The following is a 144179-nucleotide window of genomic DNA, read 5'->3' on the forward strand; positions in this document are numbered from 1 at the left end:
TGGAGAGATCGAGGGGCAATTCAAAGAGAGAAATATAGGAAGTGAAATTAAGAAATTAAACTGGGGGGAGGACAAATAATACATGAATATATACTCATCAATATGCATTTGATAATATTCTTTGAAAATACTTATGGACTTTTGTTTTAAATGTCCATGTAGTAGCAAGATGGAGCGTGGGTGTTACATGCAGCTAGAAAGACAGGTTGAGGGAGTGGGTAGCGCAGAGGAAATGCAAAAGGGTACGATGATGGTGAGAGAGAGAAAGAGATGGTGGTGAGAGAGAGAGAGAGATGATGGTGAGAGAGAGAAAGAGATGGTGGTGAGAGAGAGAGAGAGAGATGATGGTGAGAGAGAGAGAGAGAGAGAGAGATGGTGGTGAGAGAGAGAAAGAGATGGTGGTGAGAGAGAGAAAGAGATGGTGGTGAGAGAGAGAGAGAGAGATGATGGTGAGAGAGAGAGAGAGAGAGAGAGAGAGATGGTGGTGAGAGAGAGAGAGAGAGAGATGGTGGTGAGAGAGAGATGATGGTGAGAGAGAGAAAGATATGGTGGTGTGAGAGAGAGAGAGAGAGATGATGGTGAGAGAGAGAGAGAGAGAGAGAGAAGATGGTGAGAGATAGAGAAGATTGTGAGAGAGAGAGAGAGAGAGAGATGATGGTGAGAGAGAGAGAGAGAGAAAAAAAAGATGAGTATGGGTTAGATTGAGACGATGTGTGTGTGTGTGGGTGTGTGTGTGTGAGAGAGAGAGAGAGAGAAACAGCAAATGTTTATGTGAGAGAGATATTTACGAATGCTAAGTTAAAGGTACTATGTCCCATTTGCAGGCCAAAAAAATGAAAAAGTTAAAATTCCAACTGCATTTGAAAGATAATACTAATTTAGAACTTCCCTAAAAAAAGGTGGGGCTTGAAAATGTCTTCAAGTGGGAAAATAATGACTATTAGTTGTCAAATCGACTTTAGGGCTATAGAGCCCAAAAGTAATAGTCTTGATTTTCAGACAATTGTACTGAATGGTCATACGTTTTATGCTGCGCAAAGATTCAATCAGTTTAATCTTGGCCGTCACAAGAAGTGGGTTATTGATGTAGACAAATGCTCATGTACCCTTTACAACTCTTATCATGTATGTTATTACCAAAGAAGAAAAAAAGCCAGTCAGTCACTCAATAGTGTCCGACAGTGAAGTCTAGCAAGTAAACGGGTTTCCTTGCATAATTTGAATATGAGGACACTGATAACGTTTAAATTTCACAGATAGGACATACATGACATATTCATAATTCCTGCAAAGTTCTACAGAATTTGAGGTCGGCTGCAAAAGGGACATAGTACCTTTAAGTAAGCGGGCGAGATCAGGTGGCTCAAAGGACGAGTTATGTTGATGTGTAGGACGTTTTGTCTAGTCTTCTTTCCAAAACAATTATAGATTAATATAAACACCTTGAATTAATTTATTTAGTACTGACTAAATATGAATTTGAGAAAAAAACACGTTATGTACAAGTATCAAATGATAAAGCACGGAAATCATGAACTTTGAGAAAAATATATCAGTATACTTTTTTCAAACATTTCCTACAAAGTGCCATTCATATTAGTTTACAACTTAAGCCTAAATTACAGCTAATTCTTACACGTACACAAACCAAATGCATGATATAATACATGTACATTTAGGTAGGCAATCTTTTGGAACCTGTAGAGGTTTGCGCACGTCACTACGTAAAGGAAATGTTGACGCCCCCTAATGAATATGCATTATGCTTGTGCCGACACGGCGTGTGTACTGTCCGTACACGCTGTGCATGCATATCTATCTAGGCTATGACAGCACATCTGCACTACTGATTCAAGCAAGAGAATATATGTATTTCACTACACTTGTATTGTTTTGAATACATTAATTGCATCTATACTTGCATCAATTAAGTTAGTGCATTTCTAAATTTGTATTGTACTGTTGTGACTTCATACTTGCATCAATATAAGTTGTTGCATCTAACCTGTTCCAAACTGCATTTTGCGTGTCCCAAATTTATATCTTTGTCATGGTTGCATTGTTTGCATCAATCAAGTAATTGCATTGTACATGTTCCAAGCTGCATTCTACGTGTTTCAAAATTTCTATCTTTCGGTAATTGTATTGTTTTGACTACACACTCCAATTATTTAAGTTATTGCATTGTATATGTTCCAAGCTGCATTCTACGTGTATCAAAATTTCTATCTTTGGGTAATTGTGTTGTTTTGCCTACACACTCCAATCATATCCAAATTATTGCATTGTATATGTTCCAAGCTGCATTCTATGTGTTCCAAATTTTCTATCTTTGGGTAATTTTATTGTTTCGCCTACACACTCCCATCATTCAAATTATTGCATTGTACCGTACAAGTCATGTTCCAAGCTGCATTCTACGTATTCCAAAATTTCTATCTTTGGGTAATTGTATTGTTTTGCCTACACACTCCCATCATTCAAATTATTGCATTGTACATGTTCCAAGCTGCATTCTACGTGTTCCAAATATATCTTTGGGTAATTGTATTATTTTGACTACACACTCCCATTATTTAAGTTATTGCATTGTATATGTTCCAAGCTGCATTCTACGTGTACCAAAATTTCTATCTTTGGGTAATTGTATTGTTTTGCCTACACACTCTCATCATCCAAATTATTGCATTGTACATGTTCCAAGCTGCATTCTATGTGTTCCAAATTTTCTATCTTTGGGTAATTGTATTGTTTTGCCTACACACTCCCATCATTCAAATTATTGCATTGTACATGTTCCAAGCTGCATTCTACGTGTTCCAAATGTTCTATCTTTGGGTAATTGTATTGTTTTGCCTACACACTCCCATCATTCAAATTATTGCATTGTACATGTTTCAAGCTGCATTCTACGTGTTCCAAATATATCTTTGGGTAATTGTATTATTTTGACTACACACTCCCATTATTTAAGTTATTGCATTGTATATGTTCCAAGCTGCATTCTACGTGTACCAAAATTTCTATCTTTGGGTAATTGTATTGTTTTGCCTACACACTCTCATCATCCAAATTATTGCATTGTACATGTTCCAAGCTGCATTCTATGTGTTCCAAATTTTCTATCTTTGGGTAATTGTATTGTTTTGCCTACACACTCCCATCATTCAAATTATTGCATTGTACATGTTCCAAGCTGCATTCTACGTGTTCCAAATTTTCTATCTTTGGGTAATTGTATTGTTTTGCCTACACACTCCCATCATTCAAATTATTGCATTGTACATGTTCCAAGCTGCATTCTACGTGTTCCAAAATTTCTATCTTTGGGTAATTGTATTGTTTTGCCTACACACTCCCATCATTCAAATTATTGCATTGTACATGTTCCAAGCTGCATTCTACGTGTTCCAAAATTTCTATCTTTGGGTAATTGTATTGTTTTGTTTACACATCACTCAGGCGCGGATCCAGGATTTTCCAATAGGGGGTTGGGGGGGGGGGGGGGGGCGGAAATTTAAAAATTGCGCAGACCGTTTTTGTCCAACTCAATATACCAATACTGACAAGGTCATAATGGAAGCACGATACCGGAACATCGGGGGGGGGGGGCTATAGCCCCTTGCACGAAAAAATAATTTTCTGGTTTCACAATTCGGCTAGAGAGCGAGCAAAAATTTGAGCATAAATTGTATTTTGTGAAAGTGTTATTTGTCACCAAAATAAATGAGAAAAGATAAAAAAAAAAATCATATTAGGGCAGCTCGCTGTTCCCCCCTCCCATTACTGGCGAAGCGCATAAGCTTTGTAGTTTTATTAAATTATTAGAGATAGAAGATGATTCGTTGTTCCATTCTCGACTCTCAATCCTTGTCTTAATTCAATTTTCCCCGCCCGCGCGTAAACTTCTGACGCTTCATTAAATTATGAGAGAAAGAAAACGATTCTTTGTTCCATTCTCGTCTCTTAATCCTTGTTTCAATTCAGCTTTCCCCCTTCAGCACGAGGCGTGGAAGCTTTGACGTTTTATTAAATTATTAGAGAAAGACGATGATTCGTTGTTCCATTCTCGACTCTTAATCCTTGTTTGAATTTAGTTTTCATTAAATTATTAGTGAAAGAAGACGATTCGTTGTTTCATTCTCGACTCTCAATCCTTGCCTGAATTCAGTTGCCCCCGAGCGAGCGAAGCGCGGAAGCTTTGACATTTCATTTATTATTAGAGAAAGAAGACGATTCGTTGTACCGTTCTCGACTTGTCAGAATTTCCAAAAATGTTTCTTTGTCTGCTACTTTTTCGTCCTATGTCCTCTTACTACCCCTACCGCCCCTAGCTACGCGCCTGCTTTAAAGGGAAAGTAAAACAATCATGATTGTGATAGCACATAATTAGGTTAGTAGAAATAAAAGAAAAAACAGATCTATTACACCAACCATGGATAAATCACGGCCCGGGAGCGTCATATCATAGTTTTGTGTTATCGGGCGAGGACCGGGGTGTATAGCGACCAAGCGAGATTTTGCAATGTTGAATGCTGAAATCATGTATTCTAGAAAATTCCTAAGCTCAATATGTACGTTCTTTCCGCTAGATTTCTTTCTAGCTATATTACTAAATTTCCTGGGGGACGTGTCCCCGTATCGGATCCAGGATTGCCGCCCCTGTCCATGATTACTACCAACATGAGTTCAAATACAAACACAAGCGAGTTGGTTGTGAGCTGAATCCAAATGAAGGGCAAAATAAGAGTTGTGAAGCGCCCTACCGTTTATTTAAAATCTGACTGTTGAGTGTATAGCTTCTATTTAAAAGAGATCCAACATATTGTGCCCTTTTCAAATTTCTCACTAAAGAGTGATGACCTTTGTAGCGCAGGGGCTGTTTTTAATGTTTAACTTTGAATCCGCGGCTCGAGATTTTATGCGGCCGGCCCGGCCCCCTCTATTCAATAACGTTTGCCAAGCCTTCAGGAATGACCCCCAAATCTCCGGATTACAGTTTTCCCTTATTCGTCGTTACTGTCACTTAGCGCCATTTCCTTTTCTTTTCGCCTTTCTCACCCGACTTTTCTCTTCCCCACCCACTCAGTGTTATCTAGGGTACGCACAGGGGCGTCGCTAGACCCTTTTTCTCTAATAATTTTATGAAAAATAAATTCAAACAAGGATTAAGAGTCGAGAATGGAACAACGAATCATCTTCTTTCTCTAATAATTTAATAAAACGTAAAAGCTTCCACGCCTCGTGCTGAAGGGGGAAAGCTAAATTCAACAAGGATTAAGAGACGAGAATGGTATACAAAGAATCGTCTTCTTTCTCTAATAATTTAAAGAAAACTGAATTCAAACAAGGATTAAGAATCGAGAATGGAACAACGAATCATCTTCTTTCTCTCACAATTTAATGAAGCATCAAAGCTTATGCGCTTCGCCAGTAATGGGGGGGGGGAACAGCGAGCTGCCCGAATATGATTTAAAAAAAATATATTTTCTCATTTATTTTGGTGACAAATAATACTTTCACAAAATACATATTATGCTCAAATTTTTGCTCGCTCGCTTCGCTCACTAGCCGAATTGTGAAACCAGAAAATTACCCAAAGATTACCCAATTACCCAAAGATAGAAATTTTGGAACACGTAGAATGCAGCTTGGAACATGTACAATGCAATAATTTGAATAATGGGAGTGTGAAGTCAAAACAATACAATTACCCAAAGATAGAAATTTTGGAACACGTAGAATGCAGCTTGGAACATATACAATGCAATAGCTTAAATAATGGGAGTGTGTAGGCAAAACAATACAATTACCCAAAGATAGAAATTTTGGAACACGTAGAATGCAGCTTGGAACATGTACAATGCAAAAATTTGAATGATGGGAGTGTGTAGGCAAAACAATATTATCCCCTAAAGATAGAAATTTTGGAACACGTAGAATGCAGCTTGAAACATGTACAATGCAATAATTTGGATGATGGGAGTGTGTAGGCAAAACAATACAATTACCCAAAGATAGAAATTTTGGAACACGTAGAATGCAGCTTGGAACATATACAATGCAATAGCTTAAATAATGGGAGTGTGTAGGCAAAACAATACAATTACCCAAAGATAGAAATTTTGGAACACGTAGAATGCAGCTTGGAACATGTACAATGCAAAAATTTGAATGATGGGAGTGTGTAGGCAAAACAATATTATCCCCTAAAGATAGAAATTTTGGAACACGTAGAATGCAGCTTGAAACATGTACAATGCAATAATTTGGATGATGGGAGTGTGTAGGCAAAACAATACAATTACCCAAAGATAGAAATTTTGGAACACGTAGAATGCAGCTTGGAACATATACAATGCAATAACTTAAATAATGGGAGTGTGAAGTCAAAACAATACAATTACCCAAAGATAGAAATTTTGGTACACGTAGAATGCAGCTTGGAACATATACAATGCAATAACTTAAATAATGGGAGTGTGTAGTCAAAATAATACAATTACTTAAAGATATATTTGGAACACGTAGAATGCAGCTTGGAACATGTACAATGCAATAATTTGGATGATGGGAGTGTGTAGGCAAAACAATACAATTACCCAAAGATAGAAATTTTGGTACACGTAGAATGCAGCTTGGAACATATACAATGCAATAACTTAAATAATGGGAGTGTGTAGTCAAAATAATACAATTACCCAAAGATATATTTGGAACACGTAGAATGCAGCTTGGAACATGTACAATGCAATAATTTGAATGATGGAGTGTGTAGGCAAAACAATACAATTACCCAAAGATAGAAAATTTGGAACACGTAGAATGCAGCTTGGAACATGTACAATGCAATAATTTGGATATGATTGGAGTGTGTAGGCAAAACAACACAATTACCCAAAGATAGAAATTTTGGTACACGTAGAATGCAGCTTGGAACATGTACAATGCAATAACTTAAATAATTGGAGTGTGTAGTCAAAACAATACAATTACCGAAAGATAGAAATTTTGAAACACGTAGAATGCAGCTTGGAACATGTACAATGCAATTACTTGATTGATGCAAACAATGCAACCATGACAAAGATATAAATTTGGGACACGCAAAATGCAGTTTGGAACAGGTTAGATGCAACAACTTATATTGATGCAAGTATGAAGTCACAACAGTACAATACAAATTTAGAAATGCACTAACTTAATTGATGCAAGTATAGATGCAATTAATGTATTCAAAACAATAAAAGTGTAGTGAAATATACATATATTCTCTTGCTTGAATCAGTAGTGCAGATGTGCTGTCATAGCCTAGATAGATATGCATGCACAGCGTGTACGGACAGTACACACGCCGTGTCGGCACAAGCATAATGCATATTCATTAGGGGGCGTCAACATTTCCTTTACGTAGTGACGTGCGCAAACCTCTACAGGTTCCAAAAGATTGCCTACCGTAGATTTAGGCCTACAATAATACAACGACTAACAGATGCCGATAAACATCAACTACAGGCGAAAGAACGAGATTAGAAACGGGATGACAGCAAAACCATGATATCTCCTAAATCGCCACCGCCTTTGAAAATCATACTAGATTCCAAGAGTGACCCGTATTCAAAGTCATCGCAATGGAACGAGTAAGTTGATGTGTAAATGCAATGAACGTGACGGAGCACACAACCAAGCAACAACCAAGTGACGGCGGCTCTGACCCCTGCTCTCAGCCCGGCCAGGCCGGGGAGGTTTGAGCCGTTGTGCCCAGCAGCTACTCGATCGCCGCGCGCGCGCCGACACTGACAAGGCCAAGTGCCAGACCTAGCACGTTTTGTAATCCTTTTATTTTGCAAATTCAAGAACAGATCATTGTATTTCATTTTTGAAATATTAATCAGTTGAGGCGCATGGCCGATTTATGATAGACTGTGGCATAAAAAAGAACAAAAAAACCACCGTCAACGCAACGTCCCAACGGCAACGTGCATGACGTGGGATTTGGTCCATTGGTTTTGTGTGTGGATCATAAGAAAAGCTCTTATGAAAACAAAAGTGGCGCTAATGTACTTTTGTATCCATTTTTACCCGTAACTTCGGCGTAGCGACCGGGCCGAGATACCCTACCAAAACATGCCAAAAAATCAACTAAATCATCAATTGTTCAATTAATGGTCATGATTAGATCTAAAAGTCGTCATTTTTTTTACCCCTTTGTGTCAATTTTCTTATATTTTTTGGTGTATTTTTCTTAAAAACAAAGACATTATAATATAGACTACACTTTCTCTCAGGTTTTCACGGCAAACCGCTGCACGACATTAGTTGTTGAATCAACTTTACTTTAGTTATTGCAGTCCATTTAGAAATAGTTTGATTTTTAGACCCTTGTATTGATGGGCCGTACATTTTGTGCTGCGCAAAGATTCAATCAGTTTAATTTAGGCCTTTACAAGAAGTGGGCTATTGATGTAGACAAATTATGCTCCTGTACAATGACCCTTTATGTATGAAAAAAAGATGTGAGTCAGTCACTCAATAGTGTCTGACAGGGAAGTCTAGAAAGTTACAGGTTTCCTTGCATAATTTGAATACTAGGACACTGCTAACATTTATATTTCACAAATAGGACATACAAGACATTTTCATAATTCCTGCACAGTTTTACAGAATTTGATGTTAGCTGCAAAAGGGACATAGTATCTTTAAAGGCCTAAATACAAAGAATGAAACCAAAGCAAAACAAAACTTCTAAAGTCAACAATAGAAAGTAACACCATTCATAGACAGCACTATTTGTGATTTGAATCTCCTTTTGAAGACTGCATTTGATTTGATCTTCATACAAAAGTTCAAATTTTAGTTGCTTTTACAGTAGAGACCACCAAAAAAAAAAGAAATCCCGAAAAATTGACAAAAGTACTGTAGCCTATTTTTGTTCAATTACATTTGAATGATGTTTTATCCGCTTCACACTGGGCTTGCTATTGATATTGGTGTATGGCTGTTTATGCAGCTTTTTTTTCTGTGCTCATTGACATTATTACTTTTTTTGTGTGTATTTGTGTGCTTGTTTCTATAGCTCAGAGAGAAGATTATGGACGGTTCTGTTGTTTGTGATGACTTCAGTTCTATTCTCAGCTCGGACCATCGTACCTCTGGTAGCTGTGAATCTATCCAAGGAGTTCGGCTGGGATAAAACAGATACTGTAAGTATCAATTTTTTGTCTGTAGGGAAGGGGGGTTGAGGTGCTGTGCATGCCTTTAAAAAAGTCTCTGACAAACTTTCCAAAAAAGGGTTCACACATATTTTGGATTGCATTGCTAATCTTAAAATCTATGGCATTGGGGCATATACGCACATAACTATTCCGCCCCCCCCCCCCCTAAAAAAATCTTTAAAAAAACTCTCCTGTCTGGGTGGTGGTGGTGGCGGTGGTTGTTATTTTACCTGACTGCTAAGAAAGCATAAATGCTTGTAAATAAGCAACCAGACAGCCAACGGCTTAAGGTCCTCTCCGAGGGACCTGGTAATGAGGATTAATGCCTTACCAAAGGGCACTAGCGCATCGACTTGGTTTCGAACCCGGGTCACCAGATTACGAGGACCATTGCTCTACCGACTGAGCTATCGTGCCTATAAGGTCTGAAATTGAAGGAGACTAATTTATTACTGTTCAGATTTTGCTCTGAATGTGTTGGGTGATACTGGTATACTATACAATGTATATAGTGAATAAAGGAAAATATTGAACAAAATTGCACATGCTTGATAATGGGTATGAGTGATTGTGTGTAGTCTCCTCACAAGTCGCTTACACATTTATCTTCATTTACAGAGGATTTAAACTTACACATTCTCTTACTACAAAAGCAAGATTTGAGGCTGATATTCTGAATATATATCTTGTTGATCTACGCCTTTTCCCCCTTTTTTTAAAAGTCATTTTTTACTTCATGTTTTAATGAATATTAAAAGTTACCTATTTTCACCATGGAATGTCCTTCTCATGACTTTTGCAGGGACTTGTACTTGGCTCCTTCTTCTGGGGCTATCCCATTGCTCAGATTCCAGGGGGTATGATGAGCGATAGGATCGGAGGGGATTATGTGATCATTCGAGCAGCGTTTATCTGGGGTGTAGTTACCTTAGTCACTCCGTTGGTTCCCTACCTCTTCACGACCAAGGCAGGCACCATCATGTCAATGACTGTTCTCAGATTCCTTATGGGACTAACACAAGGTGCGTACAGTCAAATCTGCTTTAGTGACCACCTGTCTACAAAGACCACCTGTCTACAAAGGCCACATTTGTTGTTTCCCTTGAAAATGGTTTCTCATTGAATCATGTACTAAAGGAACCTGTCTATAAAGTAAGGCTGTGCACAACAGTGTAATGAGGTACCCGAGTACACTCCTATGTTTACAAGCGAATACTCGAGTATTCGGACGCCATGTTTTTTGTTTGTTTTTTTTAATTTTTGTTTTTGTTTTTTTGTTTGTTTTTTTTGTTTTTGTTTTTTTATTTTATTTTTTTTTTTGCCACCACAATACATACCACTGGAGCAGTATCCCATTTCTGTCGCCGAAAACGCATGCAATTTTACTTTGAGTTGCAGTTGAAGGCGCCGATTTAATAATAATAATAACAGTGAACAATGCTGTTTTAAAAACCAAGGATGGCAGAATAATCCATTTTCCTCCAAGTCCAAGCAGAAATCCAGACATTTGGTCCCAGTTTCTGAGTGGTGAGTTTGACAGTGCTTGAGTTGGGAAACATTTTTACCGACGGCACCATGCCAGTGGCCGCCGCTCACCCAGGCACGGGTAAGCGTCGGCCTGGACATTTAAAAAAAAAATTTAAAAAAAAAAAAAAAAATTGCGGCCGAATATTCGGGTACGAGAAATCGTACCCGAGTAGTTGTCAACCGTGCGGGTACTCGAGCATTCGACTACCCTTCACAGCCTTACTATAAAGGCCACATTTTGTGTTTCCCTTGGAAGGTCGCTATAGACAGGTTTTACTTTAGTAGTAACAACAAGTCCTAGAGATTTACAAAACAATTTGTAATCATGATAATGATAACCACAAATCTCTATTATTAATCAGATATGAATCAAAATTGTAGATTTAATGCAGCTACTATATAAATATCTGCAGTTGTCATATCAGACAATGAAATAATGTTGATGTCCTTGTCCTGATGTCATACATCATACATGTGTACATAACTTAACATTTGGTGTTCTTTTTCCACTCAGTTATATTTTCCTTGATTTTTGGGAGCTCCTGTTCTACTTAACAAGAGTGTCTCTCTCTCTCTCTCTCTCTCTCTCTCTCTCTCTCTCTCACACACACACACACACTCACTCACACACTATCTCTCCCTCCCTCCCTCCCTCTCACTCCCTCCCTCCCTCCCTCTCTCTCACTCTCTGCTTCTCTGTGACCTATATAAGTTATTGCAGGTGTATATGCCTCTCAAAGGCACCCTCTATAGCAGTTATCAATTCACATCAGCTTGACACCCATTCACCCTTTCAAATTTCTTTTTATGCTTCCACCCACTGAAGGTGGTGCCGGATACATTTTTCTTCATGATATTTTTGACAGAGGTGAATTGTGTGATTGTTTTTGTGCTGCAGGTGTTCATTACCCATCCTTGACGAGTCTACTGAGTCAGAAGGTGACTGCTGATAAGAGAGCTTATGTCATGTCATGTGTCTTTGCAGCTAGCTCCTTAGGGTAAGTCTATCTTGATGTTGAGGTGTCTAGTCTAGTGGAGACATTGCCAGACTCTGAATCGCAAGGTACAGGGTTCAAAACCCTGTCACTGGACTAAATGAGTGAGGCTTGTGCCCAACTTGTATAAAAAGGTTATTACATTAGGTAGGAAAGTCCAGGATTGTTCCTGTATGTTTTATGGCAACAAAATTAATGCCAGAGTCATCAAATACATACGCCTATGCGGTGGCATTGCAAGAGTACAGGCATTGAGTGGGCACTTCTGTTGAATATTGAGGGGGGGAGGGGTGGGCACAGATCCTACTGGTGGATGAAATGCACATTTAGCACGATTATAGAATGGAGAGACAGTGTAAGAGGGGTCCTACTACCGTTATCTTCTTTTCATGATCAATTTCCTCTTTTCTCTCTTTCTATCTTCCCCTTTTTTTTCTTTCTCTTTCTTTGCATTCCAAATACACAAGAGGAATTCATCTAACGAATAGGACACTTCAATGATAAAAGTCTTGTCTATATCACATAAAACTTGAACAATGTCCTATCATTCCAACTAGTAGTACAGAAGGGATAGTAGTAGTAGTAGCTCTATACAGAGCGAATTTATTTTTCATTTCTTTTCACATAATATAAACAATGACAAACAATAATAAACGTAATGATATAACAGAAGTGAGGAATTGAAATATCTTTGACATTGTTTTTGGTCATTGTAATGCAAAATGATTTGGGTACAGGAAATGTAAAAAACAAACCTACTTGAGAGCAACGCTTTTTAGGTGTAGGTTTGCACGTTAATACCGTATTTGCCGGCGTAAAGGCCGCACCGCGCATAGGCCGCACCCCCAACTTTGACATTTCGTAGAGAGGAAAAAAAAAGAAAAAAAAGAACGGACCAAAGAAAATAATCATAATTTTCTTGTAGAACTCTATTTTTCCTACAAACTAATACCAAAATTATCAATCATTTTATAAATTTACAGGAAGTTTACCTAAAAAATGATCGTAATTTAGCAAATCTTCATCAATTTAGGCAGATTAGCACATTCATTGGACACTAGAGGGCGCTTCGCATGCATACAGAAACTTGAATGGCCTGCCATAACCAAGCTGTGGCCATAATGTTATCCGGTGTTACCTCTATCGTACCGCCAAATGGAGAAAATAAACAAGCTTTTGTATTGTTATTAGAGATCTACCGAGGTTAGTTTGTCGCTTTAATTAATTAGATAGTCTCAATTATAATTCAGAATTATCTTACTGAAAAGTTAAGAACACCGACGATTGCGCGCTGCAGCGCTGTGAATCTCGGATGCTGCGTTGGATTTGTTGCAACTCCCAGCCCGGTAGCTCCCCACCACAGAGTGTGTGAGCGAGGTATGATTTTGGTTACCGGGCCATGCGCTGTCTAAAGCCAAGGACATTTTTACAAGTACGATTTTTAGTACGAGTTTCTGGTCAGTTTTCTTCTTATTTCTTTGGTTGCACAATGATTAAAAAGATAACTTCTTCAAATTTGCTGCTGACGTGAGTTCAGACTAGATCTTGTCCGATGTGTTTTCAAGTCAATTTTGTTAATATATTTTTTTGTATGAAGTTGCCTACAAATAATGGACGTGCTGTTTTGACTTGCGATTTTTACTGTTTCGGCGTATACGCCGCACCCCGACTTTTTGATATTTTCTCTTCCAAAAATACTGCGGCCTTTACGCCGGCAAATACGGTAATTGAACTTTATACATTTAAAACATGAAAGACAATAAATCTTTGTTTCTTATATCTTGAATGCAGGACACTCCTTACTGGTGCAATAGGGTCTATCATCATGGATCATTCCAATTGGCATTATGTCTTCTACTTCTTTGGCACCATCTCTATCGTCATAGCAACTATCATCCAGTCTTTCTCCAGGAAACAGAGGAGGAAAACATTCTTCTCATTCCAAAATGGTAGAGCAGGAACGAGGAAGGATGATGAAGAAAAGAAAAGCCTGCCGGTCTTGAAGCTCCTAACTAAAAAACCTTTTTGGTGAGTTCAGAAATATCTTCTCTTTTTTAACATGGTGCCGTGTTTCTATTAGGCCTTTTTGAAAAAGATGTTGTTTTGTCCTTAAGGTGCTAAAACATGGATCAGTTGGTCAGAATTTCTTTATATTTTTAAACTCCCTCTTTGGGCTTATATATTTTTAGTTTTGAATGCTTAAATACATTTTTTCTTCTTAATAACGGTAAAAAAAAAACTTTTTAAAAAAGGCGACCGTAGATTTCAAGATTTTGGGGTAGGTCGCAAAGGGCAATACAACTTCTTTTTTTTTAGGCCTGATAATGTGTGTCACCTAACCCATTGAACACAAGATGTATGTAATTGCCATAGGTTTTATAAGAGAACCACCCAGTTCCAGTACGAAATGGGTTATGACAAGTCATGCTATTTCTGTCTAATAGAAACAATTTACAACTTGTTTGGAATTGTCAAGTATGATGTACAGTAATCATGAAAAACAATAATATGAGGTTCTGCTTTTTTTATAAATATATACAAATCGATTTCTCTTACCGAAAATTTAGAAAATTACTAAATATCCTTTACACACTTATAGGTATATGGGACTAAACAGATGTGACATTAGAATACAGCTCTAAAAGACTCTGAAGTGAACTATTTTTTAGTCGTATCTGAAATATGAATGTAGTTCAAGAACAATTTAATGGAACATTGATAGTACAGTCAAACCTGCTTTAACAGTCACCTGTATAGAAAGACCACATATTTTGTTTCCCTTGAAAATGGTTTCTTTTTGGAACATGTGCTAAAGAAACCTGTACCTAAAGACCACCTGCCAATAAAGGTCACTTTTCTTGTCTCCCTTGGGTGGTGGTTACAGACAGGTTTCACCGTACTGTGTTCTTTTACATGGAATTAAAGAGAATTAAAAAAAAACTCACAAAATTACTTTTCACCTTTACCAGCACCTGTGTAAAGAAGTGTTGTTAACATGTGTATATAATTTATATTCTATAGCATGATATTAACTTGGAAGTTGAATTGAATTCATGAGAATAAAGGAAAGGGTATTAAAGTACAAGGAACCAACCGTTTTCCTTTGCTTTTATTCTTTCTCTCCCTTCCCTTCTCAGGGCTATGGCCATTAGTCACTTGTGCGTCATATTTTCATACTTTATTATAATAAATTGGATGCCAACATTCTTTAAAGAGGTTTATCCAGAGTCTAAGGTGAGTAATCGATTTGTTTGTACAGGTAGCCATGGGCTCTGCTGGTAATGAACACAGCTAACACACAATCCAATCAATGTATCTATCCAAAAAGTTTAATAATAATAATAATAATATTGGATATTTATATAGTGCACATATCCACCCTGCAGGGTGCTCAAAGCGCTCCAATATTACCCCGGCTCTGCTAGGCTACCGATGTCGGTGCTCACAGCATTCAAGGAATTATTTCATACCAGTCCCAATTTACTTCACCTGGGTGGAGAGTGGCAAATGTAGATCAATGACTTGCCAAAGGACATTAGTTTAGCCTTGAAAGTTTGAAATTTCAATTTTTTATGAAAGTCTCTCAGAGAAAATTTTGAGTGTTGGAAATGCAAGATGATGACTTTACCTTTACATGGGTCAATCAGAGGAGGGAGGAAGCATTGCATTACTTAACACAATAGAAAGCCACTCTTGGTGATTGATAACATTTTGTTATTGGGTAAATACCAAAATAGTGACAAATTCCTCACAAGAACCCGTGCAAATGTTTCCTGAAATCTTAGACAAAACTTGAGGATTGGACCTGCATAGTGTTCCTTACCAGAGCCTCTGGCTACCTGTATCTCAGTCATGAATTGAATTCATGTTTTATGAGTGTTATAATGGGAGACTTAAAGTGGTTTTTATGACATGTGAAGTGAGCTTTTTTTTCTTTCTGCTTCGTTTCCCCTTTTCTTCTTGACTATCCTTCTGTCACCCGATCATCATCTTGCACTTTTCATGTTTTTCAATCCCAATTTTTCACATCTATTTTGAATTTCTTGCTGTCTATCCATGCACCTCTTCTGGCCCCATGGGTCTTTTCAATCTTAACATTGGTTTACCATCTACTTTCTGGTCCTGTCTGTGACTCAATATATCCGTTTGATTTTCACTTTTCTTTTTCTCTTCCCTCTCGTCCATTCACTTTTTTTTCCCTCTTTGCTCTCGTTTTATCTCACGTTCCCCTATTATCTATTCTCTAACCCATCTGTTTTGTGTATTCTTTCTATTCATTTACAAATATATCGCCAATCTTGCTAACCCATCTGCTCCACTCCTGGAATCCCTTCACTACTTCACCCTCTTGCCCCTCTCATGCACCCCTGCTCCACCCCTCCTTCCTCTCTCATGCACCTGTTTAACCCCTCCTTTCCCTCATGCACCCCTGCTCCACCCTCTTTCCCCTTTCATGCACCTGTTCTACCCCCTATCCTGCAATCAGGGGTATTCTAGTAGGTCACAATGCTCTCAATTTTTCGATGTGGCTCCTCCTGTCTTGGATGCCTACATATTTCAAAGAGGTCTTCCCAGAGAGCAAGGTATGATTGAATCATTGATGACCCACTCACCAATGCTTGATAATAGAACCATTCAGTTTCCTGTGGGTAGTGGGTAGAAAAGTGGATCTGCTTGATATATGAATCTCCCAGTTCTTGTGTTCAAGGGGTTAACTTAGTGAGTTATATCACACACTTCTTTTGGGCACAAATGATGTATTGAAAGCGTTTGCTTGCTGTAAAGATGCAAGCATCTTCATACAGATTAGAGATCCTAAGGATGCTTGGTACAATGTTTTTGTTGTAGCTGGCTCTATAGCAGTTGTAGTGGTTAGACAATGAGATCAAGAACATTGCAACCATACATTAAGAAAAAGCTCACAAGAAGCTGAAAATAATCTTACAAATCTTAAAAGCCATCATATTAATCATGTTATTGCAGATAATTGCACAAATCACAAAATGCTGAATCCATCTTGTGACATGTAATGGAAGGGTAAATCTCTGCATGCATTTTGAAATCATTGCTGTGATTGTTATGGGTTCTTCCATGATTATCCCTTATGCATGAGTTTCTCTTATTAATAAACATACAAAAATATTTTCCATCTACCTGCTTCCATCGCTATCTGTGAAACATTTATCTGTGCTATTGCAGCTGATTCTCATTGTTATGTGGCACATGCTTTGGTGAACATTTCTCTGCTGTAAACTTCCTGTAATAATTAAATTCCTAACTTAACAATCAACCTTACACTTTGACTAATCCGAACCTTTATTAACTTTAACTTCAATCCAAACCCATAGATCTTAACCAAAAATTCCATCCCATCCCTAATCTTAATAACTTGATCCCAACCTCAATCACAAACACTAAAACACACATCCAAAACACAAACCTTTTGGCCCGAATTCACAAAGGAGGTTTGTCGAAAAACCTTGGTTTATGTACGTCATATGACACGCTTTGACGTCAAAACGTGTCATATGACGCACAAAGACCAAGGTTTGCCGACAAACCTCCTTTGTGAATTTGGGCCAATATGTTTGTTGAAATCAAGCCCAAAGAAAATATTGCCAGGGCATTTCTCTAGAGCGCTGACACTGATAGCTGTGTGTTTTGTTTTCTATCTCCCTACAGGGCTGGGTGTATAATGTTCTTCCATGGTTAGCAGCCATACCTGCCTCTATAGCAGGTGGATGTCTCGGTGACTCGCTCATCGCTCATAAAGTGCCTGTAGGAATCTCAAGAAAAATCATGCATGTAAGTTTACTTACTCTGAACTATGTTTTGACTCGAGTTGAATATAACGATAATAATGACAATATTTGTAAAGTGCTCATATCCATCTCTAAAGATTCTAAAGGATACCAAATACTTTGTATATATTTTTATACATGTTCTTACTTATTGTTTATTGCTGTTATGAATTTATGTTCAAGATTTTGTTATTAATATTATTATCATATATATATTTGTTAAACTATAATGTACCTCATTATGTTTAACAGGGAATCAATGGAAGACCACCATTATTGGTGATAATGAGTCACCATGTCTAAATATAAAAAATAAATAAATAAATAAGTGATGACATGACTTCTGTAGATGTATTTGGCTTTATTTTAAGAAAACTCATAATAGCAGCATAGCATTTTAAATAGGAGCCAAGACACTAATCCACTTCTATCCTCTCTCCTGTAGTAAAGAAGATTTCTAACATGTATTTCTTAAATTTGTTTTAAATGCTTATAATTGATTTGTAATGTTTTGTTGGAAACATGAATAAATTTGAAATTTGAAATTTGAAATTTGATAAAGTAAGAAAGTATCACATTGACTACTGAATTCTATCAACCCCTGGGCTTTAGTACAGGAACCATATATATGCACTTTTCCTTAGGCAGTTGGTCTACTTTGGAAAAAGAAAGAAATAAACGTATGAGGGGAAAATTAGACAAATAATACATTTTAATGTAGGGTCCATTAACATTTTGATGTGCGTCTGTTTGAATTTCCTATGGTGTGTTTTATTTTATTTCAGACGTTAAGTATGTTTGGAATGGCATTTTCATTGCTAAGCGTGGGACTAACAGATAGTTATCACTCATCTCTGGTTCTATTGGTCATCGCTGTAATGTCACAATCATTAAGTAATAGCAGTATTCCACCAAATGCCCAAGATATCGCACCTAAACATGCTGGATCTGTATTTGGTAAGTGAATGTTACCACTGAGTGCCAAAAATTTAGCATGCCCAAAACATACATGTACACTCTAAGTTAACTAAATATACTGGATCTGTATTTGGTAGGTATACTTTTCATTGAATGCCCAAAACATGCATGTACACTCTAATTAACTAAATATACTGGATCTGTATTTGGTAGGTATATTTTTCATTGAATGCCCAAAACTGGATCTGTATTTGATAGGTATACTTTTCATTGAATGCCCAAAACATACATGTACACTCTAATTAACTAAATATACTGGATCTGTATTTGGTAGGTATACTTTTCATTGAATGCCCAAAACATGCATGTAGACTCTGGTTACAGTAACTAAATATACTAGATCTGTATTTTGTGAGGAGAACTAATATTAGTAGCACATAAATATAGACGATCTGTGTTTGGTAAGTACAACTAGATGATAACAAATGACCAAGATTGTGACTTAATATGCTGGATCTTATCCTTGGTAAGTATTACCCACATGTTTTACAACTAACAAGACTTCTGTAACACACATTTTAATACCATTGACAGACTTTCTGAAGGTAATGGTCATGAAATTGTAATGGGTGGTATACTGCTATTTGTAAGCGAGCAAGAACATGATACATAATGCCATTCCTAGCATGCTTCATGTATGAAATAAAACAAGTCACATGTTTAGGAGATTTAAAATGGTGCATGTTAACTTTCAATTTATTAATACTAAGCCTAATTTTTGATCATTTTTGTGTAATCATACATGTTATTGACAGTGCTTAAGGTCCTCAGTCCCTATGTGTAATCATACAGGTTATTGACGGTGCTTGAGGTCCTCAGTCCCTATGTGTAATCACACATGTTATTGACAGTGCTTGAGGTCCTCAGTCCCTATGTGTAATCACACATGTTATTGACGGTGCTTGAGGTCCTAAGTCCCTATGTGTAATCACACATGTTATTGACGGTGCTTGAGGTCCTCAGTCCCTATGTGTAATCACACATGTTATTGACGGTTCTTGAGGTCCTCAGTCCCTATGTGTAATCACACATGTTATTGACGGTGCTTGAGGTCCTCAGTTCCTATGTGTAATCACACATGTTATTGACGGTGCTTGAGGTCCTCAGTCCCTATGTGTAATCACACATGTTATTGACGGTGCTTAAGGTCCTCAGTCCCTATGTGTAATCACACATGTTATTGATGGTGCTTGAGGTCCTCAGTCCCTATGTGTAATCACACATGTTATTGACGGTTTTTGAGGTCCTCAGTCCCTATGTGTAATCACACATGTTATTGACGGTGCTTGAGGTCCTCAGTTCCTATGTGTAATCACACATGTTATTGACGGTGCTTGAGGTCCTCAGTCCCTATGTGTAATCACACATGTTATTGACGGTTTTTGAGGTCCTCAGTCCCTATGTGTAATCACACATGTTATTGACGGTGCTTAAGGTCCTCAGTCCCTATGGTAGGTCCGATTTTCGAAAAATTTCTTTCAAAAGATGCGCAAGGCTCGAAAGAAAAAAGTCGCAAAATTTCAGTGCAAGATTTTCTTGCGTTAAAAAATTATCGCGAAAAATGTCGAGGGGGGGCTTCTAAACACATGTTATTGTGGTGCTTAAGGTCCTCAGTCCTTATGTGTAATCACACATGTTATTGACAATGCTTAAGGTCCTCAGTTCCTATGTGTTTTATCACACACTTTGCTGCACCATTTTTCTTTTCTTAAAAAAAGCCCAAACATGTTTAGCGTGTCCAGTATGGACAAATTTTTAGGTGAATTTTTCATTCCCTGTGACCTGTCCACAAGTTGGATTCCCTTGAACATTGTTTTGTTTGTATAGTTACGTGACTTGTTTTATTTCAGAGTTTATCCATGTTTGGAATGGCATTATCCTTGGTGTGTATGGGTCTAACTAACCGCTACTATGTATCCCTTGTACTAATGAGCCTAGGAGTGATGGCTCAAGCTTTATGCCATAGCAGTATTCCTCCTAATGCACAGGACATAGCACCTAGACATGCAGGATCTGTATTTGGTAAGTACAACTATCAGTTTTACAACAGAGTCGTCTATCATCCCATCCATACAACCATTTCTAAACTGGTTGACTACGGAATTACCTCATTGCCATAGGCTCAATACAGACACCATCAGGTTTCAATGGGTTTAAGAAATTCTTCAGAACAATCATTGTACATAATGCAGTGGTAAGTACACTGACCAGTTTTTCCAACCGAATGGTGTTTCATCACCAGGCCTGATAATTACCAGATTTAAATCGGTTTCCTGATTTTTTTTTTTATTTAAAAAAAAAAAATTACCCCCCAATTTTTTTTTATTTAAAAGATTTAAATCGGTTTCCTGATTTTTTTTTTTATTTAAAAAAAAAAAATTACCCCCCAATTTTTTTTTATTTAAAAGATTTAAATCGGTTTCCTGATTTTTTGTCTCGCCTGCGTAGCAAAAAGCGAGACATAGGCGCCGCTTTTCCGGTGACGGCGGCGGCGATGGCGACGGCGACGGCGACGGCGACGGCGTCAACATCAAAAACTTAACCTAAGGTTAAGTTTTTGAATTTTTGGTATAATTTTTAAAGTATAAGTTCTTAGTCAATGAAACTTTGACTTTAGGGTAATCAAGTATCCCCAATCATGTGATTAGAATTTCAGATCACAAAGTCAAGGTCAAAGGTCATTTCAGGTCAACAGACTTGGACTATGTTGTAGCATCATCATCGAAAACTTAACCTAAGGTTAAGTTTTTGAATTTTTGATATAATTTTGAAAGTATAAGTTCTTAGTCAATGAAACTTGGACAATAGGGTTATCAAGTCTCCCCAATCATGTGAGTAGAATTTCAGGTCACTAAGTTAAGGTCAAAGGCCATTTAAGGTCAACAAACTTAGACTTTGTTGTGGCATCAACATTAAGATTTTCAAAATGCTTCTTCTTCGTTATTTTTCAACCGATTTTGATTCTGATTGTTTCATATGATAGGGCTAGGAGGGGATTTAAAATTTCTACACAGAATCGTGAAATTCATTATCTATGCTAATTTATGCAAATTTATTCGAAATCACAAAAAAGGCTTCTTCATTCATTCATCCTTCATTTCTCGACCGATTTTGATTTGGTTTGCTTTATATCGTAGAGCTAACTTTGGTACACTAAACTTCTACACAGAATTTTGAAATTGTTCTCCATTAATTAATTATGGTAATTTATGCAAATTTATTCCAAAAATAACAAAAATTGCTTCTTTTCCCTCATTTCTTCACCGATTTTGCCTTATCTGGTAGAGCTAAATTTGGAACAATAAACTTCTACACAGAATTGTGAGATTTTGCTCCATTGATTATTTATGGTACTTTATGCAAATGAAATGAAATTATGTCCCTTCCAGGGCATCAAATTTCTATTTTTTGACCAGTTCAAAAGTGTACCACATAAAATTTACGATATTTGTTGTTGTGAGATGTGGATGAGCGCTACGTCATTGACGTTCTGGTTTATCATATTGAATTGCGTTATGCAGGCGAGACCGCCGAGAGCGTTTCCCTTGTTTTTATTTGTAAAAAAAAATTACCCCCCAATTTTTTTCGATAATTACCAGATTTAAATCAGTTTCCTGATTTTTTTTTTATTTAAAAAAAAAAATTACCCCCCAATTTTGGGGGATTTTTTAATTTGCTTCCCGATTTTCCTGATTTTTCCCTATTTTTCTCCAATTTTCTTACTCAAAAGGGGGGAATGTTGTTAAATGCTATTTTGTTTTCCCCCAAATCATTTTTTTTTAAATTTACTCAAGGGGGATGGTCTAGGGAAGAAAAACAATTTTTTTTGCAGGCCAAAAATGAAAAGGTTAAATTCCAATGGCACTTGAAAGATAATACTAATTTAGAGTTCCCCTTAAAAATAGGGGGGTTGAAAATGTCTTTAAGGGGGAAATAACGACTATTAGTTGTCAAATCGACTTAGGAGCTATAGAGCCAATAAGTAATAGTCTTGATTTTCAGACCATTTTAACGCATGGTCGTACATTTTATGCTGCGCAAAGATTCAATCAGTTTGATTTTGGCCATTACAAGAAGTTGGTTATTGATGTAGACAAATCTTTAACAGCTCATATTATATATGTTATTACCAAAGAAGAAAAAAAGCCAGTCAGTCACTCAATACTGACAATAGTGTCTGACAGTGAATTCTAGCAAGTACACGGGTTTCCTTGCATAATTTGCTAACGTTTAAATTTCACAGATAGGACATACATAACATATTCATAATATTCCTGCAAAGTTCTACAGAATTTGAGGTTGGCTGCAAAAGGGACAAAGTATCTTTAAATACTGTCCCAGCATCCCGGAGGTAATTTAGGTGGATCAGCAGGAAATTTGACAGGCTTAAAGTAGCGTAATGTGCATTTCATTGATATTATAGTACTCTTGGTTCGTTGGTTTCCTTGTTGCTACCCTAATTTTCTTCTTCTTTTTTCTTTATTCTGATATTCCCCACACCTATTATTATATACATGTAGGTATTGGTATTCATATCTTTCATTGGATATTAGTCAAACCTTCTCTGATCTGTTTTCTCATTTCCCATTCCTTTTTGAACTAACATGTTATCAGGGTGGAACAGGTTGCAGCAAAATGTATACCATTTACAGGGAAAGTTTGAGTGATTTCTAATAGCCCATTGGCAATGGGAACAGGGTGGGCCTTGTATTAAGCCTATGGGAACAGGGTGAGCCTTGTATTAAGCCTATGGGAATGAAAGAATTCAGTAGTAAGTGGGTTAAGATCTGTCTCAGTTTTTGTGCATCTGTTTGGATCTATGTGACTTCTTTCATTGCAGACGTTATCCATGTGGATAATGGCGTTATCATTGATATGTGTTGGACGGTCAGATAGTTATCATGCATCTTTAATGTTGATGATGATAGCTGTAATGTCTTCCTCGCTTTCAAATAGCAGTACAGCACCCAACGTACAGGACGTAGCACCTAAACATGCTGGATCTGTGTTTGGTAAGTACATAGTACCACTCAACGTACAGGACATAGCACCTTCACATGCTGGATCTGTGTTTGGTAAGTACGTAGTACCACCCAACATACAGGACATAGCACCTAAACATGCTGGATCTGTGTTTGGTAAGTACTGTACATAGTAACACCCAACACACAGGACATAGCACCTAAACATGCTGGATCTGTGTTTGGTAAGTACATAGCACCTAAACATGCAAGATCTGTCTTTGGTAAGTACATAGTATACAAAAATACACTGTCTTGAGAGGTTCTGGTTAAAACTATGCGCAAGAGGTGACTCCAATAGTACTATTTGCTGAGGGGCGCAGCACCGAAGCAAATGGTTCTTTTGGAGTCACAGAGGCCTATATTTTAACCAGTACCTCAAATAGAATAGAAGGCATGGTATATTTGTTTTATATCCTGCATCAAAAATTTATTTAAAAAAAAAAAAATTAAAAATACAATTTTTGGGTAAAAAAAATTAAAATTCAGATTTTAAAAAAAATGTCCATTTTTGTCAAAAAAATATTTTGTTTTCAATAAATTAAGAATTGATTTTAAAAAAATATTTTTTAAAAATATAAAAATCACATTTTTTTCAACACCCAAATGGTACTCCCAAATAGTACTCTTATATAGTACTTTTTCAGAGCAACCTAAAAATAGCTGAAATATTTCTGGTCATGTGACGAGCTCTCAACCAATCAAAAGCTAATAAATTTTTGATGCAGGATATAATACTACCCAACCCACAGGACATAGCACCTAACATGCAGGATCTGTCTTTGGTAAGTACATGTTCATAGTATCACCATGGCAGGCAGACTAGTACAATTTGTTGATATGAATGTGTACCACTGTATTTTGTTGTACATATGTTGAATATGATATATGACCATATTGTAAAACATGAATCCGAAACAATTTTTTGAGAATTTGCAATAATGATTGTGTATCCCAAGCAGGTACTTATCAAGGATTAAATGACTATCTAAAGATGTTGCTTTTGTTTTTATTGAAGTTTGATATGTAGATGCTGAATAACTTTGTGTTTCATGTATGTGTATACATGCGTATTAAAATGCTGGTATTTGTTATTTGTAGATAACTATAATTGTAGTTATTACAGTTATGTTCCAATTAGCATTGGTATTATTCAATTGAATTCAATACAATTTACTTGGCATCATAAACAAATCAAGTACAAATCATAATTATCATAATCATGACAGACATGGCACATTGTAAATGCTCACTATTATTATTATTATTATTATTATTATCAGTAATAATGATAATAGCTAGTTCTTATATAGCACTTTTGAGGACCAAAGGCCCTCTCAAAGCGCTTTACAGATATCTCCAGATATATTATTATTGTCTCATCTTCCCTGTTTCTCTCCGTGTCATCCTTACAGGTATTGTGAATGCCATGGGCGCCGTTCAGGGCTTTGTTGGTACCTACATAGCAGGATGTATACTCCATTCCACTGGGAGTTGGTCAGCTGTATTCAATATGTCTGCTTGTGTTTGTCTATTTAGTTGGGTTGTATTCACTCTCTTTGCTGTGGGCACGCCAGTGATATGACACTCTCTCTATGCTGTCTCTACTCTTATCATCATCCTTACTATAATGGTGTGCCTGGCTAAAGGTACATTTTGTGATGCGACTGGCGGAATGACTTATTCACAAACGCACACTATTGGGTTTTTAGCATTAAAATGCATGTAGATCCAGAAATAAAGTGGTTATTTGATACCAAAACTACTTAATATGAGGTAAAAATTATTCACACTTCTTCATTACCGTAGTTGATATCTTCAAATCAGCAATATTTGTAATTACTATAATATGCTTTCGCTTCAGTCTCACAATAGGATCCAAAAGAGTCTTGTGTATACAACAAAACAACAGGAAATCAATTCACTTGTATGAAAAAGTACCATAATGATTTTACATTTATATGTGTTGCTGATTTTAAGATTTTTTATTTCTATTTACAAAAAGCATTGAGACTTAATGTCTTGCATTCCATATTGCTGCATAAAATGTTTAATGTGTAACTTTTGCTCTGTCTGATCAATTATTGTTGAGTAGTTGGTAACATTTCTACCAAAAGATAATGCATCCAAACACGACAAGGACCAATGAATGTCACGGGTTCAGGAGCTTCATTAGAATTCATGCTTCACAGACTGAAGAGCTAACTGGGAGGTGTTTCACAAAGACTAAGATCGACTTTAAGCTGGACTTAACTATGGCAGGCCGTTCACGCCACTGGTTGCTCTCACCATTGGTCTCTCAATTATGATCTTTAGATGATGTTTTTTCCCTCAACAATGAATTATCAAACAAGGTAAATTCTGAAGATTTGTGACCATGCTTTGAACGTCCCTTGAGAAACCAATGCCAGGAATGGTTAGAGCAACCAGTGGCATGAGGGTTAGGGTAAGTTAAGTTCAACTTAAAGTCGATCTTAGTCTTTGTGAAACACCCCCCTGGTCTCCTGGAGCTGAGAGCGTTTCATAAAACCATCATAATACAAGTTTGTCAACATCCCATTGAAACATGTGTATTTGTTAAAATCAACACATGTTTCAATGGGATTTCGAGGATCTTGAACTAATGATGCTTTTGTGAAACGATATATTTGATTCCCGCCTGTGTGCTTGTGTATTGTATTTATAGATAATATTGATTTGTGATGCACACTAAGCATATATATATATATATATATGGGGTTTATTTTGCCACAGCTTTTTTGTTCTTAGCTGGTCTATATTGCCATGTGTGAGTAAGGCGATTAACTTTGTCTCTGTTTGTATTTTGTCTTAATAAGAGAAGTTCTGATGCGCAATACTATTTTTATATATGACATATTACAAATGATAACTTTCTTATGGTGAATGCACTCAGTTTGATACAACATATTTATTTGTGAAGTAATTCACTTCTTTGATTGTTTTCTTATTCTCAAGATTATTGATATAATTAATTTTAGATTATAAGGTATTTTGGGAGAATTGTAGTACTTCAATTTGTAAGTGATTAAAGATAAAGTTGAGTTCTAGTCATGCGATTGCATTGTGAAAGAAATGTGGAAACGATCAGAAAAGGTTGATCATCTAGCATATAAGTATTGGTGTGTACTGCAAGGTTCTGGGATCATCAAAATGATAATAAATTTGGCCCAGTCTTGGTAAAGTTACGAGCACTGTACACAGAAATATGTATATGGGACTATACAAACATGTGGCGTAAAAATCTGTCCCGATTTTTATGAAGTTACATGCCATATTTAGAATATTAAGGCATTTGAAGAGCCATGCTTTTCAGAGAACATTTTTTATCTGATGTTCTTCCACACTTGCATAATACAATGATAACGCTCTCAAATTATTTTTCACCTCTTCCCAGAACTCAACCTTTTCTTTAACTGTGTTGTGTGAATGAAGCATTGACCATCTAATTACTGTTGAACTACATACCTATGTGAACTTTTAGTAACCCAACTCTCATTGTCACTATCACACTTTCATTCTACTGCCCTCTCTTGATGAGACCTATGTAGTTGCAAAGGAAGAAATACATGTATTGTGAATCTGTTTTCCAAACCTAGTTCCACACAGGCAAGGGTCTGTGGAAATTGCTTGTAATACCAAAATTGTTTCCATTGGGTTATTTGAAAATGAACTCTAAATATGTTGTTTTCCATTGGTCTCTGTAAACTGATGGATCAAACTTGAGTTTCAAACTTTTTTGAGGGGTTTGTATCAAAGAAAATACTGCACATACTATGGGTTTATGATATGAATGAGAGATACTGAGTATGGCAAGTTAAGAAACGTTTATGCTATGTATTATCATACTATAAAACAATAATGAAATATTTAATGTATATAGGGTGTTGGGTGATGGTTATACTATAGAATTGACCATATTTTTGTATAGAATTGCCAATTATTGTACAATCTCTTGTATATTCATAATATTCAAAGGACGAATGCAATGTGTGAATGACGAATAATGCATGCACTTATCCCCAACTTTATAACTCACTCTAGTAAAATAAATCATACTCCTTCGGGAAACAATAGACTTTTTGAGAAGAAAAAATAGCTCATTATCCACCACATTGGACCTAGTGGCAGATAAGCCCTGTGCTAAACAAGTTATCCAGTAAAGTCTACTACTACTATTTATCTCAAATTATTATTATCATTTTTAAATTCAAGATCCATTTCATTTGTGGGGTAAAACCATGTTCTTTGTTTATGTCATTTGCAGGTTACCTGTTTGTATCAACCATGATAATCTTTGTTTAAAGCTAAAGACCAGTTATGGTCATGCGATTGCATTGTGAAAGAAACGTGAAATCGATCAGAAAAGGTTGATCATCTAGCATAGATGTACTGCAAGGTTCTGGAATCATCAAAATGATAAGAAATTTGACCAAGTCTTCATAAAGTTAGAAGCACTGTACACAGAAAGATGTATATGAGACTACACAAACGTGCGCGACACGTGCATTTTTATTTCTCAACAGGCGAGAGATACACTAATTTACCAGATATATCAATTAGTAGGCGGTTTCCCGTCAACATTTGTATCGTCATGTATTATTCAAAACATATTCTTTCACATGATTGGTAATAAGAGCTTCCATTTCATTTTTTGAAATTGAGGCGTTTTCAATACTGGTCTTTACCTTTAAGGTAAAGGTAAACAGTGTACTTGTATTTGGTTGTAGTGCATGTGATACACCCAACTCAATGTACTATTTACACGTCTGTGTATATTTGATGTGGTTAAACATTATATTTGTGGCAGGGTTGTGGTTGTTGTTTTTCAAACTCAAATTATGTAATTACAAATATTTATTGTTACAAAAGTTTATTGTTACAAAAATATCATGTATGGAAGCATTGGAAATTAATAAAATGACTATATTATTTTTGATGAATTATTACAGGTTTCTATGTTTCTCTTGTGTCCTAGTTTCATGAAATATTTGATGGTATGAAATATCTTATTTATCAAGTAGAGCACAACTTTTGATGTAATATACAAATTAACTAGGTTAGAATGTATCAATCTTTATGAAATCTGCAGAAAGTGTTTGTAAAACTTCTTCTACTTCTTTTTCTTCTTCAATTTCTTCTTCTTTCTTCAAGTTTAAATCTAGAAATAGAACAAGAATATGCCTTCAGTATATAGTGCTTCTCTCTCTCTCTCTCTCTCTCTCTCTCTCTCTCTCTCTCATGTGTCTCTCTGTCTCTACATTTCTTTCTCTCACTGTCTGTGTGTATGTCTCTCTCTCTCTCTCTCTCTCTCTCTCTCTCTCTCAACTTACCAGTGTTCAATGATCATAACGTAGCTCTGAACAATAGCGCCCTAGCCCTAGGCTGGTTTTGATTGTATGACAAACCCAATGATTAGGGATAGCAAGCCCTGATATGATCCATTCAACACCCTTTGACAAGACCTCATCTTGATACCTGATAGCTACCTAGTCGCAGGGGCACTGCCGCTGGCAGCTAGGCTGGGGTGGGTTTCTGTTCTAGCCAGCCCCGAGGAGGTTATCATACAGTCATTGCGAGATAAATGAAAGTAGAACGTTTTCATCATGATGTACGAAATGAAGGACAGAGTACGACGAGGAGAAGGGGAACGGTGAAGATGAGAAGACGAATGGGAAACATTATAGAGGAACCCGAAGAGTCAGGCTCCAGATTAACTTAAGAATAATAGAGGAATGACCGATGACGGAGGAGAGGAGATTGCGAGAAGGAGAAAGAAAGAAGGATAGGCCATACTAGAGAACATGAGTGCTGGTAAAATGAAATTAACAGGGAAAACAAAATCAATGAAACAAGTTTTTCAATTCCTTTAACAATATAAATCTTTAGCGGAGAGGAGATATTTACTATCGAAACCACACCTTCGACCCCCCCCCCTTTTTTTTTAAATTTGTTTAATTGTACTATTGCGAGGAGATTTCATCGAATGCGTATATTTTTACCTGTATTTCTCAATATCATCTAATAATGATTTGGATGTTATTCAGAAAAAGATGCACTAGACTCACTGCTGTAATACATAGTTACTAGTCTAGAAATATACGTCCATTTGATGTTAAAAAATAAGATAACATCCATATTAGAATAAGATGATTTTAACCATCAAAAGCATCGAAAAAGAAGACGTTGCTTCAAAAGACGATTCGATTGCAAAGGAGTCTGAATAACTAAAATGATGACCTTCGATCCCTACCTTGTGTGAGGTCCTCTGGAGTGCGCCACACCTATTGTGTATTACCCGAGGCACTCAGATATAGTTTCAAAACTAACTTGTAAAGTACATTTCCCTACCATGAATCCAGTAACCCTGCAGTAACCACGAATATTTGGCGTCATGTTGATCAAACGATCCCGAACCTTTATCTCTAAAAACATGGAGATGGCATCGACTGACGATAGCTAGAAAATAATACTCAGATCAGAGGCTTGTGAGCACTCCTGGGACCCGTTTCACAAAGCCTTTTTTCAATAACAAATGACTAAAACCAATGACAAATCTGCTGATAACCAATCAGAAGCAAGGATTTCAGTAGCTTATAACAGAAACTGGCATTTGTCACTGATGACAAGTTTTATGAAACAGGGGCCTGGCTTTTATCAGTGTGAAGAGCACGATCTTACTTTGATCCGTCACCCGGTGTCTAAAACCATTCTGCAACGCCGGCTTTTGAAAAAAAAAAATTAATATGATTCGTTTCAGTTTATGGCAAAAACTGCACAACCAAGAGCGAATCATTTAAGGACAAACCGGAGAGAGAATAAATAATAAGAGAGAGAGAGAGAGAGAGATAGAGAGAGATAGAGAGAGAGAGAGGGGGGAGGGGGAGGGGGGAGACGAATCTTTTCTATAGCATACTTGAAAAATTCTATAAATACAGTGACTGGAATGGAATCGGTGCGTTAATTCACAGCTTTTTTTTTGTATAGAGAAACCATTAATATTATAAGATTCTAGTTATCTCGGATAACAATAATTGTGTACACCCACTGACAAACTGATAGGAAAACTTAAAATAAAAGTTTTTACCTATTAAGTATATAATTAGATATGATGAGCATGACTTATCATTAGGATATCGATTAATGTAATTCCTCAAAAATTATAAATGGTTGTAGTCATAACCCTTTTCCGTCTAGATTTGGACAAACCACGATGCTCACAGCATGCACAACCCTCCCCTTCCCCCTCCCCCTCCCCCTCCCCCTCCTCCTTCCCCTCCCCCGGCTTCTTATACGGTGTCCGCCAATTGGGACGCCCCTGGGAATTGTGTGTGGCTGAGAGAGACTGGAAACGGAGGGGATATTCAGAACTGCAGTTCAAAAACATGTAAGATGTCACCTGACATGCAACCTAATTAAACTAGACATTTGTTCTAAAGCAAATCACGTGACTTATCCAGCTGATGTAGACATGGTGACCAAACCTAGATTCTTATCCCTCAGGCAATTTTGAAACACAAGAGGGAGCCCTGTATCTGACGCCAAACGAACAAGACCATTAATTTTGCCTCCAAGGTATATCGTTTAATTAACATCTGCGACAGCAGCTTGTGAAAATATGAGAGAGAGAGAGAGAGAGAGAGAGAGAGAGAGAGAGAGAGGTACCATTTCAGGATGAGAAAGAATGGGAGAAACAGCGAAATAGGAGAGAGATGCGGAGATTTTTTTTTTTAAAGAAAGAGAAAAAAAAAAAGAAAAAAAAAAACCTTGTTGTTAGAACATTTAAGAAAGAACAAAGTAGCTAAGAAAAAATGACAAAATAAGGAATGTCAATCCAAGAAAAAAAATTAAAGTTGATTTTAAAGAAGTGAAAATGAACATATGAAGTAAATTATCAATGACTGGATAAACATTACAATATTTCAGCACTCATCTTTATTTCACTCAACAACAAAAATCAAATATTTGTTATTTCATTTTATTATACAACAAACAGCTTACAATCACTCTTTCCGTATGATTTCAATTTCAACAAATACTATTTCAGTTTACCGCCCTCATTTAAATACAATCCAGTTCTATATAGTATATATAATGTACATGTATTACATGTACATTGTTAATGAAAACATTTGGTCTGAAACATGTGTATAAATATTCATGAATATTATCAAGTACCAATCGTAACTTTAGTTTAGTTTGCAAATTTAATAAGACTGATGTCAGTCATAAAGCACTACCTAAATTAGATAATGAGGAAAAAATAAGACAACATAAGTTAAAATGACACGAAAATGATCATACTTGGTGGCGGATATCCAATTGCTGGCCAATAAACTTATATGGTCGTCAGCATTTTAAAGGCATCGTTTAACAATGTTAAATCTGAGATGCATGGCCCTACATAGTGTAATATTGAAGCCCTAAAAACATTGCGCTTCAAAATGATCATAATAATTACAATAATAACAATAATAAAATTATAGTAATAGGAAGAACAATAATAATGATATTAATAATAAAAGCAAAAACAAAAACCTGGACAATTTTATGCCAAACAATCCAACGTTGTCCGAAGATTTACAAGGAACTCTGCAACAAAACTCTAGGTTCGACAAAAAAATATACCAATGCCTAATTTTGTTCCGTCCAACTAAACGGAATATCCAATAAATGAGTAAAAGAATGGTAAATAAGTAAATTGGTGCTAAACATTATAATGATCCTAATGTAGAAGGAAAACTAAATCATTAATAGGAATAGGAAAAGTATTATTATTACGCCGAGTTTGAACATTTACTATTTTTTAATTCGATTAAACATTTATTTGTACTTGGCTACTTGCGTATTGTCAACTAAAACTTTCAATTTTCAAAATCAACATTCAATAATTATATTTATCAGTTTTGAGGCCCACTATTCTATACATATAAATCAAAGGAGAAAACAAACAATAAGAAATAATCTCACTTGATATCTTTGTATAGGCCTTAGAAAAACAAGTGAAATAATTTTCATCGGTAGGCTTACTGAGAGTTTACAGAAATGCATGAGCCTACCTCATGATTTATTTCTAATAATCATAACATTATGCAAACTATAAAGAGAATATTTGGAAGGCGCTCTTTGGGAAACCAGATCAGGAAGTCTTATCTGTCTTTTCTTTGGTGTGTAATGGAGATAGGAAGAACTTGGCTAGAAGCTCATGGCTATGACGAACTATCTAAGAGACGGTCCGCTGAAGCTCCGGCGTAGAGACGGGATCGCATTGGCCATTTCTAGGTAGCAAAAAAGATCAAGAGAAATATTCAAAACATGAGATTAAATACACCTTATGATCAATTCACTGAAAACGTTTTGACGTTGAAAACCACTACGATGCTCATCAGGTCGTTTTTTAGGAGACATACGCCTCAGTTCTTAAAAATAATAACTTTTAAGCTAAATAAAACAGAGAGGAAAATAATTTCACATCATATTGATTCCCTCCCATTTTCACGCATCTGTATATACAAAACAACATACCATTTTTCTAAAAGTCGTTGTTTTAAGTTTTTGTAAAAATTTAAGCACAATCATGTTGGTTATGCATATAAATGGTTTATATCATTCAATTAAAAAGTATGTGTGTTTTTAAAACCCTTTAAATTTAACACCAATGAAATAAATGTTAGCACATACATTTATGTTTTCACTAACATTGGTGAAAGCAAATAGAATAAAAATGTTTTTATTCCTTCACTGTTTTTTTTCTTCCCCCTTTTGATTTTAACCACGGACCCGCACTAGAGCAATGAAAATGTTGACTACTCCCAAGACATCTTGCAATTAAAAAACAACTGTTATGTGATGAAACATTTATTAGGGTATTAAACAAAAATAGTATACCAGTGCAGCAATAAACATTTTCAAATTACACATTTGAAAGTGGAGGGAATGCGCCGAGCCGAGTGCTTGAAATCCAAATAACTATCCGGGATAACTACTATCAACAGCTTATTTCAAAAGATGATAATACATGCAGAGCTGGAATATAGGGCTGCTTTTTAATCTACTACAATCACTGTGCTACCATTGTAATGGAACATCGAGTCCTGTACATGGAATTCAGTCTCAGATGAAAGTATAGCAAAATCTGATTGACCAAATAGGCATTTGATGATAACTCAAGCTCATTAACGATGGGAAAGAAACTCTACATTTACCAGTTATAATTATAACACTGTTCCTCTCTATCTCCCCTTCTCCAGAATATTGGGGTTGGTTTAAAAATTATCATGTATGGTACAGTAAACAACAAATAATCTTAAGTGAGGAAATAATGAGAATTTTTTCAAATTCTATGAAATTTCAAATCATTTTGGATCTGGAAGTAAACATTTTCACAAATATTTCTTGAAGCCGCAATGGAACTATACTTCATTAAAGATACTGTGGTTCAAACAAAATAACGCACATCTGTTACATTTAGATAGGTGACGATTTATTTATAATGATTCTGATACTGCTCTAGGCTCAAGAAAAGTGATGACAAAGTTGCAAAGTAGTTTTGATAACTCATTTGACTTCCAGCACATTGTAAACTATGGTTATATTACTCCCCTGTAGATTGTAATGTTTTGTCTAGCTGCACAACTAATCGTGTAGCAACGCAAATCATTTTCACCAAAACAAAGTGAAACGTCTTTCTAATCATAAAGAGGTCGTTGTATATGATTACTGCATGGTGCTCTTTAAAAATTAAAGTTCTCCGAAGGGACAAAATGGCAACCCCGGATAGCATTTCTCAATTTTGTCGGGATACACTGGTCTCACAAGGCATACTCTTATTCTTCTTTTTTGTTCGCTGCGCATTGTGCCGTCGTACCATTGTTGTTGAATTTACATAGAAATTGAAATATATAGTATTCATTAAAAGTCACATGGCAGCCAAAAGTCTCTATTCCACGGAAATGTTAATATAATGAGGCACCAAAACAAACTATGATTACAGCCCACATTCATATCTACATATATATATATATATATATATATATATATTTATAGCTATTCAATTATATTAATTGGGATATAAGAGGAGAGTGGGAAAGGGCTAAGAAAGAAAGATAGAGCGAGAGAGAGAGAGAGAGAGAGAGAGAGAGCGAGGAAAGGAACGGAATGGTATGCAATGCATATGCATGTATATGATAAATAATGTATATGTGACCCCCCTCCCCTATTTTATATTTTAAAATTGAAGTCCCAGGCATGTGTGTGTGAGTGTATTTGTGAGGGTGTGTTTATGTGTGATAATGTATGTAGTTTTGTTTGTTTATTTTCAATCTTTAACTGTTTTTCACGTTTTTTCTTCTTTCGGGATACCATGTTACAAGCATTATGCTTTTCGATGTTCCTAACCATAATTTTATTTACTGTTTTAAATTGATATACTTTTATTGTTTTCATTTGATGTTATTTTATGGTTGAATCAATAAATACAATACACTGGTGGAATAGAAGGATAATAACGAGTAATTAATGATAATAATTATGATGATTGCGAATAGTTAATATGATAATGCGTTTCCGAAGGGTCTCATGCGGTCTTCATATATCTAATGAAATTGCTTTTACGACCTTCTTTACTTTTAAAGGTCCCGACGGACTAAGATCTACAAATAAGTCATGATCAGAAGCAATATTTCATCGTGAAGTAGAGTCCTTGGATACTTTGTTCGAATCAGCCTGACAATTTCATCCAAATATCGGAATATATCGAGGGGAACGGAACATCAACAATCCCGCTTCTTTATCAGATTGAGGCGTGCCTCGCACCGCTAAACTCGCTTCCATCCTCCCGGTATCACGATGTTTAACGACCTACTACTCATGTGCTTCACCGTTGGTGCATCCACTGTGTAAATCAAGACCGGATTAATATAGCGTCATTAGTTCAGACTGACAGGTTAAATGACGCTATTTGAGAATTGACGCCGTCGATCGGTTAGACCCTTTGAAATGTTATACCATTCTCCATCTTATTGCTTCACCTTTGCTGCCATATTCTAAGTTCAATTCTGAGACTGATGCTGATTTTTTTTGTAAATAAAAAATATATTGTAGTTTGAAACTCTCTTTCAGAACTATGCCTGTTATGTGCCATGGGCAAGATGCATATGATAAAGAGGTTTCTTTTCTTTTTCCCGGCTTTGCTCACAAACTGTTCCAATATTGAGTACTCCTTTTTCCCGCTTTTTTATAACTTATTTCTCAACTCATTTTGTGGTGTATATACACACGCACACAAAAACACACACACACACACGCACGCGCTTGTACACCCACACCCCACGCACAATGAAAACTAAGAGTCAGTACGTGTTACATTTAATTAAATTTCATATCATTATCATCATCATCATCATCATCATGTTTCCACGAGCCTTTCTCTAAACGTCTTATTATAGGCATGAACAAGCGGGTTCTTTTGAAGGAAGTATATCTAGATCTGTAAACTGTTCACTAGGGCAGTCACATGGAGTAAGAAATCTTTCAATAAATTGTCAAATAACTTACTATACAAAGAACCCCATTTATTTCACGTTTTCTTTTTTCTTTTAATAGCTTTTTCATCTTACAAATATAAACATAATATTTAGTTTCTAATTCATCTCGCCAACTTCCTCTTTTTCTCTTTATCCGTTCTGATCAATATTTAGTATTGCTGAAAAAAACATCAGCCCATGTCGCAATTTTTTTTAAATTTTCATTGAAAATTACTCTGAAACTACACAGTTGCCCACCAAGTTAGAACAGATATTCTTACATCTCGATAGATAAACTTCATATATTCTCAGAATTGTATAGATTAATCAACAAAGTTCTGAGAAGATTTAAACTTTATATATAACTATAAGAAGAAGTTTATTCTCGCAGTCACTTCATGAAAATAGGTAGACAGATATTCCAACTTTATGGGTAATAACTTGTTATTTGTTAGTCTAATCATTTCTGTACCCATCGGAGAGACTTAGACAACACCGAAGATACAGATAAAGCATGTTAAATTTTATCCAAACATAATTGAGGAAGAAGATCTGATGCTAAAAAATCAAGAATTCACTATGTCTTTTGCTATTTAATATTTTTAATAAACGGGACCACAGAGTTCTATAGGATAATCAATGTCACAAATATTCTCGATTAATAAATGAAAAGTCTATTGGAAATTATGCTAATTATCAGCTTTCCCCGATTACGCTATGTCCATTTCAATATTTGTTATATTGACTGTTTTGAATGTTATATAATCGACCAATAAGACAAGAATAAATCAAATCAATTACATGTAAGATACAAGCAAACATTCTCAAAGGTCACGATGGATTTCACATTATAATGGACCGCTTATGAATGTTTATCTCTCTCAATTATCTGGCTTTATTCAGGACCCACTCGGAGGAGAAACAGAAGCATGAACTTGAATTTACACCTTCTTATATTTATGACCCTTTTAATTGTACCAGTTGTATTTTCTCTTCCTCTTTTCCTTCTTGAATGTCACATCTCAGGATTTATGAGTCTCCTGGTAAACCATCACAACGTCTGTTTGGAGCCAGAAGGGAATTACTCCATATATACTGAGAGATTTAACGCCCTTCTGGCTCTGAGCAGACGGCCAGTCGTTTCACACTCGTATAGAGGTGTTGAAATGAACTGAAGCGGGGGTGTCCATCTGTCTGTTATGGCGCCGAGCTGGCCCGGTCAATAAACCCAGGAGAAGCACGTTCCGTGTTGCTCTGCTTGATGAACAACCAGTCACTAGTTGCTTGACATTTCGTCATAATGCTATCGTAAAATTTAAAGAGGTTTCAAACCCGACTTCCCCTCTCCTACTTTTGTTTATTTGGAAAGTATTTTGATGCCTACAAGTGTCATACTTTTTTTTGTAACTGTTCCATTTTGTCTCGTGAGATATTGCCTATATCTGTTTTTCCCCTCTAACTGTCGGTAGGCTTATATTTTAAATTATTAGTTCTTTGACTCACACACTTGTGACTTTTATCATCCTTCGTGGTGTTTTAAAACAAAAACTCTATCAGTTTTAGTAAATGTGGTTGGATTGTGCATATTTGCAGTAGCGGGCAGTTTTGTTATCCAGTTTTTTCATAATAATGATGATTATTATTTTATTTTTTTAGGTGTGATTTTGTTATTGTTATAATTCAGTATTTTTGGGGGAATAATTAATATTAAATATTGTACTGATTGAAATAGTGTTATATTTTAAAGATATATATGTTTATTTGATATTTCACATGTATGTACAATATTATTGTTAAAGATCGTGTTATTTTTTAAAACATTGTTATTGTATGAGGCAGGGCTTTCTTGAAAAGCAGGTCCACTGGCCTACAGTGGAACTGAATGAAATTACTTTGTTGAAAGAAATCATGAATAAATAAAGAAACAAATAAATAAATAAATATTATAAACTACATAGGGAAAAATCTTTCTTACAACACAAGCAATGAAGGGAAGTTGCTTTTTTTTAATTATTTTTTTCGCTTTTGTTTTTGTGAACCTTAGTTTTGGGTACAAACTAACTTCCGAGTAAAATAACGTCTTTTTCCTGTCTCTTTTTTCCACCTATTTCTTCTTTTTCTTTCTTTTTCTCCTTCTTCTTTTTCTTCTTCTTCTTCTCTTCTTCTTCTTCTTCTTCTTCTTCTTCTTCTTCTTCTCTTCTTCTTCTTCTTCTTATTCTTCTTCTTCTTCTTCTTTTCTTCTTCTATTCTTCTTCTTCTTCTTTTTCTTCTTCTTCTCTTCTTCTTCTTCTTCTTCTTCTTCTTCTTCTTCTCTTCTTCTATTCTTCTTCTTCTTCTTTTTCTTCTTCTTCTCTTCTTCTTCTTCTTCTTCATCTTCTTCTTCTCCTTCTTCCCCTTCTTCTCCTCCCCATCCTTATCCCCTTGCTCCTTTTTTTCTTATATTTCCCTTTCTTCTTCTTCTCCTCCTCCTTCTTCTTCTCCATCTTTTTTCTTCTTAAGATAGAGAGAGAGAGAGACAGAGAGAGAGAGAGAGGGTGCAGGGATTCTTACTGGGTGTTGTTGTTGTTGTTGTTTAATTTAGTGTAAGTTCGTCACAGCTTGAGACTATTCAATGTATTGAGAGTATCGTTAATCAATTCTCTAGGATGAGGGGGAGGGTTAAAGTGGGATGGGGGTTAATCATTCTCTCTTTGGGTGAATGAAATTATCCCCTTAGAACAAACGATTTCATACGAAAAAAAATATTCGTTGTTGCTATAATGTCGGGTGCGTTTTGTCTCGGTAAAAAGATTCCTTATGTTCAGGCGTAAGACACAATTATCCTTTTGAAATAAAATATTTATATTTTTGTTCACTACAATAATAATACTCAGTCTTAGTAATGATCATTATTCAATTTCGCACCATCTACAACTTTGCAACGGTATTTTCAGCAATTTTGTTTCTTTTTTTTGTCTAGCTGCTGGTTGAAATAAGAGAAATTCACGGCCATAAATATGATTTTGAGTTGAATGCCCCGCAGGTCAATCAACCAGCTTACAGAAAAAAAGTAATAAGAAGAAGGGGGAAAAGGCTGACTGTTTTAATATTATTTTTAGTTTTCTGGGCCCGCGTTCTATTTACGTAAAACCTCTTCATCTGCTCTGCATGAAGCCTCGCCACACACACAGTGGTGTGGCCACTAATTGCAGACGACAGGGTTGAACATAAAGCGCGCGCTGTGGCACCATGGGGCGCGGGAAGCTGGCTTAGATAGTAGTAGTAGTAGTAGGATAGTTACTTAGTTGTAGACTTTATTGGATAACTTGTTTAAGGTCCGAGATCCATCAGATACTCCTGATTTTGGTATTATTTTTTTACTTCAAAACCGAACCTCATCTTCACGTACATGTCTATCCTATCCTAATTTAAGTCGTTAATATTATTTTCTGTGTATCAGATCATGTATGGGGCGAATTGACGTTTAAAAAAAATAAATAAATAAATAAATAAATAAATGAAAGGGGAACTGGAGAGAATTCCGAGAAGTGTTGTGACAAACAAAACCAAACAAAACGAAACAAAAAATGGTAAAGAAATCTAAAGACAGCGATAGCAAGAAGAGAATAACAAATATTTGAATATTCTAATATAGATACCCTACTTTGGGCTTGATGCGACAACATTAGTCTTTTGGAGATTCACCTTTTGTCTGTCTCTATATTCTCTCTTGATTCCCCACCCCCTTTCTCTCTCTCTCTCTCTTTCTCTCTCTCTAATATTCTTCTCGTAAATCCTCGAACACGTTTTCGCAAGCCGTTAATTTGACAGAAAGTCGTAAAATCTATCTCATCTTAGCAGCTAAACATACGGCCACCCAATACAAGCTGGTCACATTTCACACATGACCGGATTTACAAGCTCATTAAAAGGCAACGTATATCATCGGTCACTTGGTGTCAATGTCCACCTCCAAGGTTAGTCTGCTCTGAAGCTACAGATATACCACAATAGTTTACCCCCCCCCCCCCAAAAAAAAGGATTTTGTATTGACAGTCCCCGATTGCAATGTAGTTCTTCATTATGAAAGGCATCGTTTAACAATGTTAAATCTGAGATGCATGGCGCTACGTGCTATCAGTTTCTATGACATGGTGTAAACAAATATCGAAGCCCTACAAAAATTGCGTTTCAAAATGATCATGAGGTGCCTCAAAAAAGTGAAAATCTTTGAGTGACCGGTTTTACCATACTTATTTCCCCCATTAGACTGTAGTGTTATAAATATAAAAACCGTTAGCAAAACGAAATTTCCATTTCCAATCATAAATATCTTAATAAACAGACAGGCGATCGGCTTGTAAAAAATTCATGGGATTCCTGACTGACCTAAAGGTTTATAATTATGATCGCAGCATGAGCTAAATCCAGGATTTTGTTTCAGAATTTGAGGCAATGTTACCAAGTCACTTTAATATAATTTGATATTAATAAAATAGCCTTATACAATCGAATGCATTCAAATCTCCATATACACCCAAAGGAATGAACGGGGGAAATAATATCGAAAATTGAAAATTGAAAATATAAATTTGTCATCTACGGTTTGAGGCAAGCTTTAATTGCTTTGTGATTCCATAATATAGGGACAATGAAAACATGGCAGGCATAGGCAAAATAGTAGTCGACAAAATATCATTCTGAATGAATCCCTTTGCCTTATCTTATTCTTAACAATACAACTAATATTCTAGTGCACCCCTCCCCAAACAAAATCAATCCGGCATACAATGTATACAATAAGTCAAATAAGATTTTTAAAACAAGTCTATAACATTGAACATAAAAGTTATATTTAGCAACGTACGTGTAGACATGAAGTTTCTGTTCAAATTCAAATCGTATGGCCGTATAATGCTTGGTAACAAAGTTTGTAATGATAGATACTTTGTATTTTCCTCGTCTCTGAAAAGTTCAGTCATGTTCAAGCAATTCAAATAAATTGAGTCTATTATTAATCGATGTTTCGGTTTTGTATTTTGACATACTTGTCCCGTTCGTCTGTGGTGTGTGAGACAGATAGAGAATGATTCATTGGTCGTGAGGGAGGCAGATAGCACGTATACTAAGGATGTGAGTGAGGTGGAAAGAAGGAAGAGAGAATTTGTATCGGTAAAGAAAGATGAAAGGAGTGGATGATAACGGGGAAGAAAGCTGAGAAGATGAGCTATATAAATTATGACTTCTGAGATGAAACAGCGGATTTTGAAGTAATTGAATAAAGAACATAAAGAACGATAAATTAGGAATTACATACATGTAGTTAGCCAAAGTCTTAAAAACTAGGCCTATACGTGATTTGCATAATATATACAGCCAAAAGTTTAAACAAAATAATGCTGATTGGATTGGGAATCAATGGAGTGCAATTTTGTGAAGAAATGTTCAGATTATATTTTGATACATTATCCTGAAGATCAAATGCACCAATTCGAAGAGAACAACAGTTAGATCCCCCCTCCTCCTCAAGTAAATAATATTTCCTTTGACTACCTCCTCACATCCCGAACATGGTCCAGTACCCTTGTCCATAGAATACAACAGAAAATAGACGATCAATCAAAAATCAGCAACTAAATATCAAACTATTGCTCAACAGAATGAAAGGAAGGTTTATTTCATAACTGATGATTTCACCATTAACTGATCTACAGGATAATTTTCTTTCAAAACTGAGTCTCGAACTATTTGCTCCTCCCCTAGCTCTCTGGTCTTCCTCCCTAGTCCTATGAGTAGAGGAGGTACATCCATGGATAGTAGGTCCATGGTACATCCAGAGGATGACTCATCTCAAGAACTAGGTCAATCACAAGTTGAGAAAACAACAAAAGAAATAAATCACTATCATGCCATGCTACCAGTGGGAGGTGGAGAAGTCCAGCGGTAGAGTCATTACCAAGGGGGCCCAGAGTGTCGGGGTAGACGAGGACTGGTTTGCTTGACTGCGGGGGATCATTTCGCTCGAGTAGGGTGGTATAGTTTTGTTTTAGACATCGCCTAGAGCTCCAAACAATGCCAAGTTTAATCCAGTGTAATATCAAAGCAATTCGTTACATTTTAATTTCAATTTTATAGAACAAGGCTAAAGAATCAATAGAAAAGAAAATCAACAACTTATTAGTCTACACCATGCAGAGCTTCAAACAATGCCAAGTTTAATCCAGTGTAATATCAAAGCAATTCGTTACATTTTAATTTCAATTTTATAGAACAAGGCTAAAGAATCAATAGAAAAGAAAATCAACAACTTATTAGTCTACACCATGCAGAGTCATCCGCGAATCACTAAGCATAACCAGTAACCAGTCTCATTTTAATATTATACACACATCTTATTTATGAGATTTGGAAACCCATCACGTATTTTTAATTAACTTTATTTTAGGCTTTAGATAACGAGAGTCAGACTCGAATAGCACATTTGCTATTTTTTACTCTATTTTACCATCGATCACAAACTCATTGTAAATAGTCATTTATTGTTTTACTCTTGAAGCAAAGTTTACTTTATATTTGTCATAATGTTCATGTATATCGCTGTAAAACATGTATTTTTTGTAACTCATGTCATGCATTTATGTTATATTGACATTGTCATTGTACATTTATCTTTTGTTTCAATGTTTTCAATGGTAGTGAATAAATAAATTCAATTCAATCTACAAGATGGAAGATGGAGGGACAGAGCTAAATAGGACATGGGATGAAAAGTATGAAAGGGGTTAAAAAGAGTGTTACTATTGAGAATAAACGGTCGGAAATGAGGTCATAAAACTATTTGATTTATGAAGCCCTTAATCCTATCAGCGTGATAATAATCGTAAATAAACATTGGGGGCGCCATGGGTAGGGGCATCCCTCGGGTCAAACATATTGCCAACAAGCCCCTAGAATTGGACTATGATTAAAACTCTTGAAATAATTCTTATTGTCCTTACACTGTAAAAAAAGGAACGATGATTTTGAAGAGCTGATTTTTAACACGATCATTTTCCTACCGTATGAGTGCCATCTGACAGATGTAAACCCATGCTTTGTAAGTACAAAAATGAAATAATTGGATTGTACCTTTTATCATCCCATGAATCTGGAAATTGTAAATGTTTGTATCTCATTTTTATTGGCGGAACCACATAGGAGAAATCCGTAAGCAATTGACATAGTGATAAATGGTATCTAACCATTTAATTATTATCTCTATCATATAAGAATATGTATGTATTTATGTCTATGTTTATTTCTCTGTAACTTCTGTGATTTTTTATATTATATTTGTGGTTGTCTTCCTTTTTATCTTTAAATTTTTCTTTTGTTTCTGCAATTCTATTTTTGCTTTTAATTGTTATCTTACACTCTTCCAGTATATCATACATGTGAAATGTACACGTCTGTGTCTGTACATTTTATGTTTAAATTATTTAAGTCAGAACTCATTTGAGTTCTAAAAACGGTTCAGATGTGATTGACATTGCAAAATTTGTCGTAAACCCATGACCCCAAGTAACCCTCCAATTAAAACATATTGATGTCATTTTAGGGAGATATTTGACCCAAGATCATTGGTTCCATAAACGTCGCAATATGCAATAATTACTTGGCTCCTCCCTCAAGCAATGTTTATAATAATACTCGCATGTAATGAATGGAGAGAGAGAGAGAGAGAGAGAGAGGGGGGGGGGGGGGGAGAGGGAGAGAGGGAGAGAGGGAGAGAGGAAGAGAGAGAGAGAGAGAGAGAGAGAGAGAGACTTGAACTTAAAGGTGATAGACTGTATTTGAAATTTGTCACACTAATTAAATGCGTTATTTATATGATATAGAACCTTATTTTATTGATTAATGACCGCCTTGTAAAACCTAAACAAAAACAAACACAACTTAAGTATTATCGGTATATATACAATAATCCTGAAATATTTCACAAGTCATTTGTAAACACAACATTTCAATTCGAAACTATATTCCCTTTTATAAATACCAAACCACTATTTTATTTTAGATGCTGCGTACCATATCTATCTAAGTGAGGTCTCTTTTGGTCGAAATCTGATATAATTTAATTATGAATCAATCACATATATTAGGTATTATATGGACGTATAGACGTAGCTTGTTTTTTGTCTTCAATAAAGCAGAAATTAAAGTTAACTATCAAATGCGTTCTTTTCATTATTCCTAGGCCTATGTTCTTCTGCGAGCATGAACAAAAAGAGAAAATGATAATATAATTGTACATGATTGTCAAATAAAATGTGACATATTCGGGCTTGGCTAGCTTTAAATGCATAGCTAGTGTTTTGGTTTGAGGGCAACCCACGCGTCAATGAAAGGTTTCGCCCTAGAGCCAGTGGAGAGACCAATGAGGTGATGATGCCAGTAGGCTCGGCCACTAAACTACCCAGAGTCACCATCAAGCCACGCGCGGCAAATTTGCCGTGTACGTTATTGATGATGATTCAATTTAATTTGGTAATTAGCTACGTTTAGGTTATAGACGTCAAGAAAAGGAAGACTAACATGAAATATTTACAGGCTTGCGGAGTTATGAAACTTAAAAAGAATGTTCGTCACTTTCCCCTTACCAGTATTCACCATTCTCTTTCATATTTGCGTTAACACTAATGAGATAAAATGCTGGCCAAACTGAACAAGATTGTAGGCACTTTGAGCAATAAAAAGAATACTCATTTGCTATACATTCCTCTTGAGTATTTTTCTAAAAAATGTAAAAAATTACAATAATTTGATTTGCCTTATATAAGGATAGGAATGGCTTCATCTTGAAAAAGTGTGTTGAATGACAATTATTTTTGTTTACAATGATTCGATATACCCGGAAATATAAAAAGCATTGCTAGATAGTATATGAAAAATTACAGCAAATTGCATTATTACATTAAAACTACAACTTTGTTGATTTATAGACCTCAGCCTCGATTTCTATTTAAAATATGAATATTCCTCACTTAACAATGATTACAAAATAATGATAATGACGATTCTATTCTATTTGTATCATCAATTTGTTTGCAAGTATGGAATATGTAATAAATTATGATCTTAATTAAATATATATTCTATATTACTACTACTAGCCTGCTCCTTACGCAATGTATTTCAATTGCTGTAATTCATGGAATATTACAAATCTTGGCCAATAATGATTATATTATGACTGTGCGGCTGTGCCTATTGATACACTATTGCTTTCACATGTTGTGTTTGTAGAGTATTCTGGAAAATAGAATAATATAACCATCTTTTGAAAGTTAAATAATAAGCAGTCATTTTGACATCTGGTAGTCAGCTAAGGTTTCATTCGTTTATAGCTAACACATCCTTTAAGGACCACGAAGATGTACATGATAAGATGATCAGACAAAGGGCCGTGTTAAAGAACTTAAACTAACACAGTCTCTCTGTTCTATATAGTTTTTTAAAAAAGTATTTATCAGAAATTACATTATCGACTGATGCATTTATATTTCATCCATACTTTGTAAGCAAAATTTATTTTCATGGATGTCATTGCCCGTCATAGCAACAACAAATCATGCAACGTGGATTCAATCCATCCTTGAACTTAATTAATATGTTAACCACTTCATATCTTCGTACTGTTGGTTTTTTGTTGCCTTAAGTTTTTAGAACTTATATATAATTTAAGGTGTAATTTCATATAATTATGATGGGCACATTAAGCATATTTAGGGTCCATGATTTAAGTAAATACTTTTACATTGGCGATTAATTTGGGAAGAATGTCCGCGGGGTGCATGTTAGTATACGATGGTAATAATAATCGGAAATTGGAATTTTATCGTTGAAATTCAAAAAGAGTTACAATTCTCACCTTGACCGGATGAAGATATCCTTGGGCCTTCAACCGATGATGCTTATCAAGGCATGCCGTTACATCTTCTCCCGGAGAGGTTAGGGGAGGAGGTTGATCCTTATCAAGGGTCCTCATCAGGTGAGAGATATACGTGGTTGCTAACACAAGAACATCCAGCTTGGAGAGTTTGGTATCAGGGGGTACGGATGGTAGAGATCGCTGCAGCTCAAGGAACGCATCTCGAAGGGTCTTGACGCGGGATCGCTCCCGTGCTGCGTTCACCGGGTCGTTCGGATCATCGATGCCGTCAGCGGTGGCGGTGGCAGCAGCAGATGCAGCTACAGCGGCAGCAGCTTGAGCTGTGAGTTTGTTGCTGGTTCGATTTGTACTTCCAGCTGGGCGACCACGACCTCGTTTAGGCTTGACATCGGTCGTACTGCCCGCTGTTACTATGGTTACAACATTGTTTTCTCCCGGTGATGAAGTCGTAGTTGGTCCACTCTTCGTGATCTTGTCGGCATTCCTCTTTCTACCTCGTCGAGTAGACTTGATGTTGGTCGTCTTTGGTTTCGATGTAAGCTCCGTTAGGACGGGAGAGATCTCCTCTAGTTTATCCATGCTCAGAGATGGGGGTTCTAAAACCAAGCTCTCAAGAAAACTCATATTCTCTGCTCCTGTCTGATCCGCCATAATAAATTGTTCACTTAATCTCCCGTGTAGAAATGCGGTGAAATGATGTGATTTAAATTGCAGAACTTTGGGAGATCCTAAAACACACTTGTACCTTAGCTGGCTAATCCCCAATAATAATCAGAGAGATATGATTGATATCAGTCCACATAGTATCTCCTTGTTAATACTAACCCTATTAAAATTATTCCAATACCAGTTCAGTTAAGATTCAAGTATTTGATGATGACCTTATCCGCGCTGCTCTACCTGTGCACGGCTTTCACTCGCTTAAGAATAAAGAGCCCTCGATCCTCACGATAATTAATTAATTTCACAGCTTCTGTTAAAAGAAAAAAGTTTTCAGACGAATACTTTACTCCTCAACTTGAAACCATAGGCTAATGATGAGTTCAGTCACTAATAGAAAGCTTTAGACGATGTTTCATTTCTTCCTCGCTAACATCGACTGAGAGATGATGACCGTGATGTCGATGAGGTTGTCGGTATGACGTTAATGAAGGGAAATGACGACGTCGACCACGAAGGCATGTGAATTTCACGATCAGTTTAAATCAAGACAGGGTACGAGATTTCACAATTCACTGCTGATTATGAATAAGACTTTTATGAAGAAGTAGTGCATAAATACCACATACTATAGATGGTTGTTTATTCCAATATTCATTTCGAGAGCATTTTGAGAACATTTTTTTTTTTTCAAGAGGCCCTATCCTATATTCTTCAGATTTTAATATCAATTTTTTCCTATTTTCTCTTGTCTTCATTAAAATTGTCTCACATAATGATGAAGTTTTATGCAGATTAATTGGCTATGGGCTATCCCTGAGGTTAGTCGGTCGTGTCGATGGTTTCACGTTTAAACGCCGTTCTGTCGAAGATGATGAGAAAGTTACGCAGAATGAAAACGCTGCCCGAACCAGCCGAGCTCTAGTAAATGAAGTGGTACGTGCAGCTCGGTCTGATCGAGTTCTCTCTCTCTCTTGCTTTGGCTCCCCGTTGAGCTGAGGAGAGTGAGAGAGAACTCAGATTGGGTTGGAGCCTAGCTGGTATAGAGCGGTGTGAGATGGATGGATGACGGGAGGAGTATAAATCAGAAACCATGACAAGCAAGGCGGATGTAGCCTACATCGACAAAAAGGTTGCAGAGCTGTCTGTGTCATAATTATGTGAATTAAACATGTTATTGGCAGAAATTGAATTTAGGCCCTCTGCGGCAGGTTAGAAGAACGTGGTAGCTAGGGAAACGAATTTGTAGTTGTTGGAAGAATGTCGGAAGGCCTACCAGTTTTCAACCTCCTTCATAAGCTTATAAGCTCCATAACAGGCAGAAAGTGAACTCTATACTATGACCTCTGTTAATCATCGCTTGAATATGTTCATCGGAAGTCTTCATGTGATTATGATATTATAACTATAATGGAAACAATTGGACATTTTCAGACTGAGTCAATTTGTGCTACACGAATGTCGGTATGTGGAACATGTGTGACGATAATCGCATCGAGATCATTGCAAGGGATGGCATAGGTATGTCATTAAGTATGTGTGCACATTAAATGAGCAGAGACTTGAAAGAGCGATGAATAGAGCAAAGAAGAGCTGCGTGTGGAGTGTTTGGAACGAGTAGCCTAGTCTAACGAAGTTAAGCAGTTACACTGAAGTGATGAGTGACAGTGATAGAAAGGTGTAAAATGAATTTACACAGTAGCAGACGACATAACCTACACAGTAATAGATCTACACTACAGTAGTCTAGGATGAAGACTAGTCACTGTCTATGTCAGATATTATTTAGACCCAACTACAAGTATTCCCACAGGGCCATATGGCATTACATTAGTTGAAAACTGTGGCTTTAGTTTATGAAGAATACTAGCCATATAGTTATTGCTTCACTTCAGAAGTTCAGTTGAATTAAGTCAGTCATGAATAGTGCGACGTATGATCCACTATTTAGTGGTAATCTGGATGATGACCAGGGACTATTTGAATTTGGATTGGATCTGGAAGAAGCCAGAGGTACTAAAGATGATGTTGGGAATGTACCACTAATTGAACCAAGTGATAGTATTTCAAATGTTGGTGCACCAAGATTTGCACCCAAGATGAAGAGTTATGAGTCACACTCGGTTGTCAGTGGGGCAAGCAACTGGAGTGCTGCATCTCGGGCTAAAGTCGAAGCAGCAGCAAGCCATGCAGAACTCAAAGTAAAGGCAGAAGTTCTCAGAAAGAAACATGAACTAGAAAGTGAGATACAATTACTGCAGAGAAGGAAGGAGCAGTTAGAATTAGAAGCAGAAGTAGCTGCAGCAAGTGCAAGATTGGAAGCTATTCAACAGGTGGAAGCTTCACAATACCAAGGTCAAGGTCAAGTTCAAAGACAGCTTGCAAGTGAAACTTCACAAAGACAGCCAGGATACATTCCTCCTTCATCTGTAGCTCATGAGAGAACAACTCAACGTGCTGATAATGTACAAGGTGAGAATCAGCCAGTGTTTGACCTTTCAGCATATTTAATGCAACAAACTAATGTAATTCAAAGACAAAATGACCTCACCAAGGTTCTAGTGGAATGCCACCAAAGAGCATCATTGCCTCAGAGAACTTTGTTACCATTCAATGGAGACCCGTTGCAATACAATTCCTTTATGAGAGCATTTCAACATAGTGTTGAGGAGAAGACTTCGAATCCTAGAGACAAGTTATGTTATTTAGAACAATTCACGAGGGGTGAAGCTAACACCATGGTCCGAAGTTGCATGTACAATGCAGATCCTGAGATAGCCTACAAGCAGGCCAAGGAAGTTCTTCAGAAGAATTATGGCAACAAATACAGGATTACAAATGCCATAATCAAGCGTATGGAGGAGTGGCCAGAAATAAAGACCGATGATGCAGAGAAGCTCAATAACTTTTCGCATTGCTTGACCGAGCTCCTGAACACTGCCAAGGATTTGAAACAGTGCAATGAGATAGATCATTCTAACAATGTCAAGATAGCTATCTCCAAGTTGCCATATCGCCTAAGGGAAAAATGGCGCCATACTGCTGATTACATTCAGGAAGAAAAGGGAAAGTGTATCCAGTTTGAAGATGTGGTGACGTTTGTGGCCAAGGCAGCTCGTGTGATATCTAACCCTGTGTACGGAGACATTAAAGGGCCACAAAGAAGAAGTGACACTACGCATTCCAATGTTAGCCAGCCCGGAAAAAGGAATGAAAGACAAGGCTTTGCTACAAGCATTTCTAGTCAAAGGTCAAGTTCTGACAAATACTGTCTTTATTGCAGGGTATCAACGCACGATTTGGAGACTTGTAGAAATTTGGGAGCCAAACCACATGAAGAACGCATCGAGTTTTGCAGATCACAGGGCTTATGTTTCTCCTGTCTCAAGAAAGCATCACATTTTGCAAAGGAGTGCAAGAGTAGGCTGAAGTGTACATTGTGCCAAAGGACGCATCCATCAGTACTGCACAGACAATTTCAAAAGGGAACCTCAATTCCAAACCAAGATGGTGTTCCAAAGTCTCAGAAAGAAGTTCCAGTACATAAGGACACAGTACATGAAGACACTGATGCTACTTCTACTAACAGTGGAACCCCCGCTACAGACAAATCAGAGAATGGTGTAAAACGCACATTGTCAAGTTTCAGCAGTGGATCCGGCAGCCTCCCTGTTGCGATTCCCGTAGTGGTGCGCTCAAGGGAAAGTGGAAAGCAAATACAGACATATGCATTTCTGGACAATGGAAGCAATGCAGTTTTTGTTAGCCAAGACATGAAGGACAGGCTCCAGCTATCTGGAAAAAGGAAAAACATACAATTGCAAACCTTGACACAGAGTAAGGCCGTAAACTGTGAAGTAATCAACGATATAGAGGTTCTAGACTTAAAGCAGGAGAACAACCTTCAAATCAGAGAAGCATTTGTCCAGCAGTCTATTCCAGTCGGGAAAGAGGAAGTTCCAACACAAGCCAAGTTGACGCAGTTTCCATACCTCCACCATATTCAGTTGCCAGAAATTGATGAGGATGTGGGCATACTAATTGGAAATAACATTCCAAAAGCGTCAGAACCGCTTGAAGTTATCCACAGTGAACATGATGGTCCTTTTGCATTTAGAACCTTGTTAGGTTGGGCAGTGTGTGGTTTATCTAAGTCTGACGAGTCACAAAGGATCTCCGCTCATCATGTTTCGGTCCAAGCAGATATTAATCAGCAGCTGGTAGATATGTTCAACCAAGACTTCAGTGAAAGGGTGATAAATGATAAACCTGAGAAGTCAAGACAGGATAGGCAGTTTATAGACTCAGTTGAAGGATCTATTCAGCATGTAGATGGGCATTATGAGATTGGTCTGCCTCTAAAAAGCCAAAGTATGAAGATGCCTAACAATAAACCTCAGGCTGAACAGCGTTTAGCACATCTACAGAGGAAGTTCATGCGTCAGCCACAATTTCACAGAGAATACAAGGACTTCATGCACAAGGTAATAGATAAGAACTATGCTGAAATGGTGCCAGACAAGGAACTTCAGAAAAAGAATGGTGAAGTCTGGTACATCCCACACCATGGTGTCTACCATCCTCAGAAAAGGAAACTACGAGTTGTATATGACTGTGCAGCTGCCTACAGGGGGCAGTCCCTAAACCAAAATCTTCTACAGGGGCCGGACCTGACAAATAGCCTGTTGGGTGTTCTGACCAGATTCCGTCAAGACCACATTGCAGTCATGGCAGATATTGAGGCGATGTTTTCTCAAGTAAGACTACGGAAAGAAGACAAGGATCTCCACAGGTTTTTGTGGTGGCCTGATGGCAATATCGAACGACCAATCAAGGAGTATCGCATGAATGTCCATGTATTTGGGGCCACCTCCTCACCAGCGTGTGCCAACTATGCTTTGAAACAGACAGCAGAACAGTGTGAACACGACGAAGTTGCACATATCATACAACACGACTTCTATGTAGACGATTGTCTATACTCATCCTCTACTGTTGAGAAGGCTGTAGAGCTCTCAAAAGGGCTACAAGCCACATGTGGAAGAGGAGGTTTCCACCTCACCAAATGGAACAGTAACCATAGGGCAGTTTTGCACGCAATACCAAAGGACGAGAGAGCCAGCAGCGTTCAACAGCTAAACTTTGAAAAGGACAAGCTTCCACAGGAAAGAGCTCTTGGGATACTTTGGAATGCTGAAACAGACTCATTCGGCTACAGCATCAAGATCAAGGATCGGCCGCCAACAAAAAGGGGCATGCTATCAATCATCAGCTCAGTGTATGACCCATTGGGTTTTGTGTCTCCTGTGATCTTAACAGCAAAACAACTACTACAAGACCTATGTAGACTCAAGATAGGATGGGATGATGAGATACCAGCCAAACAGATGAAATTGTGGCAAGGCTGGTTAGAGGAACTTCCGATGTTGTCAGAGTACAAGATAGAAAGATGTCTGAGGCCAGCCTCATATGAGCAAGCAGAATCTATCTCCCTCCATCATTTTGCAGATGCCAGCGAGGTTGGATATGGGACGGTCTCCTACCTCAGAATGGAAAATAGTGAAGGAGAGACCAGGTGTTCATTCCTGCTGAGTAAATCAAGAGTAGCACCCCTTAAGCAAGTATCTATCCCGAGAATGGAATTGACTGCTGCAAGCGTGGCGGTGAAGATAGATCAGGTGATCAAAAGGGAGTTAGAGATACCAGTCAAGAGGACCTACTTTTGGACCGACAGCCAGACTGTATTGCGCTACATTCACAACTCAACAGCAAGATTCCAGACATTCGTAGCTAATAGGCTAGCAGTGATTCAAGATGGCTCTAGTCCGGATCAGTGGCATTATGTCAAATCAAGTCTCAATCCAGCAGACGCAGGCTCAAGGGGGTTGAAAGTACAAGAATTACTGTTGAATGAAGAATGGAAAAGTGGCCCAGAGTTTCTTCTGAAGTCTGAAGAAGAATGGCCTAAGACACCTGACATGTCTCGTGATGGAAAGGATGAGCAGCTTGAGATCAAGAAAACCTGCATGGTGGGTTTAACAAGGCCTGGAGGAGAAGTTTCAACAGTACACAAGTTGATCACATATTTCTCAGATTGGACAAGGTTACGAAGGGCTGTTGCTTGGTGGCTAAGGCTCAAAGGAAAACTGAAAGAAAGGGCCAAGTTGTCCTCGGATAAAGTGTGTTCTGACACCCTTACAGTAGCAGAAGTGAATGGTGCAGAATTGGCTATCGTTCGGTGGGTGCAGTCTGAGTCCTTCCAAGAAGAAGTAGAAGCCATGAATCAGAAAGGAAATCAGCCAGGAAAGGCCATACGCAAGAGCAGCAGCATCATAAAGCTAGATCCAGAAATGCATGACAATGTACTGAGGGTTGGCGGACGACTAAGGAATGCCGAGATTGATGGAAATGCAAAACATCAGGTGATCTTGCCCAAAAAGCACCATGTGTCTACCTTGATAGTAAGACATGTTCATCAAAGTGTAGCACACCAAGGTCAAAACCATGTGCTAGCAGAACTTCTTCAGAAGTATTGGATAATTGGAGCAGGTGTGCTGACAAAGACAATCATCAGAAAATGTGTTACATGCAGAAGGTACCAAGCCAAAACAAACACACAAAAGATGGCAGATCTTCCAAGGCCTAGGGTTGCAGCATGTGAACCACCCTTCACATATACAGGCATGGACTATTTCGGACCTTTCGAGACGAGGCGTGGTCGAAGCATGCAGAAACGTTATGGTGTTGTGTTCACCTGTATGACCAGCCGAGCGATACACATAGAAGTGGCAAGTAGCTTGGACACCAGTTCTGCCATAGATGCCATAAGACGATTTGTTAGTCGAAGAGGTTCTGTCAAGACAATGTATTCAGACAATGGCACAAATTTGGTGGGTGCCTGTAGTGCATTGAAGCAGGCTCTACAGGAATGGAGTCAGGAGCAGATCATGAACTTTTGCTGTAATCGTGGAATTCAGTGGAATTTCAATCCACCTGCTGCATCACATTTTGGAGGAGTATGGGAACGACAAATAAGAACTATCAGAAAAATCCTTCATGCCATACTACATGAGCAGTACTTGAAAACTGCCCAGAGTGATGAACAGCTTCACACCTTAATGTGTGAGATAGAGGCAGTTATAAACAGTCGGCCCCTAACCAGAGCTTCAAATGACCCCAGTGACCTGGATGTCATTACACCTAATCATCTACTACAGGCCAAGATGACTACAAGTCCACCCCCAGGGCGCTTCTCAGAGAAGGATGTATACTCTAAGAAAAGATGGCGGCAGATGCAGTTACTAGCAGATACCTTCTGGCGGAGATGGGTACGTGAGTACCTTCCTACCTTGCAGCAACGGCAGAAGTGGGCCCAACCAAATCGCAGTCTACAAGTGGGAGACGTCGTCTTGATTGCTGATAAGGACGCGCCTAGATGTTCCTGGCAGATGGGACGAGTGGAGGAAGTATATCCGGGTAAAGATGGTCTAGTTCGCAGTGCAAGGATAAAGACAAAATCCACAACACTCACGAGGCCAGTGATAAAGCTGTGTTCGCTCCTGGAAGCAGAATAGTGCTCAACTCGTATCATTTGGAATGTGATAGCATGTTTTTTGTGAAGTTTGGATCGATCACTGTGAATTTAATTTGGATCAAAAAGAGAAATTGGTGCGAGCCAAGCGCCGCCAATGAAACTTATTTTGTAATCGACGTCGATTTTTGCAACCGCCATGTGGAATTGATATAATACTTTGTGAAATGGTGCGAGCCAAGCGCCGCCAATGAAAATTATTCTGTGATCAACGTGAATTTATTTGGATCAAGAGCATTTTCAGCAACTATGAAGCACCGAGTGTTAAAAGCAATTCATAAATCGCGAGTCGAGTTTCTTCCGTGACAGAGAATGATTTGGATTGTGATAAAATACCTTTGTAAAATTGGTGCGAGCCAAGCGCCGCCAATGAAAATTATTTTGTGATCAACGTCAATTTATTTTGGATCAAGAGCATTTCCAGCAACATTAAAGCACCGTGTGTTGAAAGCAATTCATAAATCGCGAGTCGAGTTTCTTCTGTGATGGAGAATAATTTACTCCATCAGATAAACAAGTTGGATGCAGATTCAAGTGTTTGAAGCGTGATAAATGATCAGCTGATAAAGTAATTTCAGAAGAATCTCACTAACTGCAAACTTCGAACAAAAACAAGACATGAAGAACAATTTGTGATGTCCATGTTCCATAAACTTTCAGACTTTCAGAGAATAGCAACAAGACAGGAGGACATTATATTAAATGTTTGCATTGCATGAGTATTTAAGATTTTGTGAAATTGAATAAGTTTTTTATTTGATGTTTTGTCAGGCTAAACAATGTTTTTAAACGTTTGATAAATTTGCAAAATTATGTTTTGTATTTTGGCAGATATTAAAGCACAAGTGGTGCAGTGACACTATTTGTTTGATCAGCCACCTCGATTTCATAGGCAAAGAATTTATATAATTCAGATTTGGAATTATCAGTTTGGAGAAAGTTTTAGATTTCCAAAGGTAGATATGCATTTTGTGCAGGAACAATGGCTGAATTGTTCAATTCGAATTAGTGTTACTTACAGGTTGTAATATAAGACAATATATGTACATGACGCTCTAATACAAGACAATATATGTACATGACGCTCTAATTTAGGTTGGATTCCATGTCACACCAAAGCTGGATAAAGTTGAACTTGTTTTGTGAATTTGTTGGGATAAAAAGACCATTAAAGTAATCACTAGAAAGAAGTGCACATACATGTACAATTTGGTGATGTGAATTATTGTTAGATTGTTATATTTTTGAATACCTGACAACAAGACATTGTCATATGTTTTTCAAACATTTGTAACACAGATTGTATATCAATTAATAATTGTACGAACTTTAATAACAAAGATTTCTTAAATGATGAGTTTGTTTTAAAGTCATAGTTTGCTCAGCATAATGTTTGTTGACATTACATCATACGGTAGTTTGTATACAGTACCATGTGAACATAGAAAGAGTTGAGAATATAATGACGAAAGTACCGTCAATCCCTGTTTAAGCAAACACTGGGATCAGAACACATTATTATAGCCATGGGAGTTTATGTATTATGTTTATTATGATCAAAGGCTCATGGTTTTGAATGGCTTTGTAAGGTATTATTGATTTCAGTTTCAGGTTAAAAACTGATACTTTGGGTTAATTGGTTAATGTTTCTAATAGTTAGGGAGTAAACAAAGATTATGATAACTCCAAGACTTGTATCTTATTGTTAATTGTGAAGATATTGCATGGTTAATTGAATGTTTGTTAATTTGACTGGAATGCAGTTGTAAAGAAATCAGTTTTTTGGTTTTGAGACACAGTTAAATGTTGTCGTTTGAAGAACTACCAATGGCAAAGTATAGCATTGGTTTGATGAGTGCAGAGCTTGTATTTATAATGTTTCAAGGGAAAAATCTGCATAAGTAACGAGTAGGTTAATAAGTAAATATAGCTGATTAATGTTTGTTTAGTTGCTATTATAAAAATATCGCTTGCCATTATGTTTATTTGAAGGTCAAAGAGTTAAGGTTATAACACAGACCTACAGTGGAATCAGTATGCAACTTGCAAGGTCAAAACTAATTTAGTGTTAATCTATTTTAAAATGCACAGGAAAAGGAGACCTGATATTGGATTAAAATGCAAATTATTGTTTGTTGATTGGAACTCATATGCAGGTGTAGCAAGAATCCACTGTATGTCTACATTATTAGATTGTTTATACCGGTAGGTTTTATGAAGATGTTGAGTGATGATTTCTAGCAAACACATTTTATATGAAGCAGTTTTGGTTAAACAGATTGATGACAAGAGTCATTCATCTTTGATTCGATTAGTTTGCCTTTTACAGGAAGTTGCATTAGCTCAAAGGAGTTTATAATGTAAACAAATAGAAACGATAAAGTGTGGGCTATCAAAGAATACAGTGTATTACTTTGAAATATGTTTGTTCGATGATAAGACAAAGGTTTTGAGTTTTTTGTTACAGCCAGTTGGTTGTTATAATGTTAATTTGCTTTGTTGTTTAAAAAATCAAAATGGACAGAAGCAGGCATATTCTAATTCAGGTTCATCTTGTACAGGTAACTTGCAAATGGAGGTTGTAGTTTATTTTAACAGAATGTCTGATCAATGTGACAGATTAGCTCAAACGCAAGAGGTTCAGGTAAATTTTGGACAGCATAGCTTTATGTAAGTGAGCAAACAGGGTATAGAAATTGTGTCGCCCTCGGGCATTAACAGCTACATATGCGTAATGATAAAGGAAATGCAGTTATGTAAGGATTACAAGGTTGTAGTCAGTTTGATAGGAAATCTGTTTCATATTTAGGTGCACGTATGTAACTCAGTTGTTGGTAGTATCCGGTAAGCTACACTATTAAAGGTGCATGTATGCATAAGTGTGGATTGTAATTGTATCAAGAAGTACAATTAAGGGGCCGGGATGTTATTGGCAGAAATTGAATTTAGGCCCTCTGCGGCAGGTTAGAAGAACGTGGTAGCTAGGGAAACGAATTTGTAGTTGTTGGAAGAATGTCGGAAGGCCTACCAGTTTTCAACCTCCTTCATAAGCTTATAAGCTCCATAACAGGCAGAAAGTGAACTCTATACTATGACCTCTGTTAATCATCGCTTGAATATGTTCATCGGAAGTCTTCATGTGATTATGATATTATAACTATAATGGAAACAATTGGACATTTTCAGACTGAGTCAATTTGTGCTACACGAATGTCGGTATGTGGAACATGTGTGACGATAATCGCATCGAGATCATTGCAAGGGATGGCATAGGTATGTCATTAAGTATGTGTGCACATTAAATGAGCAGAGACTTGAAAGAGCGATGAATAGAGCAAAGAAGAGCTGCGTGTGGAGTGTTTGGAACGAGTAGCCTAGTCTAACGAAGTTAAGCAGTTACACTGAAGTGATGAGTGACAGTGATAGAAAGGTGTAAAATGAATTTACACAGTAGCAGACGACATAACCTACACAGTAATACACTACAGTAGTCTAGGATGAAGACTAGTCACTGTCTATGTCAGATATTATTTAGACCCAACTACAAGTATTCCCACAGGGCCATATGGCATTACAAAACATGTAACGGCGGTAATATGGACGCACATGCAAAGGCGCAAATATCAAAAGTTATTTAGGCATGTTAACAATATTTTAGAGATTATTTTCTGTCATAGTTTGACAACGAATAGTACCATTATTTATTGAAATGGCAAAAATAAACAAATGAACTAACTAAATTACACCACAGTTTTATAGTTTGATCATAAAGAAGGACTGTTTTAGCCTAATGTTGAAGATGTAAATATTTCTTTCAAACAAGCAGTCACAAACGGATGAGATTTATTTTCCCTATATTTATTTTAATTCTTCACCTTAAAGGGTCCAGCTTAATCTGAAATAAGAGACTGAACAAACAATGGTCTACATTTGTAACATTTGCAGGTGGCATTTGTAACAAACAATTTCCAGATTATGTCTTTTAAAAAAAATATTTAAAAAATGCCCAGAGACTAAAATTTTGATGACGTTTCAAGGTACAATAAATTTTAAAAAATGTTGCTTTTTCTTAAAACTATAAAATTAGGAAAGGTGATATTCAGGTGAGAGAAATACGCCCTCGTCCTCACGCTGGCCCCCAGCCCCCGGCCTCCAGCCCCCATAATACGTCTTACGCCTATGGTGTATATTAGGTAATCTTTCCAAGAAATGTTAGGGCCTAAAACCTGCCTATAGTCGATTCTCTTTTGCACTTTCTGTTATTCTATTGTAAGCTCTGGGGGGATGGGGGTGGAGGGGTAGTGAGCACTATTTTTTTTTTTTTATGCTCCCGAAAATATGAAGATCACGCCGGCCGATAATTCGCTCAGTGGGGGGGGGGGGGGGGGGGGGGGGGGGGGGGGGGGGGGGGGGGGGGGGGGGGGGGGGGAGGGGGGGGGGGGGGGGTAGTGAGCACTAATTTTTGTTTGGCCCTCGAAAATTTGAAAAATCGCACCCCCCCCCCCCCCCCCCCCTTGAGCGCCAGGGGAAGGGGCCCATCTATAAAAAAAAAAATTACAAAAAGGTAAAATTAACGTGTTTTTACACGTTTTTTTTCTCCCAAGGGAAGGGGCCCGGGTCCCCGGCCCTCTGGATCTGCCACTGGGAGAATGGCTATAGCTACAAAGAGGAAAATGTTCTGGGTGTTCGTAGGGCGAAGGGTGAAAATTATATATTTCAAGCGCCCGGCCTTGAAGATACCATAATAACCTCCCAAGTGTTCAGAGCGATAGGTTCAGCGTACATGCTGTGTGCATGTTTATTTTACACCACTTTTGTCCTAGCAAAACGCAATTATGGTAAGTTATAAATTTAATATTTACATAGTAAAGTGTTGCGTAATACTTTAAAATGACATATGACGTGATTAAAGTGGAAAGTATTGTGAAAATGTTGCTTTACATTGTTAGCTACGACATTTTTGTTTGCCTTCGGTCCCATATGTTAAGAATTATGTGTCTGTAAAGATCGCTGCGCAGAACGGTACAATGCAATGGCATGCATGGGACCAATATTGAATATTGATCATTCATATTTCATATTATTAGATGTTTTTGATATTGTAGTAGCTCATGAAATATGTCAAAACCACCTCTCATTTACTGTACTTCCCTAGCATTTGCTTTGCATGCCATGAAACTTGTGATTGTGATGCACACTTGGCTCAGCCTCTGCCTCAGTCATGCCTCACGGTCACACTCACACTGCTATAATTTGTAAAATATAAAAACAATAACAATTTTTTTTTTTTAAATGGCAATGACTTAATAAACTCTGTTGGTCCAATAAGAAAGAAGGAGGAGAAGAGGAACAAGGCAAAGAGGAAAAAACAAGAAGAAAGAAGGAACAGAATGACTATTGAAGAATGGGAAAGGAAAAATGGAGAAAAGGAACAGGAAAGATAAGAAAAAGTTGGAAGAACAAGTGCAACAAGATTCAAGAATCACGAGAGTGGCCAGGCCAGGCCCATGGAGGAGAAGGAGGAGGAGGAGGAGGAGGAGGAGGAGGAGGGGAGGAGGAGGAGGGGGAGGGAGAGAGAGAGAGAGAGAGAGAGAGAGGGGGGGGGGGGGGTAATCAGCTCATGAGGAAGAAGGAGAAAGAGGAGGAGAAGAATAAAAAGAACAAAACAGAAGGGGAGGAGGATTGATATTTGAAGCTCATGTAATATAATTTCATAGAACTCATTTTATTCTGAGTAACATATTTCTTGTAATCAAACTTTTCTCAGAGTGTATGAAAGGGTCCCTGTATCAAATCTCCATGCAGTATGAGTACCGGTAGTAAGTATATTCGATCCTATATACTTGTACATTGATTGACATTTCTTTATTGAGTGCAGTGATATAGGTCTACATACACTGTAGTGGTTATTGAATGAAGTAGCTAAGCTTTCAGTTTATAGCTTTCTTGTCTTTATCTTCATATAACAAGTCAAGACATGAAAGCCTATTATTATTTTAATTCAAATGCATGTTGTATAACTTATTACTAATTTCAATTTTTGCAGCCAGGGAAGAAGAAGAAGTTCATTGATAAGAAGAATGCTGTGACATTCAGTCTTGTTCACAGAAGTCAACGTGATCCTCTTCAAGCTGATGATGAGAGTTCTAAGTTTGTTCTGCAGCAGGTTGAGAACCCAAACCAGGTAAGATAGATCCACATCAAAGCATTTTATTGGAGCCTTGTTTTTATTGGGTAACATGGATAAGGGTAGTGTTAGCAAGCAGGCCATGGAAAGGTAAGTAGAGGTGGTGATTGTGATGGTTTTCTGTATGCTGAGGTTGATGATGGTGAAGATGATGATGATGATGATGATGATGATGATGATGATGATGATGATGATGTTGAAGATGATGATGATGATGATGATGATGATGATGATGATGATGATGATGGTGGTGATGATGATGATGATGATGATGATGATGATGATGTTGAAGATGATGGTGATGATGATGATGGTGATGATGATGATGGTGATGATGATGGTGATGATGATGGTGATGATGATGTTGATGATGATGATGATGATGATGATGGTGATGATGATCATGATGATGATGATGGTGATGATGATGGTGATGATGATGATGATGGTGATGATGATGATGATGGTGATGATGATGATGATGATGATGTTGATGATGATGATGATGATGATGGTGATGATGATGATGGTGATGATGATGATGATGGTGATGATGATGATGATGATGATGTTGATGATGATGATGATGATGATGATGGTGATGATGATGATGATGATGATGGTGATGATGATGATGATGATGATGATGATGATCATGATGATGGTGATGATGGTTATGATGGTGATGATTGTTATGATGATGGTGATGACGGTGATGATGATTGATGGTGGTGGTGGTGGTGGTAGTGGCAATGGTGATGGTGATTGTGATGAATGTGATACTGGTTTCTTGCATTCTTTCTCTCCAGTGATAAATGACAGTTTTTCATGATGAAATTGAACAGATATTACATAATGCTAGCATATGCTGCACAAAAAGAAAAGAAAGATAAATGAATGATGAAATTTGTAATGCATCTAATGACATGATTCCAATATGACCAAGAAAAATCCACAATGATTGGAAGGGGTACTGTAAGATGACATTGAGTATTGAATTGTGTAATAAAGATGCTTGTTTTTAATGCAGGGTAAGCAGAGCCAACTTGAAGAGCAACAGAAGTTTGGGGTCTACTATGAAGATGATTATAATTACATGCAGCATATTCGGGAATCAAAGGGTGAGAATGCATGGGAGCTTAGCCAGCATCCAGCATCATCGAAACCAAAGAAGAATGTTCACTTTACAGTGGAAGACTTATCAGAGGTGAGTTTACCAATACGTCTAGGAGATTTATGGCTCAGTATTTCCCATAGACCGTTTGTTTTGTGTTTTATCCTTGTATGTGTGCATTAACCTGATATATTGAGGTCAGTTGCTATTATCTCTGTAATATTTAAACCAATTTTTTTTTAGACACCAAAATGGAAGCAATACATGCTAAGCAATGTTATAAGTTCAGGTTTATACTGACTGACTGCGATATCCAAATATCCGGTATCCATCGTAGTTGAATAAACAACATGTCTACCATAACAAACCAGCCTGCTGACTCTCTATTATCCTGAGTTATGTAACATTAATAAGACCCTCAAACTCATCATGGTGGCAGCAGTGGGATACAGAAACTAGTCCTGAGTTATGTACCATTACTAAGACCCTCAAACTCATCATGGTAGCAGCGGTGGGATCTTGAAATCAAGTTTGATTTTTGAAAGCACATCTTGATCCAGTTCACGACAGTTGGGAAGTATAATTTAGAAGACGATTTTAGCAAAAAAAGTTGTACGGTTATCTATCTCCCTCTCTCTCTAATTATTTTTCATTGCCTTTTACTCCCTTCTCTCAGAAACCTAAGCTACAGCTCCCAGCAGTTGTATTTCAATCCGAACAAGAAGAAGACGTAGGAATGTTGAACAGAGCTGCACCCATTTCAGGTAAACTCCACATATTGTTAGGCTTTTGTTACATATTGACTGAATATTACATTTTGTCTCGAAAAAATTAAACACCCTGATAAAAACGGTATTTTCCATTATTCTGCTCTTGATGGCTTGATGGTCATGGGTAGGACTATTCAGTGATAAAGTACTTATAAAATGTACCCATGCAAGCTACCTTGACAAGAACTAATGTGGAAATTGTAATAAATTTGTGCTAAGATATTACTCGCACAGCAGGTAATATTCATTACAAATGTACTGCGTTTCAAATACATTTCAAGATAAAGATCAGTTCTGGTCATGCGATTGCATTTTGAAAGAAACGTTGTGGAATTGATCAGAAAAGGTTAATCATCTAGCATATAAGTATTGGTGTGTACTGCAAGGTTCTGGAATCATCAAAATGATAAGAAAGTTGGCCCAGTCTTGATAAAGTTACAAGCACTGTACACAGAAAGATGTATATGGGACTACCCCCATGTCCGCGACACATGCATTATATCTATCAGGTCCAAATAGATATAATAATTTACCAAATATATCAATTAATAGGCGGTTTCTTGGCAGAATTTGTATGATCACGTATTAGTCAAAACATATTCTTTCACATGATTGGTAATAAGAGCTTCCATTTCATCTTGTGAGAGGGGGGCTTTCCAAAACTTACCTTTAAAGCAAAAATATGTACTTGTAAGAAGTCTAAAAATGGATCTAACAAGAATTATAGATTGATTTGTCACCCAAAGAGTACCATTAAATACCAGTGGCAATGATAATAAGTTTTAGAATGTTGTTTGATTCAGGACCCAGACTTGATCTCGATCCTGATATCGTAGCTGCCATGGACGAAGACTTTGACTTTGATGATCCTGACAATGAACTCGATGATGACTTCATGATGATGGCACAGAGTGATAAACCTAATACACGGTAAGACCGGAGTTACCAATATCTCACTATTATTGAAACAATTTCATGTACGGAAAACAGTGGCATTTAGTCAGGGTTATTTTCTGTGATGTCTAAATGAAAGGAAAAAAGAGAACCTTAATGAATCAGAATTTAAGATTCATAAAAAGAGTATGTTTCACTTAAAATTGGAAGCACCGCAGTAAATACTTTAGATGACAAAGAATCAGAAAAATCTGCAATGAAAATTATACCTATTTTTTATTCTTCTCAAATTTTCAGCTATTGACTGTGGAATGCTAGATAAAGAATAATCTGCAGATTATTTCTGTACTTTTGATGTGTAATTCTATTACATGTCTTCATTGGTTTCGTTCCTACCTTTCAAATCGATCTCAAGCGGTTAACCTTCATGATACAACTTCATCGGTTGTTAATCTTCTGTTTTCTGTGCCCCAAGGATCTGTTTTAGGTCCCCATCTGTTTAATGTATATACCTTACCACTTCATGAGATAATCAGTACACACAATATAAGGGGAGCCTTCCAAAGTTGCGACTGTGCCCGGACGCGTCGGGGCGCCATGAATAGAAAGGTTGCGCCTCAAGAGACGCATTTAGGCGCAAAGGGGCGCAAAGGGGCGCAATAGTCACCCTCACCTGATTCTTGCATATGAAAAGAAACTGTCTATTGTTGGTATAAACCCGCTCTATTCTTCTTGCGCCCTTTTGCGCCCTACCAGGCGATGGAAGATTATCTCTCCCGTCATTGTTCTCGCTCGTGATGCGCGATGCACAACGGTACAGCTTAAACTTGCTATACAGAAAGTATTTGTCAGCCAAAGCCTGCCTTTCCCTCTTCCTGTTCTCGTACTGATAAACATCCCATTGTTTGTAAAAACTTGATGTATTCTTCTCGCTTTGCGATCTATTCTTCTCGCGCCGTTTTGCGTCGCAACGGGCGGGGGTATTATCTTTCCTATTATTGTGGAAGCTTTGCGATGTACATTGCTACAGCACAGCCTGAACTTGTCTGGTGGGAGCGTTTTTGTTTTGGGGGGCAATCAACACACTCATTCATCTTGATCAGAATAAATTATGATATTTGTTTTCTGTTGTTGGTTTAATACGCCTCCTTTTAAAATTTGTGACGACTGTATGGAATGTGAAATAAAGATGACTATGTACGATGAATGGTTGTTTAATTGCGAGCTTGATTGTCCCAACAAGAAAAAGTAAAAGACAAATGAGTGAATGAATACATGTATGCGGTTATAGTCGGAAATTGATTACTGTTTGGGACGCTTGTGTATGTTTGCAATTTGAATGATTATCAACATATTTGTATAATTTCCACGTCGCGATATTATTCTAGCGTCATAATGAACAAAGGAATTTAATATCATATATTCACGCTACTTGTAGCACATTGCCACAGCCTGCATGAGCTTGGAAGCACTTATATTTTGTCAGTCAAATCCTTTTTGTTTCTTCTCCTCTCTTGACTTGGTTCTAATAAACAACCCATATCGTATTAAAATAAAACTCTATGTATTCTTTTTGCGTCGTGTCTTTTCTTCTCATGCCGTTCTTTGCAATAGTCAGACGGGAGAGTTTGACATTGTTTTGGTATAAATCAATGAACTCACGGTGCGTCAAGATCAGTAAAGGAAAATCTTTATAAAATGCATTATAACAATACTAATGGTAATAATAACAATAATTCTAAAGTGACTTTTTTAAACACTCTTCCATACCCTCCCCCAAGTTAGTATAGATATGAATCGACGAAAATCTGAACGGATTTATTTTTTGATATTTCAGCTGTTTCTGAACCGTTTTTGATCAACTTACGTTAATTCTATCATTAACAAAAATTGTATACTCTTTCTAATTTGACAAATTTTCGCAAAATAAGTATAATAAAATTGGTCGCGTATAATCGGCTTTGCAATCTGTTCATGTCATATCCAGTGGCGTACGCAGGATTTTCCTATAATAAATATAAGGTATGATGTGTACATCACAAGGGATAATTATGTTATAATAATTCATCTCAAGGAAGAGATGCTGTCGGCGTACACGGTACAAGCAAATGAAGGAATAGAAACATTATTAAACAAAAATGAAGATGGAAAACGACATTGCCAGATAGACAGAGAGACAGACAGGGAGAGGGAAAGAGAGAGAGAGAGAGAGAGAGAGAGGTGTGGCGGGAGAGATAGAAAGTCGGACGTAGTCCGTACTATATTTATTTATATGATATTTGTTTCTCCGATCACCCCCCCCTCCCCCCCCCCCCCCAGCTCCGATTTCGTTTCCCCTTTAGTTTGTCCTTTTGTTTATATATAGATATCTTTTCGCTGAAGACTAATGTCCGACGCATACAATTATTGTCAGTATAGCATAATAAACATTTTTTATATCAATTTGATGCAACAGAGATTTTCATTCAAAAGTTTTACTTTGTATAATTATTGTACAGTAATATTCCTCGCATTTTGACATTATCAGCCGCTCGTTTTCTATTTCGCTCCCTATAATAAACATACGGTATAATAAATTGTGTACATCATTATTATGTTATATTAATTTATCTCAAAGAAGGAATGGCCGGTGCCGGCAAACAAGCAAATGGCGGAACAACATTGGCAGAAAGACGGAGAGACAGACAGACAGAGAAAACGACCGAGCGAGAGAGAGAGAGAGAGAGAGAGAGAGAGAGGAAGAGGGAGACACACACACACACATAAAAGAGAGAAAAAACGATCATCTTGCATGATTGTTGCCTTTGAATGATTGTTTCAGATAGGGTAAAGTCTGGCTTTACGTAATATGATTTTTATTTATGAGTATGTCGGAACGTGGTCCCATTAAACAAATTAAAAAAACAGCAACGACAACTGCAAAAATAACAAGACCCTTCCCTCCCCCCAAAACAACAAAAACAGGGTTATAGATGTAGTCAGTTCATTGTCATTCAATTATAACCTTACCTTACTTCCGCTCTTTGGAGTTTATAACCACGACAACGACCTGTACCCTCCGCAACGTTCATTGTTCCTCTTACGTAACTTGAATAGCTGCGGGATCATGGGCCAAAGACAAAGACATAGCTCAGTTTCGCATATTCTATGTAGGTCCCAAATACTCCCAGCATTTCTGTGTCGTTATTATGTACTTTGTCAATACTTATATTTACAAACTATAATTGTCAAAATTTGACAATATATTCATACACATTGATATTTATATAGCACCTTGACATAAACATGCTCAAAGCGCTTTACATTAGTAAATAAAACAGACTAATTATTTTGCTCTCCAAGCAATACTTACAAACTATTTCGTTTTCCCTATATCATCTGTTTAGAGAGCGAGAGAGAGAGAGAGACAGAGAGAGAAAGACAGACAGATAGACAGAGAGATGTATATAATATTATATATATAGAGAGAGAGAGAAAGTTGAGTGCATCGTATAGTATGTACTGTATTTATTTATTATTATGCTATTGTGTCTCTCCTTTCACCCCCCCCCCCCCCGGCCCCCGCCCCCGTTCTGGATTCTTCTTTAGTTTCATTTTATCACGTTTATATCTTTTCGCTAAAGTATAATGTCCGACATATATTATAACCGTCAATGTAGGTTGATAAACTATTTCATATTAATTTGATGCAACAGAGATTTACATACAAATCTTTTACTTTTTATAAATTGTGTATTTTAAAATATGTATTTCTAAATAAAAGGAGATGAAGAAGAAGAAGAGGGAGAAGAAGAAGAAGAAGAAGCAGAACAAGAAGAACAAGAAGAACAAGAAGAAGGGGGAATAAGAGTGAGAAGAAAAAAGAAAAAATGCGGAGAAAGAAGAAGAACGAAATAAGAAAGAGAGACAGGGAGGGAAATACAGACAGACAGACAGAGAGAAAGAGAGAGAGAGAGAGAAAGTTGGGCGCATCGGTATATAGTTTGTACTGTATTTATTTATTATTATGCTATTTTGTCTCTCCTTTAATCAAACTAACATTCCATAATAAAACGCGCAAATTGAATGAAGCCGGCGAGTTGATTTTATATTTCATATTCTTATGGGATTCATGGATTTTAAAGCGAAAGTGCAGTATTGGAAAAGGTTTAAGCACAATTTACCATCCAGCCGGTTTGGTCCATTCGGACAAACTGTATTACGGGTCGTCTTATTAGTTCGATTCCGACCCTGATTACTTATTTATATTTATCTACCCTACCGGTGTGGCATTTTTGTCATCATAATAATCTAAGCCTTATCGATGTAGGGTATTTACATGAAAATACGCTGTTCATTTTATAAACTTGACCAATTAGCGAATCATTCATGGATGGACCTCTTTTATGAAAGGCTTACCCCCCACCCTAAGAGGAACAACAGATTGTAAAGAAGTAACTATACGTACTCTCACTGGAAGTTTACCGTTTTGAAAGAAGAGGGTGTAAGCCTAAACGTAGGTCAATAGGTCAATCTACATGATAATACAAACAACCACTCTAACTTATATACCTTTACGAGGGCATGTAACCATTTTAGAGCAGGTTTGAGTAAAATATCTTGATCAACCTAAAGCCGGTCTTGGTTTGAGCGGACATATGAAATGTTCAAATGTTATGTTCTGAAAAACGACCCCTATACTCTTCCTCTCTCTCCCCACGGAATATCACTCTTGTCTTGAGCAACTCCGGCGGTATAGCCACGAATATGAGACTTTTCCTGGGCAAGGTTGCTACCATTGTTGAAGAAAAAAATGCAAGGCAACATAAAAACAAGTTTTCTGGCAATGAAGAAAAGCGAGTGCAAGATGAAGAAAATAATGTTTATTATCATTACTATTTTATTACAATATTGTAAGCATCATCATCATCATTTGATGTACCGGTTTACATGTACATGCCATCTACAGAACTAATCTTGAAACGAGGATTATCAAAGTTGTATTGACACGATATGTTGAACGATAACACAGATGGAGACGAAGACAAATAAATTGAATTATCACGTTGTTTGCACTTCTTTCTTTATTGTTTCATAACATGTAATGAATTACTTTATTTTCAATATCATTTATTTTGATACAAATAAAAGACTACCAAGACTACGGCGATTAACTCCTTATTAGCCACACCCTTTCAACAACAACGCGATGCGGAAATAAAACACACTGAAGCACAATTCCAATTTCACGCCGCCGGTCATGACAAACAAGAGATTACAAAAGAAACATATCATTGTACGATTCCTAACAACGATTAGGAGTGATAAGTGATAAAGGGCCCTCAGTTGTTATCGTGCCGTAGTGCCCAATGCTCGTGAGTGACGTGCCCATTAAATTACAACAGCGATGTTGACGCGTCTACTTTTTTTAACGTGCAAATGTATAAGTTTTCAGAATTCTTGACAAATTGCGCAAAAAGGAGTCCGAATACGTGTTTAATAATAAATACTTCATTATATAGGATGTCATTAATAATAATGAAAAACCTCTCATAATTATGTAAAGCTATAGAATAACTAACATCGATAAGAATAGAACAAGTTCAACACGTTGGCCCGAATTCACAAAGCAAGGTTTAGCTCAGACCAAGGTTTAAGTTTAAACCTCCTTTTGTTTCGCCAAACCTCCTTTTGTTATTTATAAACCTATAAATAACAAAAGGAGGTTTGGCGAAACAAAAGGAGGTTTAAACTTAAACCTTGGTCTGAGCTAAACCTTGCTTTGTGAATTCGGGCCTATATGTTTAATAGACAAATAAATGGATCTAAACGCAACGATATATTCACAAATCTGAGCGCAGCCCTCTTCGAACGCATTAGCAACTATTAGCTGCTCAAAGAGCTGTCTTTTGTCATTGTTTTGCAATAACAAAGTGATTGTAAAAGTTACATGTAATCTAATATCCGTATGCGATATAACACCCAATGTGAACATGACGTGTTGCAGGCCTTATAACTATATACAGTGCACGTTAACAAAAAGAAGACTTTACTAGCGCTAGCTAACAAAAATGAAACGTCAAAACCTCACGAGCAATTGATGACAACAAATTGTTACGACAATTGCCACTATCAATACAGAAGAAATATTCGATCAAATTTCACGTTTTCATGATTTCGAATTGTTCGAGGTGAAAAGAACGAACATGATGCATGCACTCTTTTTTTCCTTCTTAAATCGGTATGCTCTGTTCATTCAAGGTCCCATACGATTCAAGCATAATTTACAATCTTGATTTGCAAATGATAATCTGGTAGAGTATATCGATTTCCCCGATGATACAGATATTCATTTTTTCGTAAAATTAATTATGCAGGGAGACAGTGTTCCTTATGATTCGAGTAGAATTTTGGTGAGTGCATTTCGAAAAAGAGCGTCTTCCATCTATACCGAAACGTTTTGATGATGCAGGCTCCCGACAATACGGGTATCATTTTTGTAATATCTTTAATTTGCAGATGTTTGTTTGTTTCGTATGACATATTTATAAACGCCCTATAATCTTATTTCAAGAAGAATCTTACAATGTCTTTGATTATAAGTATCATTTTTAAATCACGGGTTTTGAAATACAATAGCTGATATTGCGATGATTTAGAGAACCTACGTTTCTATTTTTTAAATCGATCTTGCATGTGAAAGAACAGATTGATGATATTATGACCTATTTTGATCTGATGACAGAACGCTTTTCAATATTTCAGTATTTCTCCCTGATTGTTCGACCAACATTACATTAATGCTATTGTCCTGCTGAGTTTGTATAGGCTTTTCTACTCTCGGCGCTAAAGGGATTGCGAAAAATTTCAACACTATTTGTGTTTCTTGATGACCCAGTAGATCAAGAAGAATAAGGGCTAGCCCCCCCCCCCCCAACGAAACGAAACAAAACAAAAATGGCCCAAAATAACGCAATCATTATAAATTCCGTCTTCTACTTGATACCAACACATGGATCCTTATTTAAACAGCGAGACAGTTCTGTAACAATGTTACGAGAAGCAATTCAACGAATTGCCATGGCCTGTATTTGTTCTAGAACGCATTTCGCTTTTTCGATACCCCGTGGCCCCAATTCAGCACAATACATACGTATTTTAATTCTTCACAACAATGACCTAGATCTAAAACCCCTCAACCCCCCCCCCCCCCTTCTTCGCAAAGAAATATTCGATAAAGTTTCTTTGGAGCAGAATGATAAACTAATTCTTCCTTTGTAATGCATGCTCTATTCTTACGATTTAGGTATAATTTACTTTGTTGATTTGCAATTGGTAATCTCCCTGAGAGTTTTGCGATATCCCCGATCATTTTCAACATCACGGATTTTGAAATACGTTCTCTAATATTACGAAGATTTAAAGGACCTGTATTAAAATAACAGGTTGATGATATAATTATGAATTATGATTTATAATGATCATACGACAGGATCGTTTACAAGATACAACAAAAATTAAAGAAAACAAAACAAGAAAACCGAAACATGCGATAACATCGCTATAAAGAGGAAATATACACACATTTAATGTAATATGAAACAAATCAAATGTCAAAACATGCATGAGAAAAACAATGTCAGAGAGAGTATGGTAAGTATAAAAAAAAAATTCTTTTTCGTGACCAAATCTATTTGTATTAAAATTGAGATATTTAACACAATCATGAACAGAACAGGAGGAGATGAAATAATGAACAATCATGCAAACGTTAACGCCTACAGAACTCCGATGTCGAGAGGGAAATAAACAATCAGAACAAAAATTGTAACCAATGTCATGTACGTAAAATAATATTAGAACAAATCAGTAGCCAGAGTCAAATCTCGCAAGACGAGAGGGACACACAAGCGGGCACTATATATGAATAACTAATGCGCCGGACCGGGCGCGAAAGGGCGCAAAAGCTTTTCAAAGTTTAAGCTCCCATTCACAAATGTCAAGTGCTTCGCCGGGACACGCCTCGGTGGGCTTATCTCGTAACAAAGAGACTCCAAACAATAGCAAGATTTTAATGAGCTGGAAACCAACTGGAGTCCTCTCGTAGCCGACGCAAAAAGGCGCAAATGGGCGCAAAAAGGCGCCTCCTTTGTTCTCATATCCTGCTCTGCGCCCCGACGCGTTCGGGCACAGTCGCAACTTTGGAAGGCTCCCCTAAGCTATCATATGTATGCAGACGATCTACAATTACATTTTTCGTGTCTTCCTATTCAGGAACAGGTAGAAAACGTGTTGAAGATCTTGAAAGTTGTATTCATGATGTACGAAAATGGATGAATGATTGCTATCTCAAACTAAATGACGATAAAACAGAATTTCTCATGTTAGGCTCCAGACAACAACTTTCCAAGATTGTTATAACTCATATACGTGTTGGTTCTGTGCACATTGCTCCTTCAGATAAGGCAAGAAATCTTGGTGTCATTTTCGATACAAGCATGTCTCTTCTTCCTTTTGAGTACAGACCTCTTTACAGAGTATTATCGTACTATACTGGGGGTGTGCAGGTGGACCACTACACCGGGTTTCCCCCTACTCTTATACGAATAGTGCAGTGGGTTCTTAACGTGCAAAGGTAGTGACTCTTCTCTACACGGGGCCTCCATTTAACGTCCTATCCGAGGGACGAAGTGTTTTCCACTTGACATAACCTGCGTCTATGAACAAGGGAAGGGGCACGTTAACACACAACGCAGGTTTCAGTCATCCGCTTGGGTGGGAGTCGAACCCGGGATCTTTGGTTCGACAGACGGACGCTTTACCGACTGAGCCAACTCGCCTCCCTTAATCATCATCTTGACGCACATATTTCAAAATGTGTGAAAGCTGCCAATTCTCATCTTCGTAATCTTCGCGCTGTAAGGAAATTTTTAACCCCCCAAACAACTCAACAATTGATTCATGCTTTTGTAACATCTCATCTTGATAACTGTAACTCTCTCCTTTATGGACTTCCTAAATACCAAATTCACAGACTACAAAAGGTTCAAAACGCAGCTGCCCGCCTTGTCACTAAATCTAAACGTTCAACCCATACTACTCAAATACTCAAGAACCTTCACTGGCTTCCAATAGAACAGCGTATCAAATATAAAATTCTACTACTCACCTACCGTTCACTAAATGGATCAGTCCCTGAATATATTTCCTCTCTTCTTAATATCTCTTTAAGTTCTCGTGCAGGTCTTCGTTCCTCTAATTCAACAAATTTAACACAATTAAGAACAAAGAGGAGTTGGGGAGACAGAGCTTTTACAGCTGCTGCACCCCGGTTATGGAACTCCCTACCCCATTCAATCAAAATGTCAGCCAATCAAAATGTGTTCCAAAAACAACTGAAAACCTATCTAATGTCTGAATTCCTTAGTTAAGACGTAGTGTATTTCACAATCTGATGTTATAACGTTGTTGAATTATATTTAATTATGTTAAATTATTTTCGTTCAATGTACTTACCTTGTTAGGCGCCTTGAGCATCTCTTGGGGTGGATTTGTGCGCATTATAAATGTTGTTATTATTATTATTATTATCAGATCGCAAGATGATGACTTTGAGGATGACGATGAGGAAGACGATGAGGAGAGCGGAGAGGACTATGACAGCGATGATCTTGACGATGATCAGAAGTCTTTTGCATCAGAAGAAACTAAATCCAGATTCACCAGCTATTCAATGACATCATCTGTGATCAAAAGAAACGAAGGATTGACTCTCCTTGATGACAGATTTGAGAAGGTAGATCAATTTATAGGAATCTGTTTTTATTCAAATTTGCAACACTCAAATGATTCTTTTGCCACTATTTTTTAAGTAAAAAATCCTGGATCTTAATTGAATACACATGGACACTAACTATTTCACAAAGGACACTCAGTATGGGGAGAATTCTATATTACATCTTGTCCCAGCTCACATGCAGAAAGAACTAATAGGACATCAATATTCAGCATAACCTATCAGAAATCAGAGAGTGGTCAGTTTTGTTCAGAATAAGATTTGATTTTGATAAATTTCCCTTCAGAAACAGAGTTTGTCCAAATGGCAGCTGCAGGTTGTAACTGAAGACCTCCCGTCTATAAACTCACTAAGCCAAATTTATATTTATTAAAAAAAAAGGAGCACATCAGTATGAATATAAACATGATGCATTTTATTTGTAATTAATAATTTTGTCTGCTTGTTTATTAGATCTTTGAGGAGTATGATGATATGGAGATAGGCGCGTTAGATCAGGATGAGATTGAAGGTCGCCAACAAGAAGAAAGTCTGGTTCTACAACAAGCTATCGAAGCTTTTGAAAAAGCATCTAAAGTCAGGTATAGGCTAAAGTTCTTGTCTTATTCATATGCTAGGGATGACAGGGAGTCTATTCTAGTGCTACAGACGATAGAAACAACAATGATTGTGCACTACTTGATGTGGAGTTATGATTAAGATCATATATTTTGTTAATTTTGTTATTATACTTCAATTAAATTGCCCGTAATTTTCAACAGCAACATTAAGAACCAATATTATATTCTAATGATGATAATAACAATGCCTTTTATTTATGAAAAATGTGTTGGTATATAGAGTTAACCTCAGTTGTATTCAAATAAATTGACCAATTGAAGTAAACTCGATCGGATACTTAATAAAACTTATGCTTTATGATCAATTGTAAACATTTGAAAGATCGATAACATATAAACATCTCTCAGACAAGTTGAGATAAGTCTATAGCATGTTATCATCTGACAGAATTATCTGTAAAGGGCTTAGAGACGTCCTAGATGTATTAAGCGCTATATAAAAGCTGAATATTATTATTATTATTATCGTAAGTCCTTTCATTTTCCCTTTGAAATGTATTAATACTATAGCATGTTATCATCTGACAGAACGATGAACGAGATAGAGACAGCCAAGAGAGAGCATCAGCAGGAATATATTGAGGAGGAAGAGGAGGAGGAGGAGGAGGAGGAAGAGAGAATGAAGATGTATATTGATGAGAGGAAAGAGCAATGGGATTGTGAATCCATACTAAGTACATACTCAACCCTCTATAACCATCCTACTACTATCAAAGAACCATTCAAACAAAAGAAGAAAAAACAACAGGTCAGTTCTCATTCACCTTTATCAATGTACGTACAATGTATTTTGATTACTGCACACTTTTATTTCCTTTTTTTTTCTTCTTCCCTTTCTGCTTCTAAATGTATGAATCTTATATATCTTTGTTCCCATGTAACCCCCCATTATGTGCTGTGCTGTAGTTTAATAATGGAACAAATAGTGGACAACCACAATTGAATGTTGTCATAAGTACAATGTGTATGTACAGTGATATATGTACTTCAAAACACTGTGGTAAACTAGAATTACAATCCAAAGTAGCTAAATAGTTAATGTATGTTTTCTTTTGGTATTAGTAAATCTAATAAATAAAATACTACAGTAGACTAAAGAGGAAGAGAAGTATGAAAACTGGGAAGAAATGTTACAGTGTTGCAAAGGAATGATGATGCTAATATGATTTTTTTTCTTCTTTACTTTGTTAGAACCAGACAACCAACTCCGATGAAAATGGTCAGATCAAACTATCTCAGAAATCAGGCATGCCACTTAATGTGTTCCCCTCGCATGGCCCGACCAAGAAGCAGCTAGAGAGGGAGGAATTGGATGATAACCGTCTTGCTATTGAGAGGATGAGTAGAGTGAAAGGAGAGAAGGAATCAGCAGAGGAAAGGAAAGAAAGGAAACAAGCTGTCAAGCTAGCTAGAAAGGTGGGTTCTTCATCTTCATCTTCATCTCTCTCTCTCTATCTCTCTCTCCATCTCTCTCTCTATCTCTCTCCCTCTTGCTCTCTCTCTCTCTCTCTCTCTCTCTCTATCCATCTCCCTCTTGCTCTCTCTCTCTCTATCTATCTATCTCCCTCTTGCTCTCTCTCTCTATCTCTTTAATTTATCTTTAATATAAGGAGTAAAGCATAATTTGTTGATTAACGTTCTACAGTATTGGATCTTCTTTGATGTTGTATAAAACAAATAATGAATGTTTTTCATTCGTTCAATAGTGCAAATATTTTCATGAGTTGAAAGATTAACGTTAATTCTATTTAACTCGGCTCATGCCTCGTTGAATAAAATGTTAATCTTTCAACTCATGAAAATATTTGCACTATTGAACTCATAACCAGAGCTGCCAACCTTGTGCGACCCGAAAATGGAATCATGATGGCAAAAAAAAGGAATTTCAAGCAAAAAAAAGGAATTCATAAAAACGAAACTTACAACCACGCACAACACACTTCCAATGCAGAAATGTTCATTCATCATGCTGTTTTTTTCCATACAAGCAGGTAATTTTTTTGGTGGTTATTTTGGTATTATCGGTATTTCATTTTTTGTTGAGAGGATTTTTCTCTTCAAGTATGTTTTAAAATTAGTTTTCTATTGAATTTGTGATCAAATCACCATTTTAGGGCAGTTGATTGACGTGCAGTATGTAAAAAAAAAAAAAATTAAAAAAACGTATTTTATGAAGAAAAAACGTAATACCGTAATTGGGAGGAAAAAACGAAGTAATTCCGGTAAAAACGGAATGGTTGGCAGCTCTGCATAACCATTCATTATTTGTATATTATTCTTCTGTCTATCTTATGTTGTTCTTCTGTCTATCTTTCAGGAGAGGAGATTAGAAAAGAAGGCCAACCAGCAGGTGTTCAAAGATGAGGAGAAACGTCAGAATAAAGTGATGCACAATCTCAAACAGAACCTGCAAGGAGTCAAGATCTTATAGCACCAACTCTTATTAGAACTGTAAACCTTCGCCAGATGTCATATTGAACCTCGATTGTAATCTACAATGAACTTGGCTTAGATTTAAAGATGGATAGAAGTGGGCTCTCGTGGAGAATTCGACACTGTTTGGGTGTTCACTCAATAACCAGCATTAGCCTTCAGTTTTATGACCAACAGGTAATGCTCTCTTTCCCCCTTACGGTAGAGTCATTATCTGACCTTTTCATCACCCAAAGACTCTCCGAGAGACGAGAGGGAGTTTGTTGATTGGCCTATGGCCAAGTCTAGTGTCAGCAAATTATCACCTTCTACACATGGAAGCTGATGACCCACTGGTTTTAAAGCCCCACTGTCCTACCTCTATATAGAAAACAATGCCTAATCGGTGACTATTGGTCCCCCATGATCCTCTTTCTCTTATGTTAATTGAGAGCTGAGTTGATGAAATAGCCACCTGTCAGTGACCTAGCTGGGTGATCTAATCCCTCCAAGCCAAACTAGTACAGACGGCCTTGAAGGTAGAATGTCACCCGTGAATTTCTTTCTATTCATGTAACAAAGATAGTTTGCTTCAGCTTCAATCAGGTATTGTGCCTTTAATACAACCTGCTCCATTAACGACATGAATGGAATGCTTGGATCCATGTGAAGATGGAGAATCCACACAAGATATGTAGTAATCACTGATGAAGATAGAGAATCCACATCTTTACAGTAATGCAGTCAGAGTCAGAGTGAATTTTGATTGTGGAAATCACAGTTTAGCTTGGAAAAGCTGCTTCAGGGATCAAGGTTGAAGGATTACAAGATCTGTTGAGTCTTTCCATTAGAGAAGTTATTAGCCATGTGGTTTGGTTTTGTGACTGACGGTTCTTAAGAAATATGCATGCCACCTAATAGATTTGATGTTATGCCCTTTCAACACAGAAAGATATTTCTGGAGGCAGATTTTAAATCTCAATTGTTTCCCTTCATCTGATATTTGCTTAGCCATAATACATGCATGTATAATCATGTAATATATCTGTTCCGCTTTGTTATTCTTTGGACAGAACAAAATATAACTTGTCAGTGAAGAATTATGATATATTAAGATGAATGTATTGTTGTAAATAATATTTTGCTATCATATGAACATTGACTGACTGCTATTATTCACTAAATTTAAGATGCTATGGTTCCCCTCAATGGGTCAAAGGTCAAACTATAACAATCACCTGATAAAATAATGTGTTTATTGCTACCTGTAGAATGTATGAAATCAACCTCGATCAACTGTTATTTCTATGGTCAATGGGTGTGAAGAATATAAAGGATAATATAAACCTCTCTTTAGTATGTTGAATAAATCTAGTCATCTGGTTGGTCAAAATTGGAGTTGTGATAGCAGGATGTTACATCCCCTTGAGCCTATAGAAATAGCGATGCCTCTCATAGTCAATATATCTATGATATAAACCCCATAGAATAGAGCGTGCATGGAATCTAACAAAGATGCACTTGGTTTCCTTGGGCACCCTATTCTATGCCACCAGGTACATGTGCGTTGCCTAGACTACGCAACAAGTCGTTTTATGTTTGCTGATAGTGTATGTAAACTGCAATATCCCTTGGTAGAAGTAATATTCAAAGCTGATATTCTGAAAACGGTATAGCGACATGTACATGTAGCCCTTACATCAAGAACAAAATGTGTTTTGTGGATTGGTACTTTTAAAGTTCTCCTATCTTGGTAGTCTGTGAAAAGCATTACTCTTTAGCTTTTATATTTGACATATGACCAGCAGATATAACTGCATTGTTTCATTATGTTTGCATCCAATGTTCCTGTCACATGTTTTCGTATACACATGTCTGTGTATGTACAGTGCAGCTAAATTTCAGCAAGACTTTTGATGATCCAAAATTTCACAGTAAATTGTTATTTAATCAACATTTTCCTGTTTCCAGTTTTTATCACTTTGAAACCCCACGACCAGAACTAAACTCTGCAAATCTGACCCATTTGCAAGTTGTATAAGTAGAGAAAAAGTAAATTATTTTGTGTATGAACTGGCTTCTAAGGCCCCCCCCCCCCCCCCCCCCCCCCCCTGTGATCTCGGCCGTGAATCATCCGATCGTCGCAAAAATGTGCATGTATGTCAAATGAAGTGTATAGAAAACTTAGGTCATTTTAATTTTTTTGAAAAATTCACTCATTTGCATATTTATGGTAATTTATGCATTAACCCTATTTAGCCCGGGCTATTTTGAAACTGCATAGCCCAGGGGGGGCTTCTCAGGCCCCCCCCCTATGATCTCGGCCGTGAAACGCCCGATCGCCGCGAAAATTTGCATACATGTCAAGTGAAGTGTATAGAATACTATGGTAATTTCAATTTTTTGAAAAATTCACTCATTTGCATATTTATGGTAATTTATGCAAATAAGGTCATAAAATTCACATTTTTGCCCATAAATCAGACATTATTCATATTTAAGCATTCTTTCTCACTACATATATTTGTTAGACCATTTGGAATAATAATACAACACAAAAAATTGAAAAACCAGGGTTATTCCTTATGTTATCTATTGTTTTGATAATTTCTTATGTATTTCTTTGTTTTTTTTAAGTTATGTATTTTATTGTTTTTGTTGTTTTATTTCATTTCCAACTATAATTCAACTATTTTGACCCAAAAATAAACACCTAAACTATAAACAAGACCAAATAACCAATGTTTTATCTCTTTATTTGAAAAATGAGATTTACATATGTTTTGTACACAAATCACAAAAATGAGCGATTTTCGGGCTGACATGCAAAGACAAAAGGACACGTGACTTCGTAATGGTAGGTCCGATTTTCGAAAAATTTCTTTCAAAAGATGCGCAAGACTCGAATGAAAAAAGTCACAAAATTTCAGTGCAAGATTTTCTTGCGTTAAAAAATTATCGCGAAAAATGTCGAGGGGGGGGCTTCTCAAGCCCCCCCCCCGGGCTAAATAGGGTTAAGGTAAACAAATTCAAATTTACCCATAAATCATATATTCTTCATATTTAAAGATTAGTTTTCACTACATGTAGACCATTTAGGATAATAATACAGCAAAACAATTGGGAAGAGCAAGGTTATCATGGTATCAATTGTCTTGATAATTTCCTATGTATTTCATTGTTTTTTTAACTTGTGTATTTTATTTTTTGTTGTTTTATTTCATTTTTAACTATATTTTAACTATTTTGACCCTGAAAATAAACAACTTAACTATAAACAAGACTAAATAACCAATGTTTTATCTCTTTTTTGGAAAAATTATATTTTCCTTTTTGTTTTGTACACAAGTCAGAAAAATGAATGATTTTCGGGCTGACATGCAAAGACAAAAGGTCATGTGACTTAGTAACGGTAGGTCCGATTTTTGAAAAAGATGCGCAATATTCAAGTTTTCTATATAGAGGGAGCAAGTAGCTACATGTAGGACAGTGGGGCTTTAACATGAGCAGGGGTCATGTGATGAATGACCAACTCAGACTGAGGTTCATGTGAAAAGATTTAATTAGAACCACAATACCTAGAGAATAACTCGCAACAGACAATGTGTAGATAGCTATGAAGCCAGGCATAATTTATGAAGAAAAAATTCTCTGATTATGAGGGAACCTCGTGTTTATTTTTAGCATAATCCAGGAATATCCTCAGTAAAATATTGATTTTTTTTTCTTCTTCTTCTTTCCTTGGTTACATCCTATATTGTACATGTATTTGATCAAGAATTTAAAAATAAAGTGTCAAGTATATTTGAAAAATTGCTAAAGAGCTTCTGTAATTGCATGTGTCTGTTTGGAGCCAGAAGGGTGTTAACTCATATACGTAACGCCCTTCTGGCGCTGAATAGATGTTTCCAGGTTTCTGTCAGAATCAGATTTCAAGATCATAAATGAAGACCCCTCCCCCATGATCTCTAACTTGTGCAGGTAACAACATGCTTTCTCCATTTTCTTCTCAGATACACATTGATAAGATGGTTAAAAAGAAGATACACATTAAAGATGGTGGAGAGGGAGCATGAACATTTTTGAGAAAGACAGGGAGAGCGAAAATTAAGATTAAAAGATGAGGCTGGAGAAGAGGAGAAGAGAAGCACAGATATGTGTGTAAAATGGACAGGGATATATATATATATATATAGATCGAGAGAGAGAGAGAGAGAGAGAGAGAGAGAGAGAGAGATAGAGAGAAATCTAAAGAGAGAGAGAAATATATATATATATATATATATATAGAGAGAGAGAGAGAGAGAGAGAGGGTGATAGAGATCTAGAGAGAGAGAGAGAGAGAGAGAGAGAGAGTGAGTTAGAGAGGGGGGGGGGGTGGATAAGAGGGAAGAACTCTGAGTATGACCAACTTTACTTAAAGTGACACTAAATAAGACAAAGGGAAAGTGTTGTGTTTTCAATGTATATCTATTTGGATAGCTGTGTCATTTTTTTTTATCTTCTCAATTTGTTATATTCAATATACAATATTTAAATTCTACATCAAATGACAGACTTTCCTGACATGGATCACTGTACATCATTTACAAAACAATCCATTGAATTCTCTACAAACAATGATCCTTCACAATTACTACTAAACATTGCCTCCTGTGCTGATGAAATTCAAGATAGCAGACAAAAAAAATACTTCATTGTTTTTTTCCACTTGCCTTTTGTCAACCCCATACACCAAGATACATTAGAAAGGCCAACAGCAGCAAATTTTAAAAAATTATAAAAGAGACAGCTATACAAATCTATTCTATGAAGTATCATTGACAATCGCAGGTAATTACACAAAAAGGAAATAGCAATAATAGCTATACTGACTGGGAGCCATTCCCCCACTACCATTCCCAAGTATCCCTTTGAACCTCCAAACATTTATAATCATCACTTTTAATATTCAAATAATACTATGATTGATTCTCTTTATGTTGCTCCTTGAAATGCTGGAGCGCTGTAATGGCAGCTAGGCTCAAGCCCTGGTAATAATAAATGCGCCTCGGAATACACTTTCTAGATAGACGGCACTATAGAAATGCCTATTATTATTATCATTATTATTATTATTATTATTATTATAATCTCCTACTGTTGTCCAGGAGTTTGAATTCATGATTCTCATTCACGGGGCTAATTTGTAAGGAGATGGGTAATACATGTGTATTCTCATTCTTTGTCATTTCTGTCGTCATGGTTTTTAAGAATGACAAGCCTAATACTTTCAGTAGAGAATAAAATAATGCGTAATACAAGTAGCCAGATTTGTATGGGTTCAGTTTCAAATATTACAATCCACACGCAAAAGCAAAAAAATCAAACAATTTGGGCTTCATGTATGAGCAAGGTAAAACTCATCGTTACTTGTAAATAAATAAGCTTATTCAAATACATTTACTTTGATCACCTGCTGATAAGGATCTAAAGGATCCTTCACACTAGAAAATACACATAGCTAGCAATTTTTACAATTGGGTAACAAAAGCTAATATGAAAGGCCCACTGCACTACTTGTAGCTACTTGCGCCCTCTATAACACACAATGCCTAATCAGTGACCATTGGTCCCCCATGATCCTCTTTTTCTTATGTTAACTGAGAGCTGAGTTGATGAGATAACCACCTGTCAGTGACCATGCAGGGTGGTCTAATCCCTCCTGTAAGCTAGTACAGATAAGCTTTATAAAATCACAACAACATTAAATCTATCTCATTACAGATATGTTCAAGGGCACATATGGAACATGCAATCATTGTCTTCTCACTATAATAATACTTCATCCACTCTCTGTATCACAAAGACACAGCTAGAATGTATCTGTACAAATAATTTACATCATACACTGTACATGTTTAAGCTGTACAATTCTCTCCGACATGATACATCAATTCCTGACTGTTGCTATGGGATTTACATCAACCGACTAAAGACAGTGTAATGTTAATTTTCCCCCTCATATGTGGTGATTTACTTGACGTTAAACCTAACTTTATTCACATAATTGTCCACCTTTATAGTAAACCCCTCAAATGAATTTAAGTAGCAAGATACACCAATACAAATGACTACCGGTACTAAAATAACTCTCACTTAATTACAGATGAAAACATACTGAAATACTGGCTGTTAAAATTAACTGAATTTGCTTGTGGTTCTTGCAGCCTCTGCCAATCTTAAGACTTCTTAAAGTGCATTTAAGTAGTTGTCGTTTTTAAAAATAAACAGGACCCTGTACAATTCAAAATGCATACTGTACAACCGTATTTAAACAGAACATGAAGCAGATTCATGTAATTTATGATAAAAGAAAAGACTTCAAAATGATTACTCACTGTCAAATTCCACACCACAAAAAAGGAAAAGTAATATGGCAGCCAATTTCTTCAAACCAATGTAAATACAAACATACCATAAAGAGATGTACATATAATTATGTAGTACTATGCTCATGAAAAATATCAAAAATCACTTGCTCTGTAGTTATACATGTAGACAAACAAACACAAGTTGTTAAAAACATGTAATGAACGGTTCCTCCTTTAAAATACTGATAATTTCTGCAACAACAAATAATTACATTTCTAAAACAATGCTTGACACATGCATCAGTCTCATAAAAACATTGAAAACGGATGCAATTGAACAAGAAGTCAATTAGTTAGGTCTGCTTCAAAGGAGCAAAGTACTTTCCAAAAAATCCCTTCTAATTTAATCATTTATTTTTATTCCAAGAAAAAAAGACCCATAACAAACAAACAAGACAGCCCATGGTTGTATTGTCACAAGGGAAGGATTGATAGATAGAGGTGTCGTGGTCGAGTGGATACGTCCCCGGACTGTGGATCACAAGGTCAGCGGTTCGAGTCCCGCCACGGCACTAATGTCCTTTGGCAAGACATTGATCTACATTTGCCACACTCAACCCAGGTGATGTAAATGGGTACCTGGCAGGAATTCTTTGAAATGATGGAGCGCTGTAATGGCAGCTAGGCTAAAGCTGGAGTAATAATAAATGCGACTCGGAATAGAATATCTAGATAGACAGCGCTATAGAAATGCCTATTATTATTATTATTATATATATATATATAATTTATTTAAAAATAAGTCCACTGGTTTTAATTTTTCTACTTATATACCGGTAAGCCAAGAGTAATTCCCATTCCTGTATGTGTGTAAACATATTTGTGTTTTTCAATAAAGATTCTTTCTATTGGTCCACTGGAAAGACAGATTTTCTTTTTGTATTCATGAATCCTTTGTCTTTATACAACAGTGAACTTTTGCAATTCTCAAATGTTTCTTGCTGCAGTTAATAATCGTCTTACACAATCCATAAATGTTCTAGGTTGCAGGAGTTTTCTGGTTTTAATAATGGGTCAAACAACATTTTGGGTATATAAGGATCCTCATTAGCTACACAATACATGATAAACATTGCAGACTAACTTCACTCACATTACAAACAATCTGCTTTTAATACTTAAAAACCTAATTAAAAAAACAAACAATGATTACGGGTACATTCTTGACCTAACTGTACAAACACTACATACATGTGCATGTACATCCATGAATATAAGCTAAAAATTTATTTTGATACAATAAGTTAGTACGAGGGATGAAATAAATAATGCTTTCAATGGCAGCTGCGATCATGTGGATGGAAAGTGCCGGAAAGGATTTCTAAAACTCATAATTGTCTCTCAATTCTTGTGCATTTTTCCCCCACTTTCAAGCCAACTTAGATTATGATGTAAATGCTTCTTTTGACTACTATACATGTAGATAGAAAGAGGCAGTGGAGGAGTACTTGCCAGCAGCTGGTTATATATACCCTGCTCTACGGTAAATTAAGTAGTACATTGGTCTTAAAGTCTCATGGACTGATTATATATTTGGCACATTAACATAATCAAGATGACACAACCTAATCTATAGTCTGTGATACTTTCCAAAAACAGGACATTTAATCTCAAGTTGGTGATACTTTATCAACACAGGACAATTAATCTCTAGTTGGTAGTACTTTATCAACACAAGAAATTTAATCTTAAGTTGGTGATACTTGCACCAGAAAAGTAGAAATACAGTTTACTAAATTTCTGTCCAAGAGGCTAAAGCATCTGTACACATATCTCAAATATTTAAATTGTAAAGGAAATATTTGTTTGTACCAATTCCGTTGAAAAAAAAATCATCCATCCCTTTTGGCCCTGGAAGTGACTGAAATACAAAGTAAGAAAGCACAGCAGAGCAGAAATAAGTGTAAACAATGATACATGTACAGAATATAAATAGCTGATAATGCCAGGGAGAAAAGGACATGATATTTTTCCTAATCTATGTATACTATACTACATACAAACACACATCTATAAACAATGAGTAGCTTCCTCTTGACCCACAGAAAAAGCACACTCTGAAAACTAACATAGAAAAAATGGAACAATTACATAAACATAATGATACAGATATAATGTAATTCTAATACATGTAATACAAAATATGATCTTCTAGTCAAGTATCTACAGAGTTTCTTATGATTATAAGTTATGTCTTTCAGAGAAGTATCTTGCAGAGTTAATGCTGAATACAATTAAAACTTGATTTTAAATAATTGAAGGATAGAAAAATATCTCTTGAAGGTAAGTTAGACAGGTTAATTTTTTTTTATGGTCGCATTCTTTAGTTTGTTGGTCTCTATCTCTCTTCCATTCTCTCTCTCTCTCTCTCTCTCTCTCTCTCTCTCTCTTTCTCTCTGTCTCTCTCTCTCTCTCTCTCTCTCTCTCTCTCTCTTTGTCTCTCTACAACGATATCATGATGAATACTCTGTTGAATTCTATTATCAATCAAATTACAGGACACAATTTTTAACCTCTTCTATGAATGTCCATACATATCCCAAGTACCGGGTAATGGAATTTAAAGATCTTTTTATCAGCCAAAAGCAGTATACAGTACATGTACATCATTATTCATATATAAAAATGAAAATGTGCATCGGATTGGTAAAGTATGTCTTATTACACTACAGACACGCAAATTGTTCCACCAGCTTGTGATTTTTAGCTATTAAATGTTGCTAATGATGGTTTACTTGTTGCATCGGCTGAATGACAAGAAGACTTTAATGTCCTGCTTCTTACTTCTGCAGTTTACTTTTGACCTTATCCCATCACCATACTCCTTATAACTGGTTTCAACTGGTTTCTGCTCGTTTCAGCTGGTTGCAAACTGCTTTCATCCGATTTCCATTGGTATAAACATTTTGCCACTGGAATCCACTGGTTCCAACTCATCGCTGGCTTTTGATCGGGTTCCACAGGTCTTCAACAGGTTTCAACAGGTTTCAACTGGTTTCAAGGTTCACTCTCCTCTGTTGGTCACTAATCACAAGTTGATGAGTTTGTTTGGTATTAAATTAATAGAGCAAGGGAGCATACATGTACATAAGCACACCTTGAATCTCGATTTATCTGTTGATCCAGCGGCGCACATTGTCCTTATGGCTGTTCTCCTCATCTGTTCCTCTCTTACCCTCCTCATCTGTCGTGGTCCTGGTCAAACTATTACGGTCAGGGGGTCCTTGGCTTACATCTAGCTGGAGAGAAGAGAGAAACAAATAGTAGCAGTTCCACAAAGCTACAACTGGGGGGTGTTTCACAAAGATCTTAAGTCGAACTGAACTCTAACTTGGACTTAAAAATTATGGAGAGCCATTTGTAGCCTTAAAATAAAATATATTCAAAAGCGAAAATTCAAGTGTTTTAGACTTTTTATAAACTCCACATCAAGAACATGAAATCTCCTTGATAATAGAAGATATGAATGATTTGAATCAACATTTTATGCCTTTTAAAATAATTTGTACAAAACATTTTCATAGATGCTAATGGCTTTCCATAATTTTTAAGTCCAACTTAGAGATAAGTTCAACTTAGGGTCTAAGTTCAACTTAGGGTCTTTGTGAAACACCCCCTGATCTAAAAGTGGAAATCTTACTGGAATTGTGCATCCAATTTCACGTAGATGTATGGTACTAGCAGAGGTACATGCAGGCCTTAAATTTCGTCATTTTTAGGGCAAGGCCAGTTTGGCCTCGAGTAACTCATATTTTTAAGGGCACCAAGGCCAAAATATTTTTACAAAAAGGGCATCGAGGCCAAAATATTTTACAAAAAGGGCATCGAGTATGAGGCCAAAAAAATTGATTCTATTTTTGTTAGATGTCATGTGTATTTTATGAAACTTGTGCAGGATCAATTTCCCATGACTTTTAGCACCAGCTTCTTCACAGAATGTATAGAGGTCTACGGTACATACAAACAAGCAGGCGCGTAGCCACGGGGGGTTGAAATTTTGTAGACCCCTTTTTTTGACCTCGATCGATTACATGTATGTGCCCCCCCAAACACCAAACTCTGGCTACGCGCCTGCAAACAAGGCGGCGGCCCGCAAGCCTTAGATTTAGCAGCCAGGAGCGAGGGGCAATTTTTTTTTTAAGTTGCCCTTTGCCACGGGAATTTACCAGAGCAAGGGGCAATTTTCCAAAAACAGATAGGCCGCTTATCTAATCATAAGTTCAAAGAGAGTCTACAAATGTTAATTTCATAATGTGAATAGATCGAACGATCAATTTAATAACTTTTTAATCTTAACAATATGAACAGGAAAGATTGATTAAGAACATCAAACTTGCACATTAAACAGTATTTTAAAGTAACTAAAAATATTGATGAGCAAATGAATAAATAAATTGTCAATTTCACAAACATCGAAAGTCAGAAGGACTTAATTGGCAAGTTTACTGGGCCGGGTATTCCAAATCAAAATCGCACCTCATACACAAACCTTCCGCCACTCTCTCGGTAGTAGGAGCAAATTTGAAGAAATTATCTTTTTAACTGTTGTATAGAAAGGTCTACATAGGCCTAACTAATGAAATAAGATGTAAAAATGTCCTTATAGACATTCGACAGCTGAAAGTGACACGCTCAGCTCAGTTGCGTAACGTGCATTCACGAAACCAAAATCGTTCCTCGCACACACACTCTCGCCACTTTTGGTGGGAAGCTGTCGGACTGGAAGTTTGCCAGCGAAACCGATGCACCCTCGGAATTTTACCGGGACTCGAAACGTTCGTCTTGGGAAGCTGGCGGGGTAGCTTTTTGAAGCGAGGTCGGCTGGTGGCAAAATGAGAGTAGTCTAACTACGATCGAGAACATCGTAGGTGTTCTTAACTTATTAATAAGATAATTCTAAATTCTATTTGAGATAAAATAATAAACTAGGCCTACAAACAAACCTCGACAGATCTCTAATGACTATTTGAATGCTTGTTTATTTCTCCATTTGACGATTTGTTTTCTTGATCCTGGCCTTCGATTTGTACGTACGTGCGTCAACAGCATGCACCATATGCATATCATGCGATCGCATAATATGAACGTACGTACGTGCGCTAGCGCATTGCCTATATAATAACAAAGGGCGCATTTTCACGGCACTTGCGCCTTATTAAAGCACTAAATACGAAGCTAGAAGAGAGCTCGTGGGCGGCAAACTGTTCGTGATTCGTGTATTTTTACTGTTCTAATAATTTATGGGCGCATTTTCACGGAAAACACTTGCGCCTTGCCGTCTAGTTTTAGATGATTATGGGCGCAATTGGTGGTTTTATGTGCGCAAATTTAAAATAAAAAGGGCACGTCCAGTTGGAAAAAAAGGCACGTCGGCCAGTTTGAAAAAAAGGGCACGGCCTTTTTGGTCGTGAATATATCTTTTTTGGGGAGGGCACCGCGGCCAGTCATAGGGGCATCGACGGCCTGGCCGTCGATGGCCGTCGATTAATTTAAGGCCTGATGTTACATGTAAACATTACTTTTGTAGAATCACGCAATAAAAGAATGGTTTGATTGTTTTGTTTTGCTTCGTTAAAAAAACGTTGCATGATTATAATATTTTAAGTTGTTCCACCAAGAACAAACAATATGGAAACTAATATCTATATTGCTGGTGCTTTCCTGTATATGTACATACCCTTGTTGATTCCCTGAGTTCATCATCTGTTACCGATCGTTGGAACTCATCATCGGTTCTCATATTAAGCTCTTCATCTGTCCTCACATAGGAGTCGGCATCGTCTGTGGTGGCTACATAACTCTCATCATCAGTTCTTCCGTAGGATTCACCTTCATCCGTATGACCATATCTAACACAGGAACAACAAACATACAAGTGTGTATAGTCAGTATGACCATATCTAACACAGGAACAACAAACATACAAGCGTGTATAGTCAGTTCATTACTCCTGTTTTGTCTTCACTACATTGGTTACCTGTTGTATCTCGTATTGTATTTAAATTTGTATTGCTTGTTTTTTACTGTGTACATGGATCTGCCCCAGAGTACAACATTAATTTGATGATGCCTTATAATCCTCCCAGATTCTTAAGATCATTCGATGCTAAATTGCTTGTCAACCTAAAGGATATGAGTTTAGGTGATAATATCATATGGCGAACAACTATATGTTTAACCCTTATAGTTCCACTAAGTTTACAAAATAAATTTCACAAAGAGATTTTGAGAGACAAATGTTCAATCATACATTATCTTATCTTGGCACAATTCTCACGTGTACTATATGATACCTGACTTTACTATTCATGAACCCTTTCAAGAAAGACAAGCATTTCTTTCTCTAAAAGTAACCTTAGAATTTGGGAACTTTAGTAATCTCAACTTCGTCCACACCCTAATTAATGGTCAAATACGAGCTAGAATACTAATTACAATGAACAATACAGCAAGTAAAGAACAGACAGGTGCAAGGAATACTTTGCCTAGTCCCTCATACTGAACACATGTACTCTAATGTCTTAATTACATGCGCAGCATAACATGTTCATCCATTGAGTACAACTGAAAATCAAATCGTATCCACACAAAAAAATCAGGGATAAAAAAAAAACGGGAAGAAAAAAAAAAAATCTGGGAAAAAAAATCTGTTTTTTTTTTTTTTAATTTGGAAACCAATTTAAATCGGGCAATTATCACGCCTGTCAACCCCATGCATTTATATTCCTACCCATCAGGATGAGTTCTTGCTCTTCCTTCTTTCCTGGCAGTCAGCTCAGCAATAAAATCTTGATCAGACATCCCTCTGTTTCTACCGTTCGGTTTTCTCCCTCTGATCAGAATGGGCTCACCCGAAGCATTCTTCCCCTCTACTACAAGGATTGCACCATCTGGGAAAATAAAGAACCACAATACAAGGTGAAGAGTTGTCTTTGCTATCAATAGTTGACCACAATGTGCATCAATTCCAAAAGAAAAGTTTTGCTTAATTATGAAATCAGAAGAAAATCTCAAATTGAAATTTGTGACTTCCAGTGGAAAACATAGCTCTACATAAAAAAAAATACATATTTGAAGAGAAAACAACTAATCTTTCGCAAATTACAGTAATTGACAATTGTCTGGTGATTCAGAAAAGAATCTTTGTTTTAAATTCTAGGCTCCTAAATAAATGAGAGCCTGTTTTACAAACACACGCACAACCAATAACGTAAACAAAGCATGCCGTGATAAGGTCGGATTGTGCAGCTCATTGGAGGTTACTTACCATTGCTTGTATTCAAAGGGTTTCCTTCCTCTTCATCATCATCATCGTTCTGGTCATCCTCTAGGAAAGGAAAGAATAGAATCAATCATATAATAATACATTCTCACAATTACTGCATGCAGAGAAGTAGTATCATTAATTAAAGCCCATCTGTACTAGTTTGGCCAGGAGGTATTAGACCACCCAGCATGGTCACTGACAGGTGGTTATCTCATCAAATCAGCTCTCAAATAACATAAGAAATAGCGCTTAGAGACTTAATTGTAATTCACGCTTTATAAAAGCTGAGTATCATAATTATTATTATTATTAGCTCTCAGCGGATGATACATTGTTTTTATTATGATATTCATAAGGAGAGGATGATAAATAAACCTGATTGTCATACCTGAATTGAGTTCTCTGACCAGTGATGACATAGCATTAGTAACTGAGTCTGCTGCTACAAGTAAATCATTCCGTAGACTCCTTGATCCAGTTGTTCCTCCAGTTTGCTCACCATTCCTTACAGTGTCTGTAGTGGTAGCTGCCCTGGAAGGCTGTGTGGAAGAGCCTGGGGTAAGAGGCTGGTTAGGCCTGGGGCTGTGGTTGGGGCTGTTCCTAGGAGAGCCATGGTTCTAAGATACAATGCAACGATACAAATACATAGGTAACCATCTACATTCTTACGTGAATAATAATAGAAATTCAGTCCAGCTGCCACACTAATGTCCTTTTGATCTACATTTTCCACACTCCACCCATATGGTACCTGGTAGGAATCTATTCCTGAAATGCTAGAGCGCCGTATGGCAGCCGTGCTAAAGCCAGGGTAATAATCAGGAGCTCCAGGAGGGTCAAATCTGACTGACGTGAGCACTATACAAGAACCTATTATTATTATTATTATTATATAGAAGGCAACATCATGAAGAAGTCTGATAGTCTGTTCTAGTTGTAACATGAGGTTGTCTTTAAAAAAATATTTTTAAATCAAAGTGGACGATACAGTGTTTTGGTTAAGAAAGAACTACAAAGTTACCCTCCCAATGCTGGAAAATGGGATGGAAATAGGAACAAAACACAAGCACTTTCTCTGTACATTACCACTCCCATCTTCCATTCCTACATCAGGGCTACAAGATTGGTTGAATGTTTCTGATGTTATTGTCAAGAAACTACTCAAGTCACATCTATTCTGCTAGAAATTACTTTATTACCAGCCTACATATACTTGACTGATATATGAGAAGTGTCTAACTTTTGTTTTTAAGTGGCCCAAACATTGTGGAGCATGTGTGCAGTGCTTTGTAACTGCAAGGAAAAGGCGCTATATCAAATATCTTTTGGATTGGATTATATTATTACATACATGATCTTTACCTTAAGTAGTTTCATAAGTCCTTCTAATGTTATTGCATACATTATCTTCACCTTAAGTAGTTTCATAAGTCCTTCTAGTTGTACCATAAGCTCTCTCCTACTCTCCTGTAGAGCTGCCATTCTGAGTTCTATAGTTCTGAGTGTTTCTAATGTTATTACATACATTATCTTTACCTTAAGTAGTTTCATGAGTCCTTCTAGCTGTACCATAAGCTCTCTCCTACTCTCCTGTAGAGCTGCCATTCTGAGTTCTAGTTCATCTTTGCGTTGTCTCAGGAGTCGTAGCTCAGCAAGGAGAGTTGGGTTACGTTGAGAGTGCGACGACCTCACAGCTTCATCGTGCTCCTGTCGTAATCGCTGGATTTCTCGCATTATCTCTCTGCAGAAAATGAAAATTTGTGATCACAGATATTGAGATGATTAAATGTATGATCAAGCAAATTTCTTATTGGTACGTGTGTTGAACAACTGTGCTTAAACCCATCTAATATCAACTTCAATAAGATTGAGTCTTTGACCAGGGCCCCGTCTTACAAAGAGTTACCATTGATCCAAATCAATCGTAAGTCCTCCGATCAATCGCAACTTTGCGATCTCCTATCTCTTAAGTAGGCCTACATACTTGCAATTCCTACATACTTGCAATTGATATCAATTGCAAATAAGTTGCAATTGATATCAATTCTTTGTAAGACGGGGCCAAGATCTTACACAAGTTTAAGATTCAGTATACATGATAAGACCCAAGGCTTATATATATGAGGTCAATATTTTATCATTGGAATTGATTACATGCATTTGAATAGATGGGACCACATTGTTCTTAGCATCATAAAGGACTACATGTATTTGACTAGATGGGACTACTAACCTGTTCTTGGATTCTAGCTGCATGATGAGCTCTCTCTGTTCTCTATTGGCATCATAAAGGACTACATGTATTTGAGTAGATGGGACTACTAACCTGTTCTTGGATTCTAGCTGCATGATGAGCTCTCTCTGTTCTCTATGAGCATCATAAAGGACTACATGTATTTGAGCAGATGGGACTACTAACCTGTTCTTGGATTCTAGCTGCATGATGAGCTCTCTCTGTTCTCTATTGGCATCATAAAGGACTACATGTATTTGAGTAGATGGGACTACTAACCTGTTCTTGGATTCTAGCTGCATGATGAGCTCTCTCTGTTCTCTATGAGCATCATAAAGGACTACATGTATTTGAGTAGATGGGACTACTAACCTGTTCTTGGATTCTAGCTGCATGATGAGCTCTCTCTGTTCTCTATTGGCATCATAAAGGACTACATGTATTTGAGCAGATGGGACTACTAACCTGTTCTTGGATTCTAGCTGCATGATGAGCTCTCTCTGTTCTCTAATGGCATCATAAAGGACTACATGTATTTGAGTAGATGGGACTACTAACCTGTTCTTGGATTCTAGCTGCATGATGAGCTCTCTCTGTTCTCTGTTAGCATCCAAGCCAGGAGGAAGTTCAGGACCAGAGTTCTACAGGGTATATCAGAAAATATATATATTTATCAGCATGTTTGTAATAAACAAGGTATATCATAATCTCTCTCTCACATGGTGCACCCGCAAGCCTACTGTATATGTACATCACCATGCAAGTCGACACTTACAAGCAGCATCTAAAATGGACTATTCGGTACTTTGATATTGTATAGGGCCTTTCAAAAAAAGTAATGATAAGCATGATGGTATTGTAAAGGGTTTATACAGTCAAACCTGCTTAAGTAACCACCTGTCTACAAAGTCCACAATTTTTGTTTCCCTTGAAAACGGTTTCTCATTGAAACATGTAATTAAGGAACCTGTCTACAAAGGCCACTTTTGTGTTTCCCTTGGGTGGTGGCTATAGACAGGTTTGACTGTGCCATGAAAATACTATTTCATATCTACATGGAGGTAATGTAAAAAAATTAGCATTTAAACCATAACAACCTACATGTGTTCAGTGAATGGGATATTTAAATCGTGAGGCAGGGTGGATAGAGCTATTGTTTTAAAACTGGGAAGTCAAAGTTTGAAACTGAACAAGTGTGGTAAGGATAGACACCAATCCTTAATAACAGAGTTTAAAGCCTATCTGCACTAGTTTGGCCAGGGGGATTAGACCTCCTTGCAAGGTCACTGACAGGTGGTTATCTCATCAAATCAGCTCTCAATTAACATAAGAAAAAGGGGATCATGGGGGACCAACAGGCACCGATTAGGCATTGTTTGCTATATAGAGGGCGCAAATAGTGATAAGTAGTGCAGTGGGGCTTTAAGGCACTCCTTGATGCTTACTTTCCTGGACAAGTATACACATTGCATGTGTTTATGTTACATTTGTGCATGTTACATATATGTTCGTTACATTTGTACATGTATGTTTGTTACATTTGTACATGTTACATGTATGTTCGTTACATTTGTACAGGTTACATGTATGTTTGTTACATTTGTACCAGTTATATGTATGTTCGTTACATTTGTACCGGTTACATGTATGTTTGTTACATTTGTGCAGGTTACATGTATACATGTATACTTGCTTCCCTTGAATTCTTGTTCCCCCCCCCCCCCCCCCCCACCATTTGTTATGATCAACTTACCGGATTAGCTGAGGCGTTGGCAAGCCTTGCAGCATACCTTGCTATGAGTCTATGTTCATCATCTAACCTGGCGCTGTCAAGACTGTTGTTCATCCTGTAAACAAAAAGACATAATTTATTTCATTTATTTATTTCTTTTCTTTATTTCACTCTCTTTTAAAAAACATCAAAAGTACATGCATGTTCGTTCATTATCAACATAAGATATAAGCAAGTGGGGAATCATGAAAGCCAAAATTGGCTTGATGAGAATGATCCCCAAATAAATACTTAGCATAAACAAGATACCCCGGTACAAACTTATTTTATATACAAAACATAGTACATACATTTACAACAACAGAGGACAGAGGAAAGAACAAGATAGCACAAGGTTAAGACAGTTACAGGAAGAGAAGAAGAGAGAGAAGATAAGAAGAAGGAAGTTACAGCTTGAATGTTACATTTTACATAATAAAAGACAATTTCATTTCGTTCCACTTAAATATCACAATGAACATGACAACATCACCATATGGAAGTCTATATAAAGTAGCTTTCTTCGAGTAGCTCACCCATTAGTAGTGCTTTCCACCATCTGGGGGGTGTTTCACAAAGATCCTAAGTGGAACTTATCACTAAGTTGGACTTAAAAATTATGGAAAGCCGTTTGCATCTTTGAAAATATTTTGAATAAGTTATTTTGAAAGGCATAAAATGTTCATTCAAATCATTCATATTTTCTATCATCAAGGAGATTTCATGTTCTGGATGTGGAATTTATAAAAAGTCTAAAATACTTGAATTTCTGCTATTGAATATATTTAATTTAAAGGCTCCAATGGCTGTCCATAATTTTTGAGTCCAACTTAGTGATAAGTTCCACTTAGGATCTTTGTGAAACACCCCCCAGGGGTCATAGTGAGAGTTTACAAAAGAAAAGTTTTAGAAATCCGAGTATAGAACACGTCACTTCAAGTGTTACAATTTACTTATTAGTAGCTCTCAGAAAACAGAAGAAATTCTACAGTTTATAAATTAGATAAAGAATTAACTTTACATTGGATATATCAGTTGGGGATCATCAGTGATGTTGACACCATATTTTGGACGTTAATGAAGGAGAAACTCTAGGAAAGGAGAATTTACAACCGTTGTAAAGCGGTGAGAAAGATGGCAACAAGAGATCACGGAAAGCAAGATGCTTACGCCAGAGCTGCGGCGCCAGTAGCAGATACCAATCGAGGTAAGCCCATGTTCATAAAGCATGACGATATTAAATGGGCGGGGCGCCTCAAACCCGAAGTTATGTTCAAGGCCTTAGGTACAGCTGTGCGTTATAAGGATATAGCCGGCATTCAACAGATCGGAGGGCTAGATACCAAAGCTAATAGGATCAAACTTATAACTCAAGGCCTTGAAATTCGGGGCTCTGTGGTGCAAGTTTTTGATAGAAATCCCTTAGTTTGTAACATACGATAATGAGAATGCGACTCGGATACTAATCAAAGACATTCCACTATCGGTACATGAAAGTATCATTCTTGGGGAGTTGGAAAACAAGAAATGCAAGGTACACCCTGTACACGGGCCATTGTAGGTTCAGAAGCTGAGAGTCGATGGTAAACTAACACAGTGTATGGCAGGGGAAAGAGTGGTGTTTGTAGATCTCCCAAATCGACCCCTCCCAAGATTTATGAGGTTCCATACCTTCAGAGTTAAGAGTTTTTCATTTTGGGCAAGAGAATGCGTCACAGGTCCCCATTTGCTCATAATGCTTTCAGGATGGCTATCACAAGTCGCATTGCACGAATGAAAAGGTATGCCGGGTTTGTTGACAAGTAGGGCATATGCAATACGCATGCCCCTCCACAGCTGGAAGCGAGGTAGCTAGGTTACCGAGCACGCCGAGTGAATCAGCTGTACAACGCAAAGACAGGAATGTTACAGCTCAATCACAGGGCCCAGGAGAAAAGCGAGCAATGTCACTCGAATTGAAGTTCAGTGAAAACAAGCAATACGATGACGATTTCATACACCTTACGAAACGCCCCCCCGTCACGCCCACCCTCCAAGCGCCTAGTAAGAGTATAGCAGAAAATTGTCACAAAGCACCCGACATAGAGCAGGCCTATACCAGAGCTTCTACCAAATCGCAACCAAAATCACGGATTTCTTCAAGAAAAGAGTAGAGGAAGATGGTTCAGAAGAGATAGATACCAGCAATAGTGAATCAGAAGTAATGCCGGAATCTCCGGAATTTGCGAAATCCTCAACCAACGAAAGAGAAAGCAGAAAAAGGAAACGAAAGGCCAACAACAAACATAAAAAGAAAAAGAACAATGATACTTTGGACTGGATGTTGCAGAACTTTACCTTAATACATGACTAGGAACATTCGATTATTAAGCATAAATGTACGTGGAATGAGAAAGTATACAAAAAGGAAAAAGATTTTCAAGTTTTTATATGATAAAAATGTCGATATAACATACCGTACTTGAAAGAAACACATACCGGTAGTACGGTAGATAAAGAAGTTTTTTGAAAGCACCAAATAAAAGGTAATGTTTATTTTAGTCATGGGATGAATAATAGCCGTGGGGTCATAATCAGTTTTAGAGAGGGTTAGATTACAAGATTCAAATACAATCATAGATAAAGAAGGAAGATATATTGTAATGAGTGTAGGAATAATGGGAAAGATGTTCTTAAAGGAATATTAATGCTCCAAACAATTACCAGGAGCAGGTAAAGTTTTGGTCTGAATTGAGACATATATGGGAAAATATTAAAGAGCCCTAGGACATCATATTAAACAGGAGGAGATTTCAATGTGGCTATAGATCCAAAGGTAGATAGAATGAATAGTTCAAGCAGTACGTCCTACTCACATGTTAGTAGAGACAACCTTGTTATGTTACTGAATGATTTCAACCTATGTGATACATGGCGTTTTCTTAACCCTCAAAAGAAACAATATTCTTGAAGAAAAACGGATTGTTCTATTCAAAGTAGACTAGACTACTGGTTTATTCCTTAGGATTCTCAAGATAATGTATCAAATATAACTTATGTACCTTCTGTTGCAACTGTTCAGTGTTGATATTAGTTTTGAAATTTACTGACTTAATTCCAGGGAAAAGATACAGGAAATTCAATACATATTTATATCAAGATGATAACTATTGTACAAGTCTCTGTAAAGAATTCCAATTATGGTTGAAACAAACAATAATATTTCTGACCCCAGAGTCAGGTGGGATTACCTGAAATACAAAATCCGAAGATACACACAGAAGTATAGTAAGCACAAAGCTAGAGAGCTAAAAGCAGAAAGAATAAAGTTAGAAAAACAGGTACAAATTTTGGAATCAAAGTTACATATGAATTCTGAACTAATTAGAAACTACCAAGAAGCTAAAAAGGCTCTTGAAAAATATTATGATCATGTAATTGAAAGCATTATCATTCGATCCAAGGGAAATTTGATTGAATATGGGGGGAAAAGTAATTAATATTTTCTTACACTGGAAAAACAGCGAAAAGGAAATTCTACTATCAGAAAACTTTCAAAAGAAACTGATATCTTTGAAGATGAACAAGAAATTTTACTAAGTATTAAAAATTTCTATCGATAGCTTTATACAAAACAAAGGTAAACACAACAGATGAAAATGCAGATTTGTTTTTGAAAACAGGACGGAGGAAACTCTCCGAGACATCGTCCATTTCATGCGAAGGGCTTCTCACTGAACATGAATGTACGAAAGTACATGTACTAATGGAAATGCATTCCGGAAAGTCACCGGGGAACGACGGACTGTCAAAAGAATTCTATATTATCTCTGAGATATTGTAAGGAAACCCTTACTTATTTGTTTGAATTATTTTTACCAGGAGGTCGAGCTCTCTATATTAAAGTCACAAACAAAGTGTTATCTCTTTAATTTGAAAGCCAAATAAAGACAAACGTTTTTTTGGAGAGCTACAGGCCAATATCGTTAATGAATGTGGATGCAAAAGTATATTAAAAGGTGTTGGCGAATAGAATAATACAAGTTTTAGATGAAATAATTGACACCGATCAGTATGCTTTTATACGTGGGAGGGCAATAGGAGAAGCTATCCAAAATGTAAATGATGTTTTCCATTTTCTTTGTACCGAACAAAAAACAGGATTCATTGCTTCAGTAGATTTTAAGAAAGCGTTTGATTCTTTAGACCATGATTACATGTTTCAATGTTTACATTCGTTTGGTTTTGGAGCATCTTTAATGAAATGGGTAAAATCTTTGTATAAAAATATATAAGGTTGTGTTTTAAAAAATGGTAAATCTACAGGATGTTTTTCGATTACAAGAGGAGTAAGACAGGGAGATCCCCTTTCTCCCTATATGTTTATAATTTGTCTAGAAACACTTGCATTACGGATTAGAAATTGAGTAGATATAGTAGCAGGTACGAGTGAATTAAAGCTGTCTATGTATGCAGACGATTTTTGCTATTTTTGTTCAGATGTAAAATCTCTAAACTCATTATTTGATATTATCCAACAATTTGAGAAATGTTCCAGTCTAACTATAAACCTAAGTAAGACAGAAATACACTGGTTTCCGACACAGCCTGAATTTTGTTAATATTATTAAAATACTTGGTATTTATGTTGGTATCAGCTCATATTCTGTGCAGGTTAAAAAAGCAGAAGAAATATTATCATCAATACAAGTCACTTCGAACATGTGGAAAATGAGAAATTTAACTTTATTCTGAAAAATTTAGATTATCAAATCCTTTGGAATATCAAACTTTCTCATTCTTTCTATTTTTCTTGTGCGCCTCGGAATAGCATTGTCTAGATAGACGGCGCTATACAAATGCCTATTATTATTATTACATGTTTTTATCTTTGTTATTACCATACTGGTTCTTAACGAAAATGGAGAATATGTTTTTCAAATTTATTTGGAATGGACCTGATAAAATTTGAAGGAATATAATGATCCAAGATTTGTCAAAGGGAGGAATTAAGATGGTAGATGTTCAGTCATCTGCCAGTGCACAACAATTATATGTTCAATGCATTATGTAATCAAATGTTCATTTTCACTGGTATGTAAATGATTTGTCCAATATATCAATGTACCTTGAAGTGACTAAAAAAAAAAGAAGACAATTTCAATACAAAAAAGAAAAATCTGAGCGTTTGCTCAAGGCATTCAAGCAAGTCATGCAAAAACAGCACCTCAACCCCCCCCCCCCCCCCCCCAATTTTAATCCGGATTGACATCGATCTCAGGGACTATCCATTTTTGGAGAAAAAATCAGGAAATTATCAGGACTGCACCACTAATAGGAAGCCATTGAAGACTTACCATTTCTTTTGTTACTACCTGAAAATGGGTCAGGCTTTTTTGATGAAAACAAGAAAGTGGCCATAGTAAGCAAGATATTCTAGGTCTTGTTTCTTGGTCCTTACATGAGCTGAATTTAAAAGGCCTTATGATTTAATACCTTCTGATTCTCAACAGAAAACATTTCAACTCAAGAGGGGAAAAAACACACAAGACGATTCTATAGCAGTGACCAAGTCTATCATACCTGCCAACATTTGAAAACAAGAAATCTGTACCCTTAGCAGGCATACATGTACATGTGTATTGAATAGGCGATCTAACGGCCTGACCGGCAGATGGTAAAACAAGACAAATTTGGCTTCATTCAGAATTTTGAAAAATTTGAATATTCCAATTAAATCGGAGGAACATTTGGCAGACCTGTATGCACTATAGGCAGGTTCATATTCTAAAGGGATGATAGAGATGACGTATAACTTACTTCTTGAAGTCCTCCTCTGTGCGTAGTATCCTAGTACTGTCTGGACTATCATACGTCAATATGGTGATGGGGGAAGGCGGCCTACAGATGAAATAACAATTATATTTATATTCCTACGTATAAATTGTATTGATTGAACAGATAAAATAAATGTTCATTTGAATTCAATTGAAAAAAATTGAATTATAGTTTCTGTCCATGTATCTCCATTTCAGATCCATGATTTTTTTTGGTACAATTCTTCTTCTTCTTCTTTAAGTGCCATATCCTGTGACGTAGGCGACCATGGAATGCCACAACTCTCTGTCCCATATTCTATGAAGTAATTCATTCTCCCCGAGATCAATTCCACTTTCAGAAATCCCACTCTTTAAGCTACTCATCCACAGAATCCTCCTTCTACCCCTACTCTTCCTCCCCTCAATTCTTCCAGTTCAACGTGTTTGTACAATGTAGAGATAATATAAAAATATTAGAGTTGCAGACTTTAAAGGCATCATTTAACAATGTTAAATCTGAGATGCGAGGCCCTCCGTGTTATCAGTGTCTGTGATATGGTGTAATATTGAAGCCCTAAACAAATTGCGCTTCAAAATGATCAAGAAGTGCTTCAAAAAGTAAAAAACTTTGAGTGACCAGTTTTAACATACTCATTTTCCCCAATAGACGGTAGTGTTATAAAAACCGTTAGGAAAACGCAAAATTTGATTTTGAATTCCAATCATAAATATCTTGATAACCAGACAGGCTATCAGCTTGTAAAAGTCATGGGGTTCTTGACTAACCTAAAAGGTTTATAATTATGATTGCAACATGAGCAAAATCCAGGATTTTGTTTCAGAATCTGAAGCAAAGTTACCCAATCCTTTAATTTGAAAAGTTGATGGACTGACTTACACAATGTGAGATAGGTCGAGAGGTCTTTCAGGTTCTTCTGGATAGTGTTGAACTCTTGGTTGTTTTAACGGTGATTTGAACGGCTTCTTCAGAGCTTTACCCATCTTCTTTGCCGGAGATTTCTGAAATTCAAATCAAGTTTTAATGAAGTTTGGTAGAACTAAAACTTCAACAAGCTCTGCTTCTAGTTAATTCCTCTTTTCTTGTGCTTTTTCTATTATATATTTTTTTTTTTCATTGCATATTTTTGTAATATAATTATTGATTTGTATTATGTTCTGCATGAGAAATAAAATCATTTGAATCATAAGGTGTGACCGATTTTCAAAATTACATGAGGTATCCTGTCACACATATATGAATCGTACAAATATAAGTATGAAAAATAATTTAAACATAAATTTTGCTTGATTACCGACTACTTTACGTAATATGTCCTACATGACCTACGTGTACATGCACTCATACAAGGTTGTGTATCAAACAAGTAAGCAACATCAGAATGATATGGCAAGATATGCTTTGAAACTTGTACAATATAATTTACAGAAATCTTTGTTGCCATCCCATGCTATCTAACAATATTATCTATATAAGTCTTCCAAGTGGTACAATAAATCAGTGTATTTGATATCTTTAGCGCAGTCCCCGGAGGACAGATCAATATTGTTTTCGTATTGCTCTGTCATCTGGGAACTCCAACTGTCGATACAATATTGCTTGATTATCGGAAATCAACAACACTTTCGCTGGTGTCCCCTCTGAGAACAATATTATTATTATTAGATAATAATAATAGTATTGTATGGCTTTGTTTTTGTGTGATACAAGAATATATTGCTCGAGCTATGACAATATTGAACGAGTCAGTGACGAGTCTAATATTGTCATAGTGACAGCAATATATTCTTGTATTACACAAAAACAAAGACATATACTATTATTATTATTATCTTTATCAGGCTGACTAGCGAAATAACAAAATTTGACTTACCTCAGTGAATATGGCTTTGTTTGTGTGTGTAATTTTGAAAGGTAAAGTTCCCGGATGACTGAGCAATACGAAAACAATATTGGTCAGTCATCCGGGTACTTCGCTAAAGATATTGAATACACTGATTTATTGTACCACTTGGAAGCCTTTATAGATAATATATGAATATTGCATGAGCTAGCTTACCTGTACATAGGATGAATATTCTTTCATTTCATGATCAGTGGAGTGGTTTCCTGAGGTATATCCTCTCCAGAAACAGTTCTGACACAGCTGATAATTTGAACAGCGCTGGCATTTATATCTGAAGCCCATCATACTATCACTGTGACAGTGACTGCACTCCACAGGATGAAATACTGCAACAATTCAGATAAAAACAACCACATAATCATGAAGAGTTGGAAACAGGGTAGAAACATATCAAATCAAATCAAATCAAATCAATGTAGTGAGAACAAAATCCACAGATCATCAAATATACATGTAAATAGAAAAACTATTAAAAAAAAAAAAATGTAACAGACAAGTAAAAGTGAACTTAAAGTCAACTGCGTAAAATGTGAACAAATACAAGTTCAGACAATTTACAAGTTAAGACAATTTACTAAGTCAAGTCAAATGCTAAGTAAAGTACTTATTTCAATCTGTGTAATGAAATTAATATGGCCCTGGTCTTTGTACCCTGGTCTACCTTTTGGTCTTGGACCTACTTCTTACATTTAACAAGCAGTAGCAACAGAAATTAACTCACCGTTCTCCACATTAGACATTCTATGCCTGAGACACTGTGGACCTGGTCTACCTTTAGGTCTTGGACCTTATTCAACCTTCTCTTTAACATGCAGTACTACATTCATAGACAGAAGTCAACTCACCGTTCTCCACATTAGACATTCTATGCATGAGAGAGAGCCACATGAGACACTGTGGACCTGGTCTACCTTTAGGTCTTGGACCTTATTCAACCTTCTCTTTAACATGCAGTACTACATTCATAGACAGAAGTCAACTCACCGTTCTCCACATTAGACATTCTATGCATGAGAGAGAGCCACATGAGACACTGTGGACCTGGTCTACCTTTAGGTCTTGGACCTTATTCAACCTTCTCTTTAACATGCAGTACTACATTCATAGACAGAAGTCAACTCACCGTTCTCCACATTAGACATTCTATGCATGAGAGAGAGCCACATGAGACACTGTGGACCTGGTCTACCTTTAGGTCTTGGACCTTATTCAACCTTCTCTTTAACATGCAGTACTACATTCATAGACAGAAGTCAACTCACCGTTCTCCACATTAGACATTCTATGCATGAGAGAGAGCCACATGAGACACTGTGGACCTGGTCTACCTTTAGGTCTTGGACCTTATTCAACCTTCTCTTTAACATGCAGAACTACATTCATAGACAGAAGTCAACTCACCATTCTCCACATTAGACATTCTATGCATGAGAGAGAGCCACATGAGACACTGTGGTCCTGGCTCAGCTAACACAGTATCTAGGAAGTCATTCAGGGTTACTCGACGATTCGCACTCTGTACAGAGAACAAACAAAATTAATTAATCTTTGACAAATATCAAAGAATGATATACGTACATGCAAATGTGGTAATCCAGGATGAATACAAATTTGAACATTTGTTCACTCAACAAATTAAATCTCTTTGTTGAAGTTCCCTTTATGTTAAAAGGTATAGACCAGTTCTGGTCATGCGATTGCATTGTGAAAGAAACGTTGTGGAATCATCAATATTAAAAGAAATTAGGCCTAGTCTTGGTACAGTTACAAGTACTGTACACAGAAAGATGTATATGGGACTACCCTATATCTATCCAGTCCGGATAGATATAATAATTTACCTAATATATCAATTACTAGGCGGTTTCCCTGCAAAATTAGTAGGCGGTTTCCCTGCAAAGTTTGTATGATCACGTATTAGTCCAAACATATTCTTTCACATGATTGGTAATAAGAGCTCCATTTCATTTTTTGAGAGGGGGGCATTTCCAAAACTGGTCTTTACCTTTAAAGTTAAAGATATCTACGATTTGGAGTGAGGGTTTATAACTAGTTGAAGTCCCTCCCATTTTGAACCCAAATTGAACCCAACCTGTTGAAATGAAAGGTTACTAAGTGCATGTACGGTACTACAAATATGTTTGTAGTGTGGAGTAGAAGGTATTGAGGCTTACACAATGGAGAATATTTAACATTGGCCAAATTACTTTTCAATTATACTTTCATTTTATTAGACCATCCCCTGTGGTAGAAATGGATATTGGATTTAAGGCTATTCTATCCCACATGTCTCTATGCAAAATATCAAGTAAAAATATACCCTAACAGGAGACAAAATGAAATTATCTATATGTTCAAAGCCCCACTGCACTACTTGTAGCTACTTGCTTCCTCTTTATAGAAAACAATGCCTAAGCGGTGCCCGTTGGTCCCCCATGATCCTCTTTTTCTTATGTTGATTGAGAGCTGATTTGATGAGATAGCCACCTGTCAGTGACCAGCAGGGTGGTCTTATCCCTCCTGGCCAAACTAGTGCAGACGAGCTTTAAAAGAGCATGTTACAAGGTAAAAATAAAGTAATCTGACTTACTGGTCCTTGCCCAAAGCAAGCCTTAGCAGTGTTTTCATCATAACCGAATGAAGGACCCTCAAATACCGCTGTAGGGAGCTGGAGAACCAGCTTAAGATATTCATCAAACTTGGAATGTATCAAGATTCCATTACCATCAGATATCTGAGAAAAGATGTCTGAAAGTTAGAAAATTGAGATACAGAGATCAGTAAAAATGTATGTCAGAAACAGGAAAAACAGATAGAAAGAGCTAACAAGTTTGATATCAGAAAAATAAGGGGGAAAACAAGAAAAATGGATGGAAAGAGCTACATGTAACAGGAGTAAATAAACATCATTATGTTACAATGAGATCTGGATACATTATTCCAAGTCCTCCAACTAATCATTCAGTTATGATCATTCACATGAGAAGCAAACTTGACTGTCTGGTGATTAAAATATTTTATAATTAATAATTGAGAGCACAATTACAAGTCAACATGCCTGACCAATGACCATCTTGAAGACAAATACCAAGCATCTCAATTCCCCTTTTTATTTTTACAAAACAACCTAGATATCCTAACTGCATTTCACATACATGTAGATCTTTGCTTTATTATTTCATAAAAGGGCAACGATATAAGGAAAGCAAAGACAACAATGTCAAACTTAAAATAAATGTTTCACTACAAGTAATAAAATCAATTTAGTGCTCTAGACAGGCTTCCTCAATATACAGGAGTTTTTAGAGTTAGAGAAAATAACAGTGATACCTTCTAACCTTGACATACTATACAAAAGACATTTACGACATTATGACATCGAGAGACATAAAAGATATTTTTCATACAATATTACATTTTCCATTTACGACACACTTAAATGTAACCTTGGCATTTGATTATCAAAACAAAGAACATGAGATGCTTTTACCTGAATTAAACAAAATATATAGTGCATTCTGCACTTCCCTCTCTTGTTATTGTATTCTATCTCTCTTTCCCGATACTGCTAAAACACAACCCCCCCCCCCCCCTTCGCTCTCTCTCTCTCTCTCTCTTTTTCTTCATCTCTTTCTCTTTCCCTCTCTCTGTCCTTCTCTCTCTTCATCTCTTTCTCTCCCCTCTCTCTGGCTCTCTGTCTCTCTCTTTCTTCACATCTTTCTTTCCACCCAACCACCTCTCTCTGTCTCCCATTCCACTCTCCCTCTTGCTTTCTCCATCATTCTTCATCTCCCCCCCCCCCCTTCCCATTTGACACATTCTCTCTCTCACCCCCTCTCTCTCTCTCTCTCTCTGTCTCTCTGTCTCTCACTCCCCCATCAGTGCCCTCTCTACAATATGGATCAACCTATCTGCACCCATTATCATAATACTCTCTCTCCTTCTCTCACTCCTCCATCAGTGCCATCTCTACAATATGGATCAACCTATCTGCACCCATTATCATAATACTCTCTCTCCTTCTCTCACTCCTCCATCAGTGCCATCTCTACAATATGGATCAACCTATCTAAACCCATTATCATAATACTCACATCTCAGTTTGTCAGACAGCTTGCCGGCACACAATGTAGAAAGCGCCACCTTGAGGGCAAAGACTGTCATCTTGCCTGTGGCTCCGCTGTATTGACCAGGGAAGGAAGAAAAAGAGGAAACTAGACCACGGCATCCATCAATATTTCATACAAGTGGGTCACAGCATCTACTATGCCTAATTGCTCCAAGCCCTGTGTTGCTATCGCTATTCATTATTGCTACTTAAAGTGACATAAATGTGCATAATTTAAGTCATCTAATCATGGATAAGTTCATACACTACATCCTCAAATGCTCATTAGCTTAATACAGGTCACTACTTGAGTTCAGTAATTGATATAGAAAATAATCCCATTTAAATCAAATATCCTGACATATTACATGAATAAAAAACAGTACTTTGTATGTGATTAATCTTGGCATTTAAAACAATGCATGGTAAGCCATTCAAGTTTAGATAGATGCTTTAAGTGACAAATTTTGATTACAGTAACATATATTGATACATTTATCTTACAACTGCACATGATCTCATGTGAGAAATCAAACACAAATGATTAAAACAAATGAAATCTGGTAAAATCTTAAAACCTTCTACAGCATTATCTTTAATGTCGTTTCAAAAAACAAAGCAAACAATAGTTTGAATTGAATAATGAATGAAAGATTGGTTACTGAATAAATGATAATGTTTTGTCGAGACTCAGAATGATGCATGCACACTCTAGAGATTAGGAACTGAATAAAAGATATTGATCCGTCTAGATTCAAGACAGATCTCTACATGTCATCCTCCTCCCTTGAAGAAGAAGAATTGATGGAGACTTACTCATCATAAGCTGTCTGCAGGAAGTTACAGAGCAAGCTTAGAAACTGGTCGACATTGATCTGATGTACGGCTGGTAGTCTCTTGTTGAGCTGGTAATAGATACTGGATAGAATGGTCTCCACCCGGCTCATTGAGAGTTCATCTGATAAACTCATGGTGTTCAGACCGTTCTCTCTGAACGCTTCTATCATGTTCCATATGTCAACCAGATGCACTGAAAGAACAAAAAAAACAAAAAAAATACACACATGATAATAACAATTAATAATTTGGATTTATATAGCACTTAAAGCCTCACTGCACTACTTGTAACTACTAGCGCCCTCTATATAGCAAACAATGCCTAAGCGGTGACCATTTTTTCTTATATTAATTGAGAGCTGAGTTGATGAGATAACCACCTGCCGGTGACCTTACAGGGTGGTCTAATCCCTCCTGTTCACTAGTACAGACAGGATTTAATAAGGTATATCGTCTCTAAAGCGCTTTACAAAATATTATTACCCCGTTCATCAGAATCATTCATGCACCATGTGCACCATCTCCACTCCCTGGGAGTATCCTTACAATATGGTCACCGGCAATGAGGGCATAGGCAATTACTACACAAATGCTTTCATCATCGTACCGGGTCCCAGTTTCTACATACATGTATACTTTATTGGATAGTTTTTTATTTATATCTCATCATATATATACTGGTTGGATAATGTTGTTCAGACTTCAGCTTTGATCACATTCCAGAATGTTGATTAGATGTTGATTAGATGTCGTTCAGATATTCAGTCTAAACATCCATCCATTCAAGAATGAACCCACATTCAATCAGCAGATGTATGACATTTATTGTAATTTTACCAACGCTCCTTCTCTCCCCTTTCCTTTTCTTCTAAGCAAGTCACTCTTTTCTATTTTAATTTTTATTGTTGTATCTAAGTGAGGGCTGCGGGCACGTCAATCTACTTTGCTTATTTCTGTGGGCCTCCTGCATCTAATGTATTTAATTATGCATTCAATATATTTGTTTAATTTTGTTTATTATTTTTTTTAAATTATATACACTTAAAATATTGTATCAAACCATATTATGTTCATGAAAATGTATGATGAAAAAAAGAAAAAGATGCAGAAACCAATAAATCAAATTTAAAAAAAAACAAACCCCAAAACACAGAACAGTAATCTAAGGTAGATATGGATACATTAAGCACTATAAATTCATGCATGCATAAACTACAAATATGGCTCTAATATTTAACCTTTTCCAAAGATGTCAGTTCATTCATTCATCTCCATTTACATGTATGTACATGCACTGAACCATCCTCTCTCTCTCTCTCTCTCTCTCTCTCTCTTTCTCTCTCTGTCTCTCTCTCTCCCTCTCTCTCTCTCTCTCTCCTATCAATTTCTATTAGCCTGACGACATTGCACCTTTTACACTTTATATTTCTTGTGAGTAACTGCACAGAAGTTCTACCACCCTTTCTGTTACTCTGTCACTATACACCTACACATGTAACTCATTCACACTTCAAAGTTAACATTGAACGGACTTCATGTACATGTGAATTTTGTATGTTTTATAAAGTGCACCTGATAAGCTTGAAGAATTTTCAAACATCTCTGTACTAATGCTTATTTTCAGGTACCGGTATCTGCCATACATTAACCATTTAATCCAAGATGGCGGCTCGCATGTTTTGCCTCTTCTCCTTGACCGATTTCATTAATTTCAAAGTCATGAAAAGGCACTTATTATCAACATTTTTTTTTTTTTAAACTTGGTGTTTTTTTTTCTTCTTCAATTTTTTAAATATTTTGTATACATGTGTTCTTCTTCAATTTTTGACATGTAACGGCATGAATTTGATGAAAATAGTTTTACACATGTACTACAACAACTTCAAATGAGAGAATTATCTAAGGTATGAGTAATTTTAGGTATTAGAGTGCTCAAAATTTCAAGTACAACAGTAAAAAAAAAAAAAAAATTGAACCAATACTTTTTGCCGCTACCCCAATCAAAGGTGCGACTTACAGGGTTTAATAATCTGGATGTCTTAACACATCAGCGTGGCCAGCTCTAAATAACCATCGGGATCTACATGTATATATATGTAAAGTTGGTTCTGAACTCATCCCACTTAGAACGCTCTTATCTCGCTAGTGTGAAAGAGGTCTTGATATCACATCAGCGTGTGTTTATAGGTGGAGGGGCTAGCTCTAATAACCATCGGGATCTACATGTATATATATGTAAAGTGGGTTCTGAACTCATCCTACTTACAACGCTCTTATCTCGCTAGTGTGAAAGAGGTCTGGATGTCTTAACACATCAGTGTGTTAGGTGGAGGGGCTAGCTTTAATTAACAATCCATACCTGCTTGTAAAGTTGTCTTTGATCTAAGAGAAAACACACATGTGTCATTTCTAATACATCACACATACTAAAGGTCAAACAGCTTTCCTCTTCATTACTCCAGTCTTCTTATCTTATTCCTCATGAATGATAGGCAGGGGGGATAGTGAGCTCTTAAAAATAGTGTTTTTTCCTCAACAGCTCCCCCCCCCCCCCCTCGAGTAAAAGAAAAAAGAATTCAGGGAAAAAATTGGCATCTCAAACAACCCCTCCCCCCTTTTGAGTAAGAAAATTGGGAAAAATCAGGGAAAAATCAGGAAGAAAAAAAAAATGGGGGAAAAAAAAAATCTGGAAAAAATCTGGAAACCAATTTAAAGCGGTTAATTATTAGGCCCGTATAGGCTGCTTATTCTTAAAATACTTAAAATACAGTAAAGGGTATAGAGTACATGTCCTATGTTTATTCAATGTACATAATAAATTGTCATATATTATCTGTATATATTATGATTTATTTTTCTTTATCCACAATCAAATTTTGTTCCGATTAAATTTGTACAGGTTTAATGAACATGTAAATGTAACCTAGCATACGATGTACATGTATGCTAAGTAAAAATATTGTGCTTCTTCACATGTGGACTATTTTACAAAATTCCTTGAAAAATGAAATTATTACAGAAATAATTGTGACTATGTACATGTATCAAGACCTACAGGCTAATTTTGGTGGCATTTAGGACAGTGTTGCCTAATCAATTAGACAAATAATCTACATAAACTAAAACTTTAAATTCTATACACATCCAGGGGGGTGTTTCACAAAGATCTTAAGTTGAACTAATCTCTAATTTGGGCATAACAGTTATGGAAAGCCGTTAGCATCTTTGAAAATATTTTGTAAAAGTTATTTTACAAGGTATAAAATGTTTATTCAAATCATTCATATTTTTTATTGTGAAGGAGATTTCATGTTCTTGATGTGGAATTCATGAAAAGTCTAGAATTCTTGAATTTTTGCTTTTGAATATATTTCATTTTAAGGCTACAAATGGCACTCCATAAATTTTAAGTCCAACTTAGATTTAAGTTTGACTTAGGATCTTTGTGAAATACCCCCTGATGTGGAATACACAATACCTTAAGATGTATCAAGATGCTATTTACAGAGTTTGAATGAATGAATGACAACTGTGGAATAGATTGTTCCAATAAAGCTGTTTATTCATCTCATCCATCTCATTGCTTGGGTATACATGCTAGAGCTATATAAACAAGAGTCTCAAATCAAAGATCATCAAGTTTGCATTCCATCAATTTATCATTTTGAGGTAATGAATTCAGCAAACATACATCAATTTGTGACTCTGACTGAAGGCAGTGAGGTTAGTGCATGGAAAGTCATTCATTCTGATCTGCTTTTTTAAATGTTATATGAATGGTAGGTTTGATACTATTACTAAACATGTAGAGTCTACATGTATTAATGTACATGTACTGTATGTTGAATGCACGTGTATGCAAGGTGACTGGGAGATTAAGATGATATTAATTTTAAAAATTCTGAACTCAAACTAAACAAATATAAAATGTAATTTTTTTTCTCGCATTCTCCAACATTTCAATCAACAAGACATGCATACCAATTTTACTCATGCACGATGCAAATGTACCTATGTACATGTACACAACATATACACAGGTAGATTTACATGTTGATCATACTTCTAATTATTTTTCATTCAGCTTTTCTACGATGCACGCTGATGTGGAGACCGGGGGCCTCTTGCATTAAAAAATACCCAGCACATGTACCTAGTGAAGCTAAAAAAAAAATCAATCCTAAATCCTCATCTGTTGAAAGTCAAATTGCGTTTAATTTTTGGTGACGCCATTTATCACGAGGAATTCAAGCTACATGTAGTAGAGGCCCAAGGGCTATGTAGCATGATCAATATATGGTGCCACATACGAGGCCTGACAATGTTTGGGAAAATTGCTTCATACAGAGTTCTAATACTGTTATAGCTCTGACACTACAAATAGCATCATCTGTTTAATAAGGGCATGAATTAACGCCCTTCTGGCTTGCATAAGAGCGCTTTCCTAAACACGACGGAAGCAAAGACAACGGGAGAATTACGGGGATACAGCTCTTCCGTCGTGTTTAGGGAACAAACGCTATAATGTCCGCGTGCAGTCGCGAAAATCAACAGGACAGAGATAATTTTGGTTTGCGCGTGTGCAGATTGTTTTTTTTCGCTTGCGTTACCGTCGTCTTTGCCTTCCGTCGTGTTTGCAAAAGCGCTCTATAGACCCTCGGGGAACAGAGACTAGTATCAACAGCCTGCAGAGACACTATAGATCCATGGCTTTACCAACCCTTCATATTACAGCTGGATCAATCAATGATCCTAGTGAAACATCATCCCATCTACATGCAACCAGCCAGGACATACCACTAGTCTGGAGTAAATTACAAACACAGCATCGATTTTTAATGCTACATGAGGCTTTGAGCAGCATCTATACAGACAACACATGTTGCTTTGTAACAGGAATATATTGTAGGTCTACATAATTTATAAACAAAGACTAGAGAGTATAGTCACCACTACATGTTATTTACTAACTGTTATGAATATGCAAATAAATTGCTTTGGATATTCATGAAGGGTGGGGATTCAAGATCGTTATTTGTATTGATTTTTCTGTTTTATTCAAGAGGTGTTTATCTAATACAGGAGTCTAATTAATGCTTATGATCTACCGTAATTAACGGTGTATAAACCGGATTATTTTGCCGCGGAAAAGAATTCAAAGTCGGGGATGCGGTTTATACACGGAACACCAACAAAAAAAACAAAAAAAAATAATAATAATTTAAGTTTCAATTTATGTCCTTCCACCTGGCGCTATGCCTGGCAATGTCTCCCAGCTCATTAATCGGTGTGTTGACTCACCACTCGTTAACTAGAACAACACTCAAATTTGTCTGTCATCTTGGTTTGAAAGTAATCTTTCTGATAGATCTCAATATGTAGTTTATAATAATAATTCCTCCAATTTTTCTTCTATTACATGGGTTCCACAAGGTTCTATCCTAGGTCCTCTACTGTTTTTTTAATTTACATTAATGATCTTACACATTCAGCTGCACCTCGCAGTTAAATGAAAGGCCTTCCCGCGTGGGCTTTTTAACACGGACCTGGCTTGCTGCCGACAGAGTCGGCCAAAAAAAAAAAAAAAAATTTAGGGCGAAAAAAAGGGGTGCGGTTAATACACGAGGGCGGTTTATACACCGTTAATTACGGTAATGTATTTATTTAATTTTCAAACTAGCCATATATAGAAGGACACAATGTAATCATTATCATGAGTATGAGAGAAAAACAGAGTACCGGTAAAAGAGAAAAAAACAAAGTGAGAAAGATTTTTTGTTTACTTACAACTGCATCTCTTTTGAACGAAGCGCAGCTTACAGCTGCATCGGTAGGTGGCAAAACGAATCACGTCAAAGTTCTGGCTCCCTGCAAGGAAGAAAATATACAGAAAATTGTGATTTTAAAACACTATTGAAGAAGTGGTTTATTAAATATACATGTAAGATACGTAATGATTGGACCTATCATCTCTGAAAAGAAAGATTTGAAGAAAGAAAAAATAAAGGAAAAAAGAACATACAGTGTAAGAGACATTCAAATGTTAACAGTGAAATACCACAAGGGGGGGGGGTGAAATAATAGAAATACATACTCTTTTAGTTTAATATTATTTATCAGAAGTTTCCAAACAGTGGACACAAGAACATTTTCAAAATGAAAGTACTAGTAACAAAACAAAAGAAACATTCAGTGCATGTACACATACTAGCATGATATAGATGTATGGTAATTCATAAATCTTTCACAATGTTGTCATATTATGATAACATCTGATGACAAGTCCTTTGGGGCTGTTAGTTTTGCTCTGTAACAGGAGGTAATGAGATGGAAAGATTCTCGTCTCAGACCAATTATCACAGATAATCTTTCAAGATACGCTTGATTTGTTACTCAATCACGTACAGCCTGAGATTCCACCCAGGAACTCATTACAATCTGATTCCTAGCTACATGGTACAATCAATCCAACTCTTTACTCTCTAATCTTCCAAATCATCATATCTTGAACCATGAATATCTCTGTTTCTTATTCTAACCATTATTGAATGTATTACTAATTCTGATCATTCTGCATTCTCATTTAATCTCATTCAAGACTGTAAAAGGTGTTGCTAAGAAAGATAACAAAATCTCAACAGACTAGGACTATATTTTCATGGGTTTTCATGAATTTGATGAAGATGTTGTCTCTCCTTCTCCTCCTCCAGGTACATGCATGTAATGTACAGGTGTACACTGAAATACATGGATGCCTACGGTATTGAATTTATCCTGAAATACACGGATGCCTATTGAAATTCTTTACCTGTCAAGTGCACCAATGTACAGACAGTGATAACATACAAAGCAAAACCCATTTTCCCTCCATTAGCAGACACCTCATACATACATGTACACAGGGATGTTTGTCTCTCCCATTCATTTACATGCATCTAAATTCATCCCCTATTCTTCTCACCCCATCTCAACTTTCAATTTTTCTCTCCCCATCTATCCATCTTCCCAGCCAGCCAGCCCCCATTGCCACACCACCGCTGCCGAAGCAATTTGTGTAATGTGAGTACAATGTGGGATCTCCATGTATCCTGCGGGGTGCAAGATATTTTCATCTTTGAGCACTGCCGGCCGGCCGAACGAACGACAGACCCTGTTAAGAACAACATCCTAAGACGCTAGCTACGTGGTCGAAACAACACTACAGACTTAAAGGGACTTCAGGTTTAAGATAAATGTGGAAATAAATATGAACGAAAAAAATGAAAGACCTCGTTAGTCTTTAAGAATAACATCCTAAGATGCTACGTGGTCAAAACAACACTACAAACTTAAAGGGACTTAAGGTTTAAGATAAATGTGGAAATAAAAATTAAAAATTGTATTTACAAGGGCATGCTGATATGAGTAGTAAACAAATGTAAACATTGATTCTTTATTTACCTAAACTACAGACATACAAATGTACATGTATTTTAAAATATTTGTGTGTAAATGTAAAATAAAGAAACTGTCTCCCTTCGAAGTTTTACAAAATATTGTTCTAAAAATTTCAAAATGCATCTTAATGCATAGTATGTGCCTTGTATAATGTGGACATGTACTGTACATGTACATGTACCTGCACATGTATGTACATGTAGATCCTTCAATGAAATAGATATCAATTAAAAAAAAAACACATTAAAAATCAATCAAACAAAGAAGCTCCTGATGAAAATTTGTTTAAAAATACGTAGATATGTGCTTGTAACCTGTACAGTTTCAACGCTTTTGATTATTCCGTTTCAAAATTTCCACCAATGAAGAGTTCAGTTGAAAGACTACTAAGAGGGTTGTGAGCTGGCATACAGATCACATTGAGCTGACGTGTGTAGGGCTTTCAGATGGTGCTTGAGACTGACTTCATGTGAAAACATACTGAATGAAAGTAGTGTCCTTAACACACCAAGGAAGAGGAGCAGGAAAACAACGACAGAAGGGAAAAGAGGTTTCAGTGCTTCTTTTTTTTTTGGGGGGGGGGGGTCTGAAGAATACATGTACTGTACATGTAGGGGGAGGGGAGGAAGGAGGAGGAGGAAGGGGAGGGAAAGAGGAGGGGAAGAGGAAGGAGCCAGGAGAGAGAGAGAGGAGGCAGAGGAGAAGAAGGTCAAGGACAAAAGAAGAGGATAGAGGGAAGAGAAGGATGAGGGTAGTGGGGAAGAATGCGAGGGAGGGGTGGGATGTATGTTTGGAATGAGAGAATAAAGATTTGATTGAAAAAGACTTTTTATGATTGCACTTCGCAGTCAAATGGCTGAATTATGTACAATTTACATCGGCAATAATACATACGAATGTGGTTTGATATTTGCACAAAGTATAATATACAGTTAATAACTAAATTCATAACCAATATGACTAAGGCAATAAAAGATAAAATCAAGTTAAGTTTAAGTTATATTTTGTGAGGTGACACAAGAGTGGGTCAAAGGATGAGTAAGCAGGCTCTTTGATGGAACAACGGGAACACAAGAAGAGAGTGGAAGGAGAGAAAAGGGACACAGCTTGGGAGGGAGGGATGAGAAGAGTGCCTACTCATGCCATGGAAACGTCATGATATTTAAAATGTTTTGAACAAAAAGACACAGCCATTCTACCTGGCTACAAGATAGATGAGTGTTACATTAAACTAGAGAATACTGTGTGTTCATATCCTCTACGGATAGTAAACCTTGTAGTGCATTTTGGGTTGGATTGGATTCATGGATATCAGAACAGTTCCAAAACACAATATAGAGTGGGCTCATAAAAGAGACAAAGATTGCGCTTGAGAGTACAGCAAGCTTTTAACAAAACATGATGAGATGTATACACATATATTTTATGTACATTTTAAAAATCATACTCCCAAAAAACCTTCAAAGGGATGAAAATGAGTGAACACAAACTATGCCGACTATGAGAGAGCAATAACAATTTAATGGCAGACTAGACTACATGTAGATGGAGAATGCACAGTACAACAAGGGCAAAGAAATTACAAGATAATTGGAAACTGATCCCATCATCAATGTAAGAGGCTAGAAATAAAGTAAGAGAAAGGTTAAAGGCATAGACCAGTTTTGGAAACGCCCCCCTCTCAAAAAATGAAATGGAAGCTCTTAGACAATCACGTGAAATTTTTTTTGACTAATACATGTACGTGATGATACAAATTTTGCTGGGAAACCGCGTACTAATTCGTCCCTATTTTCACGAAGTGACGGTAGTGAATGAAAATCGCATACAATTTGCATGCGGATTTTCCTCACTACCCTCACTTCGTGAAAATAGGAACGAATTGATATATTTGGTAAATTATAATATCGATCCGGCCTGGATAGATATCGCGAATGCACTTCAACATTCAACATTTGGGCTTATATTTCTGTTTTTTTGCGAATATAGGTTAAAGTATTGCCATCTAAACCTCTAAAGGCAATATTTAAACAACATTGAATTGATATTTTGCACCCAAAACCCTTGAACCGCAATTTTACCACTACCGGTCTATATCTTTAAAGAGGACCATTACAAACTTACTCATTTCTGCTATGAGTTGTCTTCTCTCCCCACCACTCTTCTGAGAGAGACCATCATCAAGACTTCCATCCATTGAGCCACTCATGCCTACAAAGAGAGAAAAATAAAAATAATCATAATAATAATAATGATAATAATCATGATATTAATAATAATAATAGTATTAATACTGATAATGAAATTATTGTAATAGTAATAATAATGATAATAGTTATTTTACAGATTTACCGGGTACATGGCAAAATCATGCTTTCCGGTAATTACCGGACACATGATTTTGCCTTAGTAATGCATCCGGTAATTACCAGGAAGCATGATTTTTTTTAAATTTTTTTTTTTAATCGTTAGTGCAATGAATGGAAACATATATGACTAACCTTCACATTAAACTATAAACTCTTTTTAAAAAGAGGAGGCCCTTTTTTTCTTCAAAATTGCTGCTCGGTACATTTTCCCTGACAGTCGGCTATTTTTCAAGATGGCCACCAAAATTTTGTTTTTAATTAATAATTTATTTATTTTTAAAATTAAAAAAAGGAGGCGGCCCCCAAAAAGGAAGCGGGCAGGACGCTTAACATGATTTCTTCTTTTTTAATTGCCTAATACGGTCTGAGACTTGGTAAACAAGTATATGTAACGGTACATGGGGAAGCAATAGTCAAAGAAAATGCTTGAAAACTATTGTGCATGAGCCCCTATTCTAATTCAATGGCACATAGTCAGAGAATACCATCTAGCATTTACATAGTCCATGGCTCTAGTAACATTTAACACTTAATGCAGGTCAGGCTAGAAATCCAATTTACAGTACTACGAACATTCTAAAAATACATTAAAGACTAATCCCTGTACTCTGTTCAAAATCCTTGAAAGGAAAATGTTTCGGACATCCTAAAACAAAAGAAAAATAAGTCAATGCACAAATTATGAAAACGTAAACAAAGTACAGTCTGCTATTCTAGTAACAGAGCATGCATGCACCCAATTTCCTGCACCCGTCCAATATTATTGCTCATCGACCGTTGTTTACAAGATGCCAACACAATCGACAGGCACAAGCTCATGTCATGCTATGATGGATTGAGGCATGGATGTTGATTAGCATGCTACCCGTATTACAATAAGGTCTTCACTGGCTCCCCTTATCTTACCCCTGTTCATTGCAGCTTGCTCTCTACCTCTCTCTCTCTCTTTCTCTCTCTACCTCTCTCTCTCTCTCTCTCTCTTTCTCTTTTTGTCTGTCTGTCTTTCTCTTTTTCTCACCTTTATCCCTTCTTTTGAGCTCTCAGTTTAATTCTATTTCTTTCCTCTATCATTTTTATCTCTCTCTGTCTCTCTCTCTCTCTCCTTTCTCCTCTTCTTTCTCTTGTCTTCCTCATTCATCTCCTTATTTAGATCTCTCAACAGTTTATGGCTCATGTATTCCTCCCTTCTGTATGTTGTAATATGAAATGTTGAGGTAATTATGCCATAATGTATTATAGTGTATTGGTGCATTAGTGTATAAGGAATTGTAGGTGGAGCAGTCTACAATGTAAGCTACCCCCCCCCCCTTCCTCATCAGACAATAGCCTTACTTTCCCGCCTTTTTGGGGGTACCTGTATTGCCCAATGTACTGATACCCTATAGGCATGATTGGGGATCCTATTGTAAGTTTTAGTGGATGAGTGATTTTCTTTTGTTCGGGGTCTGTGCACCCAGAGCTGCTATAGCAGGGACAGAGAGACATTGTAGATTGGAGAGAGAGGAGAGAAGCACTAATTTGTGCCTGCTAATGGAGATTGTTATTTACTTCTGGCAGATCACAATTCATGGCTGCATGTGGTGAAATCTCCTTATTTGATGAACTACACTTTCTACAATAAGGTGGAAGCTTTGTTTATGATCAGGGGTCGGACGACAGCATATAGCGTTAGTGTTGCTTCGTCGTTATAGTATTGGCCGGGGCTGTGTTTTCTTTGGTGAATAAATGCAAGACTAAAGTTTACGTTGGACTCCCTAGCTGTTGTCATTTCTGAATCTCAACAATGGTGTCAGAAGTGGGATGACTGACGGCGAGGGACAACTGGACTGAGATCATCTGCACGGATACTGACCAACCTCCAACTTCTTGCGGCCGTGACGTCGTCGGCTGGCGATATTTGGTGTCAGCAACGTCCGGAGGCAAAAGTGAACATTGGACAGACAGTGAACATTCAACAGCCTCGGTCAGATACATTGTGACCATTAATGAATTTGAAGAACATGTTCATGTAATGATACACATGATTGATGATTTGTTCGTTTAAGTTTGCTTGTTGTGAAATATTATTGTTCCTGTTGAATTTCATAATTAACACATTTAAGTGCAGGAAAATGGCCCCTACATCTACGACAACAACTGTGACAACAACAACAACAACTACCACGTCGACAGCATCATCCACACGACCTACTATGACACCAAGGGAGCAACCTTCAGACATGGACATGCTGTCACAGTTCTTTCGTCGTTCCATTGGGCTACAGAGCATTCTCCAGAGCAACCTGCCCAAGTTTAGGGGAATACCACAACACGCAAACGACATTGCACTATCGGAATGGCTTGAGGAGTTCTATGAGATCACTGCTCAACACAACATGGAAATGGGCAGTAAGGCCAGACTTCTTGTAGATCACCTTGCAGGACCGGCAAGGGAGGAAATTATGTGCCTTAGTGAATCCCGAAGACGTGATTTTGATGAAGTTGTAGCATGTCTTAAACTATGTTTTGGCTACGAGGAAAATACACAGTCGTTGAGCAGCAAGTTCCATAACCGCGTACAGAGAGAAGGGGAATCGCTTTGTGACTTCAGCCGGGCCTTGATACGCCTATACATAAAGCTGGAGAAGGCAGCAATCACCCAAGCCCAAGGTGAAGCTTTGGCACAATTAAAAGACAAAGCTTTGAGTGACCAATTTGTAAATGGCGCACGTGAGGCTTGGGTCAGGAGGGAGTTGAGACGCATCCAATTAACTCATGGGCCCAGTGGGTTCAATAGGATGAGAGCAGAGGCGCTCCAGCTTTTCCAGGAGTCTCCAACAGCTCAGCGTACCAGAATCAGAGAAGCGGACGTCGAGGTCGGACGGGTGGTCACATCAGATTCTGCACATCTTCTGCAACAGATGGTAGACCAACAGACAACTATTATGACTGAACTAGAACAGCTGAGAGGGGAGGTTACACGATTGAAAAATGCCAAACCTCAGAGAAGGAGGGTGAGTAGTGGATGTTTTCATTGTGGTCAGAAGGGACACTTTATAAGGGAGTGTCCCAACATGACACATATGCCTACCAACATATTCCCCGCTGCTGCTTCTAATTACAACTTCTCGGATGGACCCAGAAGCCAGAGGAATTACGACTTTCCTGCTTGGAGTCAGGAGTCGGGTACCAGGAACCAGGATAACTTCAATTTGCCTGCAACGCGTTATCAGGCTCCATCCCAGCCACATGCCATCCAGAGGAATTATGATTTTCCTGCTTGGAGTCAGGAGTCGGGTACCAGGAACCAGGATAACTTCAATTTGCCTGCAACACGTTATCAGGCTCCATCCCCGCCACATGCCACCCAACGTCACCTTCCTCACCAGGATGTCACCCCGCAGGCGGAAAACTAGCTTCCTCTGCTGTTAAGGGCAAAACAGCAGGGGACAATGAACAACAGGACAAGACAGAAGAGCCCATGGGACAAAGCTCCCATAAGCTACAAGCCGACACGCCTATAACAGACAAGAGGGAGATTGACACAGAAACGAGATTTGCACATTCCAGACAGACCACTTTGGAAGAAGCTGCGCTGACAATAGATGAAATAATGTGTGACAGCGAAACAGAATTGGTTTCAGAAAGTCCGACCGCAATAGCAGAAGTTGCCGGCGTGAAAATTGGTTGCGTCTTAGACACTGGAGCAGAGGCTTCGATAATACCCTCAGACGTATTTCACTCGCAGCTTCAGGAAGCAGCAGGAGATGTCAGCCCATTGAAAAAACTGGTAAAAATTGTTGGGGTGGGTCCAACAAAGGTTCCTGTAGAAGGCTTTATCCGCACTCGAGTTTTGCTGAACGGCAAAGAAGCTTCCGTCGGGTTCCTTATCGTGAACCGAGAGTCTTGTGGAGCTAGACAAAAAGACTTCCCAATTTTATTGGGATGTAATGCACTACGAGCTTTTTTTCCACCAGAGGAAACTCAAGAAGAATTCCAGTTAGTAAAGGACTGCTTGAAATTTAAAGGAGTGGACAATGCACAAATACGAGAGGTTGTCACGGGTGCCTTGGAGGTAGTGTTGCCAGCCAGGACCATACAACATGTAGAATGTGCGATGAAGTCCTCTCAAGGTGGTGAAGCTGCCAATGAGTCAAGTGTCTGGTTCATCCAGGATCTGACTAAGCTGGAGAGTTCTCAAGTTCATGTGATTGAAGGTTGTGCTACCGGGAATAGAGAGTTACGTTTACTCCTTATTAATGCTGGAGAAAATGAGTTCATCCTACCACCTCACTCAATTGTGGCATCTGCTGTGCAAGTAGAAGAACGAAGTGAAGTTCATCTTCAAAACAGAGAGGACCAACTTGAGGTGGATGTTTGTAATGTAATGATTGCCACAACAGAATCGGTTCAAGATGACAACGACAATGTTGGCCAGTTCGAACACAGAGGAGAAACCCAACCAACAAATGATATCACTACACAGGAAACGTTTACCTTCACTGATGGAACAGAAGTATTGCTTCCTCATGGCCTCAGCTTATGTGGGATGGACTATCATGAGGCATCTAGGATTGCTAAACTTCTAGCAGATCATGAAGCAGCTTTTTCCAGAGATGAGTTTGATTTGGGACAGTGTGATCTTATCCCTCATGAGATAAAGGTGACCTCTGACAAGACAATACGCCTGCCATATCGAAGAATTAACCCCAACGAGACATCAGAAGTTCGTGAACTTCTGCAAGACATGCTTGAATGAAAGATCATCAGGGGGTCTGCTAGCCCATATGCAAGCCCAGTCGTTTTAGTTAGAAAACGATCAGGAGCCCTACGCCTATGTATCGACTACCGACAATTGAACAAGATTACAGTGAAAGACTCTTTCCCGTTACCCAGAATTGATGAATCCCTGGAAGTCATGGATGGGGCTAGATACTTCTCTTCTCTGGATCTGTCTCATGGGTACTTTCAAATCACCATGCATCCTGACTCTGTGCCCTTGACCGCTTTTCGTGTTCCATGGGGACTCTTCGAATTTGAGAGAATGCCGCAAGGTCTTTGCAACAGTCCAAGCACCTTCCAGAGGGTGATGGAGGTGATCTTCAGTGATATGAACTTCACAAAACTAATTCTGTACCTCGATGATGTGTTGGTATTTTCTAGAACTTTTGAGGAACATTTGGAAAGACTTGGAGAAGTTTTTGCCCGGTTGACGAAGCATGGTCTAAAGTTGAAAGGAGAGAAATGTCACTTGTTCAGGGGAGAAGTTGCCCACTTAGGACACATCGTCAGCGAGAAGGGCGTGATGGTCGATCCAAGCAAGGTGGAGAGAATCAAGAGTTGGCCAACACCCCAGAATGGATCAGAGTTGAGGTCTTTCCTTGGCCTTGCGTCGTACTATCGGAGGTTTGTCCCTGACTTCACAAGACTGACAGCTCCTCTTCATGCACTAATCGGACAGAAGTCGCAAAAGAAGAGAAAGAGGAAGCCTGAGAAGACTATGCTGGATCCAAAGTTTGTGTGGACAGACAAAGCAGAAGAATCCTTTCAAAAACTGAAAGAAAGACTGTCCGCAACTCCAGTGCTAACCTATCCGAAGTTTGGAAAAGAGTTTGTTCTCGAGGTCGATGCTTCTCTCAAAGGACTAGGTGCCTGTCTATCACAGGCAGATGAAAACGGTCACCTTCACCCGATCTCATTCGCAAGCCGCAGTCTACGTGGAGCTGAAAATAACTACCCGGACTTCTCCAGCTTCAAGATTGAACTGTTAGCACTGAAATGGGCGGTGGTAGAGAAGTTCAAAGGATATCTGATAGGTTCAAAGTGTACCGTCTACACAGACAACAACCCGTTGGCCCATCTTCAAACCGCCCAACTGGGGGCAACTGAACAACGATGGGTAGCCCAGCTAGCACCCTTTCAGCTAGACATCAGATTTCGCCCTGGCAAGCTCAATAAATGTGCTGATGCTCTCAGCCGCTGTCCTGGCAATGATGAACAAGAGGTGAGAGAGATGATCGGTGCTCTGACAGTAACTACTGTCTTACCAGTGGAAGTTACAGTAAACAGTGATCAGGGGCCAGAAGAAGCACCTCGGGCAGCTCCTGAAGTATACCCATCATATTCCACAGAGAAACTTGAGATTCTGCAGCAGCAAGATGATGCACTGTCAGCTTGCAGACAATACATAAGAGATGGATGGAAGCCAGAGGATGAAATGAAAAGCGAGAACAGAGAGACAAAGTCCTGGATGAAAGAACGCATGTACCTCAAAGACTGTGGAGGGGTATTGTACAGACGACCACCAGATTCCAAACATCCACAGAGAAGACAGTTGTTAGTTCCCAAAGGCCTCCAAGAGAAGATGCTACAGATGGCTCATGACCAATGGGGCCATCAAGGGATAAACAGAACCATAGCAATCCTGCGAGAAAGATGTTTCTGGCCAGGAATGTGTAATGATGTGAGAGCACACATCAAGAAGTGCTTTGCCTGCATTGCAGCTAAGACGCCAACACCGACAATACGAACTCCAAGACGACACTTGCTGGCATTCAAGCCCCTAGAACTGATCGCAATCGATTTTCTGAAATTGGATAAGGGTCAAGGTGGATACGAGGATGTCTTGGTAATCACTGATGCATTCACCAAGTTTGCACGAGCAATCCCCTGCAAGAACCAGACTGCAGCAGTTGTTGCACGTGCCTTAATCGATGGTTGGATAGTCCACTACGGTGCTCCACTACGTATCCACTCCGATCAAGGACGAAATTTCGAGAGCTCTCTTGTCCGAGAATTATGCAAACTGTACGGAATAGGCCTGTTTACTAATGTATTCACGGACCTTTAAATTTGCACACGGTTGTAAGCTCTGGCAAACAAACCGAGCGCAGTGTCTGCTACGGCCCTGCTACACACACTTTGTATACGGCGATGTGGGGAATGCGAGGAAAAAAAGGCTGATCATCGTCCTAATAAACTTCGTTTAAAACTGTTTGTTTTCCAACCTTAGGGTATATAATTAAAATAAATATAGTTTTTCTCAGTTGTACATGACAAATCTTCGATTTTATTTTCCGAAATCCGACGAAATATCGCAAAAATGGGAGGTAAGCATTGCTGTTACGGCACGTGTAACAGCGATTCACGGTACGCAGACAGACCCCATATGAATGGTGTGTTTTTCATCCCGTTCCCCAAACCAAAGACGAACCTGGAGAAGTGTAAAATATGGATTAAGAATTGTGGAAGAAAGGACTTTGGAATCGACATATTATATGCTTTGAGTTTCTTTCTGTCGTAGTCAGTTCTATTTACTATCAGGTAGTTGAAAATGTCGTATAATCCGAAATCTGGTATACTTTCAAAGTTCTCGGTGTAGCCGGTGATTTTCATTGGGTCGTCGAACGAGCACCCCGCACGCTCCAACTTCTCCCGCAGCGACCGTGCGGAGTCGAAGCTCGCAAGGTCCGGGTCTTGGGGCAAAGCGATATCGGCCACAGCAGTCGCAAGTTGAACTAGTTTCTGTTTGTTGTACCCTGATGTCGTAACTCCTCTCTTTCTTAAATAATCGGTGAGCTCCTTCACTGTCCACTGCGAAAACGGCTTGCTGGAACTACAACTCGATGTCGAAGGCGATGCCATTGTAGAAATTAGGGTGAAAAAACGTCGCGGTCGCTAGCAATGGCTTTGTATGTGTATAGCGTAGCGGGCATGGAAAAACAATGTGGCGACCGTGCCGCACCACGCAAAGCTTGCCCTACGTAGTAACAATCGCTAGGGTGCGAGGGATTATGACGTCACTCGCATATCATTAGTAAACAGGCCTATTGAGAAGACACACACCACACCGTACTATCCACAAGGCAATGGACAAACGGAAAGGTTCAACCGAACGTTATGCAGCATGATTCGTTCCCTTGAGCCAGATCGTCGGAGAAAGTGGCCTGGGCTGATCCACCAGCTGGTTTTCCTATACAACTGCACCCCTCATGGAACAACAGGGCTATCGCCATACCGTCTCCTGTATGGGAGAGAGCCGCACACACCAATCGACCAGCTAATTGGGAATAGCGAAGCAGACTGGAATGAGGACTTTCTTACAGAGCATTCGAAGTCGCTACAACATGCTCATACGGTTGCTAAGCAAAACATGGAAGCGATCTTGAGAAGTGAAAAGATCAGACATGATGCTCTACCAATGAGTTCCACACTAAGCATTGGCACCCGGGTACTGATCAAGAAGTGCGCGTTTGAGGGTCGACACAAGCTTGACGACAAAGTGTTGAGAGATCCCTTCATAATCACGGCGGTAAATGACACGGGTGACGTTTACAAAATTCGACCAATGTTAGGAGGACCAACCAAAGTAGTGAACAGAAGGTTGCTGATTCCAGACCCACGTGAAGAGATGCCAGTTCATATTGTTCAGGAAAGCAGAAGTGACCATACCACGTCACAACACCCCTCGACTCGTTCTATAGAAGAGAACACCCCCTCTTTCACTTTCTTGTGGGATCGACCGATGAATATTCCAGGGGATCAGAACAACCTGCGAGTAGACATTCGTGACGATGAATATATTCCAGATGAGGGAAATGACCACGACGGAGCAAATGTTGAGAATGAAGAAAATGGTACGGATGACGTTCTCAATCTGAGCGGAGATATAGTACCTGATGAGATAGACAACTCTCAACTTGAGAACCCCAGTCCCGAGGTACCGCGTAGGAGGTCTAATCGAGTAACTAAAGGCCAGCATAGAAATCCACTGCGGCTTCCAATATCGGCGTTACAAGAGTAAAAAAAAAAAAAGAAGAGAGTTTTGAATTTGAAGACAAGAATTAAATATTTACTTGTCAGATTAAGATGTGATGTGTTATTAATGCTATGCATAATGTTTTAAAGAACATTGTTTTGTATTTTCATATACTACTGAAAAACATTTTGGTCAAACATTATGACATTAATTGCGGGGAAGTGTATTATAGAAAGATTTTCATTGCTTATATTTTCATGTATCGCTAAAATCTCGGTCAAACAGTATGACATTAATTGCGGGGAAAGGTGACGATTTGGAATTTCGCTCGTAATAATGTATCATTTTTATCAAACATTATGACATTAATTGCGGGGAATATGTTGTAATATGAAATGTTGAGGTAATTATGCCATAATGTATTATAGTGTATTGGTGCATTAGTGTATAAGGAATTGTAGGTGGAGCAGTCTACAATGTAAGCTACCCCCCCCCCCTTCCTCATCAGACAATAGCCTTACTTTCCCGCCTTTTTGGGGGTACCTGTATTGCCCAATGTACTGATACCCTATAGGCATGATTGGGGATCCTATTGTAAGTTTTAGTGGATGAGTGATTTTCTTTTGTTCGGGGTCTGTGCACCCAGAGCTGCTATAGCAGGGACAGAGAGACATTGTAGATTGGAGAGAGAGGAGAGAAGCACTAATTTGTGCCTGCTAATGGAGATTGTTATTTACTTCTGGCAGATCACAATTCATGGCTGCATGTGGTGAAATCTCCTTATTTGATGAACTACACTTTCTACAATAAGGTGGAAGCTTTGTTTATGATCAGGGGTCGGACGACAGCATATAGCGTTAGTGTTGCTTCGTCGTTATAGTATTGGCCGGGGCTGTGTTTTCTTTGGTGAATAAATGCAAGACTAAAGTTTACGTTGGACTCCCTAGCTGTTGTCATTTCTGAATTTCAACATGTACATACATCATTCATTGGTTCCCACCCCTCCCCTCTCTCTCCATCTCCTCCCTCCCTCTTTCCCTCTCTCTCTCTCTCTAAACTATATGGATAGTACATTCTTAAATGCATGTTTGTAAGGTTTATAAGTCATCAATCTGTCATCTATTCCACAGTGACACTAATTTAAAACTTAAATCATACAAGCATGATTATATGAAGAATGCAGAACACACTTTGATCAATATTGCTGATTGCATAAAAGAGACATTTTGTCAGATGAAAACCAGGATGATATACCCTCACATCAAATCATTGTGAGGTAAAGCTCAGATATAAAACCCTACAGGTCTCTAGTTTACCTGGGGGTGTTTCACAAAGATTCTAAGTCGAACTTAACTCTAAGTTGGACTTAAAAATTATGGAGAGCCATTTGTAGCCTTAAATAAAATATATTCAAAAGCAAAAATTAAAGTATTTTAGACTTTTCATAAAATTCCACATCAAGAATATGAAATCTCCCAAGATAATAGAAAATATGGATGATTTGAATCAACATATTATGTCATTAAAATAAATTTTACAAAATATTTTCAAGAATTTTAACGGCTTTCCATAATTGTTAAGTCCTACTTGTTACAGTTAAGTTCGACTTAGGATCTTTGTGAAACACCCCCTGGAAATAATGATGGCAATGAAGCACACCAAGGCTAAGGTCCTTGCATACAGGTACAAGTATGTAACCCAGTATCCATGCAAACCTACCTACACTGTCCAAAGCATTGATGAGTAAATTGATGACCATATTCAATTACCCTCTCAAGCTAGTCTGCATACATAATGCATGTACATGTATACATGACCCTTAGAAGGTTGTGCGTTGGTCAGACCATGCCAAACTGCCAAATTATGAAAAGCAAAGGCTACCCCAAGAAGATTGGGTTTAGAAAGTCCTTTGTAGATTCTCTATGTACATTTCTCCTCCTGTGGACAATTAATCGAACAGGTACATATATGAATTTACATTTTGATAACAAAACATCTAGTATTACTATTACTAGTAGCTGAGAATTAAACTTAGGTTGTTTTTCTTTTAATATTTGTGCATTTATTGAAATAAACTGTACAAATAATCAAATAGTGTTGATAGGATTTTATACTTTATTTTCCCCACTTTGATTTCACAAACCTGAATTTCATGAAATTATGTGTAAATATGTAATATTTACATGAATACCTGAATATTTATATGTACTGTAGGTCAAACTTAGCTTTCATAGTAGCTTAACGTTCACAATCTTAAAGCTGACAATATGTAGTGCTGCAAATTGCAATGCAGCAGGAGCAGGGACAATGACGTGATGGAGAAGTAATCAAATTAGACTGTAGACAAATGATGATTGTCCTAACACACTCAGCTTAGTGTGTCATCCGTCTTTCATCAACTCGTTAAAATGTACTCAAAAGTCCTACTTACAGTGTACATGTACATGTAAGTTCTGTTTTAAACAGTAACACTAGTATGTTACAGTACAAATGACTTGAAAATGTATATTGTACATCTCTCTCTCTCTCTCTCTCTTTCTTTCTTTCTGTCTTTCTTTCTTTTTCTTTCTTTCTTTTTCTTTCTTTCTTTCTCTCTCTCCCTCTCTTTCTTTCTTTCTTTCTTTCTCTCTCTCCCTCTTTCTCTTTCTCTCTCTCTCTCTCTCTCTCTCACCCTCTCTCTGTCTTTCCTGCAACATATTTTGCTCATCACTAACTTAAATTTTGTTGATATCCATGCACAGACCAAATCCAATTGACTTTTTCAAAATTGTTCCCTATTTTATGCAACTACAGGATATTATGCTACAACCAATTAGAGCTCAGGTATGTAAAAAGAACCAATTCATCTATGACTTCCCATCTTCATGACTAAAATGATTTTTCTATGGGTCTATCTATATATAAACATATACATGTACATGTGTCTGCACTTATAGTTTGTATGACCTAATGAATTCATTGTACCGTCACATAATTCATTAGACTGGGGCATAATGGCCAACTCTAATTTGTCCTTCAATCTGAACATGACAAAAGACCTTACTAAAAATGAACAAGTAGATACGATGCAATTTAATTAATTTCTAAATCAATTTCCTGTTCTCAATTTCTATCACTTTTTTTCTTCTTCATGAATTTAGGTTGATGGACATACATGTACTCAGGTATGTTTTTATTGATCTGTATTTCTATTTGACATGAACATTGCTCTACATGTAGCTCCAGGATCATTACATGAATTGCTTTTTTTATACCAATCATTTCTGAATACCGTAGGTACATGTATATGTAAGTGGAATTTTACATGGAATAATCTATATTTATATTTACATGAAGCTCTGCTTTTAATATCACTGCTGTACATTGGTGTACTTGACAGGTAAAGTATTTCACATAGGCATCCATGTATTTCAGTGTACATTACATGCATGTACCTGGAGGAGGAGAAGGAGAAATAATATCTTCATGAAATTCATGAAAACCCTTAAAAAAACATTTAGTTATATATTGAGTTATAAGGGCCTTATAAAAGTCATGAGGCTGAATAATGGAGAACATTCTAATAACATGTATTTATATTGTATGGTCTGTTCAGAGCTAGAAGGGCATTAACTCTGTGTTATAGTGCCGGTACCTTTTGGAACCAAACTGATTTTTAAATTTTTTAAAACTTTTTTGTGGAAATTCTTTTTTTACTGAAAATGTGTACATTAATTTTTATTTTTTTTCATAGTTTTCCCTCCACAGGGATTTTATTGATTTTCATTTGAAACACATACAAAAATATATATTCAAGGTAATTTACATAATAACATAAATAAAATAAAATTGGCTTTTCAAGATACAAGTATTGTTGAGCTGTTGAGTTAACAGAAAACTAACAGATAAATAATTCATTTCTAACACTCATGGAAAGAAAAACAAATACAGAAAAAATATCATTTTAAGTAAACAAATTCCTGAATTGAAACCATTTTCTGGTGAATTTATTAATTATACAATTCAAATTTGCAATATACTTTTCGTTTTTGAAGTAATTTATAATCGAAACTCTAATACTATCAAAGTCGGGCAATTGTTTCTTTATTTTGGAAGTATACACCATCTGTCGCACCACAATCAGTATACAATTCAATGCATAATTATTTGAACCTTTTAAACCAAATAATTTATCTTGTAATGAAAATGTTAATTTATTTCCGGTTCCAGTATTAATCCAGTGTTCTAACCTACCCCAAATATTTTTAACATGCGTACAATCACATAGCAGATGTATAACTGTTTCAATCTGTTCATTACAAAATGTACATTCTTTTCTTGGGACTAAATTCATTTTAAACAGTAGATCGTTCGTATAAAATATGCGTTGCAAGACTTTAAACTGAAACCATCGTAAGCCCACATCAATGGTACAATTAAATCCAATAGAACAATATGTTGTTCTATTAATGGGGGGAAGAAAAAAAGATTATCAATGTTGATTAAAAAAATGGATGGAGTACCTTTTGGAATTGAGCTCTTCATATGTATATAATTGAATGCCCTTCTGGCTCCTAACAAACGACAGGTAGGTTAATATAGATCTATTCTTCAATGAAGTTTGTAAAAATGCCACAAAATATAAGATCAGATTGTGAAAATACAAAATAAAAGAAGTAGAGGTAGAACAAGTAGTAAAGTACATGTAGAAGTGATCCAGCAGCCTGCTTACTTAAATACAGCTTTCTGGAATTGCACAAATATGGATTCCCATTTTAGCATACAGTATACTAGCAGAGTATGCTGCATTCACATTCATGACAGATTGTAACCATAAAAGATTTCTTGGAAATAGAAGTTGATTAAAACACCTGCATGTGCAATGTGCTGATCAGATCAGCACACCTCCAAGAACAACTCATCAGCACAGATCATCCATGCACACAGGAGGAACTGTAGTCTACAAGATGTCATCATAATGCGCATCGTCTTAACTCCCTACCATGGTACAAAGGGCCCTTGGCATGAATAGTACTGTATGTACAATGTTGTGTAGCAATTTAATCAAAAACGTGCAACATCCTTTATTTCACTTCACAGTGCTACAAACACTTTTCCACTTAAACAATCTCTAACTGTTCTATTCATTCCATTACAAATGTTTATTTACATTCCATTCCTCCTACTTGAATGTGCCTCTTATTTGTCAAAAATGTCTATTTTCTGGCTGTTATGTGTGAACATGGTTCAACATATTATTTCACACTACTTTGCAAATCTTAGAAGAGCGGACAAATGTTTGTTTGACCCTCTTTCAACACAAATTTAGGTGACAGATTTTAGCATCACAATGGAGCGAGAAGACTCACTGGTCCATCAGCATACAGGTCCAGACAGATTTGGCACTGAGTAAGCTCTTTGTATGGATCCACAACATTTATTCAAGAAACAGAGTAAATCAAGATGATATCCTATAGGAATGTGTAGATCGTAAAAAAAAAATAGAACACTTTAGAATTAAAAACTCAATTAATTTCTCTGTTTGCCTTTGAAAAAACAAATAAATGGACGTTGAAAATTATAGAACAGATGCTATTGTCCACATAAAAAGGGTAAATTTACCCCCCTCCCCCCCCCCCCCCCCTCTCTTTCCCTCTCTCTCTCTCTCTCTCTCTCTCTCTCTCTCTCTCGCTCTCTCTCTCTCTCTATCATTCATCCTTTCTTTGCTACTCTTTCAGATCACTTTTTGATTCCCTCTTTGGTTTCAACCTGTTATCACTCCATAACATGGATGAGACTGCTCCCTGCAGGAAGATGTTGATCGCTATGGTGACCTTATGAAGCCTCAACCGCGGTCCAGATGACATTTATTATCCGGGGAGATGGCGGAAATTATATCAGGGAGAATAATCAAAAGAGCTAGGGCAATGAGAGAGAAGGTAAATGTAGATCTTAAATAGGAGTCACTCATGCTTACATACAGGACAGTACAGGGCAATGTACCCACTGTGCTACATGTATATAACACTGTATGTACATGTCGCTCTCTAAGGGTGCGTTTAAGCTTAAATTTTGAAGGCAGAATGAGCGATTTGTAACGCTCATCGTAAACGCTCATCGTAATCGCAGTTCCACGGGGTACTGTTTATGCTCACTTCTCTGGCTCCTCCAGGCAATTCTCCCTGGGAGGCCTTAATTGGCCTTGCAGCTGGATTCGCAACCTTGAATTGCGCATGCTATGTAGACCATGGTCCATGCGTAGACCCACTAGAGGTCGGTGCGTTGACCCCATTTAAACGCGTTTACAAATTGTAAACGCATCTTTTTGTGAGTTTACGATCGGTGATCATGATCGCCGTTTTTCAGTGATTCTACAAAAATGAGAAAGGACGCAACCGTGTTTTAAACTAAACGTGTAACAGATGCCTGATTCTGGCCAGAAAAAGTTAAGCATAAAAATCCCCTAAGAATACACCACAGAAGTACATGTACATCATGCTAGTGTAGAACGTTTGCATTTTCATGCAAAATGTACAGTGCAAGTACATGTGTTATCAGTTTTATTCTTCTTTTTTCCACTGAAATAATAAGAAGTGAACAAGAGGAAACTGTCCCATAGGGCATCATTTCTTAGAACACATGCCCTCTACCCTCATTAGGCATGTCTTCATCAGCTCAAGATTGCCAAATATCCAGCTATTTCAACTATCCCGATCGCAAATTATCCAGTTAGTTTGCGTCTTCATCAGCCCGAAGGTGCAATTAGCAGGACATTTGGTCGGGATAATCATCCCAAGATATCCTGGGATAGTTTGCAAAATATCCCGCTATTTGTCTAGTGCGTCTTCACCAGCCCGAAGACTCGCACTATGCGTGAACGCTTAGCAAAATATCTCGAGCTAATTTCTCAAGGTAGAGTTTCAAGTTTTGAGGTATAATCTTGAGCTGATGACGACACGATTTGTAACTTCTGGATTATTTCCCAAATCAGAAATAGCAGGTTTCTGAATGACATGTAATGGCAACCTACAAATCATGCTGGCCTTATATTCATTTCAGGAACAAATTTACGTCAAAACGAACCCAGACTATATTCACAAACAGTAAGGAAAGGTACTGGAAAACTTTTTGTTTGCATCCATCCAGTCAGGACCTGAATCTTGAACTGGGTCATGGAGTAGGCCATCTTGAATGCTTCCTATCTAATCATGTAAGCCCCTTGGGGCAGGTGGTAAGACACCCTGTCATCACATTACATTCACACCAATAGAGCCCTTCGCACAGAACACTAAACCTATTACATCAATAGGTCCTTCCACATCTAACAAAGATATCACTTAAATCCACAAAGGTCCTTTAATGTCAAACAAGATATCCCCTTTACATCCACTTATTCACATCTACACTGTACACATGTATAACCTATTTATTAACTGTAACAATACAATGACACTTTCTTATTATACCATTAGATTCTTTCATACTCCAACAAAAATAACACATTTACACACATGTACAGTATATCATATATAGTACATGTACTGTAAGTTATAAGTGGCTCCTTTCTTAAAGAGGTATCCTCTTACCAACAATACATCCCTTTTCATCTAACATTATCTGATCAAATACCACTGAACACATACATTAGGGCCTTTCACATATGCAATATATATATGTAATCACTACCAGTTTATCAACTTCAAGGTCCTTTCACTTTGGAACAATCTTCCCCATGAAATTCGTGAGTCCCCAACGTTAGAAACATTCAAGAGTAAACTTAAGACTTATCTGTTCAATATGTAGTGTAATGTAATCATATTTTTTTTGTTAAACTATAAAGCGTTACTGTATGTAAATATTAACTATTATTAACCGTATCAGACATCTGAGCAGGTCAATTTTTAAATGTTATTGCCCTCAAGGTTTGATGGATAAACCAACAAAATTACAATAAATTAGTCCGCTCAGAAAAGTCAATGGGATTTTGTGTGTAATCTGGCGGGCAATATAGGTTATACAGTAAACCAATGCGCAAATATTTTAGCCCGCTCAGAAGAGTCAATGGGATTTGTGTGTAATTTGGCGGGTGATATAGGTTATACAGTAAACCAATGGACAAATATTTTAGCCCGCTCAGAAAAGTCAATGGCAAAATGCGTGTTAAACTAGTGAGCAATAATGTAGATCCAGTTGTAATTTACATCGCGCATCAGCTACTGTAATTTACATCGCGCATCGCGTATAAGAAAATGCGCACTTTGCGCCAACTCCATTGTGACGTAACAATCACACCCTAGGCAAACTGTTTGCAGTGTATCGAAAATCTGTCAAACACTGGATGAACAGTGCTGGTTTGACAATGTTTTTGCAACTTCTAATGTTAGGAAACCCTGTATAGCCTACATAATTTAAGAGTATAAGATAGTAAGAGTTTCTTGTTTGCTCTAGATGTCTGATGTGGTTAATAATAGTAATATTGACTGCCTAATTCAGGGCAATACGACTTGTCATATATCACCCTCACCTTCGGTTCGGGCGATATATGTCGTATTGCCCAGAAGGCAGTCAATATTACTTAATTATTACCCGTATCAGACATCTGAGCTGGTCATTTACAAAACCGTATTGCCCTAGTTTTCACTAGCAGTGGGAACGGAGGGGTATATTCTTTGTATTTTCCTTGGTCTCCCTGCGCGTATTGACTTTGCGTGTAGAGACGAGTGAAAATATACCTTGGTATTTTCCACGGTCTCACATTTTCATTGCGCATCTATTAATATTATGCGTACGAGAACCTGCGCACTTTGCGCGCAATCTATTGTGACGTAATAATCACACCAAATACACACTGTTTGTAGTGTATCGAAAATTTTGTCAAGCACTGGATGCACAGTGTTGGTTTGACAAAGTTTGTTCAGTTCTTGAGATTGTCATGGTGGATGTCTCTATTTGCTCTAGATGTCTGATTTGGATAACAATAAAAATATTGACTGGCTTTACTTTCGGGGGATATCAGAAATATTGACCGCGCTAAGACCATATTGCCCTCGTCTTTCGACTCGGGGCAATATGATCTGAGCTTGGTCAATATTTCTGATATACCCCTCAAGGCCAGTCAATATTATATAATTATTAGTGTATGATTGTTATTAGGAATTGGTTATTATAATTATGTATCATGTATTATATTGTTGTAATTTGTAGGTTAACATTACTTTAATTTTATTTTTGTCAAGCGCTTAGAAACTTTGTATTATTAAGCGCTATATACACTGTACATGTTTGGACAGTAGTTGACTTTAAAACACAAATTGTCACCTTATCAAATAAATACAGAATTATAGATTCGTTTACAGAACACATATCCTCATCCATTGCCATGGATTATTGTGAGTGGAATTGATGGATATATGAAGAGCTTAATTCCAAAAGGAGCTAAATCCACTTTTGATGAAAATTGAGTTATTGATATCAGAACATTGTTCATTTAAGTACCTGTCTTTCAACAAAATTATTTACCTAAATTTTGGGAGCAATTATAAAAAAAAAGCACCTTCTCATATCACTTTTCCACAGACGCCTGTACAAAATCTGTTTAAAAAATTATTTTTGCTCTGAAGTTACACAAATGGACTTAGCTCCTTTTGGAATTAAACTCTTAATATACATGTATATTGTACCTGTACATGTATGAGTAGTGTGTGGTTAGGATTGTCACCATTTTTCAGCGAGCCCCCACCCACCGCCATTAATCATCATTTCCATTAGGAGATGAGAAGAATTAGCTGATGGGTCGATATGAATAGTTTACATCACTCTACTACTAGCATGTCATTAACCCTTCCCAGTACAGTGTATGGCTCTAGACTGCACTATTGCAATATATACGGTGTATAAAAAAAGGGATCTATCCAAATGGATGCTTTTTATATTTCTTTATTCTTTTTCTAAGCTTCTGTACAACCAAAAAATTACTTTTTTTTTTACGAGGGCTCTTTTCAGATTTTCCCTTAAAAAAATAGCCCCCCTTAATTATTTTGCGGTGGCTATTTTGGAGCTCAGGGGGGCTTTTTTTTTTTAAAGGTTGTATTTTTTTTAAACGCGGTTTTACCTAATTAAATTCCAAGCAAAGGCAAATATAGATACAATTGTAGCGTACATATGTCATGTAGAGTATTGCAGACATTCAGATACCCACGATTTATTCACTTTGTGTTAAACGTGTGGCTTTATGATTTACATATACATATAACTAAAACTTGTCAAAAGGAGTGTTTTGTTTAACTGTTCGTTTTTCATATCCTAAGAAAATATTATCACTGACACGCGGGCTAGGAATTAATTTGTTTATGGGGGCTACTTTTCCCCATTGCCTAAAAAAAACCAAGGGGCTACTTCCTTAAAGCCATAATATTGTAAGCTGTAACAATAAGTTGTGTTTTTCCTTAGCCATCATACTACTAGCAACCAAATTGGTAGGTAATATGTTATTTAGTCTTTTTTTCAGTCCCAAATTTAATTGTTATCATGGACAATGCTATCCCATTAAAAAAAAATGTAGACCAACTCCCTTTAAAATTGTGTTATTTAGACCATTTATAACCATTAAATGTGAGTAAATATTTTTACTGTTGTCCCACATACCGATGTAGGGTCTATTTGTTATGCCGAAACATGCAAAGTCATGGCCTTATTTTTTTTGTATAGACTCTAATTCTAAAAGCCAAGCCAAAGCTAGTTTCATTTCGTAGACAGAAATTGATGTCATCATCACTCATGACAATTGGCCTGGCATCGATCGTATATAAATAATTTAATTTAATTAAACAGTTGTAAGAAAGATTCCGAGGAGTAGGAACATCCTTTATATATTTATTTACGGTTTTTTTATAACAAAATTCAATTTCTGTGTACGAAACTTGCTTTATACCGATTTTACAGGAAAAAATCCGGCATTGATTTTGCACGTTTCGTTATTACAAATATATCAGTATGTGGGACAACAGTAAAAATATACTCGCATTTAATGGTTTTAACTTAGACCTTCTATAAATAACACAATTTTAGACGGAATAACATTTTTTTTAATTGGATTGGATTGTCCATGATAAAAATTAGGGCCAGAAAAAAGACTAAATAAACATATTACGTACCAATTTGGTCGCTAGCAGTTGAGCTCTCGTCACTCGCAAATACTTATTTGCTTCATACAAGGAGCGTGCGGGCGCGCGCTGGAGCTGAGCTAGTACGTTTCTGTGAACGTGTGCGAACTGCGTATGCATTCATGCTGTGCACGAAACTACATCGGGGCCGGTGGCCTGTCCGGCCGCCGGGAGCTTAGGCGCAGGCAGGCGGATACCGCTGTAGATCTAGCTACGTACAGTAGGTACGACCGCCGATCCGCTGCAACTCACAAAACTTTTAAAATGTTGATGGAAGTTTCTAGTTTTGGAGTTGGTAGTTGGAACGGAGATTTCACTCAGACACATCAATAAATCGGTTTATTAATTCATAGGGAATATCAATTTATGGCGGGGGCGATTTTTCAAGATATATTGATTTTTTTTCGCCCTCGTCTTGATTTTTACCGTGGCGATTTCAGAGGTTTAGGGGGCGAATCGCCCGTCGCCACCGTGTATTTTTTTCGTTGCTTCTGTATCTTTGGTTTCCTGATATAATGGTCTTGCTGCTGAGCAGGTTCTTTGCTAAAAGAATGTGTATTGAAAAGCAAGAAACCTTTTTGAAATGAAACATTTACGATTACATGTCATTGTTGGTCAAACAGTTTTTGAGCGTCATGTAACGCCTGGCTGGAATGCTCCCCAGGGAGTAGAGATTGTGCACACGTTGTGTGCGGGCAAGCACTGAATCCAATGACGGGGGTAATAGTTAAAAGCGCTAAGAGACATTGTATTAAGCGCTATATACCGGTAGACGCAGAATACTATTATTACATGTACATGTAGCTGATGGTGGCATTTTTAGGGAAAGACAGTAATCAACTTTCACAAACTACAAAACTTTATGTTGTGATTTCTCTCTGCAGCACAAACCTAATTTTACAAAGCAGTAGATATTGTTTAATCTTTTGAAAGTCTGGGATAACACTATGGTCTGGACAAGCATGCAGGTAGCAAATAACCGTATTTTCCGGGGACAGGATTGTTTTCATCAGCCATCATGCAGAATAATTCTGTCATTTATGAAGTTCACATCTGCGTAGAGGAAATAACACTTAACCATCACATTCTTTATCATCCACTGACTATAAATCTTGAATTCTGGAAGAGAAAAATTTACAAACAGATCTATACCACAGCTACACAAGAAACTATGATGACCATCATCGCCATCAAAATCATTAAAATCATCAAAATCATCAGCATCATCAGCATCATCATTATTATACACTATGATATCTTTTTCCTGATATACCGATAATACATAGAACATGTAACCAATATCAATCATAATGGACATAGCATGCACCAAAAACTTCATGCAGACCCAAACTAGCTAAAGTAAAAGGCTGTACAAACAAGACAATTTATTAGGGAAGTGTGCATGTTTGATATTACGATAATCTAGTTTTGGTTACTGCTTGTGTTGTGTTTAGGACAACATGGCATGCTTAGGTTCACAATGATAATGATTGGATAAGAGCCAAGCTTTCATGCAGGTTGTCATGTCTTAACCCACTCTCTGCCTTGCTGCCATTTTTGTTTTCTTTACCATGTAGATAATGTGACTGCACATAACATCTAAGGTAAACATGGCTGGGCTCTAAAAGGGTCCTTATTTCAAAAGTATGTTGATTTTATGCACAGGGCCCCTGTTTAAGCTGTGAAACTTTGGTGGTCCGAACTTAAAATTGGGGCCCATAAGCACCATACATATCGGTGTCAAGCTCCCCCCCCCCCCCCCCCCTATAGGAATCACATGTACAGTACATGCTGATTTGTATGGGGTATAATGGAGCACACACTGGAATGTAAAATATGCTATTTTGTGAACAGTATCAAGGACAGCTGGACAATAAAATGTATTTTGACAACAGAATCGATTTCGACAACATCAAAAAAAGGTTTTTAAACTCTTATTCAGTGAATAACAACCTTTACATCAATCATTGAGAAGAAGGACTGTGAAGAAAGGACTGGGAGGGAGGGCATTAACCACATTAACATGCATGCAAACAATGTACATGTACAGTCTTTGTACCTAAACAAAGCACAGCAACTCATCCACAGCACAGATGCATTATTGCATTGCAATGTACAATGTATAAATGTAGTTTGTGAGTGTTGCATACATGTACTATTGATTTTTATGGTTTCCCAATGCCATGTACTGTATAGATAGTTGCAATCGATAAAGCCCTGTGAGTAAGAGACTTAATTAAAATGTGTGTAGTAGAGCTGTTTATACTTGCATGGAGATATCTCCATGATACTTGTATGGTCACCCAACAAAATACCCAATGCCTCTTAAAGGGACTTTGTAACATTGTTTAGATGAGAGCAAATGGTGCCAAGGTAGTGACTTCAATGCTAGATGTACAATTAAAGATAATCTGAAAGTTTGAGTGAAAACAGACCATTATTAAAGATGAAGTTGAGTTCTGGTCATGCGATTGCACTGTGAAAGAAACGGTGTGGAGCCGACCAGAAAAGGTTGATCATCTAGCATATAAGAATTTGTGTGTATTGCAAGGTTCTGGAATCATCAAAATGATAAGAAATGTGGCCAAGTCTTGGTAAAGTTACAAACACTTGCACAGAAAGATGTATATGGGACTACACGAACACGTGGCGTAAAAAGCCGGCCCCCGATTTTTACGATGTTACATGCATATTTAGAATATGAAGGCATTTGAAGAGCCATGCTTTTCAGGGAACATGTCTTAACTGATGTTCTTCCACACTTGCATAATAAGAATGAGTAATGCTCACAAATTATTTTTCACCTCTTCCCAGAACTCAACCTTCTCTTTAATGATACAAATTGGGTAAAACTGATCTGATCCATTACTTAATTCTCCCAACTACATGTATATTATTACAATTTAATTACAATTTAGGTGAATGTAAATCAACACAAAGCAATGAATTAGCTCTAGATATCATTCCAGACATTTAAGTGTTGAAATATTTTTAAAAGCCTGTCTTACAGGTGTACAGTATGTCTTATTTTCATGGAAAAACAGTTGGGGAAAATTCAAAAATGGTTGGGAGAATTTACTGTTAAAGGGTGTCGCACAGTGATGCCATCAAAGAAAAACATAAATATCTCTGTGGTTTGACAATTTTTTTCAGGATTTATGGCATGTTACAGGGTTAGTACGGTAGAAGGAATATAATAAGTAACATTTCATACAAAAATTACACAGTTTTTTCATCAACCTTCAACAATGTTACAGGTTCACTTTAATGCTGAAACCCGGTAAATCTTTGTACAGTATATCTTCAGAATTAAAATGATATGCATCAAAAGGTCAATGCATTGTCATGAAAGCTCTGAATGCCAACACTCCACAATATCAGCCACGCGGGACTACACAAATAATCCAAATATCACTTATTCTTGGATTACTTGCATTAAAGGTATTACAAAGTTTTGGGAATATTTCATCAGGATTGGATCATGAAATTTAAAATTTGCATTACTATTGTGAAACATAGTGTTAGAACACCCAACTCTAAAAAAATTGGGCTCTAAAAAGCTTTTGATTTGGAGTAATTAAAATTTTAAAAAATAAAAAAAATTACCGGTACTCCCGGTAAATTTGGTATAGCTCCCTCTCAGTTCGAAAATTTACATGTCATCTGAACAGCATAACACATATATAGCACTATTGTCAAAGTGTAGTAATTAACATGTTTTGACACCAAATCATATTACCAGACTTAAACAATATATATAATCATAAAGATAATTATTTTAAAGTCGAGTTGCCTTAGTGTAAGATTTTTATACTGTCTCCCAAATTTGAAGAAAAAAAACACTTGTCTGTACACTGTAATCGCTATATAAATTTTTATAATCGATCGGACCGCCGCCATCTTATTGTACTTACGTACGTTAGTCTATGTATTTCCTGTGCGGGCCGGAATATTCTGTGTTGTTCTCTTCAACTCATTCTTCCATTTCCCTCTCTTAATCGTTTCTGTGTTTTCAACTTTGAAATGCATTTGTTATGGCTCGACTTTGATAATATTGTTGTTCGTCAGCTCTGTGAACGAACGCACACATTGCCTGTATTTTGGTCAAGTCAGTCAAGTGGTCGTGCGAACTGCAATGATCTGGCATCCCTGTGCATGTATTAGGCCTACGTATAGTACATGTTACGTGTGTACGTGTATTAGTCTATGTGCCGGATTGGCCCGAAGAATTTCCTAGCACATTTTTTTTTAGGGATGATCTCAAAATACTCCCCAAAGTCGTTGTACAGGGACAGTTTGGGTAATCATTTATAGAGAGAACGTAACATTATTTATTTTGCATTTCTTTATTAAAAATAAGGAAGATACGTTTAATCTTACAAACGAAGATTAATCAATAATAAGGTTGACTTGACGTTTTCCCGAACAGTCGATCATGTGTATACTGCACATTCTTATTTTTAGATCATCCCTTAGTAAGTTTACGAGTACGTTTTGTTTATCCTGCTAAATGACCTCTGGTAGAGGTCAGTAATTGCTACACGTGTTTGGGCTATGGTTTGGGCTAATCTCTCTCTTTCCGTATAATTGAATTATATCCTTCGCCTCCCGTCTCATAACCACGGTCCATGTTATAACACTCTCCCTTGAAATTCTCTCTCTCACTCTCTCTGTCGCTTCTATATCACTCTCATCTCCCCCCTCTCTCTTTTGTATCTCTCTTTTGTATCCCTCTCTATCCCTTCTCTCCTTTCTCTCTCTCTCTCTCTCTCTCTCTCTTCTCTCTCTCGCTATCTTTATTTCTCCCATTTTCTTTTCCTCTCTCTTTATTTCTCTACCCCATACAATTCTCTTTTGATGTATACTGTATATATATATATATATATATATATCTGTCTCTCTCTCTCCCTCTCATCGCATCACCTCGTTCATCCCCTTCTGTATCATATTTCTATATCCATATCACTTGTTAGTCTCTCTCTCTGTCGGTCTGTGTCCGTCTGTCTGATGACTGTCTCTCTCTCACTTACTATCACCATAGTAGGTCAATGATATCAACCCTTCATCTTTCTTTCGCTCCAACTTTCTCTCTCTCTCTCTCTCTCTCTCTCTCTAGAAGTTCTCATTCGCGTGATATAGGACCATATTATTTTTGTTTAGGGTTATGAGGATGATATAAATATATGACAAAGATAATAATAATCACAATAACGAGAGAAGTTCTCATTCACGTGATAGGACAGTAATTTTTGGTTGGAGTTTATGACAACAATAATAATAATCACAAAGACGATAAGAGTTCTCATTTGCGTGATAGGACCATATTTCTTTTGACGGGGTTATGTAAATGAGGGTGATATAAATATATGACAAGAATAATAATAATCACAAAGACGATAGAAGTCCTCATTCGCGTGATAGGACCATATTTCTTTTGCCGGGGTTATGTAAATGAGGGTGATATAAATATATGACAAAGATAATAATTATCACAAATGCGAGAGAACTTCTTATTCACGTGATAGGACAATAGTTTTTGGTTGGATTTTATGACAAGAATAATACTAATCATAAAGACGATAGAAGTTCTCATTCGCGTGATAGGACAGTATAGTTTTTGGTTGGAGTTTATGACAAGGATAATAATAATCACAAAGACGATAGAAGTTCTCATTCGATCGATAGGATCATATTTCTTTTGTCGGGGTTATGTAAATGAGGGTGATATAAATATATTACAAATATAATAATTATCACAAATGCGAGAGAACTTATTATTCACGTGATAGGACAGTAGTTTTTGGTTGGATTTTATGACAAGGATAATACTAATCATAAAGACGATAGAAGTTCTCATTCATGTGATAGGACCATATTTCTTTTGTCGGGGTTATGTAAATGAGGGTGATATAAATATATGACAAGAATAATAATTATCACGAATGCGAGAGAACTTATTATTCACGTGATAGGACAGTAGTTTTTGGGTGGAGTATATGACAAGAATAATAATAATCACAAAGACGATAAGAGTTCTCATTTGCGTGATAGGACCATATTTCTTTTGTCGGGGTTATGTAAATGAGGGTGATATAAATATATGACAAAGATAATAATCATCACAAAAACGAGAGAAATTCTCATTCACGTGAGTGATAGGACAGTAGTTTTTGGTTGGAGTTTATGACAAGAATAATAATAATCACAAAGACGATAGAAGTTCTCATTCGTGTGATAGGACCATATTTCTTTTGCCGGCCGGGGTTACGTAAATGAGGGTGATATAAATATATTACAAAGATAATAATTATCACCAATGCGAGAGAACTTGTTATTCACGTTATAGGACAGTAGTTTGTGGGTGGAGTTTATGACAAGAATAATAATAATCACAAAGACGATAGAAGTTCTCATTCGCGTGATAGGACAGTATAGTTTTTGGTTGGAGTTTATGACAAGGATAATAATAATCACAAAGACGATAGAAGTTCTCATTCGCGTGATAGGACCATATTTCTTTTGTCGGGGTTATGTAAATGAGGGTGATATAAATATCTTACAAAGATAATAATTATCACGAATGCGAGAGAACTTATTATTCACGTGATAGGACACTAGTTTTTGGGTGGAGTATATGACAAGAATAATAATAATCACAAAGACGATAGAAGTTCTCATTCGCGTGATACATGTAGGATAGTATAGTTTTTGGTTGGAGTTTATGACAAGGATAATAATAATCACAAAGACGATAGAAGTTCTCATTCGCGTGATAGGACCATATTTCTTTTGTCGGGGTTATGTAAATGAGGGTGATGTAAAAATATTACAAAGATAATAATTATCACGAATGCGAGAGAACTTATTATTCACGTGATAGGACAGTAGTTTTGGGGTGGAGTATATGACAAGAATAATAATAATCGCAAAGACGATAGAAGTTCTCATTCGTGTGATAGGACCATATTTCTTTTTGTCGGAGTTATGTAAATTAGGGTGATATAAATATATATGACAAAGATAATAATTATCACAAAAACGATAGAAGTTCTCATTCACGTGATTGGACAGTAGTTTTTGATTCGTGTGATAGGACCATATTTCTTTTGCCGGCCGGGGTTACGTAAATGAGGGTGATATAAATATATTACAAAGATAATAATTATCACCAATGCGAGAGAACTTGTTATTCACGTTATAGGACAGTAGTTTGTGGGTGGAGTTTATGACAAGAATAATAATAATCACAAAGACGATAGAAGTTCTCATTCGCGTGATAGGACAGTATAGTTTTTGGTTGGATTTTATGACAAGGATAATACTAATCATAAAGACGTTAGAAGTTCTCATTCATGTGATAGGACCATATTTCTTTTGTCGGGGTTATGTAAATGAGGGTGATATTATGACAAGAAAAATAATAATCAAAAAGAAGATAGAAGTTCTCATTCACGTGATAGGACAGTAGTTTTTGGTTGGATTTTATGACAAGGATAATAATAATCACAAAGACGATAGAAGTTCTCATTCGCGTGATAGGACCATATTTCTTTTGTCGGGGTTATGTAAATGAGGGTGATATAAATATATGACAAAGATAATAATTATCACGAATGCGAGGGAACTTATTATTCACGTGATAGGACAGTATAGTTTTTGGTTGGAGTTTATGACAAGGATAATAATAATTACAAAGACGATATAGTTCTCATTCGCGTGATAGGACCATATTTCTTTTGTCGGGGTTATGTAAATGAGGGTGATATAAAAATATTACAAAGATAATAATTATCACGAATGCGAGAGAACTTATTATTCACGTGATAGGACACTAGTTTTTGGGTGGAGTATATGACAAGAATAATAATAATCACAAAGACGATAGAAGTTCTCATTCGTGTGATAGGAGTGCACCATATTTCTTTTTGTCGGCGTTATGTAAATTAGGGTGATATTATGACAAGAAAAATAATAATCAAAAAGAAGATAGAAGTTCTCATTCACGTGATAGGACAGTAGTTTTTGGTTGGATTTTATGACAAGGATAATAATAATCACAAAGACGATAGAAGTTCTCATTCGCGTGATAGGACCATATTTCTTTTGTCGGGGTTATGTAAATGAGGGTGAT

The 144179-nt window shown here is 37.0% G+C and overlaps 5 protein-coding genes across 14 annotated transcripts; 3 read left to right on the forward strand and 2 right to left on the reverse strand.

The window, feature by feature from the left end:
* Positions 1-7461: 7461 nt before the first annotated feature.
* On the forward strand, positions 7462-25448 carry LOC575379 (solute carrier family 17 member 9). Of its 7 annotated transcripts, none has more exons than XM_011671030.2 (9): positions 7462-7640; positions 9077-9203; positions 10018-10237; positions 11641-11740; positions 13529-13765; positions 14875-14971; positions 17420-17542; positions 18324-18495; positions 24953-25448. In XM_011671030.2, the coding sequence occupies exons 1-9, from the start codon at positions 7555-7557 to the stop codon at positions 25120-25122; spliced, it is 1332 nt and encodes a 443-aa protein (XP_011669332.1). In that variant the 5' UTR covers positions 7462-7554; the 3' UTR covers positions 25123-25448. The 7 variants fall into 7 exon arrangements, with proteins under 7 accessions (XP_011669332.1, XP_011669334.2, XP_011669333.1 ...); XM_011671032.2 differs by lacking the exon at positions 18324-18495 and adding an exon at positions 20367-20538; XM_011671031.2 differs by lacking the exon at positions 18324-18495 and adding an exon at positions 23357-23528.
* A 6602-nt stretch (positions 25449-32050) lies between these two features.
* LOC575443 (transcription factor 24) lies at positions 32051-47438 on the reverse strand. Its single transcript, XM_775845.5, has 2 exons — positions 45969-47438; positions 32051-32833 (listed from the first exon to the last, which is right to left on the reverse strand). Exons 1-2 carry the CDS (start codon positions 46638-46640, stop codon positions 32765-32767), a joined length of 741 nt encoding a protein of 246 aa, XP_780938.3. The 5' UTR covers positions 46641-47438; the 3' UTR covers positions 32051-32764.
* Positions 47439-48568: 1130 nt separating this feature from the next.
* LOC100890015 lies at positions 48569-54223 on the forward strand. Its single transcript, XM_003724534.2, has one exon. The coding sequence runs from the start codon at positions 48569-48571 to the stop codon at positions 54221-54223; it is 5655 nt and encodes a 1884-aa protein (XP_003724582.2).
* A 4799-nt stretch (positions 54224-59022) lies between these two features.
* LOC593755 (protein LTV1 homolog) lies at positions 59023-76038 on the forward strand. Of its 2 annotated transcripts, none has more exons than XM_030983475.1 (10): positions 59023-59078; positions 60287-60424; positions 61458-61634; positions 62218-62305; positions 63115-63241; positions 72779-72980; positions 73434-73561; positions 74111-74348; positions 74792-75016; positions 75918-76038. In XM_030983475.1, the coding sequence occupies exons 1-10, from the start codon at positions 59076-59078 to the stop codon at positions 76029-76031; spliced, it is 1440 nt and encodes a 479-aa protein (XP_030839335.1). In that variant the 5' UTR covers positions 59023-59075; the 3' UTR covers positions 76032-76038. The 2 variants fall into 2 exon arrangements, with proteins under 2 accessions (XP_030839335.1, XP_030839336.1); XM_030983476.1 differs by having other exon boundaries at positions 74129-74348.
* A 5966-nt stretch (positions 76039-82004) lies between these two features.
* LOC592642 (dystrobrevin beta) lies at positions 82005-116011 on the reverse strand. 3 transcript variants are annotated; one of them, XM_030983478.1, is made up of 18 exons: positions 115926-116011; positions 112152-112232; positions 106344-106557; positions 105514-105599; positions 104010-104167; positions 102883-102935; positions 102682-102743; positions 101573-101745; positions 100393-100514; positions 99496-99576; positions 93679-93772; positions 92484-92566; positions 91229-91433; positions 90081-90309; positions 89693-89752; positions 89156-89315; positions 88103-88274; positions 82005-85664 (listed from the first exon to the last, which is right to left on the reverse strand). In XM_030983478.1, exons 1-18 carry the CDS (start codon positions 116008-116010, stop codon positions 85536-85538), a joined length of 2247 nt encoding a protein of 748 aa, XP_030839338.1. In that variant the 5' UTR covers position 116011; the 3' UTR covers positions 82005-85535. The 3 variants fall into 3 exon arrangements, with proteins under 3 accessions (XP_030839338.1, XP_030839337.1, XP_030839339.1); XM_030983477.1 differs by lacking the exon at positions 102682-102743 and having other exon boundaries at positions 102821-102935; XM_030983479.1 differs by lacking the exon at positions 102682-102743 and having other exon boundaries at positions 85548-85660; positions 102821-102935.
* Positions 116012-144179: the final 28168 nt, after the last annotated feature.

The sequence above is a fragment of the Strongylocentrotus purpuratus genome, unplaced genomic scaffold, assembly GCF_000002235.5.
Source record: "Strongylocentrotus purpuratus isolate Spur 01 unplaced genomic scaffold, Spur_5.0 spur5_scaffold_13, whole genome shotgun sequence".
NCBI lineage: Eukaryota > Metazoa > Echinodermata > Echinoidea > Camarodonta > Strongylocentrotidae > Strongylocentrotus > Strongylocentrotus purpuratus.

What these genes read in the sequence shown, in the direction of transcription:
- LOC575379 (XM_011671030.2), top strand. Translation starts at nt 7,555, where the DNA reads ATGATATCTCCTAAATCGCCACCGCCTTTGAAAATCATACTAGATTCC. An exon ending in CTAACTAAAAAACCTTTTTG is followed by an intron (nt 13,766 to 14,874) that starts GTGAGTTCAGAA and finishes TTCCCTTCTCAG; the next exon opens with GGCTATGGCCATTAGTCACT. An exon ending in TCTCAAGAAAAATCATGCAT is followed by an intron (nt 17,543 to 18,323) that starts GTAAGTTTACTT and finishes ATTTTATTTCAG; the next exon opens with ACGTTAAGTATGTTTGGAAT.
- LOC575443 (XM_775845.5), bottom strand. Translation starts at nt 46,640, where the DNA reads ATGGCGGATCAGACAGGAGCAGAGAATATGAGTTTTCTTGAGAGCTTG. An exon ending in GATATCTTCATCCGGTCAAG is followed by an intron (nt 32,834 to 45,968) that starts GTGAGAATTGTA and finishes TTTGCTACCTAG; the next exon opens with AAATGGCCAATGCGATCCCG.
- LOC100890015 (XM_003724534.2), top strand. Translation starts at nt 48,569, where the DNA reads ATGAATAGTGCGACGTATGATCCACTATTTAGTGGTAATCTGGATGAT.
- LOC593755 (XM_030983475.1), top strand. An exon ending in AGGTTGAGAACCCAAACCAG is followed by an intron (nt 60,425 to 61,457) that starts GTAAGATAGATC and finishes TTTTTAATGCAG; the next exon opens with GGTAAGCAGAGCCAACTTGA. An exon ending in CTGTCAAGCTAGCTAGAAAG is followed by an intron (nt 75,017 to 75,917) that starts GTGGGTTCTTCA and finishes TCTATCTTTCAG; the next exon opens with GAGAGGAGATTAGAAAAGAA.
- LOC592642 (XM_030983478.1), bottom strand. Translation starts at nt 116,010, where the DNA reads ATGAGTGGCTCAATGGATGGAAGTCTTGATGATGGTCTCTCTCAGAAG. An exon ending in AATGTCTAATGTGGAGAACG is followed by an intron (nt 101,746 to 102,681) that starts GTGAGTTGACTT and finishes GAATTGTTGCAG; the next exon opens with TATTTCATCCTGTGGAGTGC. An exon ending in GGTCAGAGAACTCAATTCAG is followed by an intron (nt 89,753 to 90,080) that starts GTATGACAATCA and finishes TTCCTTTCCTAG; the next exon opens with AGGATGACCAGAACGATGAT.